This window comes from Pseudorasbora parva, chromosome 24, assembly GCF_024679245.1.
Source record: "Pseudorasbora parva isolate DD20220531a chromosome 24, ASM2467924v1, whole genome shotgun sequence".
Taxonomy (NCBI): Eukaryota; Metazoa; Chordata; class Actinopteri; order Cypriniformes; family Gobionidae; genus Pseudorasbora; species Pseudorasbora parva.
This window is the reverse complement of record NC_090195.1, coordinates 20913712-21057890: the sequence shown is the minus strand read 5'-3', so window position 1 is coordinate 21057890 and position 144179 is coordinate 20913712. Positions and strand designations below refer to the sequence as shown.

The following is a 144179-nucleotide window of genomic DNA, read 5'->3' as shown; positions in this document are numbered from 1 at the left end:
TGTTTTCATGTCTCTTGGTTTTGGATCACCTACCTGTTTCTGGACTAGGCTACTCTCTTGCCTACGTTCCCTGCCTTGTTGTGTTTGTCTGCTCGGACTGCCTGCATGTATTTTGACATTGCCTGTACTCTAGACTTTGATTGTGGACTGTTGTCTTAATAAAATTACATTTGGATCCCCAATCTGTTGACTCATCGTTACAAAGATCATGTCATTTTCAAACTTCAAATTTCAACTGTTTTATGAAGTTTTTTTTGTCTGTTGGAAGTATTTTAAATAGTTGTTTTGTCAGCTGAACAATTGTCACTTGTTTCTAGTTTCATATTATGTCAGCTTTATGCCCTTCATTTTCCCTCATTTAAATCAATTATCCTAATTAAAAGTTAAGCTGAGCACTTTTGTCATTTTTATAGACAGCATGCTATCGCAATTTGAGTCATCTTGCTTTTGTTTCAGATAATACAAAGACAGCCAAAAAGAAAATGTTCTGCCTGGCATTAAAGGGTTTTCAGTCAAAGTAACAATGATTTTAGGATGCCATATTAAATAGATTTAACATTTGGAAAGAGGAAATCCAAGACAGCTGCAAATTGAACCAAATGTTTTTGAACCAAATCAATTTAAATACATTTTCCCTGCACACAATTTTGTGAAAAAAAAGAAAAAAAAAAGAAGAAGAAAAAGAAAGAAATGGGATGTAAAACGGGAATGGTGATGTGTAAAATCAATCACAAAAATGCTATTGATAATAGATGGTAAAGTTGTTAAAGAACTTTACAACTGTAACCAGTCCTCTTCACACACAACAACTCTACTTGTTTTGACTTTCAGTTTGATAGAAACGTTTGCATTTTTAACAGTCAAATTAGGCAGAAAGTTTGATTGCAGATTGTTTGCCACAGCACTTATTCTGACTAGCAGTGCTGGTGGACTGACCCAAATCCAGAGCTTCAGAAGGCCATCTCAGAAACAAAGCAAAATATTTAATGTCAGACTTTAAAAATTCAAGAGGAAAAGAAACAAAGTAACAGTTGTCAGAAATCATATTATAAGGCATAAAAAGTGGCCAAGGTGAAAATAATGCCATCTAGTGGCCATTAGATTTAAACTCAACAACAAAGGTCCCCCTTTAAAACATCGGTAAATGCCATAAACGGATCTTAACCTTGCTAGGGTAACAGCAGTTTTCATAATGTATACAGTTACTACTTTTATTTTGATGTAAAATTGTTCAGAAATAATAATAATAATACTGTAAACCACAGTAAATGAATATTACAGTGTAACACCAAAAAAGTTGACCAAAGTGCTTTACACCCCCAACATTTAATAGAAAGATCTGAGGGGGTCTTACAGGTCTAGCAGTATGATGATGCTGTGACAGGCCAGAAATATATTGTGGAGCAAGTCCAATAGCAAAACATAATTTGATTTTTTTACCATTTATGTTACGAAATCATATTGCATACCTTAAATGTATATTCTCAGGCAGATTATGAAGTATCAGTACAACAATATTATATTTAATCCAGACCAGTAGTTATTTCAAAGGGTAATTTATGGCTGCTTAAAATATAGTAGCTACTGAAATGGAACGGTAACAAGGTATGTTGGTGCAGTGAAGAATGAGGCGGGAACCGGTGAACCTTCAACAACTTTAATTATAAATAAACACAAAATGAAAGTAAAACTGGCAGCCCCTAACATAAACAAAACCCAACGTAAAGTCCAGGCCTGGTCCTCTCTCGTCCTCCCTCTTGGACGACAGCCATCCCACCTCGACCCAGGAGCACGGCAGCGAGCTCTCCGTCGCACCTGTTCTTCCACTGCTCCAGCACCATCATCTCAGGCAGCCACTCACGGTCTCCGCTCCTCCAGTGGAGCCCAGGAGTGGCCTTAACTACTATGTACTAACATTGTAATTAATAATTTGATATAATGCACTTATTGTGTACATAGATGTTTTTACATTGTACTTACATTACGTCTGTAATTAATTTCTGAAGTTAAATTTGTAATTACACAGTTGGCACTTCCCTTACACCTAACCCTACCCTTAAACTTACCCACACCAACACACCTGTCCCTAACTCTACCTGTAGCTCACCTCAATATCAACAAAGTTGTTTTTGTCACGTCACAGACAAGGGAAAATGGTGCGAGGACTCATGTGTAGGAGAATGACAATTTATTTTCAAAATCAAAACATAAACTCAAAACAACAACCCACGAGGGGGAAAAAACACATAATAGAATAATATAAATACAAACTTAAACAAACCAACAGAATCACGGGGAGGACGGAAGACGCAGACATACACAAGGATCCAACCCAGGCTGACAAACACAAGGAGCTTATAAGGGGAAGAAATCAAGAGGGAACAGGTGGGAGAAATCAACACTAATCAGATAACAAGGGGGGAGGGATCAGACAATTACATGAGCACATGCTCAGAATGACAAAACCCACATGTGCACACAAGACAGGACAGGCATGTGACAGTTTTGCAATACAATTTGAACACAGTAAGTACATTGTACTTATTTTTGGATTTAAGTACATAGTACTTAAAGCTACACTGTGTGATATTTTCCCCCATCTAGTGGTGAAAAGATATATGACCATCCAGTGAATAATAATTTCTGTTCCTCTCAATTTCGATTTCGTTTCAACTCCTACGGTGGCCGATTTAGTCATGGCTTCCAGTTCGACCTCTTCGGTGAGTGTTGCTTCAAGTGATGAGGTTACTTTTGAAAACTATTCTAATTTGCAGTTATTTAATTTGCCAAATGATCTATGATCAAATTAATCTATGTAAAATGAATAATAGTTTTAGGTTTTCGTTATTTTTTTTTTTACCATTTCATTGCTAACATCAGCTATCAGGTTCCCAGACGAATGCAAGCTAATCTTAGTAAAGTAACTTTTATCAGTGCTATCGTTATTCTGTATAGTGTACGACATCACTAGCGTAAGGCAAACAAATTATAATGCAATTAAAATATTAATCTCATGTTATCTGTCATAGAACACGGATTTGTTATAAGGTAAACAATACTTTTTCATCATTGACGCGAGGAAAACTATCCTAGACGTCGTTCTAGTGTTATGCACAGCACACCATGATATAATTAGCCAAGCAACAATAAAACTTCCAATATACACAAATAGGCTGAATTAATATTAGCTGTCGAGAAGAAAGCAGGCAACGTCAGCGTTCTTTTTAAAATCGTTGCTCCTCATGAGCTCTTTCCATCTTGGAAAGGCCACTCCAATATTTACTTTTGTCTTGTTGATTTGCCCATTGTGTTGCCGTCTTAATTCTCTTTTCCGCTTCCTTGGCGACTCTGATACATATCCCGCAATGTTACTAGGTCCCCGACCCGGGTCGAATTCGGTAATCAATTCCGGGACGTGGTTGCTTTCACACAGAAGGCGACCCGGCAATGTTCCGGGAATATTGCGGGTCCGACGTGCAGTTAGAAAGGGGCTTAAGAGTGATCCTCCATCATCATATAGCAGCCTCAAGCAATCCTCCTCTTCACATTCGACGCGGTGCCATCGAGTGTAAAAACGCGAAAAGCGAAGCTTGAATTTACGGGTATGTCCCTCTTTGGCAAATGTACTTTCAAGATGGAGGAGCAACATGGCGACCGCCATCCAAACACTCAACACGTATGTATTTTCAATGGTATATTATAAAATTACGAGAATGCATTATTACTTGAAAGAAGTAAATATACAAAAAAACTGCGTGTAGTTTTTAAAACAGCCATTTGTTTTTTGTAATCTCAATGTTGTTCATCACAGCACCAAATACTTAATACTTAAAGACTTAATAGGCTATTTATTTTCAAACAAACATTTTTATGTTTTAATCTGGACTACAACATGCCCTAATGATTAGAATTGTTCTAATTATTTGTTATTGTTCAGTAAAACTTTGAGACATACGACCTAATTATTACCAAATTGACAATGAAAAATACTTATAAAGAATTAATCATTCTAAGTAATGTAAATTTTTTAGTTACTGTTTAATAACATTACAAACAAATAACTTTTTTAATGGACCTAAGATAAAACTAACAATGATCAGTATTTCTTAACTAACATTACCAAAAACATTATACTTTCTGTACCAAATGTAGCTATTGCTCAATCTTAGTTAATGCATTAAATAATCAGACCTTATTGTAATTTGTTAGCCTACCTGTTGTTCTTTATAGCCTAATTCTTTTGCACTTTAATCTGTTTGAAAATTGTACTTTTACAGCCCTGAAAAAAATCAAGAGACCACTTAACATTGATTTCTCATTGATTTCTCAATGTTAAGTGGTCTCTTAATTTTTTTTTCCAGAGCTGTATATATTTTTGGTGCACTATTGTATTAAACATTCAGTTATTTTTGTTATTACATAAATAGTTCTTAAAGCTGTTATGCTATGGCAACACTTTTTTTTGCAACTTATTTCAATATCGTGATAATATCGTACATCGTGATAAAACTTCATCAATTAATCGCAACATGAAAAATTGATATCGGCACATGCCTACTGAGCACATATATTTTTGAAAGAACTAAGTGATTTTAGCTAAGAATAAACTAAAAAAGTTACACAGTGTAGCTTTAAGGCCACCTAATATAACGTGGGGCCACTTTTTTGTCTCCTGAATCCTTGCCGAGTCTAAAGTTAGGTGCTGAACATTACAATCTGGGAGGAAGGAGGGACATGCTGTCAGAGAACCCTCGCTGCTGAGGGGGATCATAGTGCTGAGGAGGTCAGGCAGCACACTGTAAAAAATTATTTGCCTTAAAATGAAAATTTTTTGAGATTCGACAACCTTTATTAAAATATTATTAAAAGTGAAACATGCCAAATAAGGCTATTTTTATGATTTATCATTTTTTTATGTGGTTAAGATACAATAATATTTTGAGTTTCTATTTATTAAACACATTTCCTTCATTGTATCAACTCAAATTTTTAATTTCAATAAACGCAAAATTTTAAGGCAACCAGGTTACTTACTTTTTTAAGTTAAACCAACAAAAACCAACAACATTTTTTTACCGTCTATGAGCGATCTCTGACCGACCAGCATCCTGGATAGTGGCAGTTTTCCTGACAGACAGTGCAGCACATAATGCATTTTTTGGGAACGTTTCTTTGTAGGATTTTTTTTTTTGTAAGAAGAACAACATTCTTTTGTTCTTTTCTGAGTTCTGCCAGCACAATTCTGTCTTTTAAATGATTGAATATTTGCAGGCTCAATGCACACCTTCAGTCATATTTAAAGAAACACTTCACCATTTTTAGAAATAGGGCTTACTCAGCTTCTTTCATACATTTAGATATGTGGGCAAATGCATTTTTGTGTCAGTGCATGCATTGTTTTAGTTTGGCAGGGTCGCCGCTAGCTTAGCTTAGCATAATGAATGGAATCCTATGTTGCCAGCTAGCATGTCCCCAGTAAAAGTGATCCCAAAAAAAAGCACCCACCTAATTACTTCTTGTGTCCTGCGTATTCACAAAAAGTAAAAATAGCAATGCAGATTAAGACTAGGTGATTTCCTATGCAGATATTGACTTTGGACTATATTGTAGGGAAGCACAGGTGAAGGACCACTGCTGCTTGGGCGCAGAGATATCACTCAACACATTGCGATCGCTCAACAGCCGGAGGAGGATGCGAGGATCAGAGCCGTGATATCTCTGCGCACAAGTAGCAGTGCTTCGAAACACATTTATGGTGCTTTTGTAGCACACTAAAGACAATAGTGTCACTTACTGTTAAAAATAAAACGTTTTCAGCTGAAGTTGTCTGTGTTATTTTCTTTTTATATTGGCCCATTTTACCTGAATGTTATGTTGTGGCTTGAGAAGGCATCTTAAAATATTTAAGCGACCCATGCTAATTTATAAAAAAATATCATTAAATCTTATGCATATCTTATTTGCTGGTATTATAAGTCATTTACCAAAACGTTCCCCATTTTAGCTGACGGTGAAGAAGTTTGAGTGGAAGTAAATAGGAATGATTTTTGTTGTTGTTGAGAATTTAAAAGCAGAAATGTGAAGCGTATTATATATGTTTATTACACGGCTCTGTGAAATACTTGATTCTGATTGGTCAATCGCGCAGTCCAGGGGTACGTTATTCCCAGATAACACCCGCTCATCCGGGTACTACGAGTTATCTTGACCGGCTATCTACCGGCTATCTAGCTATCTTACTTCTATGCTTAACGCTGGCGCCATCTTGTGGCTTAAACAGCCGTGGGTTACAATGGAAGACTTCAAGGCGGGTTTAATAATAATAATAATAATAATGCGTTCAATTTATATAGCGTTTTTCAAGGCACTCAAAGCGCTTTACATAGAAGGGGGGAATCTCCTCAACCACCACCAATGTGCAGCACCCACCTGGATGATGCGACGGCAGTCATATTGCGCCAGAACGCTCACCACACACCAGCTGATTGGTGGAGAGGAGACCGAGTGATGAAGCCAATCAGGATATGGGGATTATTAGGAGACCATGATGGACAGAAGCCAATGGGCAAATTTGGCCAGGATGCCCCTACTCTTTTTCCGAAAGACATCCTGGGATTTTTAATGACCACAGAGAGTCAGGACCTCGGTTTAACGTCTCATCCGAAGGACGGTGCTCTTTTGTCAGTATAGTGTCCCCATCACTATACTGGGGTGCTAGGACCCACACAGACCACAGGGTGAGCACCCCCTGCTGGCCTCACTAACACCTCTACCAGCAGCTACCTGGTTTTCCCAGTTGGTCTCCCATCCAGGTACTGACCAGGCTCAGCCCTGCTTAGCTTCAGTGGGAAACCAGTCTTGGGCTACAGGGTGATATGGCTGCTGGTTTTACAACTGGGTTTCCTTTATAAAGTTTTAAATATGGATATTTTTCTTACACAAACGCATCGATTTGAATCAGAGGGCTCTATTAACCCATCAGAGGCGTGTGGAGCATGCTATTTGACGGACAGCTGCATTTTTAATGGACTTCAAACACAACTACAACTACTGCTTGGATTAACGTTAGCCTGGACTTTTTAAATATAACTCAGATTGTATTTGTCTGAAAGAAGAATGTCATATACACCTATGATAACTTGAGGGTGAGTAAATCACAGGTTTGGTTTCATTTTTGGGTGAACTAATAACCCTTTCAGCATTCATTTTCAACATTTAGCAGCAATAGATACAGGCTGAAAGCAGTTTGGAATTGTTTTTCTTCGCAGAAGCTTTGCGTAAAAGCTAATACAATATTTAATCTCAAGACAATATTTTGTGTCTAATTTATTTGAGACTAGTAGCCGTGTAATAAGCGGGATAATGTACACCTAGCCGGTTGTTATCACAGAATAAACCCCTTCAGAGTGATGCAAGACCACTCCGCTTCGCGTCGGGGTCCTGATCACTCTGTCGGGGTTTATTCTGCGATAACAACCGGCTGGGTGTACATTATCCCTTACATAAATACTAATGTTCGTTCTTGTTAACTTTTCTCATTTTATTTCTGCTGAAGAGTCGCTCATCCTTTTTTTGCAGCTGTTTTAGGGTTTTAGGTGTCATGGCAAAAAAGTTGTAAAACTGGATATAACTTTACACAAAAAAGCTTAGCGAATAGCAAGACATTCCCCCCCCCCCCCCACTAAAATGATAACAGCTAATTTATTTTAGAACTTTAAATTTAGCACAATAACTTACAACATGCACAGACCCACACTTATTCCGACCATTAGTTTCCCAATTGTTCTGTGCACACAATGTAGAAACCTTTTAATGAACTGTTATAACTATTCCCACACCAATCAGCCATAACACAACTAAGGCCCCGTTCACACCGCAAGTCTTAATGCTTAATTCAGATTTTTTTTTGCTCAGATCCGATTTTTTTGTTTGGCTGTTCACATTACCTTTTAAAATGTGGCCTATATCTGATTCCAGTGTGAACTGATTGAGGTTTCAAACTAACCCGCATGTGCAAAAGAACAATATCAATGGCATCAGACGCAGCACGATGTCGCACTATAGTTCGGGAGGTTATGGAGGAAGTAAGCATTTTTGCTTTTATTTAAAAAAATTTGTGTAATGGAAGCCATAACATTAATGAGCAGGTGCTGAAGAGGAGAAGAACGAAAAGAAAGAGAGCAAAATTGGTTATTTTGCCCTTTTTTCTCCTTCCTTTGGCACTGAAGCCACGTTCTTCTGTGTCCCCGTTCTTTCATTTTGTGTGCTATTTTTTCAAAAATCAATATTTGGTCAGACGAGCATGTTTCGAAAATGCAAACCTGGTTTTTCTCATCAAAGGACCTGTGTTGCCCATTATTAGCAGGTACAGACGACAGAACGACCGTCTCTTTTGCATAAGAGACGCCCGTCTCTTTTCTGCACAACGGAGGAAATCCTGCTGCTGTTTTGAATGTTTTGAACATTTTATGAGCTCTTCATGAGTTCTCAGCGGGTAAAAATAATGCCACATGCATAAAATGACCGCGTTTAATCCAGCACACAGCGTTGTTTTGAATGTTTTGAACATGGGGGGGGGGGGGTGGGGGGGTGGGGGCGAAAGCTTCAGTATCTGAGAGGGATACTGCAGGCTTAGTTTGGACTGCTTTGAATTTGTGTGTGGGATTTTTGAGACTTTCCTGGCAGATTACGATTCGTAAATATCTTTTTTTAGAGGATGTTCTGTTGAGCCAATCATGGTGGGCTTTAAATCCACCAATCAAAACGCTCCTTACTGAATAGACTCAAGAAGCTCATGCACCTATAAATGTACTCTTTTTCTAGCACCTGATTACGATTTTTACAAAATTATGATTTATATTGTTCGCACAAAATACAGCTACCCGGTTAGCCTGCTGTCACTATGGAAACGGGGCGGCAGCTCTGTCAAGCAGCTGTCATTGTTGTTTTCACTTCAGGTAAGTTTAGACCCTAAAATTACACATATAATACATACAACTGTTCCTGACACTTTCTGCAACACATTCTCACACCCAACTCGTCACATATGGACGCTTGACCAGGACCCCTTGTCGTCACTTTTCAACGAACTGTGCGTACCTTTATCGTCAATTTTCGACGCGCTGGGTGGTCCTGGTCAAGCGTCCATATGTGACGAGTTGGGTGTGAGAATGCAAGCTTCTGTTGAATATTTGCTTCATAGAAATTGTTTCGTGTCTTCAAAAAAAAGTCTGTTAGAGTCTCATTATGCTAAATATAACGTAAACGGTAACGTTAGGCTAACTATAGCCTTGAGCTATTATTTATGAAAGTTTAGGCTTTTAATCACATATTATATGCAGATAAGAGGTTTTATAGTTTTGTAAATGTTTTTCTGGCAATGTGTCATGAATAGAAGTAACTAATTATTTAACCTTAAAGTTTGTTTACAAATTGTTTATGTTCCTGTGTTCTTCCATGCTGATGGCTGTGCAGAGAACATCTAAGGCGCTATGAATTAACCATCTGACTTGTAAGTAAAATCTCAAACATGCATGGATTTCTGTGTATATATGACACAACAAATGTTGATAGTTCCATTAAATGAAATTGTGAAATGCTCATGAAGTGACTCTGAGAGCAGCTCTGTAGACAGTGAGACACTGTAGACACTGAAATCATCACAAGCAGAGTTAGTTTTGAGAGTTATTTATTGTTGTGTCCGGCACCACTGAGGCCAAATGGGCAGTGTGAATGTAAGAATCTCATGTCATATTATAACAATTTTTGTTGATATTTGAATTGTATTTCAGGGCAGTTTGTGAAGACAGATAAACAAGAGATGTTGTGACAACCAGAAGTCAGTTCCAGATCCACCTTCCACACTAAACTTCTCTCTCATATGGATTGTTGTCTAATAATGGCGTATTATATGTCCTCTGCAGAAGGTGCATGCAGATATTACTCAGAAACATGACTAAACTTTGTTTGCTATAATACATCTATTTACTATGGAAGCCCGTTTCCGCCACTAAATGAGTTATAAACTCGGAATTCTGAGATATAAAGTCGCAATTGCGTGATTTAAAGTCATTGATCTGCCGCGTCCCGACACAAAATGTGTCGTGAACACATTATAATAAGTATTTTAACTGTAGTTCCCTTTCGAGAGAGGATCCTCGTATTACGTATGGGAAAAACTCCTTTTTTCGAGAATATGAAGCAAAACTTTATTAATAAAGGTATCCATGTAAAGCGTAGTGCCGCTGTACGGCCATAGCCCAGCGCGAGGAGCGCTCTGATTGGCCGGGCCGCGGCAACTGCAGGAACCTATGGTGAGGCGGCTGAGAGGAACGAACCAATGGGGGGCGTTACATGAAACATGACAGCCTGCCATGAACGTGAAATATATATATATATATATATTTATATATATATATATATATATATATATATATATATATATATATATATATATAAACAGAATATATATATATATATATATATAGAGAGAGAGAGAGAGAGAGAGAGAGAGAGAGAGAGAGAGAGACCATCAGCCACTCTAAATATGAGCTCCTAAATTTTTTAAAAAGATTAACCCAAAAAGTAAGACAGAGAATGAGATAACGACAGAAAACGAGTAAAAACAACAGAGGAACAACTTGGACTCGGGTAAAGACTGCATTTTTCTAGAAAATACTTTTAATTAAAGAAAGAAGATTGGAACCTGTGGACTAGCATCTGGCTGCTGGATCACCACTCTGCCAGCTAACTACAGATTTCCCTCCAAAACACTCAAAGATTTCTTAAAGGAACCACAGATGAAAAACACCAGACAACTGTTCATCTGCAGCCACTAAACAGAGAGGTGAGCTATATTTGACAACATTTTTTGACAAAAACTGTATATTTTTTATATATTTTTGGTAAAATCTCTGACTATTAGAAGCTAAAAGCTAAAGTTAGCTGCAGTTTTGGCTCAGTGCCCAGGCGCGCGCTCACACAGAGTGCAGGGAGGTGTGTTACCCTGAGAAGTGTAGAAGTGTACAGGCCAGAAAAAAACACAAGGAGAAAACTCTCAGAGACAACCCTGATGTACTGTACGCAGACTACATCCACCTAAACGGGAAAAAAATAAAGAACAACCTCATCTACTACACAACTCTGATTAATGCATGGAAATCAGCCATCTGTGAGGAATATATGCACATCTTCAAAGAAGTCGAGGTGGAAGACTAACCATATGTAAAGATGAAATGCTGGACACGGACAACCCCATTCTCACCATTACATACTACACTAAAGGCACGTTCCTCCTGCAAGGCAATGAGGCAAGCCTGAACTCCTTCGAGGAGATCTTTCCCCTGCTGAAGACCAGAGTAGAGGAGGAGAGAGACCAGCCTCATGCAGATGGCTCAGACTCTGAGGAGGACGGCCCAGCCATTCTCTCCCCTCCCCCATCCGACCGCAGACTGAGAGACATTAGCCCTGCTGGAACTGGACTACACAGAATTTAAAGAACACACTCAAGCCAATCTTTCAGACACACACAACACAAACATCCACATCCAAGAGCTCAAAGATGAACTCAGCCAGCTGAAGAAAGACACCAACTCCTCCATCACAGAGTTCAAAAAAGCTCTCAGAGATCTGCAAAAAGAAAATCAAACTCTACGTTTACAGATATGCAAACTGGAGGAGGACAAAGAGAGAAAAGAAGAGAACCTCTCCAAACAGCTGCAAGAAATGAGAGAGCAATTACAGAAAAACAGTAAAGATAACACTCCTCACTGCAGTACATCTCCTACTACAGACAGCGAGCCTGCCACCAACACACAGACACCTACACAAACCTCACAAACCTCCCCTGCCCACCCTCCAGCACCTGATCCAGATGTGCTCCTCCTCATGGACTCTAATGGGAAGTTTGTGGACCCACAGAAACTCTTCCCACATAATAAGGTCACTGCAAAACGATGCAGCACAACAGGCCACGCCCACCAGATCATCAGAGACTTCACAGTGTGTCATAATCCACACCGGGACGAACGACCTTCACTCGCTGCGCAACAACATGGCTGAAGCTGTCAGGAAAATGGCGGAAATCACCACCAAAAAATTCCCAGAATCCCGAATTGTCATCTCCACACTTCTCCCTCGACATGACACACCACCACACATCATCTACAGCATCAATGCTGAAATTTCCCGTAGATGTTCTTCACTCCCAAATGTGCATCTGGTCCACCACCACCACATCGGCCTCCATCACCTATATGATGGCCTTCACCTACACAAAGATGCAGTGCGGATTTTTGCGAACACCCTAAAAGATGCAGCCCTGGGCCGCAGTCCAACATCACCGAGACCCCTGCTGCCGACTCCAGAACACTACCGGCCCATTCACCCCTACATGCCCAGACCTCCGACCCCGGTGAGGAGAGACCCCGGCTGGATGAGCACCACACGTCGTCCAGCACACCCACAGACACCTATGGCTCACTACACCCCTGTGAACCTGCAGTCACCAACTCCACGTCCACCGGCTGACCATCAAGCCCCCATCAGGAGGAAGAAATCAAAACACCCCACACACCCACACCAGGAGAAACCCCTGCAACCGAGAGCACAGAGCTACGCTGAAGCTGCAGCCCGGCCTCCTGCTCCGCCCTCCACCTCCACCTCTGCCAGCGAGCTGAGCCAGATCAGAGAGATGCTGCACACACTGTGCAACCAGCTCCTGAGCAGATAAGAACTACACACACAAACACTGTGCTCTATTGTGAAAAAAATAAATAAATACACATACTACTGTATTTTTTTACGCTGCTATGTATGTGTGCACATGTAGATGCGCTAGCCTCATATATGTTATATTATATTATTAGTTATTAGTTATCTTCTCTCTGTCTTACCACATAGGTCTATCTTTAAAAATACTGATGCGTTCTTTTCAAATAAGTTGTTGGAATATTCAGGGTCTTCATTCTTCAAAATTTGGTTCTAAAAGCACAGACCCAGAATTTCTTAAAAATATCAAAGATCCTGATATTATAATCTTAACGGAAACCTGGTGTCGAAATGATGCGCTTACCTACTGTCCCTCAGGCTTTTATGAAATAATTGTGCCCTCAGTGAAACTAAGTACAGTCCATCGTGGACGAGACTCGGGAGGAATCCTGGTGTAGTACAGGGAGGATCTGGCCAAACACATTTCTGTTATAACAGTTGGAAAGTTTCATTGCTGGTTAAAACTAAACAACCAAATTAGTATTTCAAACACAGACACATATCTCTGTGCCATCTACATTCCTCCAGCGGATTCCCCTTGATGAGGAATACATGAGCAACATCCACACAGAAACCAGCCATTTCCAGGCCCAGGGAAATGTGCTGCTGTGTGGAGACTTTAATGCAAGAACCGGATCTGAACCCGGATAACATAGATCCAAAGGGCAATGAATATGTGTTTGGCCACAACCCCCTGAGTCTCACAAAAAATCTCCCACCAAGAAACAATCTTGACCAAACAGTGAACAAAAACGGAAGAGAGTTAGTGCACCTCTGCCAAGCCTCGGGCCTGTACATGCTCAACGGCAGGATCAGAGGGGACTCTTTAGGGAGGTTCACGTGTTGTTCAGCTCTTGGAGCTAGTGTAGTTGACTCCGCCATCACTGACATGGACCCATCCTCCTTCAGTGCATTCACTGTCAAACAGCAAACTCCACTTTCTGACCATAACCAAACTAATATTTATATCAAAACACACCATACACCAGAACAAAACAGGCTGGAAACCTGCAAAATGCATCAGGTCCAGCAGAGATACAGGTGGGCTCAAGACAGCCCAGACAAATTTATCCAAGCCCTCAATTCGGAAGAATTAAAACATCTGATAAATACATTTATGACTACACAATTCGAAACAACTAAAGATGGTGTTAATGTGGCTACAAATGAAATAAATTACATATTTACAAAGGCAGCATATAAAAGTGAATTGAAAAAGAAAGGCAAAAAATATACTAAAAAAACACCAAAAGATGAAAAATGGTTTGACTCAGACTGCAAAACATTAAGAAAACAACTTAGAAAATGATCAAATCTGAAACATAAGCCCCTTTCACACTGCACGTCGGACCCGCAATATTCCCGGAACATTGCCGGGTCGCCTTCTGTGTGAAAGCAACCACGTCCCGGGATTGATTACCGAATTCGACCCGGGTCGGGGACCTAGTAATATTGCGGTATTCGACCCGGGACGAGCGCTGTGTGAACAAAAGCCGAAACTAATGCCGCAACGTGTACGTAGTTAGCGTGCGACTCCTAGAGCTTGTTTTTTCAATAATACAACCCTGCAGTGCCAGAAGAGCTAGTCGGTGTTTTAAACGCAGAGAGTGGTCGTATACAAAAGAAACTAAAATTAAACAAGCAGAAATGAGCGCAAACTGGACACAAGTCGAGACCACGGAGCTCCTTACTATCCGCGCTGAAGCTGAGATCGCTCGCCGTTATACGTCACCAGGATGTCACGTGTCAACTCGATCCGGGACCGTTACGGGTTGTGTGTGAAAAGTGCACATATTACGGTATTTCACTGGCAGTGTGAATGGACCAAATCTAGCAACCCGGGAACAAATGCCGGGTCGCATTATCCGTGTATTTGCCGGAATCGCAGTGTGAAAGGGGCTATAAAGAACCAGACAACACAGACATAAGAACAGAATACTGTTCAAAACTAAAACAATACAAAGACACAATTAGAGAGAAAAAGCAACACCATCTGACCAAAAGTTTACAGGAAATTGAACACTCAATCAATCAAAATCAGTTCTGGGATATGTGGAATAATCTGAGCACAACAAAACCACAAGATCTACCAATACAAGATGGAGAACTCTGGATGAAGCATTTTGAAAAATTATATAAAGAAATCCCACCAAAACACCTCAATGAGAATTATAATCAGATCAAACTAAATCTACAAATTTATGAAGACACATTTAAAAATAATCAGAATCCTCTTGACTTCCCAGTTACACATTGACAAACAAACTCAAAAGCCAGAAAAGTAAGAAATCTTGTGGTCCTGACAGCATTCTGGGTGAGATGCTGAAACACAGCACCCCTGAGCTGCAGACGGCTGTGCTCAAATTATTCAACATTGTACTTAGTTCAGGCTGTTTTCCTGACATCTGGAGCCAAGGACTTATTACCCCAATTCACAAAAGTGGAAATAAATTGGACCCTAATAATTTCAGAGGCATTTGTGTAAGCAGTAATCTGGGGAAGTTATTTAGTAGTATTTTAAACAATAGAATCGTAAACTTCCTTAACGAACACAATGTCCTGAGTCCGAGTCAGATTGGCTTTCTTCCAAATCACAGAACTACTGATCACAATTACACCCTACACACCCTAATCAATAAACACGTAAAACAGACCAAAAATTGAAAAATATTTGCATGCTTTGTCGATTTCAAAAAAGCATTTGATTCTATTTGGCAAAACGGATTATATCACAAACTTTTACAAAGCGGTGTAGGGGGTAAAGTTTATGACATTATAAAATCAATGTATTCGAACAACAAATGTGCAATACGAATTGGCAACAAACATACAGAATTCTTCACCCAGAAGAGAGGAGTGCGGCAGGGCTGTAGCCTGAGTCCAACGCTGTTCAACATTTACATTAATGAACTAGCGGTGCAGCTGGACCAGTCTACAGGCCCTGGACTCACTCTAGGAGACGAACAGGTAAAGCTCCTGCTGTACGCAGATGACCTGTCCCCCACTGCACAGGGACTACAGCAGCACCTGGACCTGCTGGAGAAATACTGCCAGAACTGGGCCCTGGCAGTCAACCTCACAAAGACCAACATTATGGTCTTTCAGAAAAAGCCCAGATGTAAGGAACACAGACACCAGTTCAGTCTAGGCAGCACCGCCCTAGAGCACACGATGCAGTACACTTACCTCGGCCAGAGTCGGCCTGGTCATCACTGCATCGGGGAGTTTCAGTTTGGCAGTGAATGCTCTCAAAGACGAAGCTCGAAGAGCTCTATACGCCATTAAGAAAAAATTCCAAACCACGATTCCAATCTGGATTAAAATATTTGATAGTGTGATTCAGCCCATAGCGCTGTATGGAAGTGAGGTTTGGGGTCCACTCCGTGATCAGAGCTACACTAGATGGGACAGGCATCCGACAGAAGCCCTACACACTGAATTCTGCAAAATTATCCTAAAACTACAAAGAAAAACACCCAAAAATGCATGTAGGGCAGAATTAGGCAGATTCCCATTGATTATTAATTATAAAATTCTGGTTTATTGAGGATTATTAACCCTCAAATTCTGGATGCAACTTAAATCAAGTCCCACAGAATCGCTACATTTTAAAGCGTTACAAACCCCCAAGAACTGAACCCCGAAAAAAGTCCCCTCAGTCAGCTGGTCCTGAGACTTACTAACCAGACTAACTAACACACACCCACATCAGAACAAACCAAATCACCAAACAATTGAAGAATACATATCTGGAACATTGGGATCAGGAAACTAAAACACAAAGTAAATTACAATTCTACCGAACTCTAAAATCAAATTATGAATTGGAAAAATATCTCCAGAGTGTCAGAGACACAAAGCAGAGACGGATCCTGACCAAGTACAGGCTCAGTGAGCACAGTCTGGCCATCGAGACGGGCAGACACAGAAAGAGCTGGTTACCCAGAGAGCAAAGGGTGTGTGTTCACTGTAGGACAGGAGAGATCGAGACAGAGACGCACTTCCTCCTTCACTGTCACAAATACATTTCTATAAGAGACCTCTACTTTAATAAATGTAATACATTAATAAATAACTTTACAGCCATGACTGAAATAGAACAAATAAATATAATACTAGGAGAGGGACAGACAGCGGCACTGGCTGCGAGATACGTGTGTGCGTGCCACAGCCTGAAAGACAGCAGGTGAGTGTGTGTGTAATGTGTGTAATGCATCTGACCTCAGTGTGTGTCCCTACTGTCCACCACAGTGACCCCCTGAATGTGTGATTGTGTGTGTATATGTTAAATTACTGTGGTATCAAATGTTCTAATTTGTTACACCGGTTATTTAAGTTCAAGTTATGTTATACTGTGTTGTAATATTTTCTTTATTATTACCATCAATTATTATTATTTATGTCAATGTGTATTATTATTTATGCAATTCGCTTTGGCAATATTGTATTTTTACATTCATGCCAATAAAGCAATCTTGAATTGAATTGAATATATAACCAATCGGAGGAGAGCCCTTCTAGCCAATCATAGACGAAAAAAGGCGGTACCTTACCCCACCATCCTGGGGAAAAAAATATCGCCCCCCGGGTCTCCCCTATGATTAAAGTGGGGTGCTAGCATGTAGGCGGAGAAGCAAATGCTTTCTCCTATCTAGAGATGGGACATTATTTTAATGTTTTAATGGCTTGTGCATTATGGCTAATGCAGAAGTATATTTAGCATGCCCAAGCATGTATTACACAAAACTATACACTAGAGGGTAGAATTGTGCTATATATAAAGAGAACATGCAACCTAACCGAATAAAAATATTTCTTGGTCACATTTGACAAATGACACTCATTTATCTTTTGTCAAATATCTCATGAATAGCATTCATGAAAAGATGTACATACAAACAAAAGACTCATTTTCAAACATGTTCCAGTTTTTAATAAAACAGTTTTTTTTGTTTTGTTATTTTAACAGTTGTAAGGCATCATGCATGAAAAAGGCATACAAAAGCATATGAACCTCCTTCCTAAAATAAAAGGTTGAATTACATTATTGTGCAGATTAAAAATATAATTCTTTACAAATATATGGAAGAGCTGACAGTCAATCCAAATAAAAGGATCTTATCATGGCGAACACAACCTGCACTCACAGTATTTCATTGTAAACATAAATTCAGCCAAAGAAAGAAACATTAGTTCATGCTTTGACATTAAGAAGGTTTATCAGAAAGCATGCAACTGAGTCTTAATATGATTTTCACAATGGCGACATTCATTAAACACAGAGAGTGATATTCCATAATTCTTACAATAATAATGGTTAAGAAATATGATGATGTGGCTATACTAACAGACGAACAAACAGACAGACAGTCGGAATAAAGAGTCATAAAAATCCTGTCCTCGTTTTGTCCTGTAGAGGGTAGTAGTGACTAGTCTCTGTTGAAGACTGCAAGGGGAGGGACATTTGGCGTTTGGCACAGGAGAGTGCAGGCGTGCTTGTGTTGTGCTATACCACGTTGAATACCATTGACAGATATTGCTCGTACGACACTTGGATCCAGCCGTCCTGATCTGTGTCGTATCGCCGGAACACGTCAGTTAACCTCTGTTTGAATAAAAAAAATACCCAATCAGTTTTAGGTGTACATCACTGCATTATGAACTGTTCCAAACCCATTTGACTTTCATTCTTCTGCTGAACACATAAACAAGACTGTGCTTTTCTATATAATTACAATGAATGGGGACGCAATGCATTCTATGTCTTCTGAAGTTAAACGATAGCTTCATGTTAGGAACAGACTAAAATGTAACTTTATTTATTGATAATCTTTCTTCCCCTCTCGTATGCTGAACCACTGCAACGGGAACACTGAATCAGTGCATTGAACTTAAGAACCAGATCAAACCTATTCATTACCAAATTTGACCAAATGTCTGAATTAGTTTAAGCCACCATAGTATAAAACTTACGGATAAAATGTATGCATGTCACCATTTTTGAGATTCATATGCCAATTTTTAATATTATCACAAGACTGTTTAACATCAAGATGTGCATTCACAGGAACTAGGGACTTTGTGGTGGTACTCTGCGTGTTTCGACCACAGGAACCAGAGTCTAAATAAAGTTCCGGCCGGGTAAAGATTTCCCCCTCAAAACGGCCCTGCTCACAAGGTAGTACTTTTTTGAAGTTAAGGACCTTTCGGGGGTGGGACTCACACAATTAACTTGTTGATTGTCTGAGTTCACGCAGCATTTTATTTTAACCTAAAAGTCTGTTGCGGTGCCTGTACAAATAAAATTAAGTTTATTTGTACAGGAAGAAATCCAGTGGGCTCTGGAAAGTTCTCTGGACTGATCTTCACGGAACTTTAGACCGCAATGGAAACGCAGACAGCAACAGGTAAGAGGAAAAAATTTCTTAGGACAAAATGTTCCGGGTAATTTTGGTGGAAAAGGGGCTAATGAGGTGATAAGACATCATATAAAAAAAATCTAAAATTAGACATCAATAAGTAGCCAACATAATCTTGTAACATTTTCTCTTTCAGCTTTTTTTTTGCCATAAAAAACAGTTACAGCAGCCAGCTGAGAAAACAAGCATACAAAATAAATATTCAAAAAAACATCAAGACTCAAACTGCCCAACTAAAGCAAACACTGATCACAATAATGGTGACTTCAAACCAAACTATTATTTTCAGAATAATATCAACATCTTAACCTGTTATTTCTCAATAATAATTCTTAAAGGTGCACTTTGTAGTATTTTTGCAGTAAAATATCCAAAAACCACTAGGCCAGTGTTATATATTTTGTTCAGTTGAGTACTTACAATATCCCAAATGTTTCCAACTATTTGTAAAATGTGAGAAAATAGCTATTTTAAAGGTGCACTATGCCACTTTCCGTCCACTAGAGGGCGCCTATTCTAAACAAATGCGTAGTTTGATAACGCCAAGTGTGAGCGCAGCATCTTGGGACATGTTGTCTTCACCTCACAGCCGGTGGGAAATAGGACTTCAGAAATCATGTTCATGGATGCAGTTATTAACGTTACTGTAGTGTGAAGAAGAGCAGGACCAAGTGTTGTAGAGCTGAGCACGGCCGCTGGACAGTCTTCGCAGGAGCGATTGTTACAACGATTGTGTTTGTGTAACTATCGCTCCAGCAGCCTTGCTCAGCTCAGCTCCACAACACTGCTCAGCTTCAAACTACAGTAACGTTAATAACCGCATACATGATTTCTGCCCGTGTCCTATTTTCCACCGGCTGTGAGGTGAAGCCCAGATGTCCCAAGATGCTGCGCTCAAACTTGACGTCATCAAACTGCGCATTTGATTTGAATAGACGACCTCTAGCGGACAGAAAGTTGCATAGTGCACCTTTAACTGTTTTGTAATACATTTAAATAATGGTAGCCTATGGTTTGCCCACTAACAACATCTACTTTGACACCACCTCAAACACAGCAGTTGTAGCCGAGGCCTGGAAGAGTTTGCTCCTCTCTACCCTATCCCACAAAATGCTCCCTGCCTTCATGTTAGGTCACTGAATGAGCGACGCAATGTTGTTCCATCACAACAAAGCAAAAATTCACTCTCCAAAATTTTCACCCTCTCAGTTCAAATGAGCTTCCTTCATCCACCCAAACTGATGAGAACATCTTTCAAGAAGCAGATAAAGACACACCTGTTCCACAAAATAAATGTCTAATGACCTGGCATGTGTACTACAATGAATGTTGACTATTTGATGAATGCATTGTTCCTCTTTTATAAGTGGCTTTGGATAAAAGCATCTGCTAAATGCATATATGTAAATCTTAACATGTCAAAAATACGCTGTTATGCACTGTAAGCTGTAGACCAATTAGAACACTGGGCCATCGGAATAATCAGAGCAAAGTAGGCTCTCAGAAAGGAGGGGATTAGAGAGACTGAATCTTCAAAAGAACCATTTCCAGAAATTAGGTTATATGCAATGTACATTATGAGAAAATTAATGAGAAAAGTGTTTTTTGACCTTGCATGCATGCAAACCTATTGTAAGAGCTCTCCAAAACAAAACCAGGAACCTTTAAAATAGCATAACAGTTTAATACATTTTAGTGTATACAACTGTAAATGTGTTTCTGGGTAAAAGTGACTCATAATCAAGAAGGATAACAAATCATGCAGTCGTTTCATAGAAAAGATCCGATTCTTACGAAATATTAATTCACAAAACATACATTCATCTATAATGAACTCTTCATTGATAGATAATTCAGTGGCAAATGTCAAGAGTTTCTGCAAATAACAACACAAATTCTGTTTGTTGCTCACACAAAGATATCAAAATGATATCTAAAAAAGCGCAAAACTTGCATGGAACATTTTTATGGTATGTTTAAGGTTATTTTTGTCATTGTTGTGCTTGTTCAAGTACCCATTTACTTTCATTATTTGAAAAAGAATGGGCAGGATATTCTTCAAAAAATTCTCATTTTGTGTTCCACAGAAGAAAGAAAATCATGAGTTTGAAACAACATGAGGGTGTTAAAATACAGACAGCATTTTCAATTCTGGATGAATTGCCCTCATAAAGAAACTGCAAATGTAGCATATAACACAGATCATTACCTGTAGTACAATACAGCACTGAATGAAGTCATCAAAAGCCACTTGGCCCCTCTTCTGACGGTCAAATTTCTCTATCAGTGTGTTGTAGAACTGATCTGAAAGACGATAACCTGTGCGAAGAGAGAAGTGTTCAAAGTTATCTCAGAATTTTCCTCAAGGGTGACATTAATAGTTTTCCATCAGTGGTTCCATCGGTTTATTTGTCCTTCCTCTTACTGGTTTTGTGCATCAGTGCCTCTGCCTCTCATTCCTACAGTATTTTCTTTTAACACCTCACTGAATGCATCTATCACCTCCGGCTTTCCATTAATAGCAGTCAATAAGTAAGCATTACGAACGTACCGAAGCCGGTGAGAGCCTGTTTGAGCTCGTTCTTGTCAATAAACCCTGAGTTGTCCCTGTCGTAGGTGCGGAAGATGTTCTGCCAGTCTGTGATGTACTTCCAAACGCCGGCAAACTCATTGAAGTTAACCCCGCCTTTGTTCTCCCGATCAAACATAGCTGAAAAGAAAAGAAAGCATTTAGGGACCGTTTGGTCTCATTTAATCCTTACGTTTTATGATTTATTGTATTGCTTTGCTTTTGAGGTAATGTGGCTGGTGACATGCCCTGGATTTGAAAAGATTGAGTACTAGACAGAATCCTTAAAACCATCTGAGATGGACAAAACAGGAGGAAGTGTATCCCTGAAAGATCATAATTGAGCTTTTACGATGACCATGTGTATTATAGGGTTAGTTCACCCAAAAATTAAATTGATGTCATTAATGACTCACCCTAATGTCCTTCCACACCCGTAAGACCCCCGTTCATCTTCAGAACACAGTTTAAGATATTTTATATTTAGTCTGACAGCGTATATCTAAGTGTATGCACACTATACTGTCCATGTCCAGAAAGGGAATAAAAACATCATCACAGTAGTCCATATGAGACATCAGTTAGTTAATTAGAATCTCTTGAAGCATCAAAAATACATTTTGGTCCAAAAATAACAAAAACTACGACTTTATTCAGCATTGTCTTCTATTCCACGTTTGTTTTCAAACCTCAAATAAAGAGTCAAATGGTCATGAATCAGCGTATTGATTCATGATTCGGATCGCCAATGTCACGTGATTTCAGCAGTTTGACACACAATCCGAATTATGAATCAATAATCAATAATGTTCTGAAGATGAACGGAGGTCTTACGGGTGTGGAACGACATTAGGGTGAGTCATTAATGACATCAATTACATTTTTGGGTGAACTAACCCTTTAACTTTAAATGAGCTGAAAGTGGTCGACTTATTCTGGTGAAGAATCATCAAACACAGTAAATTATAATTGACTAACTTTCTCAAGAGAAGCTCTGCTGATTTCTACGGATTTCTGAGACAAAAAAACCTTTAGCCCACTGAAATGGTTTAAAAATCCAGAGCCCACTGGATTTCTTCCTGTACAAATAAAATTAATAAAGCCTAAACCTTGTCGATGGTCCATCAGTCGTATTTTTTAAACTCCATTGTTGGTTTGAATAGCAAACGACTCTTACTGCATGCACCGCAACAGACTTTTAGGCTAAAATAAAATGCTGTGTGAACTCAGACAATCAACCTACTTTCATGACAGCAACACGCTTCCAGTTTGAGTTGAAACAACTAAACCTTTATAAGCTAAATGTGCTAATAGGAAACTATCTAGGTTGTCATGGAGCTCACAAAACAAACAGAGGATTATGAGACAGGGACAAATGAGAAAAGGACAGAGAATGGCTATTTTTCAATTCTAAGAATGCAAAGAATAGACTTGGTCTTGCCATGCTACCTTGAAAGAACAAACTTGGAAGGACACAAAATGCATCTTTGAGAAGTGCTGTTGTCATAATCTTTTAAAATATTTACTTAGATTATTGTTATAATTTTTTATATCTTTTTACTTGTTTTTTTTAAATGTATATTTAATGTTCACTTTTTTGATGACTACATTTGCATGTGCATCAATAATGTGATTATTTCTAATAATCAGAGTACGGTCTTAATTGTGGTAAGATGTTTAGAAGACACGAGCAGAACTCTTCACTCCAGTTTACATGCAATTTTCATTATTCTGATTATTTGCTAATAAGTATGGTTATAGCACACTCAGATACCAGCCATTGTACATCAAATTCAAAATATATTTTATGGATGTACTGGATATTATTCGGTGCTGTGATGAACATCGCAATGCAGAATTTTGACCCCCTGCCAAATGATTAACCCATGCTTGTGTATTACATGCTTGTATGTATGTTTACATGGGCAACAATATTCTGATATTAACCCAATTACGACAATACTCTGATTAAGAAACTACTATATAAACAGCGATTGCTGATTACCTTAATCCGGCTAAAGTCATACTGGAAGTAAACACAAATTAAAGCTGCCAGCAGCAATGAAAGAGCCCTCGCTGGCCTCAGGAAAACAGCAAATAGTGGGCAACAATAATAAGACAATAGTAATACTCACATATAATTGATCTGACAGTCACTGGGTTGAAAGGTGTCCATGTACCTGAAGATGAAAAAAAACAAACAGATGACAGTCAGTTTCCATTCAAAACTTAATTATAAAAAAAACAAAAGGAAGCATGAATCAATATGAGTCATCCCTGTAGGCAAAATGTTGTCATGCACATGACACTGTTCAGAGAAATATTTATTATTTAAATTTGTATCATTAAAAGCAAATGCTTTGCTTACATTTCATTATATTAATTAGATATTTTGTCAGTGCCTGATTGTTTTCTGTACCACAGCTCTTAAACATGCAACACTTTTTTCTTGGTGTGTGCTGTATTTAATGTCAACTGCCAATGAAAATACGAATAACATATTTTTATGTATTACAAACATGATATACAACAGGTCTTTTGAATGCCTTATTCTGGCAAGCATCATTAATTATTTCTAACATTGGATAATATATTCCTGTATACTATATTATCGAATTAGTAATAAAGTGCAATATAAAAGAGGTTACATTAGAAAAAAGAAAAGAAAAAAAAAACTTTGGTCAGACTTTATTTATTTTAATGTGTCCCATAAGACCTTCGTTCAACTTTGGAACACAAAGTGAGATATTTTTGATGAAATTCGAGAGCCCTTTGACCCTTCCATATAGACAGCAATTTAGATTTAGGTCCAAAAAAGTAGTAAAAACATCATTAAAATCGTCCATGTGACTCAAACTTAATTTTACCAAGCGTCGAGAATACTTTTTGTGCACAAAAAAAAAAACAAATATAACAACTTTATTCAACAATTTCTTCTCGTCTGTGTCAGTCTCCTATGGTGTTTACGTTGGTCAGCTCCTACTTCAGCATCACGCACATGCGCTGTGGTGTTCACGTGACCAGCATCGGCCAATGTTAAACTGCCGTTCTGGCATAGTGCTGACATAATTCGGAGGCGCTGGACTGTATTTACTACATCGACAGCATATGAGACTGACACAGACGAGAAGAAATTGTTGAATGAAGTCGTTATTTTTGTTTATTATTTGCACACAAAAAGTATTCTTCTCACTTCATTAAAGATTAAACTAGAATCACATGGACTATTTTTAACAATGTATTTCCTAACTTTCTGGGTCTTGGCAGTAATAATTAAATTACTGTCTATATATGGAGGGGTCAGAGACCTGTTCAGAAGACCGAAGGTCTAGTATCGACATAAGGGTGAGTAATTGATGACAATTTTTATTTTTGGTTGAACTAACCCTTTAATTAACAACATAAACTTAATATATAGGTATAGGGTTTGTGTTTGGTGTTAGTTAATTGTTATTATGTATCATTTACTTGTACCACATGTACCACAAGTGTAACAATACATTCAAATAGTAAGTGTTACCAAAGTGTTTCTGCGCCTTTTAAAAGGGAATGACATTTTAATAAAAGAAAATGAAAACAATTTTTTTTACTACATTAGAATAACGCACTGGGTAATCATAGATAAAACCAGGAAGACTTTCACAATAAAGTACAGATTTCAGCCAACGTTCACAACACAGCTGTATAGTTTCTATTCTAATCATGTTCCTCTGTCTCCTTTGAGTTTAATTTGTAATGCCCAGTGAGATCACTAGGGAGTGTCATTATGTTCCTAACATGAAGGTAGTAAGAAAGACATTCCAGGTACGGTTTAGTAGGCACTCTTTACTGACCTTGAGGAACACACTTTATAGTCTATTTAGGTCAGTCTCTGATCCCAGCTCAGTGAACCCTCCCTTTCTGCTTTAGCTAAAATAACACTATTATTTGTTTGAGCGTGCTTATCTTAGAACACCTACAGCACACAGTGGGCGTGCTCGGCGTAACAACACCAGAAGACACAGGAGTGAAACGTACAGATGTAAAATAAAGCCATTCTTCTTCGTAATGCTGAGTCATGGCCTCAAACACACTGAGAGAGAGAGAGAGAGAGAGAGAGAGAGAGAGAGAGAGAGAGAGAGAGAGAGAGAGAGAGAGAGAAGACGAAGAAGAAGAAGAAGAAGAAGTAAGAAACGGAGGAAGCCAGGGAGGGTAATGCAATACAGATGTTTCCAGCTCGGGAAAAGAGAGGGAAAGTACAATCAGGGAATACTCAGGACACACCTCTAGTTAGTAGGACGGGAATAGATATGAATAGCCCTGGGAAACAGGAAGAACAGAATGGGGGAAAATGTTTGTATTGAAATTGAAAACAAGATTCAAATAAGATTATTTGTGTTGAGCTATATAACAATGATTCGTTTTCTGTCGATTAATGTTTCCAAACAGTTGCTCACCTGTCTAATAAAACACATAATTTATTAAAGGTGCACTATGTAACGTTCCATCCACTTGAGGTCGCCTATTCACAACAAAGGCATAGTTTGATGACGCAAAGTTTGAGCGCAGCATCTTGGGACATGTGGTCTTCACCTCACAGCCGGTGGAAAATAGGACTCAGGCAAAAATCACGTTCATACATGCGGTTATTAATGTTACTGTAGTGTAAAGCAGAGCAGGACCGAGTGTTGTGGAGCGGAGCATGGCCGCTGGAGCGCTTGTTAAACAAGCACACGGCTCGAGAGCACCGGGACTTTTATTATGACGGGACGGGACACATTCGCCGGGCGCCTGCACTGATCCGCTCTTTCCGTTATGATTATGAGGTAATGCAGCTCTGTTTATCATATTAGATACAGTTAAGTCTGTTGAAAATGATGTTATGACATTACTCAGTGCATTCACTTGTTCACACTGCTAAGAGTAAAGCGCTCCTGCCAAATAAAACCGAGAGTAGCGCAGATATGACGCAATTGACAGGCGACTTCCTCAGACGCTATGCTGAAACGTCCCGGTCCTTAGTTAAAATAGCAATTTTCTCACAAAAACAGGAAGAACAGAATGGGGGAAAAATGTTTGTATTGAAAGGAAGTGTGTTCCTGCCACAAAAAAATACAATTGCATTTATTTATATTATATATATATATATATATATATATATATATATATATATATATATATATATATATATATATATATATATATATATATATATATATATGTGTATGTATGCATATATAATTATTTATTTATTTTTTAAGGTCACCCTGGCCATATTAGGTAGGCTATTAGAAATAGCGTGAAAAGCATGGTGCCATCTCAGAGGGAGAACGGCTGCTAGTGGTAAGGACAGGAGAGGGGGCGGGTCTGAATTCAGGCACAAAGACGCCCCTATGTGCTGCACACTGGCTCCAGTCACAGCACTGCCCACTCCGGGAGAAATCATGGAAAAACAGCAACATTCACATCACTCCACTAGACACATACACAGCCGTCTGCCGCATACAACAACACTGCATATGTTAACACAAAGACTTCTTTTTAAATCATATTCAAGAGATAAATACAGCTGATAAAACATACTTTTATGTTAAGAGACCAGGCTTAGAAAAATATGCTATAATAGGATAAAGGGTCAAAAATGACTAATTTTAAGTAAAGGGAATTTAAGGAATGGTTCACCCAAAAATGAAAATTTTGTCATTACTCAATCTCATGTTGTTCCAAACCTGAGTTTCTTTCTTCTGCTGAAAAGGAAAAATATTTTAAAGGATGTTGGTAACCAGACGGCACACATTGACTTTCATAGTATTTTTTGGTATTCTGGTATACTGTATGGTTACCAGCATTCTTTAAAATATCTTATTTTGTGTTCAACAGAAACTGACACAGGTTTGAAACAACATGAGAGTTAGGCATGTGCCGATATCAATTTTTCATGTTGCGATCACGGTATACGATATTATCACAATATTGAAATAAGTTGCAAAAAAAAGTGTTGTCATAGCATAACAGCTTTAAGAACTATTTTTGTAATGACAAAAATAACTGAATGTTTAAATATAGTAATACAATGCACCGAAAATATATACAGCTCTGGAAAAAAATAAGAGAAATCAATGTTAAGTGGTCTCTTGATTTTTTTCAGAGCTGTAAAAGTACAATTTTCAAACAGATTAAAGTGCAAAAGAATTAGGCTATAAAGAACAACAGGTAACAAGTATAATGCTTTTGGTAATGTTAGTTAAGAAATACTGATCATTGTAAGTTTTATCTTAGGTCCATTAAAAAAGTTATTTTGTTATTAAACAGTAACTAAGAAATTAGCATTACTTAGAATAATTAATTCTTTATAAGTATTTTTCATTGTCAGTTTGGAAAAATTGAATTAACATGTTAACTAATTCAAAAAATTCTAATCATTAGGGCATGTTGTAGTCCAGATTGAAACAATGTTTAAGGTTGAAAATAAATAGCCTATTAAGTCTTTAAGTATTAAGTATTTGTTGCTGAGCCTGTAATGAACAACACTGAGATTACAAAAATGAATGTCTGTTTTAAAAACTCCTTCACTAGCGCAGTTGATTTTGTTTGCGGGGTTTCCGGGGTAATCGCGGCATTCTGCCGTTCATCAGCGCCCTCTGCTGTCACTGAGCGGCACTTCAGCAGCGCGTCTCCTTCACCCGTTCAGTCATGTCCAAACGCACGTTGGGCTTGTTTACATCTGAGCGCTTCCCTTTGACCCAGAATAGCGGTGTTGAGCATTTATACGGTTGATAGGCAAAGTTTTCTTGAGTGCATTATAAAAAAAATTATAATTGTTAATAAATTATTATTTACAATATTTTGAACAATATTTGAACAATACAATATTTTGATAACAATATCGTGCATATTCATTATCGTGATAAATCACATTATCGAAAATCGGCACATGCCTAATGAGAGTAAGAGATGACAATTTTCATTTTCAGGTGAACTATCCCTTTAAGAAATGTACTGGATGTACACAGATTTTATAGGATTTAATTATGGCTGTTTTTTTTTCCCCTTGAGAACTTGTGAAGAAGCACAGGCAGGCATACACACCAGTATCATTTTTTTTGTGAAACTGAATAGTCAATAAGAAAAAAAAAACAACAGTATTTTGCCGTTAAGATGGTTTAGCCGTGGTTGACTTTGTTTTATAGGACATTATAGGATTTTGTTTAAAATGTTTGTTTCATTTCCATTTATGCTAAATGAGTAAAATTCATTATGTTCTGGTCACAGGAGTGAAATTATAATGCAGCACGGCTGGAGTCAGTGAACTGGACGGTTGTGACATAGTAAATCACAGCTGCCCATTGCCACTGCTTCACATCCCTTACAGCAATGACTTCTGACATAAATCTATGTGAACAGCAGCACACCAGCAAATGCCTAGAGTGAGCCTTGGAGAAAATCAAGGGTGTATAAATATGTTGAGCCAGCTAAACAAAGGAGCTGAGAGGAAAACACTTTTAATGCAAGATTATCAAATAAAATCAGACACCATGAAAAACAACAGTTAGAGACGAAATAGGGGTAGGGAATACCAGGAAAAAAGTTTTGAATATCATGTTAGTTCAACATAAATGATAATGTATTTTTGTATAATCTATGTACAGTGTTGCCAATGGATAATAAACAAGTTCTATGTTTTAATCAGTAAACATTTAGAGTTTCTAGTAAATATTGTGTAAAAAGTAAATGTAATTTGTCATTGAGCATATGAAGCAACATATCAAAAGAACAGACCATCTGCTTTTAAGCAAACACACGAAAAAACTAGCTTCATGCATTCATTTTTATCAACACTTAAATATGGGTAAGTTTCATTTAAAAAAATCAACATTTTGAACAAAAAGCTGAGAAAATCACATTGTGATTCACGCGTTCAAAACGCTCAATTCGCGTGATCATTGCCGCTTCATTCGCGCGAATCGCGCCATTCGCGCCGCCTCATTCGCGCGAATCGCGCCGCAGAATGCCTATTCGCGTCTCTGCATTGACTTAACATGTAAATCACTCGCGCGAATCGCGTCATTCGCGTGCGGTGTGAACGCAGCATAAGACTTTTAAGTGTCTTTGTTCTGCTGAACACAAAGAAAGATTTTGAGCACATTTTTTGTCCTACTATGGTAGTCAATGGGGCCAGAGATCTGTTCGGTACAACATCCTTCCAAATATCTTCCTTTGTGTTCAGCAGAACAAAGACATACAGGTTTGGATCAACTTGAGGGTAAGTAAATAAGAGAATTTTCTACTTTTTAAATTCTGAACTATCTCTTTAAAATAATGAAAGTAGGTTTTCAAAGTGATGTCATTTAAGAACCATTGTGGGGTTTTCTAGTTCTTGAAACAAAAATTAGTGTGAAGAATATTTAGTAATCTAAAGAACGTTTTTTCCACTATAAAGAACCTTTTGTGCAATGGAAAGGTTCCATGGATGTTAAACGTTCTTCATGGAACTATCAATGTCTATAAAGAACCTTTATTTTTTAAGAGTTAACTGCAAAGTGCAGACATGTATAGACAATTTCAGCATCAAGTGTTGAGATCAGACGCCTGGCACGACTGCAGTGTCTCTGAGGTGCATTCAGAGACTCAGAGAACACAATAATGGACTTTAGCAGTGCTGAAAGGCTTGACCTGACCACAAAACCACTGATCTATGAACAGGACAGAAAGGCTCAAGCCATATACACTACATAACATGTGGCATGCAATGTCTGTTTTCAAACCTCTACAAAAGTACACTATGAATTTCCAATCGCATTACTTCAATGTTACACAGTTCTATACTTGATGATGTTGTGCCGCTGATATGTATAGAGTGTGACAATGGCCTATGTGCTATAACACAGCATCGCACTGCAGCAGTGCTGACAGGAACATGCGCTGGGATCATTGAACCGTTCAGCTTAAACTCACACAGCCAACTCTCAAGAATGATAACAGAGTTTCCTGCTAATTCTGCACCTCATTGAGACGAGCACTACATCAACCTTACTGCCCGGAGCAGATAACAGCTTCTGGCAGGAATGAGAGAACTCTGACCCACTTTGGCAGCAAAGCCATATGCTCATGAAGCAGAAGAGGTTGAGGAGATATTTGACTGAGGCACATTTCATGACTAAGGTGTCCTGTTACTTTGTCTTTAAAACATCAGTGGCACAAAAAATACAAATACAAATTGTAAAAACTATGGAAGCATTGTTTCCACCACAGAATAAAAAAAAACAAGGTAATTTATTATAGATGCAAAAAAAAAAAAAAAAAAAAAAACTGATGATGATCTAATGATGATCAAAACTAATAATCGACTACGCGTTGATGGTAGAGCTGAATTATATCTACTCTACCTTCAGGTTTTCTGTCCTCCTCAGAAGTCACCAATAGGGCAGCTGCTAAAATGACTGGTACTGTGTTGTTAATAGGGCTGGGCATTGACACAAATTTCACAATTCAATTTCTATTCATCAGCTTGCAATTTGACGCAATTTGATTCAATATTGATTCATTTGGACATATCAGGTACAGTACTTGTACAATTTTTTCAAGGAAAAAAACAAACAAACTCAACTCATACTGTAAACTATACAGGGAACCCAGTCAGCTGGTACATTAATATAATGTCAAAGATTAAAGGGACTGTATGTAAGAAATGTATTTCAATTAATCATAAAATGGCCTGGATATGTCACTAGACATTAAGAAATCATGTTCATTTCAAATACTTATATCACTGATAACAGTATAGTCCGAATAAGCCAGAATAATTTCATTTAAAGTTGTTGTTGCAGACCTCAACTGATGTTGATGTTGTCATGTTATATATACAATATAATATCCTAACTAATATATATATCCTAACTAAATTCATAATTTAAAGCCTTAATCAATATTTATCTTCCTATATTATTATAATGATTCTTTCCATTCATGATTTTGCTTTATGTTTCTTGTTTTCTAAAGTGTGTATTTGGTCTCTGAGGAGTGTCTAAGGGTCTGGCCTAGAGATGGCCCCCCTAACATGTCAGGATTGCAGTAACAGGGTTCTCACTTAGCCTGGCTTCCCGAGATGAAATATGGATTTATATTTTATTTAATTTATTATATTTTATTCCTTTTACTGAAACACTAAAGACTCAAGATGAATATTGCCTGTACTATTGTCTACCTCTCACTGCGTGAAAGCACGTTATCATCATGCTTTGGAGAAATGTTTTGTTTATAATTAGTTAAGATGTTCTCAACCTTGGAGGAAACCGGTATTCTCTGGTTTGTGTGTGTGTGTGTGTGTGTGTTTGTACCAGATATGTGCAGGCCTACTGTTGGAAAGGGACATTTCTGCAGAAAACGCCAGACTTGAAGACGCTTTTCAGTGGCCTATGAAGTCACTGTGATGTAATTCTAGTTATGGGGCGACGACTTGTCTATCTAGTTTGGCGATATGTGCTCCTATCTGTCTATGTGTGAAAATTTGCTTACATTACATTTTATCTGAGTCAATCAGAATGACGTGGATAGACCTTGAAAACAGTACAACTGTTGGGACAATTGTATGTATGATAGGGCAAGGCAACGAGACGGTGAGAGAGGGAGCGTGGCCTATGAACTCCTTGTGAGACTTGAAGCTGGCTTCTGCTTTTGAAACTGCAAACGTGCACTGAAATTACCTGGATTCTCTAAAAGTTGCTGACAGAATCGAACGGTATTATGGTTATTTCATGAACGAGAACTTCATTAAGCAACAATACTGTTAACATCTTCCCCAGAGTGGGGAACAATATTTAAAATCATCATACAAAATGTGATCAGTGAAATACAAAACAAACGAAAGACCGATTTGTAGCGGAACAAAATTAAAGAATGTTTCCATATTGAAATATCAGCGTGGCACATTGTGCTAAATCATACTGCCAAAAATAAGTGTTGACAAAACCATCAGATGATTGTTGACGTAAAACTTTTACTGTGTATACAAGAAGCACGTTCTTCTGCTGTAAAAGAAACCTGGTTCCTTTTATAAAACAAAAGCTTGTGAATGAAAAACTCACACCATATTTATACTTGAGGGCTTTTGCTAAGTATTCATCTTTTAATCTTTTGACTAAAAAGCATGAAAAAAGGAAAAAAATGGGAAAAAATAAACATACCATTTGATAATGCCTGCTGAAGCTCTGTGTCTGATATTGCCCCGCTCCTGTCTTTATCTACCCTGGAGGAAACAAAAACAATTTTGATCATTTGCTAGCCAAAATAATGTACTTCATGTAAAAAAAAAAAAAAAAAAAGTTTTATAGAGTGAATAGGAAACAATCTCAGGATGTGGGCCCGGTTAAATGAAACTGAAAGTAAAAGCTTACGTGGAGAACGATTCAGATGTTTCAAATATAAAACAACACTGACAAAACAGTTTATTTTCCTTTGGGTGTACATATGGCACATTTAAAAAGAGTGTCTTGGGAAAACCAGTTGATTTGATCTTTCATTTGCTCGTTGACGTTGTGAAGGCGCGGCTCCATGCTGATATTTTTATGAATCATTTCAGTCAAGGCATGTCAGCAATGACTTTAAAGGAGGGAAACTTTGTCTCACACAGAGCGGGTTGACTATTTCTGCTGTTGGGAGTGGCTTTCCATTACAGGCATGCCATAAATCGTGAAAAGGACACGTTTCCATTAAGCCTCCTGAGCTGAATTTAAGGGAATGTTGTTCCATGTGGAAATTAGATGTATTATTTTGGTCTGTTTTGTAATAAAGAGATTACAGTTAAAAAGGATTGGGTTTTGCAAAATCCTGTGCCCCGCTAAGCAATATGCCTTAGCACACCAACAAAACCCCAGTATTTCTAGGCAGCTGAGGAATGAAAAAAAAAAGACATAGAAAAACAGAAGTGACGGGCTAGAGAGAGGCCTCCTCAATAATTCGGACAGCTAAAACCCTGAAAGAGTTTAGTCTGGGCCATAACCACAGTCAACTGTGAAAGGAATGTCTTGTTGGCTTGTTTATCCAACAAGACCCTGCCCACCCAGGCAATATTTGAACTTGTGACTCTTATCCACACAAGAAAATCAGAAACAACTGTCAACTTCAGTCACTCGTACGAGTGAATTCTGTTAAGAAGAGGTTTGAGAATCATTCATTTTCATTTACTAGCTGGACTGACTAAACGAGAACTTCCATTCAAGGAAAGTATGAACAGGAACATCTGGATCATAGCTTGCGTTTACCGAAATGGAAAGTGGAAAAAGCGCAAATGTCTACAGCTTGTGAGTGAGTGGCTTTGGTTTTCCCAGTGTTTCAGTAATCTTTCCAACTGAGCTTTTTCCACTCACTTCCCAAAAACATCCCAGCGACCATCATCACTAGAAGTCCAGAGGCTTTTAAACTGGGGTCCAGGGACCCCCAGGGAGCAACAAATGGAATGGGGGATCGATTCCATTTGTTGCTCCCTAGGGGTCCCCGGACCCCAGTTTAAAAGTAATTTAGAGTAGGTGTAAAAATAAATGAATAAATAATAAACTAAATAAGATTTTTTTTTTTATGTCAAAGCTAAAATTTTTAAATATAAATAAATAAATAGTTTATTTTAATAAATAAATAAAACTATCTAACAGTATACTCTAAAAAATGCTGGGCTGCTTCAACCCATGTTTAGGTCAAATACAAACAAACCCAACATTAGGTTAAAAATTTAATTGAGAACACTTTACTTAAAGCCCTTATGCATATGCATCATAGAGGTCTTTATAAAGTACATTATAATATATTTTCATAAACAATTGAATCGAGTTCAAATGCATAATAATGAAATTCTGAAATTGGCTGTTTGTTGTGTGTTTTAATGCATAATATTTTCTAAAGAGGTGTTTAATTAATACATAAGTATTGTAATCTATAATAACCTTGGCTACAATTATTCATGAGACCATATAATGGATTATAAGGCGCATTACTAGGCATAATTACTGCATTAAAGTATGTCTATAATGCATTGTACAAACGGGATTTAAGTAAAGTATTACCATTCAATTTGCAACACAAACATGAGTTGAAACAACCCAGCATTTTTAGCAACAAAATATTTTACTGATAATATTTATAGTATACATTTAGTCACAGTATAATTTGGGTCTTTATATAAAGCTTGCTGTCTTTTACATATTTTCCCTCACATATGGAGGATAATAATTGGGGTGTGTGGCTTCTAAAAGATTGAAACCTGTGCAACCACATACACATAGCCAGGTCATATACACCAAAAGCAATCATAATCCAACCATAATATGACACAATTCACCTTGCAGCTCATCATTGTCATGGAAACTCTACAGTAGGCTAATGCACACACTCACAGATGACTCATATGTAAGTTACAGATAAACACTGGTGACTCACTAACCTTTAGACATTCCCGAGTCATATGACCAAGAAACAATCCTTTTATTTTCATTTAATATTGAAGATATTGGTATGGTTCAATTACCGTTGACTGAGTTGCGCCTGTTTCAGCGTTTGGACGGCAGGGTAACTTACTGCTCTAAAGGAGCGTTTACGCGTTCTTGAGTTCAAAACGAAAGTTTAACTTAGCCTACTTTTAAGTAGACAATGCATCTTAAAATGCAAGAGATGACATCATAGAGACTCAGTGTGTACATAAACCACTGATCTAAATGCTAGAGCTCAGTGGCATAAATCAACAATAAAAATAGCGTAACAATAGAAGAACGCGTCCCGTGTTAACGGCCCTTAAGACTCAATCCTCTGCAGTGTTACATAATTCATTACTATAGAGACGAGCAACTTTGGTAAACCAAAACAACTCACTCTCCGCTCACTTATATGTGTTTGTGCGTGCGCGCGTATATATATATATACATATACATACACAAGTTATATATATATATATATATACATACATATACACACACACATATACACACATACATACACACACACATATAAAATGCGATCTTATGTTATTCCAAACTGCTTAAACCTAACGTTACGCGTTTTCGAGTTATTCTCGGTTGTAATAGAAACTGAGTAACTGTGTTGAATGGCTTGATAATGAAAGTCAGACGGAAGAGTCTGTTATCTGCTGAAAAGCAATCGAAATGCGGCGGAAGTAACTACGAATTATTACAGACATTTGTTTTTGCGAGCTATACAACCCTCTACTAAAGTTGCCCAGTGAATTTCGTGTCTTCTTGCAACGTTACGTGACTTGCAAGAACATGCTCTTTCCTGCTGCGCTTGTCAAATCGACAGGCGTTCAAATGCGGAATCGGTGGACGTGTTTTTACTCACCTCTGAAATATATTCCATAAAAAGCTCTGATCCGGTGGCGCGCTGTTATATTGAGGTGGTCTATACTGGTTATGGTAGGCCATTTCCACGGCTTGCCCCGCTAAACGATCAAATGTGCTCTATGAGCAGCTAGATTCAACTTGCTTAAATCTGACTATAAAAAATTCTTCACGCAGAGGCGTGGCGTGAAACTCCCCACTTCCCATTAAAAATTAGCGGACGTCACACGGGACCGCCCCTTTCGAATTCTGCCGGGGCTGTCTGCTGTTTTGATTGGATCGTCACATGTCAGCGCGGAATGTTTGCGCTAAATGGGCGGGACAAACAGTCTGACTAATGGAAAATGTGAACTGTTCCTAAATGAGAAATTTCTGTTTGCTTCAGACTGACAGATTTCGACAGGATACATGCATTTGTCCACAAAATCCAAGGGTATTCAAGGCCAAAGTGATAAATGTGTTATAGTTTGTAGGGTAGCATAATTTATTAGACAATCTTACAATAATTTGTCACATACATACATCATTTGTCATAGTTGTCACCTATGTTAAACTGTACATTTAGAAAATATTTTAGAAACTTGATCAAGAGTGCTATGATATATTGCAAAAACAGTTAATAAATAAATAAATCCACAAAATTATATATATATATATAAATATATATATAAAATTGCATGTGCCTGAAGAAGAAAAATAAATAAATGAATAAAATATTGGGGAAAATAAAAAAAAAATGCTAAAGGAAGTGCTAAACTAAAAGTTCTCTTTTTCCCCCTCCCTTTTAACCATTTATTGATTTTTGAATGTAGCTCGGTATTTATTTTGCTTTGGCCTACACGAGGAGGGCGTCAACAGCCATCAGCCAATGGTGACCGCCTTCTGATGTTTGATTGACACCGTCCTCATTAGCATGTTGCGAAAAGAAAAAATAAATACCGAGCTACATTTAAAAATGAATAAACGGTTAAAAAAGATGGCGGGAAATATTTATTCCACCAACATTCATTTTATTTTTTTTATAATTTATCTCATCGCTTTATCTATATATTAATACAATAAATGTGTGGATTTATTTATTTCATTGTAGGATTTTGTGGATTTATTTATTTATTGTTTTGTTATTGTTTCGTCATCCATAAATTCTATATCATTACATGTAGCATAAATATTAAAAATCATAAAAAATCATCTGATGTGTCAAAACGGTCAAAACCTAGTGAGCTGCCTACCTAGGATAGAGCCTCGAACAGCGCCTCGCTGTGCTTTGAGACGCGCGCAGCCCTCGTTGCATCTGTCAATCAATCCTCGCAGCAGAACCAACTAAAGAAAAGAGAAAACACCACTGTCTGTATTGATTTACCGCGTATCTGAGGAAATTCACATTATCTCCACGTGTTTTGGCAGAAGTAAAGTGTGTGGCCAAAGGTTATCAGATTAGATTTTAAATTAGATATCGATTGTGTTCAGATTTGTGAACAACTGAACTCTGAGGTAAAATGTTTTATTATCCAAACGTGCTTCAGCGTCACACTGGCTGCTTCTCTACTATCTGGTATGTACTTCAGTGTAAATACGATTATGAATTGAATAAATAATAACAATAAAAATATTAGTTTATATGCCGCTTGTTTGAAAACGTAACGTTAACCTTACCACGCTGAGGTAACTTTAACAGTTAGGTTTTAGAAACTGTTAACACGTTTTTTTAGAAATTCGGTAACTTCACAAAATACGCAGTCAAACTTAAATATAAAATTTAAAAGTTAAAATAAACTTATGTACAGTTGAAAAAACATTTAGACTGAGCCATTATAATTTAAGTCAACAGGACGTTAGAACAGTGTAATATATGTCAAAACACTGAGTGAAGTTTTGTTTGTTGAAATTTGTTTGTTTTGTTTTCAGGCTGGCGGCCACAAAAGGCATCAGGATTTCTAGAAGAGAGTACCTCAAGGTCAACGTCATGCGCACTTGGTTAGAGAAATCTTGGTTTTTCCTTCAGAAAATGTATAATGCTTTTTCTTTCAGGTTATTTTGTCATAGTTTTAAAATGTTAATCAGTAAGTTGCGTTTGTGTATGTTATAGTGAGGACATTGTGGATTACGTGATGGTCCAGGTTCCTCCAGTCCATCCCAGTCTTCCCCGGCCCCGTTTCTCTCTTTACCTGTCCTCTCAGCTTCAGTATGGCGTAGTCATCGTCTACCATCGCCAGTGTGCTCTTCTGCTGGGTGAGATAGTTGTCATTGCTGTAGAAGCATTGACTACTACTGTAGATTGTCCTGTTTTGCTTAATTTTTATTTATTTATAACATTTTATTATGCTTTAAGATTTGAAGTACGCTACATATTCACAGAGGTTGTGCAATACAGGACCAACACAACAATGCAAAACATACATGCAAGCATAGCCGTCGGAAGCAAATAAAAAGTGGGTGGGTCAGTAGCGGCCAAGGCAAAATATGATAGGTGGGGAAATTGTTTAAAAAAAAAAGTATTTCATAGATGTGATTTCCTGCGTTATGGTGCGTTTGAGGCCATATCACTTTCCAAAAAGACCTCAAACCTGTCAATACCAATAGTCTAATAAAAAAAGGCTATATTCATTTAACTGCCATAGAAATCAACAGTTTCACAGATAATGATAATGAACAAGTTGCATGTTTTTTATGCTCCGTGTCCAGGCAGAAAAAATGTAGTTTACTAAACGTTTGATTGGGCCAGACAAAATTACAGAAATCACTAAATTATTTACCGTGGGTATAGAGTAGGGGTAAGACGCATTGGCATCAAGTTTTGACGCAAATCGAGCATATGTTTGAATCCGCCTTTTGCCACACTCGCTCTACTCCCTTTCCCCATCACATATCAGATCGGAAAGGTATTTATTTTCAATAAAAAAAGGAGCAAATATCAGAAAAGGGGAAATAAAGCGTTTAACATGTGTTTAAAAAATAAGTTTCTTATTAAGTTTAAGAAAGTAGTCAAGGTAAGCAGTCATGTGCTGAATTAGAGACGATAAAAGTGAGTGGGTCCAATATCATTGGTCTTAAAAAGTGGGTGGGTCTTGTCCCACCCACACACAATGGTTCCGACCCCCATGCATGCAAGTACTTTTGTTGTCAACTGGTCCAAATGAGTCTATCCGTCTTCACATGACCATGTGAGGGAAGCCTATATGGTCAGACACCACACAACATTATCTTGTATTGATCAGCTCCTTATCTCAGAGAAACCTGTTATTTCTCAGCAGAATAGATTTGACTGCTTCAGTTATTAAAATTTAAAACAGCTGCCAACACTCTTTGCATTTAGGAACAGATTAATGCTGTTGTGAGCTCTTCTGTCTTTAGTCTAACTATAAAACATATTGTCATGTATTGTGTGCGTTTAGAGATTAGCATGGAACTGATAAGCAAGGGGACAATTCAAGTAAGCTGAGATTGAAAGCATTCATCAAAATGACAGAGATTTCAGAGAATAGCAGACATAAGTATGTAAAAATGTGCAAACAGATGTACTCGCTTATACGGAAGTGTCTCAAGTTGGACAACCTGAACAGTTTCATCTATGGAGGTATTAATTTATGAGCAGGAGAAAATTAAACAGAATTCATTTGAATATCAAATGACATGTCTACTATGTAGACAAACTTCAGCTTCCATACCAGTCAAACCCAAGTCATATATAAAAACTAAGCTGCAAAAACTGGAAAGAAATCATAAGGGGTTGTGATAACAAAACAAGCACATTTACAAATCAACGCCTATTTAATATTCAGTTAAGTGTCCCACCTTTATAAACTATAAATATGCTAGTACACAGAGGTTACCTAATCATTAAAGAGGATATCTAGGTACAGTAAAAAAAAGTCTGAAAGGTACAGTAGCAAAAACTATTTATTTATATTAGGTTTTTTCTTTATTAAATTTATATTTTAATCAAGGATTAGAGAGAGAGAGAGGGTAGGGTGTAAATGGTCATTTAAATGAAATAACTAAATTAAAAACTAAATACATTTTTTACGCAGGAAACCTTGACTTACCTTATACTCTATATTGCCAAAGGTTTTGGGACACCTGCCTTTACATGCAAATTATCTTTAATGACATCCCATTCTTAATCCATAGGGTTTAAAGGTCCCGTTCTTCCCGTGTTTTTGAAGCTTTGATTATGTTTACAGTGTGCAATATAACATGAGTTCATGTTTCGCGTGTAAAAAAACCACAATATTTTTCACACAATTTACTTATCTGTCTGTATACCTCTGTTTCCTCTCTCCTAAAAACGGCCTGATGATTTCCTTGTTCTATGAAATCCCTCCTTCAGAAACACGTATCGAGTTCTGATTAGGCCAGCACTTCCCGTGTTGTGATTGGACAGCAGCTTAGCGCACTTTGCCCGGAAAGGTCCCGCCTCTTACCATAACGTGTAGATACGCGCGCTCAATGTTATTGCAAAAATGTCTATATTGCCTTATCAATTTGAGCCGGAATCAGACCCGGAGAATATCGAAGAGGATCGATTACAACCTGCTCAGGAAAGACTTTTGCTGGATGTTTCAGAATGGTAAGCTGTCTATTCAGTAGTTTAAACTGATCATTACAAACACCAACAATCGAATTACTACACTTTTATATGCTAAGTTTTTCGGATTAGTTTCAATTACCATCTAACGTTAGTTAACAAAGCTAAATAGTGTTGCACTTTGTGTCAGGAGTTACATAAACTGTTAAACGGACCGAGTTAAATAATAAAATACACTTACCGGTTGTGGTCCATAACAACGCCTTCTCCAGACAAAGAGGGAACTGCGTCATCTTTTAAGAATAATCTTTCTGCGAATCCGGCATTAAACTGACTGAGATTGAGGAAGCAGACCTCAGCAAAATGTGCTCCACATAGTTTTAAATTGTGATTATAATTTTCCGCTGAGTTAACCATAAACTGTAGCCATTGATCTCTACGTACAGCGTCCGTGGGAAGGCCAAACAAAGGTGATTTGACTTCGGGATGAAAATAACAACGTTTCAATGGCATTGCGACAAACACACTCTACAAAAACAACGCTTTTCTCGACCTGCGAGAGCAAAAGGACAACGCCCCCGAATTTGCGTGTTCTTGTGGGCGGAGGGTTCGTCAACAAACGGTTTTAGTTGCGTCATTAAAGCAGGAAGTGCAGAGGTGTAGTCCAACCCGGATGTTCGCTGTAGGCTTTGAAAGGGAACTTCTGTTAAATAAAATATCTCGCTTGGCATTGAACTTTGAGCTTTATAATTTTACAGGTATTATTTATGCTCTAACAGCAACATTACACACTAACTAAAGTTTGAAAGATGGAATCGCAAAGAATGGGACCTTTAATATGCAGTTGGCCCACCCTTTGTGAGTAAAACACTCGCATATGCGAGTAAATCGTCACTCTGGGCGACAAAATAATAACTATCATTAGCTATTGGCTAATAAATGTTTTTTATGATTTTACTTGCCAGTGTGTGTTAGAGGCTAAAAATAAGTTTTGCATTGATTTGTTTTGCAAAATACGTTTTTCATTCGCTGAACACTCAGAGAACAGGTCTTTGAAGGTCAGAATTCTAGTTGATAGACAGGTGTTAATAAATAAATAAGTAATTATTTGCAACTGTATCATACAAATAAATAGTTAAAAAATCATATATTGTGATTTCTGGATTTTGTTTTTTGATTATGTCTCTCACAATGGACATGCACCGACGATGACAATTTCAGACCCCTCCATGATTTCCAAGTGGGAGAACTTGCAAAATAGCAGGGTGTTAAAATACTTATTATACTTATTAAATTATAATTTCACCAACAGTAATTCTGGATTGCCTCCACCAAACAGTAAATATGAGCTAAGTAAATAAGAACACTGAGCGCCAATGCGCCCGGGTGAACCACTAGTGTTTCTTCTGGCTGCGTATCTTTTACCGTCTATGGTATCTGCCACTGCAACAGTTCTCCCTGAGACCAGAGTTTGGTGCTGCGCCTTCCCGTCTTACTGGCAAAGTTCTGGTAAGATCACTGGAGGAGGTTAGGTTATTGTTGGTTTATTATGTTATACAGGGTTTTTCCCGCATAGAGAATTACAAAACGGCCGCGTCCGTCTGTCGACAAAACTCAGACAGGCAGACAATTGCTCAAATTCGGCCTGTCGTGATAATTAAATAATAAGAAATATTTACCTCTCTCTTTTTTGACCATACATGTTTCATCCCTGACTCCTGAGAACAGGTCTCCACTGCTCTAGAGTCCAGTGGTGGCATACTTAACACCACTGCATCCAACGCTTTGCATTGCACTTGGTGATATAAGGCTTGGATGCAGCTGCTCGGCCATGGAAACTCATTCTATGAAGATCTCTACGCACGGTTCTGGAGCTAATTTGAAGGACACACACAGTTTGGAGGTCTGTGGTGGTTGACTCTGGAGAAAGTTGACGACTTCAGTGCACTGTGCACCTCAGCATGCGCTGACCCCACTCTCTTATTTTACATGGTCTACCTCTTCATGGCTGAGTTGCTGTTGGTCCCAAATGCTTCCACTAACATTATAACACCACTAACAGTTGGAATATTTAGTAGTGAGGAAATGTCATGAATAGACTTATTGCACAGGTGGCAACCTTATCATGGTGCTATGCTTGAATTCAGCTTGAATTGAGCTCTGAGAGCATCTAGGTGCTTGATTTTATACACCTTTGGCCATGGAAAGTGATTGAAGCACCGTAATTCAATGATTTGGAGGGGTGTCCCAATACTTTTGGCAATATAGTGTAGCTAGAAATTCATTAAATGCCACAAAAATGGAGAGTATAGTGAATGCATTTTCCTTTTCTAACAAATGAATGCAGGCATAGTATTCTATTACATTGTCCACAAAAGTGTTGTTATTATATTGAAATCAAGTGAATTGTTTTCTGTTTGATTTCCCCACAGAGGAGGTCCAGCAGACCATTGAGCGCTTGCTTCGCTCAAAGAGAAACTTAAACATTGACATGCCGGACACTGATAGGTCAGATTCAGGGTTGTCACTGTCATGTTGTGTCACTAATGTAATTCATTCTGACACAGACGTTCATATTGTCCTTTATACACCCGTGACAGCTGTTTATATCACTACCGTTGCTGTTCTGGGATTGTGTTTCCTTCTAGGTTGGTGCTGAATGTCCCTGACTCTCTGTTCCAGCTAGAAGAGGCAGAATGGGCACTGGAACCATTTTTTGGAGTGATGGGGGTTGATTGTAAGCTGCCTAGTCCTTACTTGCCATTTCAGGTGATGAACTGAAGCATATACATATGGTTTGCATGAATTATGCATTGGAGCCATATCTAGAGACCATAATATCATAGAGACTTGCATCCACTAGCAACCTGCAAAAAACCTCCCTTCCAACCTCAATGCCATTGATCTAACACTTTAGATCATAAAAGTGAATTTAACACAAACACATTACTCATCTCGACCTTTTCTAAGCAGTCCAGCCATGAATTTGTTTTTTTATTGTCACAGCAATTTATGGAGGCCTCACCTTCTCTGGTGGTCAGAAAGGAAATTAAATTACCTAAAGGTGAGATTTTGAAATATCGCAAGAACTGTTGTGGGTCAAATAATTGATATTTACGGTTTTCACCTAATCTTTCCCTCTTTCCTTTTTAAGACCTCAATGCTTCTCCTGATTCAATCACCATCAAAGATGTAGAGCCGGTGCCTGTGCTTGCAGTGGAGGTAATTTTCACTGTACTCACTCCTCCATACTGCCAATGTAAAACACACAGAGATCTATATTTGAGTTTGTGTCCGCAGCCTTTGCTTACACCAAATGCATGACGGCACTTCTGAACCATTTGCCCCCACAAAATTCATACAGCTCTTTGTGAAGTTTTAGATGAAAACAGATCATCTACCCACATGAAGCTTAGTCACAAACAACACCAGATGATATTATTCATTCCTTTTTATCTGTGTTTAGTGTACCACTCACTTCATATGCTGTATAGCAATCTCATGTTTCTGATCATATTCCAGTTTGGTGGGGCAGAGTTACCTGAAGCCACAGCTCAGGAGATTGACATGCTCATGGAACAGCAAGATCAGTTCCATATTGGTGGTGAGATCGACAGATAAATGGATGTACTGATAGATTGACGCATATAAATATTGACCACATTGATCTTTTTTTAAAATTTGACTATATATATATATATATATATATATATATATATATATATATATATATATACATACAGCGATCAGGCATAACATTATGACCACCGATAGGAGACATTTTGTCCTCAAATTTGATGTGTTAGAGTGAGGAAAAAGGATTTTGACAAGGGTCAAATTGTGATGGCTAGACGACTGCAGCTCTTGTGGGGTGTTCCCAGTCTCCAGTGGTCAGTATCTATCAAAAGTGCTACAAGGAAGGAACTGGTAAACCAGTGACAGGGTCATGGGCGGCCAAAGCTCACTGATGCACATGGAGCATGAAGGCTGGACCATGTGGTTCAATCAAACAAACAAGCTACTGGAGCTCAACTTGCTCAAGAAGTTAAGGCTGTTTCTGATAGAAAAGTGTCAGAATACACAGTGCATCGCAGTTTGTTGCGTATTTTACTTTGACACATACCACCTGCCTAAGTATTGTTGCAGACCATGTACACCCTTTCATGGAAACGGTATTTCCTGGTGGCTGTGGCCTCTTTCAGCAGGATAATACGCCCTGCCACAGCAAAAATGGTTCAGGAATGGTTTAAGGAGCACAACAATGAGTTGGAGGTGTTGACTTGGCCTCCAAATTCCCCAGATCTCAATCCAATCAGCATCTGTGGGATGTGCTGAACAAACAAGTTTGCCACCTCGCAGCTTACAGGACTTAAAGGAACTGCTGCTAACATATTGGTGCCAGACACCACAGCACACCTTCAGGGGTCTAGTGGGGTTCATTCCTTTGATGGGTCAGAGCTGTTTAGTCAGCAAAAGGGGGACCAAAACAATATTAGGAAGGTGGTCATAATGTTATACCTGATCGGTGTTTTTGATTATGTAATACCAATATACATTGCAACATATACTTACATAATAGTTTAGTTATTTCTTATATATTTTTAAATCTAAATTAATGTACAGGATATAGACCAAAATATATATATTTTTATATGCCATTTGGGACAGGGCCTATCATTGAAAAGTTTGGGGTCTGTAATATTTTGTTTTTTTTAAAAGAAGTCTCTTAGGCTTACCATGGATGCATATTTGAAAAATACAGTAAAACAATATTATTATGAAATATTATAACCTTTTAAAATAACTGTTTTCCATTTTAATATTTTTGAATTTTTTATTTATTCCTGTGATGGCCAAGCTGAATTTTCAGCACCATTACTCCAGTTGTGCTGCTTAATCTTTATGATCAATTTAATGCATCCTTGCAAAATAAAAGTAATAATTTCTTTAAAAAATCCTTACCCCTAAACTTGTGAACCGTAGTGTATTAGAAATATATTGGTTCTGCAGATTTCCCTCAAAACAAAGCAGCAACAAACACGTTTTTATAAACATAAGAGTCTAAAGTCATATGTTTTCATCTACACTCCCTCAGATGAGGAAGAAAAGGAGAGAGAGAGGGCGACAGAGGGGGAGAAATCAGGATATATGGATCCTGCTATGGTCTCAATAGAACAGTGAGTAACATGATGAAATGAAGGACATAAAGATGAGTAGGTTAAGAAGGAAATACTGCTGTTGATTCAAATTTGGTTAGTCACACAGCACCCAATTCGGGTGTGTTTGCCAAATCCAATTTTCTAGGACTGACTGTCTGCACTAAAATTTAGCCTGCTTCTTTAGACAATGTGGTCAATATCTGGTATTTCTAAGTAATGGTAATGACTTAAGCTTCAGCACAATGCCAGTGTGCTTTGTCATTGTGGACATTTCGCATCTCTTCATGTCTATCATGACATTTCGATGCAGTTAAGAGGCACAACATAAGCTTAGAGGCATTACTGTAGTTTACAGATGAATGCATAAATTGTGTCTGAAACCATGCACTCTTTCACGATATAGTGAATGCCAAATAGTTCATTATATAAGAAAAAAGTGAGCAAACGAGTGAATTTGGAGTATTTTGTATGACATGTTGCACCAGGGGCAGATTACACATAGGCTAACCTAGGCTGCAGCCTATTTAAGAACATGACTGACTATTTAATCTGAATATGCCCAATGCCACTGGATCAGTGCACTGTGAGTCACAGCCTTATTCAATGCCCATTGTTGCCTGTAAATTGACAATGTTCAACACAGTTGGTTCAGAGTCTGTCAATGCTTCGACAATGTAAAGATTTTACAGTGCGAATAAAGCTACTTAAATCCGAATCGGTCAACCACTGATCGATTGTTTCAGACAGGAGTGACCAGACAACAGACTAGATCTTGCACTGTGTCGATATTCAGATTATTTTATATGTAGCTAGTATGAGTAACAAAATGCTTTCTCTGTGTTTCATAACTGCATTAATAATGCTAAAACTGACACTTCAAATTAACTTAACAAATGAACTAAATAAACAATCTCAAGTTTGACAAAAGTAGTAAATATAGGCTATATCCAAATGCAAAACCTAATAGAATTAAATTATTACGTCTGAAATTAATGTACGCAGCCATGTTTATAGATTTATATAGAGCTATACAGCCATCTAACGGTTACACTTCGGTATTACAGATGATAAATGTTTCACAATTTTTAGGTAAATATTAGCACCGTAAAACAGAGTCCTGCACAGTTTCGTCTACCCGCATGTACCCGACGGGTCGACCTGCAAATTTTGCTGAAGCGGGTGAAAAACATCCAACTGTGTTGGATTTGCGGGTCGGGTCGGACAAGGAGGAAACATGGGTCTAACATGGGTTTAAAACAGTCACGTGCGAATGTAAAAATATATGCATATTTTTAGGAACACATCTACAAAAATATGTCTTGCCTGTATTTTAAGTTAATAAAATAATTTCAAAACAATATCAGGTTATTTGTGCTCGCGCCGCCGCGCGCCCTCCCAGGATTCTATCACTTTCAAAAAATCACACAAGGCTTCAAGGGGGTTGCACACCGGAGGGAAAGCTCAGCGCCGGATGCGCACATTATATGCCTACGCGCAAGCTCAGTTTTGAATCCAATTCTGACAGAAGAACTGCACGATGTGTACATCTTGTAGCACTGGGTGAAATCAGTACATTTGCTCTCTGTGGCGTGGCAGGATTTTGAACAACTTCCTGAGTTGCCACGGACAGGTGGCAAATGCTGCCGCCGGTGTGCGTACACTCATTGAAAAGAACGTGTCCGCATTTTAAAGACGTGGCGCGGTGCTGTAATTACTTTTGTATGACCTGCCAATAAATGTGTAGGCCTATATAATGTTATATGCTAAATGATTTTATTTTGGGTGCGGGGTCGGGTGTCGATTCTATTTTAAGCGAGTCGGGAGGGTGCGGATTTTAATTAGTGCTCCATGTCGGAAAACGGGTCAGATTAACAAAATCGGACCCGTGCAGGACTCTGCTGTAAAATCCCCTTATATAGCCAGTACTTATTTCTGTTATCCTCTATCAAAAAATAGAGATTGAATCACCTTGCTCGAATAGCCATTAGCCAATTTTGATATTTATCACTAATATGCATGTTGATTATTACTGATATAACATACGAGTTGTGCCTATATTTTTGGGTTGCTGTGCGTTTGCAGACATCCCACTTTGCAAAAACACATTTCCGCGAGATGGCAGAATACCCTTCCTAATAAAAAAATATATTATAGGCTATTGTTATATTCATTTGCGTAAGCCGCCTGATATGAGTTTGTTCATTCAATAGCATTTGTGCGCTGATTGAAAGTGAAGAAGTTGAGGAAGTGGTTGAGTGAAGTAGTTGAGTGTGACGAAAAAAGAGCAGAGCACCTCCACTAAATCTGAAATTTGCAAATGAAAAAAATCTAAATTGCAAATTTGAAATGCGTCGGATCACCGAAACGCATCTTAATACTTAATATTGCATATAATTTGGGGGGTGGAGCCTAGGGGCCTAGGTAGACCTTAATCTGCTCCTGATTTGCACCCTAAATTACGTTAAATCCAATCTTTTCAGGCTGAAATTAAACCACATGTGAATGTGGTTTCCATTGTGCTTCATCGAAAATATATTAACATGTGTTTTAATGTTTTTCTTTCACCAAGAATCAGTTTGTGTGAACAAAGCTTTTGTTTTTTATGTGTAGTTCATAAATCTGACATGTGGGACAAATAAAGAGCGGTCAGACAGACTCTTGGTTTGGTTGAGACCCAACAAAACATCAGTTAAGACCGTCAATGACAGTTGTTGGGCCAAATGTCCTTGACCTAGATAAAAAAAAATAAAGAATCCCTTGACTGCACAGTTTAATGTTTGCTTGAACTGGCCGCATCACTGAATGCCTGTTTGCAGACTGAAGAACAGTGAGTTCATCGTAAATGAGGGGAATGGCCGTCTTACCGAGGTCATCTTAGATAGGGTCGCTCTGGAAATGACCCCTCCCCCCATCACCATGCCACCTACCACAGAGGCCAGTGAGCGAGACGTCGAGATGGAGCGCTCCAGTGAGGTTTGTGTGTGTAGCCATGAACAACCTTGCCCATTATGCTCTAACATTACATAATCCATATGTGCTCTGAAGCGTGAATGCCTTTGTAGCAAAGGCATTTACATAGGCCTGAGTCCACAACAATGTGTTTAAAAATCTCTCACTCTTTCATTTTCACTCTGTGTTTGTCCCTCTTTCTCAGACACAGCAATCTGTGCCTCCAAAGAGGCGAGGTCGCAAACGGCATCTGATCTTCGCCGACCAAAACACACAGATTACCCAGGATGCAATGCGGCAACAAATCAACAACCCTCTGATTGAAACCCAATCTCTGGTGGGAGCTCAGTGATTGATATCTAATCTAATCAGTAGTGGTAGATATCTGTAGGCACCTCATGATTTAATTTGATGTCGTTTGAGGGAGCCGTGGTGTAATTACAAAAACGATTCTTGAGGCATCTCAATTTTTCAGTAACAGCATATGGGAAATCTTTAAAGAGTTAAAGTGGCACTCTGGCTTCCTTATAAAAGCCTTACTAAAACATGCTTTAACTGCTGCAACTTTTGATAATATTTTATAAAATTATTTTTAAAGGCTGTGGTTTGACTGTTGAACTTTAAAGAAATAAAATCAGTTAAATAATGAAATAAAATAACAAATATTAATTTTTTGCTAACTAATTCAATAAATTCCAAAATAATTGTAATAAATTATTTAATAAATGCATAAAAAAATTATAAATCATAATTATATAATATTTAATTATTTTAATCATACACTAACCTTCAAAAGTTTGAATTTGGTTAGATAATATATATATATATTTCTGAAGTCTCTTGCTCACCAACGCTGCATTCATTTGAACAAAAATACATTGAACGCAGTAATATTGTGACTATAATACTATTATAATTGTTTTCTTTTTTTAAATATATTTCAAAATGTATTTTATTCCCGTGATGCAAAGCTGAATTTTCAGCAGCCATAACTCAGTCAGATGATCTTTCAGAAATCATAATCTAATATGCTATTTCTGAATATGATCAATATTGAAAACAGTTGTGCTGCTTAATATTTGTATTTCATTCTTACTGAATAAAACTATTAATTAAAAAAAAAATCGTAGAGATTTTTAAACCCTAAACTCTCAAACGATAGTGAATGTAATATTTTAATCATATTTAATATTTAAAAATGTTGATACATCTTTTGAAAAATAAAATTGCAATGCATCTACTTTGGTGTTGAATATTTTTTTCCAACCCTGTTAATCAGAAAATATTTGCTTATGTGAATCTCTTTCTGTCCATTTGTCTCCATCTTTCTTTCTCTTTTTTCTTAGCCTGATGTACTCCAAAGTATTCTTGCCTCTCGGAAGGCATCGGCAGCAGTTCTGCTCAGCACACCGTGTAACAGTACGTTGTAACACACAGTGGCCTGGCACCTCATAAATTATATTCTAGCTCATATATAAACTTTTTTTTAGTATAATTGTGGATTAAGTCTATATCTGCAGCTCTAGAAAACTCTTCTTTTTTTATTCCAACACTTATACAGCACAAATATTTATCAACTAAACAGGGAAACTACTGCATCAGCTCCTTTAACTCACACTGAACAGTTTAATAGATCTTAATAATGAAACCATTGAACCATCAAAAGGCTCAGCAGTTTTATCAGGAGTCACCCTTAAGGCCCGCTCACATCAAGGACGATAACTATAGAGATAAAAATATGGTCCACACCAAGAATGGACTGATAACGGCACAGAGAAACAAAATCTTTTTTTTTTTCTAGCTGATGAGCGATAAAGCGACAACCCCAGCACACGCTTTGAATAAACAGCAATATTGTGCGTTGGGGTGGACACTAATATAATTATAGTTATCGAACAGGTCTTTAGCCTAACACACTTCACTGTTACAACGTTTGACATGCCTCCGGTCCTTGCATTGCAGTGCTCATCCACCCTGACCTCCAGAAGCTATGGAAATGCAGCAGCGTTTCTTCCACCCTCCCCCGTCCCTCCAGGAAACGGCGGGCGCAGGAAGAGGGTGGGCTGTCGGAGATGGAGAAAGAAAGAGCAATGGAGAGGAGTCGGGAGTCTAGCAGAGAGGTGAAAAAGTCTTAGGTTGCTTATCTGGTCATGTCAAAATCAGAGACTTGATTTATTAGTCTTTCAGAGTTCAAGGTTATTATCAGGCGCACACATTTTACAAGCATGCACACTATTGATGTTTAAAGGGTTAGTTCAAACTAAAATTAAAATCTCATCTTTTACTCATGTGATAAATGATAAATCTACTCAGAGTGACATGATGGTGTGTAAATGATGACAGACCCTTTATTTTTGGGTGAACTATCCTTTTAAACACAGCTTGAAATGGAATTTGCAAACGACTTTACAGAGTTAGAATATTTATTCAGAAAAATAGAGTGTGGCTTGTTTCCCGCTAGGAATTGATAGGATCTAGGGCCCTTTATGCACTAAGTATTAAGGTTTTAAGTTGCATTTTGGACACAAATGGACGATGCTAATTACAAGTGTAAACGGGGTCTAAAACGTATTGAGCTTCTCCACTTTCAAACACTTATAAAGTGTATATAACATATATATTACTAGTGTATATAGTAGTTGAAAACGCATTTGACCAGATTATTTTCATTCTTTAAACACTCATGTGGTCAAATACATTAGAATACACAAAATACCGCCTACTGTAGACCTACTGAACTAATGCGTAAGCATTTTGGTAAGCGCGCTTGCCAGATGGAATTTAAACATTGTCGGCTGAAGAACCAAGCTTGATGAGGAAGAACGAAAATGTACCAAGCACAGTGTTCTCACAGTGTTCAGTGTGGTTTTGCAGCTATCAGAGTAGAAAACAGGGTAACCTATAGACTGTAAAAAAGATGGACGACACCCCTTCACTATCTTCTATTGGAGAAGATATTGGTGAAGTCTCCAACGTCCGAATATGGCGCTGAAATCTTGTGTTGATTTGGAACCTGAGTATGCGCAGTAGAGAGTCGGAAGTAGAGCCTCGATATCGATACTGGGATACTGGGACCAACCACCTGGGTGCGATCGAGACTCTCTGGCTTCACTTTACAGGACTTGTGCAGTAAACGGTAATATCAGGCGTTCCATTCAGCTCAATGCCAAACCTCGCAGCAGACTGACAGTTAGATGGGATTGTTCTCAAATGTCAGTGACGTCTTTAGAGATGTGCTCTAGTAGTGTACTTCAAATCTTAAAAAATATTTTTTTTTTTAAGTATGCATAAAGACAGAACACTGTCATGACTTTCATGTTTGTTAACACCCGGAAATACACTTAAGTTAATTTTTTATCTTAAAGTAAAGTAAGTTATCTTAAAGTATGAAACTATATTTAAGTTGAAATGTTGTTTTAATAATCTTTTGTCATGCTTTGAAGAAGTACATAAAAACATTAATATATTTTAAATATACAAAATTGCAACTGCATCTAAACAAAAATGTAATTTCTAATATATTTACAGGCCCTGCAAATAAAAATCCCCCCACTCCCAATACTACTATATTCATTTGGGTAAATAACCTTACAAAAATTAGTTCATTTAATAGTATTTGTCCGCTGAAAGTGATGTAATTGTGTGACAAAAAAAAGAGGCGAGGTTCTCCACAAAATCAGAACGTAACTGGTCAATGAAGACACATTTGAATAATACCGGTAATGGTAATATCTTGGCTGAGTGGTTCACCAAAAGCTCATCTTAAAGGGATAGTTCACCCATAAAGTCATTATTTACTGGCCCTCAAGTTGTTTCTAACCTGTAAACGTTTCTTTGTTCTGCTGAACACAAAGGAAGATATTTTGAAGAAGGTTGCAAAAAGTATTTACTAAAAAGAGGCCAACAATTATGACCAACGTGTTTTGGAGAAAAGCGTTGATTTCATTATGTGATTTACACTTTTTAAATGTGTGCCCCAGAATGGTTCAGTTTCCCACATTCTTCAAGATTTTTCTTTTGTGTTTAACACAAAGAAATGTATACAGCTTTGGAACAACCTGAAGGCGAGTAAATTATCAAGGAATTTCATTTTTGGGTGAACTATCCCTTTAAAGGGTTACTTCAGCGATTAGCATATGGCTTTGTATCAGTAGAAACCCTGCAGTATATTCGAATGTTCGTGAAGTGAGTGTTTTAACTTCTCAAATTTATTAATATTAAAAGTAAAGCGTCCAAAGCATGAATTGAAAACGTGCCAGACTGAACACGCGCTGAGAACTACTGCCGCGAGCGCGGACGCATTTACCTCAGCTCTCATCATGAGAGCTCTTACCTCAGCTCATTCACGATGAGTATAATCTTACTCCTGCTGCATTTGTGACACTCCCTCAGCGGCTAAATCACAATATATTGAACACACACCTTCAGTTTTTAATTGTAGTGTCTGTTCTCTAACTGAACTGATTTTATGAAGATGAACGCGGTGGTGGGAAAGTGATCAGTGATTCAGTAATCTAGTAGCGGTGGCTTTGGGAATGGCCTCACAGGGCAGCGAAGCATTCTGGGAATTGTTGTCTTTCATCCCCATGAGAAAAAAAATACATTTTCTGTTTTTTTCTCAGTCTATAAAGCACTAAATTCAAAAATAATTTCACATTTCTACTACATTAATGACCCAGTTTAAATACAGATTCATCTTACCAGCGCTGAAGTACCTCTTTAATACCAGGTGGAAAAAGGCTTTCTCTCTTGCTCGCTTGATTTTCAAAATATTGTAAATAGTTTGAAGGCGTCAAAGAGCCGCTATCAGTATGTAGGAGACTCCCGGACCTTCCGGGAAGGAAGGTTTCCATGTTTATCATAAATTCTTATCAGTACATTCAACAGTACCATATTTCAAAGTAGACGTATTTATAAAATTACACATGGTTATATTACATATTTAAGTCCTACTTATATAGGTTAAAAAAGTATATCTGAAGATCAGCTAACTGCATTTATTACTTTAACTGACTCACTTCCCTTTCTGTGTTTTTTGTGAATATTTAGGTGGTCAGGGGGTCTAGTGAAGCTGCACTGCTTCTGTCCGAGATCTCAGGTAACGACCAAATGCTCTCCTTTTCGTAATAAAATCAATGAGATATCAGTGTAAAGTGTTTTTTTTTTTCAGGATGTATAAGACATTCCAAGTACTTTTTGCTTTACTTTAGCCTCTATGCTCAAAATGTCAATCAAACTACAGTAAGGTACCAAATATAGGTACAAAGTAAAATTAAATATGATATAAATCATGATAAATGTTTTTTTGAAAATGTTAAAAGGCAGAATGTTTTCTGAGAGGTTTGTGTTTCGGAGAAGGATTAGCGTTGGTGGAGAGAATACACAGTTTGTACAGTATAAAAATCATTATGGACAGACATGAAAATCCAGAATGTGTGTGTGTGTTTCTCCAGCTGGTTCAGACGTACTGCTGGATGTGTCTAAAGGAGACAAGTCTCAAAGTGACCTCATCACTCCCACCAACAGATGGTGAGAAATTGCAAAAGGAAAAACAAAAATAGAGACAGTTATTAAACACTAAATGTCAGAACATGCATCATATTCAGGACTGCAGTTTTACGTCATGCGGTCTTACTGGCACGTGCACACGTTGTTGGTGCAAGTCAGCGTGAAAACCTGTGAAATAAACATTTTGTTCGTAGGTCTCCTATAGAAGAGGCTCCTGTTTCTATGGAGGTGATATTAGAGGAGCATGTCGAGCTGCCACAGGGACAGACGGAGCCTGATATGAGTGACGTCACCACCGCTGACCTGCTTAGGTTCATTGAAGCACTTAGTAGCTGAACATGTCTTCGTGTGTGTATATCGTCTGGTGTCTTCCAGAAGCCCATCAGATGTTTTTCAGTTGTTCTTTCTGTCCTACAGACTGATCATTGGCTTCATCAATCGCTTTGAGAAGGTCTCCTTTCACTCGCTGCTGCCTCCAGAGGCCGAGCGCAGCACTACAGCTCATCTGTTCTACAAAATACTGGGTAGGACGTGATGACATGGTGTTGGTGTTTATTTTTTACTGTCTCAGTTTGTATGTGACATGTGATCTGTTTGTTCTACAGAGCTGCTCGGTGGTCTGAAGTTAAGTGTATGTCAGACTGAACCATTTGGAGCCATCACCATTAGCATGAACCGTTGAGCATACACACCCAAGTACATTCATACACTGTTAGGTTGTTTCGCGCACAGACAATGTTATGTTGAATTATATAAAGTCAGTTCAGAGGCCAGTTGAAATGCCCAGATTGTTGTCTTGTATTCATAACAAAGAGAAGTACAGAAATACTTGTACATAATATTTGATGATTATGAATAATTAGTTACTGTAATTATTTTAATGTAAATGATCTAGCATAACAGTTGCATGGTCTTAGAGCTACGAAGAGTGTTCTTTTTTAAATTAAGTTTATATTATAATATTTTTTGTGGATTTATATGATGTTTTGAACTTTTTATGTATGAAGTTGAATGTTTTCATGTTTTAATATATATATATACGAATATGAACTTGTATAACTTTTTATCTTTTTAATCACTTATGAAATGGTTTTTAGCTGTTCTTTAGTTATGGAAGAAATATGTTGAATAATTTTAACAGAATTTGTCTGTGCCGTTTCAATATAATAAATGTATCCAAAAGTGAATAAAATTATTGTTTGAATATTTGCTGTGAAAAAAAAGCATTTGTTGTCAGCTGTCAAGTTATGTTCTACATTGATTCATCTGTCACATAAATTATTGTTCTTACAGGCCCATTAATATAGTTGCCACCTTGGCTTTATTTATAGTGCTTTAACTAATACAGATTTGTTTCAAAGCAGCTTCATATTAATAACCAAAATAATAATGATTCAATTATGCAAACAGAATTCAATTCTGCTGTAAAGCAACTCTAAAAAGACAATAGTAAGCCGTTATTATTCAGTTAAAATCAGTTAAGTGCTTATTCGGCTCAATAACTTCTTAAATTATGGAATGAGTTCAATTTACATTCAGCTCAGTTCCATTCTATAAATCGGATATTGTCAGTGCCTTTAATTCAATAATATACAAAGACGAGGCATAACATTATGAGGTGAAGTAAATAACACTGATTATCTCTACATCACAGCACCTGTTAGTGGGTGGAATATATTAGGCAGCAGGTTAACATTTTGTCCTCGAAGCTAATGTGTTAAAAGCAGGAAAAATGGGCAAGTGTCAGGATTTGAGCGAGTTTGACAAGGGCCAAACTGATGTCTAGACAACTGGGTCAGAGCATCTCTAAAACTGCAGCTCTTGTGGGGTGTTCCCGGTCTGCAGTGGTCAGTATCTATCAAAAGTGGTCTAAGGAAAAAACAGTGATGAACCGGCGACAGGTACATCGGCGGCCAAGGCTCATTGATGCACGTGGAGAGCAAAGGCTGGCCCTTGTTTTCCGATCAAACAGACGAGCTACTGTAGCTCAGATTGCTCAAGAAGTTAATGCTGGTTCTGATAGAAAGGTGTCAGAATACACAGTGCGTCGCAGTTTGTTGCGTATGGGGCTGCATAGCCGCAGACCAGTCAGGGTGCCCATGCTGACCCCTTTCACCACTGAAAGTGCCAACAAGGGGCAAGTGAGCATCAAAACTAAACCACGTAATGGAAGAAAGTGGCCTGATCTGAATAATTTTATTTTACATCGCGTTGACGACCGGGTTCATGCACATGGCTTGCCTGGGGAACACATGGCACTAGGATGCACTATGAGGAAAAGGCAAGCCGACGGAGACAGTGCGATGCTTTTTTTCATTCAGGAATGGTTTGAGGAGCACGAATCTGAGGTGTTTAGCCTCCAACACCTTTAGGGGGTCTAGTGGAGTCCAAGCCTCGACCGGTTAGAGCGGTTTTGTCAGCAAAAGGTGGGCCAACACAATATTAGCAAGGTGGTCATAATGTTATGTCTGATCAGTGTATAGTCCAGGTCTACCTAGTGTGCACTCCGTATACTTAGCTCTAACATTACCATATCGGAGGTAAATGAAATTCATTAGTACTGAAATTAGCGACTGACCTTTTTCTTCGTATTTTCTTTTTTATGCATGAAAAACATACAGTGATTGTACATAATACATATAGTGTGGGGAAAAACAAACAAGAAAAAAAATACACAATAGACAACTGCTAAATAAAATAAATTAAAAAAAGGAAATAGGGGAAGAAAAAACACAAAACAAAAGAGCAGACAAACAAACTAAAAGGTAGTGAAAAGAAACAACTTGTACTTAGAATGTATATTTAGGGAGTAGTAGTTAGATTGTTGTTTTAAATGTAAATTTGTAATTTGGCTTCACCCCCATCCCCCTTTTACCTTGTCTTCAAGTATCACGATAATAAAATTGTAAGTTGTATCGAATCGTGACATTAGGGTACACCCCTACATTGAAGTGTAGAAGAAGTGAAATTGAATTACCCCTATCATTTTTAATCCATAGGGGGGCAGTGCAGGACCAGTGTATCAATTAACCCTCCCAGCAGAAATCCCTTTGTTTTGCCTTGTTGACAGTGATCTCATACAGGTCATGATCTCATGCCTGCCTGACCTCACACTGTTAAACTAGAGTCCTGAAGCAGTTCTCATAAATCTAACACCAGCAAGAAACATCAACAGAAAGACAACCAGCAGCACACTGGGCACAATAAAACTCATGCCAACCTCTCCGTTGCACTGATTACGAAATGCGAAGTGTGATGTATGAAGAACAGGCATATATGGTTAAGCAATGGTTAGCATACAGATGAAGAGTCACGGTAAAACTATGAACGGTCAACAACAGCTTCACACCGTCCTCAGACAACCGCTATCCCACCCCATAGCACAGATGCTGCGAATTTCAAAAGGGCTATGAGGAATATGCAATATCTGGCATGCAATATCCTGGTCAAGGAAACCCCAATCATATGTTTACATTACCGTTCTTAACAAGTGACTTCATATTTATATTAAAGGGATAGTTCATACAAAAATAAAAATTCTGTCATCATTTATACTGTTCCAAACCTGTATGAGTTTCTTTCTTCTGTTGGACACAAATGAAGATATTGTGAAGAATGTTGGTCACCAGACACAATACTTTCCTGTGGAAGTCATTGGGTGCTGTCAAATGTCTGGTGACCAAAATTATTCAAAATAACTTATTTTGTGTTCAACAGAAGAAAGAAACTCATACAGGTTTGGAACAACATGAGTATTTGGAAGCTTGTTTCTGCCACAGAATAAAACATAAAAAAATAATAACTGCTTTTTATATAGTGTTTATCTTACAATTCTGACTTCTTTTCTAGCAATTATGACTATCACGCAATTATGACTTTATAACATGAATTTTCTAGATACAAAGTCAAAATGGTGAGAAAAAGAATAGTGAGAATTTTTTTTTTTTTTTACGGAGAATTGGACTTTATAACTCGCAAATGTGAGTTTATATATTCTGAGAAATAAAGTCAGAATTGCAATATATAAACAGGCAATTGTGAGATAAAATGTCACAATTATCTTTTAAAATGTTTTATTCGGAAACAAGCTTCCATTTGAGGGTGAGTAAATGATGACAGAATTTTCATTTTTGGGTGAACTTTCCCTTTAAGAATATGACATCACAATTAAAGGGACAGTTCACACAAAAAAGTTTAATTACCCCATGATTTACCCACCTTCTGTATTCAACTTACCAAGTGTATACAGTTCAAAATGCTTACGCTAGGTCCGACGTCATCGTCTAGCCAGTTACATTTTTTTAAATAAATTCAATAAGGTGGTTTGCCGGAAGTGAGATCTTTTAGTATTAATTAATATTAACATGAATTAATTAATTAATATTAGATATTTTATGTGTTAATATGGATATTTTTCTTACAAAAACCCATCTGTTCGCTTCAGAAGGCCTATATTAACCCCATGGAGCTGAGCGGATTACTTTTATAATGGATGGATGGGCTTTCAATTTTTGCTTCCATTTATATTATAAAGCTTGGATTAGCCAGAATAGTTAGTAATATAACTCTGATTATTCGTTATGAAAGAAAAATGTCATAATACACCTAGGATGCTTGAGGGTGAATAAATCATGTGCTAATTTTCATTTTGGGGTGAACTATCCCTTTAACTTAGAACATCATTATCATTTAGCCTACGTAAAAGGGTGTAAAATACTCAGTGACAGGACAATAACGTTTAAATTTAGGGCAGTATTTACTATTGTAGCACTCAGTGAGCACAGCATACTGGAATGTTGCGTATCCTGATCAGCTTGTATAACTGGAAAAGAGGACAGAAGTTCATAGACCAAGCTGAAGGATCCTGCATTACTGTGACGCGTTCCACACGATCACGAACATGCAGAGTTATGAGGTGACATGTTATCTGAAGGCATTCAAATGTGGCACTTTGCTGTAAGAACACTAAATCGCTCAGTTCTAGTAATCACCTGTCAAACAGGAAAACAAAACCGCACTGCATGCTTAGAAAGTAGGCTACTTATCTTTCCAAACAGAGCAACTAACAAACTTAAAAGTACTCTTGACCTTCCATAAGATCTTAAAATAATTATTCTCCTGTATTTAGTACCCGTTTGTTAAAATAATAATGAAAATATTGACACTATACACAAGGGCGTAGATTTGGTTTGAACATTGGGGGGTTGAACGTTGAACTATCTATCTATCTATCTATCTATCTATCTATCTATCTATCTATCTATCTATCTATCTATCTATCTATCTATCTATCTATCTATCTATCTATCTTTATAAAGCTGCTGTTTTTCTATACTGTTTCCTATTTTATTTTATTGAGCGAATGGCATCTTCTTTACCTGATCACCTGCTTCCTCCTCTCCCACTGCACTTTTCTACCTTGCTGCTATATTTACCTCGAATCTGTCATAAAATGTCATACATGTTAAGAGATTATACACCTCATAACGTTATAAAATGTGTGTATTAATTCGTAAAATTCTATTAACATAGTAGAGATTATAAAAAGAAAGCAATTAAGTGAAACCGCCAGTAGGCGGCAGCGATTCATTGTTTAAATGAGTAAGCCACTTAAATCGTTCATTCACCCAATTCTTTCAAGTCAGATTGATTTAGGAAGAAAACAAACACCGATCCGATGTGAATACCTTTGTTATTGATAATTACAGACACTATTGAAAAATGAACTAGCAAAACAGACGGCTGCTTTGGTAACTTGTTATACTGATATAAATGCATGGCAATGGATGGCTAAATATGTGGTGTGTACTTATCTATTACACAATATTCTCATACCTCATTCTCAGTACATGCGTATTTTATTTTTTGCATCACTCTCTCGTACCAGCTGTGCACCGCTTCTCTTCATTTTTGGCGCTAATAGGCCGCTAACGTACCCGTGTGCTCTCCCAAATACTCGCGTTGTTTTGGTGAAAGTCGACTCATGGTTGGGCGTTACCAATAGGTTCAATGGAGGGGGAGTATTTTTGTCTAATTTATAATGAAAAACATTCGATTAGGAACAAAATTATTGTTATTAAATAAACGAATTCTATATATTTTTTCATTAGATCGACTTTTATTTTCATGTTGAAATATTAGGGGGGAACTGATGGATTTGAATATTGCCGGGTACCTCCCCCCATCCCCCCCATAAAGTAAGCCAAACATAATTGCTGTGCCATTTAGTAGGCGGTGGCCTAATAGGCTTGTTTGAGATGCGCCTTGCCTCGCCTGAAATAAAGGCGAGACTAGGCGGCTGCAGTGAGGGGAGGAGTGAAAAAAGAGCAGGCAAGCCGGACAGTTCTTTCTTCTCGTAGTGGATCAGACACCTACGAGATCAGTTGCGGATATCGCGGGATTCACACTCGTGCGCTCTCTTGCTGATAAACTGGATGTAATTTAAGTTCTGTTGCTTTTATATGGAAATAAAGATTATGAACAAGACACCCAAAGTTTTTGTTATTTATTTCCATTCGAAAGACCTGTTTATCAAGCATTTTTACTTTAATTACATACATGTTTTATATATTTTTATTAATATGACAACAATCACATAACCAACAGAGAGATCGCACTCTCCGAGAGTTTAAGAATATTCACACATAATTTATTCACATAAAAACATGATATCAGAGTTTTAAAATCAAATATTTAAAAAAAAAGAACTATACACCACAGTTGTTTAAACCAATAAGCATTAAGCTGTGTCGTCAGCAAGTCGTTTCCCATCATGCTTTTGCTCCGCGCAGTCGGTGGAGAGCAACTGCGCTCGACTGCAGAATCCGACACGTCCGCCTCGCCATCGCGAGAGATTTTTGACATACGTCGGCATGACATCAGAGCAAGGCGGACCGCCCTCGGACACATTTCTAACCGGCATGCATCTCGCGCTGATCACCGGTGATCGATTCTGCGCAGATTTTGCTCATCTCAAACAAGCCTAACATCTGGTGCAAAATCTAAGGCAGATATTCTGATTGGTTAGTTTTAATGTTAAATCTAAATTATCATAAAGCAAATTAAGGCTTCAATAAGTTAGGTTACTCAAGTAAAGTCAACTTTGTGTATATGGTGCTTTTACAATGATTGTTTCAAAGCAGCTTCACAGTGTTAAACAGGAAAGAAACTATAGCAATACATTTGATTCGGCTGTACAGTCGCTCTTAAAACGGCGGTCATCAGCTCATTTCAGTTTATCATATAGCGACAATGTGGGCAGGAGCAGTAAGTTGATACAGTTAATTTAAGTAATTCATTTTATTTAGATATTTAGTTGAAAACTAAGATCGGGTTTCTATTGACTTGCTAATCGCTGAAGGAACTCTATAGATAAATATGATCCCATCTAAGTTAATTATCTAACTAACCAGTCAGCCAGCTATACATTTTTTATACATTCTTAAAGTAATTATTGTCCTGTATTTACAACCCGTTTGTTAAAAGAATTATGAAAATATTGACTCTTTATATAATTGCTGTGCCATTTAACAAGCTTCCAAAAATATGTAGGCTATGTAGCCTAATAAAGAAAATGTAATGCAGAAAAACCACAATAGCTCTCATTACAATAAGCTCTCATTTGTTAACATATTAACTATCAATGAGCAATACATTTATTACAGTATTTTAGTAATACAAATAGTCGTTCATTGTATAGATGTATAGTTCACAGTGCATTAACTGATGTTAATACAACTTATTAACGTTGACATAGATTTGATAAATGCTGTAGAAGTATTATTCATTCTTAGTTCATCTAAAGTAGTTAACTATTCTCAACTAATGAAACCTTATTGTAAAGTGTTAACAGTTAGTTATAGTTGGTGCAAAATTAAATGGGAAACCCCACAAATATAGCTGCTGGTTTGTTCAAATATAATAAATTGAAGACCCAGTGTGTTATCAATCTAATTTTAGTAAGTAGTTAATTAGATAGACAATATAATTCATATCAATGTTGTTACATTTATATTGGGTGCAACATTGAATTGGAAACCGCACAAATTGAGTTGCTTCGTTCACATATAATAAAATGAAGCCCCATTGCATTATCAAGCTGTTTTAGGTTACTTATATGTATAATATCTTTAATATCAAGATTGTTATATTTATACTGAGTGTGGGGAAACCTCAGACATAGTTGTTTAGTATTTGGTGCAACATTTCATGAATAAAACCCCTACAAATGTAATTAGTTTGTCAAACTTTTAATAAAGGGAAACCTCACTTAGTTAATTAGATCATATTTGTATTAAAAACAACTGGTACAAAATTTGGCAAAACATTTCAGGAAGTAAAACAGATTTATTCAGTTGAGTTATTTTGGAAAAAAAATTGTTACATGGTGAAAATTTTCATGAAGAGGCATTAAGCAAATATCACAGAGCTAGTTAGATGCTAGTTAGTTGGTTCCAGACTAAACTGAAGTAGCACATGCATGCATTGGGAAGGGGAAAGATGATTTAATAATATAAACAACTCTCCATACTGTAATTTGTCAGCCTCTGACAGACTAATAAAGCTCACACTTCAGCGCCACATTACACACATTCACAAAGAGCATTTAAATCTCCACCGGACTTCTGAATGCTCTCAGAGAGTCAAGCAGCCTCAACCCAACAGCAGACAGAAGCTCCTGGGAAGACTTGTCTACATCTGGTTTGGTTGGATCTCAAATTTGGAAACCATCAGCTGATTTGAGGAGATCGGGGTTATAATTTCCACCAGAGAGGAATCAAAGAAATCCACACAATGATCATTGACGAGAGGAAAGAAATCCAAAAGGAGCAACATCTGCTAGGCAAAGACAGCAGTGTCAAGATGGTGGGCCAAGAAAAAAATCCAGAGGTTCAGCATGGGGTCCAGCACCAGGAGAAGCAGGTGAATGGTGACTGCCCCTTAGACTCCCACACCAATGACAAACCGGTGAGAGCCGAGCTGGACTGGACGGTGCCCATGTGTGTGCACCTGCCCATTGAAGTTCTGAACCACGAGCAGGCGTTTCCATTCCTCAACGCTACACTTGCCGACCTGGGCATCGATGAGTGAGTTTAAACATACATATGTATTTGTATGCATTTCATTTGATGTGAATTTCTGTTAATATCTCCACGTGTACCCAGATCAGCGGTGAAGGAGCGCGTGGTGTGGGTGGACACTAAGCGCACACGGGTGAAGGGGAAGTCGGGGAAGCTGAAGAAGGAGAAGGAGGTGACCGTTCTGGAGGTGCGCGTGAAAGCGCAGCACCCTGGAGAGCGTCAGAGTCAGGAGATCCTCTACAGCACCGAGTCCCACACCGATCGCTCCTTCTGCAGAAGCGGGGTGGACATCCTCCCATGGAGACACACACAACCAGGTAGGGACATGGAGGAGCTAAACCAGTTTAATCTGGCAAACAATTTTAAATTGTACACTTTTGTTGGATCAAAAGAGCTAATATTCCCAGGCATATTAACTAACACTAAGGGTACATTTACACAACAATGTACCAAAAACTGAAAAACATTTTTCACGTACAGACTACAGTTGTCAAAAAATATTCAAATTCAAATGGATTCAAATGGAAAACTTTTGCATGTCAGGCCAGTAGTTGGCAATGTTACTAAATAAATTCCACGTTTATAAACTGAACAATAGACAATGAGCATGAAGTCAGTGTTTTCACAAATTAGTGATTTTGTAGTTTGCACGGAGATGATAACAGTATTGTTTTAAAACGTTTGTGTTTTCAGGCCCCCAAAATGCGTCGTCGTGTATATAAAAAAACCTAAAAACATAAAGAGTTTTGTCGTGTCATATAAACATTTCAGGAGGTTGCCAAAGCAACACTTGCCTTTAGTTTAACTTGATACACCAAAATAAACTAAAACCGAAATAAAAATGAAAATATTTGAAAGTATAATCACCAAACTTAAAGGGTTAGTTCACCAAGAAATGAAAATTCTCTCATTAATTACATACCCTAATGTAGTTCGACAGCCGTAAGACAAATGAAGATATTTTTGTTGAAATCTGATGGCTCAGACAGGCCTTCATTGACACCACTGTCATTTCCTCTCACAAGACCCATAAAAAGCACTAAAGACGTCATTACAAAGCCCATCTCACTACAGTGACTCTACAATCATTTTACGAAGCGATGAGAAAAGTTTTTGTGCGCAAACCCTATAAAACCGGACTGTGATGTTAGCTGGATTTTATAGCAGTGTTTCAGTTCAAACCTCATTAAGATGATGCTTTTAATGACTTTTGGCTGCTTGGATTGATTTGTTCTGGTGGATAACCTTTCTTAGAAATTACTTTAAGTAATAGGCTTTCGGCGCACAAGAAATCTGCAAAATACACACACAAAACATTAACACTGCAAGAAATGTACACAAAGACCCAATTAAACATAACCGAACATATTTCATTGTATATTGTTATTGCTGACTTTACTTCATCTCTACGCTTAATTACAACTGGTATTAGCCTACTACAATCCAGCTGAAGTGATTTTTATCAGCATTTTTTCAGTCCGTCGGTTTCCATTACGCTGCCGTGTCAGGGCTTGCGGTAATATAACGCTCCATTCCTGACAGTTGGCTAACAGATGACATCTGCAGATCAGTGAGGTGAGCTAACACAACGCTTGTGGCTGCTGAGTAAGTGTGTTTGGTATTCGCGCACTCAGCACTCTCTCCTGCGTGTTTGTTGAGCGTTTGATGTTCGCTTTCTCCCTCGACACATACCGCTTTCCCAACCTCTGCTGGGTTTGTGTGTATTTTGTCTAATGCACATCAAAATAACCTACTATATATACATAACAAAGAATGTCCTTGTGTCTCCCCCCTCCCAGCTGAAAATGAAATCCAGCCGGTGGAAATGACTCTGGCCTTGGACACATTGTCAGAGTCCAAGTCCAAATGGCAGAAGACAGAAGAAAAACGAGACTTGCCAAGCAAGAAGTGAGTGGGAGACGTTTGACAGCTAGGCTAAAGCAATCCAACACCTCACTGTCCTTACACGACACAGAAGACTATTCCCAGGTTCTGGACATTTTAAACTTGTGCACAACAGTTAAATGTTTATGTACTATGCTGTAAGAGAAGGATTCTTCATTTTACTTATTTTAGGTGGCAGTATACCTTTTTTTGTGGTTTTGTGGGTAATATTCAGCAAAGAGGTTTCAATCGCTTGCTATTTTTGTATTTCAGAATAATCTGCATACATTTAATCTAGGACAGCTTTACATACACAAACTTTTACCTATATAAAATGTATCTTTATTACACTGCTGTTTAAAAGTGTGGGATCAGCAAGTTTTAAAAAGAAAAGAAAAAATACTTTTATGAGACTAAAAACATTTAAAGGCACAATATGTACGATGTCTTTATTCAAGTATCCAAAAACCACTAGAACAATGTAATATACTTTGTTGACTTGTGTACTTTTAAATTAAATCTATTATTTTTATTATCCCAAATGTTTCCAAAAATGTTTAAATCCAGAGAAATAAGCAATTTTAACCAGGACATGGACAGGGTTATCAATGACAGTAAAGGCTAACTAAACCCGAAACCAACTTTAAGTTAATGATCTGCAAGACTTTGGCTTTATTAATGCTCTTTATTGATTCGACTAAATGTTCCGTTTCCGCTGAGCTCCGCCCACTTTTCGAGCATTTTTTCAAATATTGCTAGTGGGTGGAGTTAGGCTCTGGACAGGGGTTGAGTCACCATTTAAACCCGCGTTACCCTCGATTTCTGACACCAGAGACGCTTTAATATATTACGGCTTTTATTAGACAGGTAAGCAACTGTTTGGGTACATTCATTGATAGAAAACGAATCATTGTTTTATAGCTCAACTGTGAGTACCATGTTTTCCATGCCTAATATCGATCTAGCTTACTGCAGTGTGCAACAATTGTCAGTCTTGTAGTCGCCACAGAGCGAATGCACAGAGTAGCATTATAACATAAATATTAACACATACTCAAATATTGTATTTAATGATAATACGGTGCTGTTACCCCACATACGCATAAGTGGAAGAAGCGGTCGTCTACGGCAGTGGTTCTCAAACCTGTCCTGGGGACCCCTCACCACTGCACATTTTGCATGTCTCCCTTATCAGACACACCCAATTCAAATCTTAGAGTCTCTACTAATGAGCTGATGATTTGAATCAGGTGTGTTTGATGAGGGAGACATGCAAAATGTGTACTGGTTGGGGGTCCCCAGGACAGGTTTGAGAACCACTGGTCTACGGCATAATAAAAGCTCCCCGAAATCAAGGCAACATCAAGCTACACCTTTGTTTTGAATAAGCCATCTCTAGCAGCAAAAAATTACACATTGTAGCTTAAAGATGTAACAAAAAGATTTCTATTTCAAATAAATGCTGATCTTTTGACCTTTCTATTCATCAAAGAATCCTGAAAAAAATGTATCATGGTTTCTATTAAAATTATTGAGCACTAAATCAGAATATTAGAATGATTTCTGAAGGATCATGTGACACTGAAGACTGGAGTAATGATGCTGAAAATTCAGCTTTGCATCAAATGAATAAATTGCAATTAAAATATATTCAAAGAGAAAACTGTTTTTTTATTATTATAATAATATTTTAGAATTTTTTATCAAATAAATGCAATATTTCAAAAATCTTACCGACCCCAAACTTCTGAATGGTAGTGTATCTGTTTTGATTTAATTTTCTGATGCATAAAATGACATTACTGATACAATAGAGTTCAAATGATTCATGAATGAGGTATAAACTTACTCTGCAACATTAAACTTTGTACTTATAAACTGCATTTTTTTAATAATAATAAAATAATGCTTTTTCAGAAACATGGTGGATTCTTAAACTAATTCTGGATAACAAGTTCAGGATATTTATGGGACATTCCCAGGACCAGAAATAAAGAAACAACAGTTAACAATTCATAGAAATATATTTCTTTCACTGCAAGGGCAATTCAAACCTTCACACTCAAATATTCAGCTAGAATTTCATGGAATATTCAATATAGATGGGTAAGCAGAAGATTCATTGAGACATACAGAAAAAAACTCTTAGTAAATCAAAATATAGGTGACAAGAAAAGTGAATTTAGCAATAAATTAAGAGAAAAGTCTCAATGTATCTGCTGAATATAGCAGAGTACGCCAGTGAGCGCATGTTTTGCTAAATGAATCAGCCCATTTCTAATATAATAAAAAACGTATTATATTAATTTGGCTAGCTTTCACAAGAGTGGAAGGCCTTCCGCAAGGAAAGGGGCTGGATAGAGGGTGGGTGCTATGATTGAGTGACAGCCATGGTCATTTTGTTCCTCTGTTCATCAGGAAGTGACATTACCGCACTTTCAAATTCCTGAGAGTGTTGCAGGGCTAGACCTCGGAGCAGAATGAGCAGGCTGTTTTGAGTTTCTAAAAGAACAAATATGAGTGAATATACACATTTGAATTTTGAATGTCATTTGTAATATAAAAAAAATAAAATATGATATAAATACTTTCTTACCATTATCAACATCCTTCATGCCCAACAGATGAGCAGCAGCAGATATTATTGGCCTGAGCTGACTAACAACCTGGAGTGAGAAATAAAACACAATCAGTCCATTGACAGAACAAAATTCAATAAGGAGCTGTGAGCCGAGCATGTTGGGAGTGAAAATAAGCTTTTACCAGCACAGGGTTGTGAGAGTAGAGGAAGGTCAGGCAGCTGTAAATGGTCTTGTTCTCCTCCATGTCCTCCTTCAGAGGGAGACAAGCCACAAGAGCAGGAAAGACCTGAAAGAAAAGAATAAAAATGGGTATAACCTGATATAGTTTTGTATCACCCATAATTAAAGTGCCCCTATTATGCTATTTTAAAAATTCCTAATTTTGTCTTGGAAATTTCCTACAAAAGGTCTACATGCATCAACGGTGAAAAAAAAATTCTATTAATATACATTGCAGCCTCAATTCTTTTCTCACAATGTCTGAAACGGTTTGATAGAAGATTTGGTTTCTCTAAACCCCTCCTTTCTGAGGGCCTACACTCTGCTCTGATTGGTCAGATGGCCATCAGCTGTGATTGGTCTACTGCTGACATCTCCCGTCAAAAATGAAACACCCATTTCCATATCTGAATTACCAGATCAGAATTTCTCAGCACGTATATAGATAGTGATGCGAACAATAACAATGATTCGGTTTTACTGTATCAATTCAAACCTGTTTTATCAGCGCAGTGTCTTCTAACACTAACCAAACTCTTCCAGGCCTCAGCTACAACTACAGTGTTTGTGTGCAGGTCAAAGTAGATATTTTTTGTGGGCAGACCATAATGAAGACCATAGGTGGGGATTATACAAACTTGTTATTAATAACTCCATTTGTCATGAATAGGGGTGTAAAAATAGCCTGGCTTCGTCATACTTAGATTCTAGTCAGAATAGTCCAATAGAGTTTGATACTGCTCCATTGGGCTGTGATTATGGGGCGTTTCAACCGAACCAGGAAAGAAAATGCCTCTGCACTCAGTTAGATCTACAACCAATCAGAGCAACAGAGTAAGTGACGTATGTTGAGCGACGCATAGCTATCAACAGAACTCAACTGCAAGCATGCTGGAAGAAGTAGAAGATGAGTGTAAAAGATCTTTGTATACTTACCAACACGATCATCATTTTTGAAAGAAATAGTAAAGGTGAATGCATATACGAACAAGTTCTCTGTTTAGGATTAGAACAAATTCAACCCAAGCGCTCTTTGGTGACGTGGATGATTACGTTACAATTGATCATCTGTCCATCATCGTATAAAGCCTACCCTGACAATTTGATTGGTATGAACAGCTCTGGTTCGAGCATAGTGGCTCCACAACAGATCAAATCCAGACCGAACTTCCCGAATGCAAATGTTGTCGGCTGGGCTAAGTTCAGCTGGCATCCAGGCTAGTGTAACAATATATTGTGTCGCAATATATCAATACAAAACTGAAACAATATGTATTGTGGACAGTGACAAGCTATATTTTGTATAGTTCACCTAAAATTAAAAATAACTGTGTGAGAAGAAAATTCAAGTTTAGAGAGATTTAGTGTCAGTACTTAACTAAACTACTATATATAATGTTGAATATAATGCATGATAATATAATATTTGTGGGTCCTGACAATGCCAAACCTCTTATGTTACCAGTAAAAAGCAGCCTTCACAATTTTTCTACTATATCTAGTCAGTGACAGAGTGCAAGCATATTAGTCTGAAATAAATATGTATTTTCAGAATCATGAGTATTTTTATATGCTGGGGTCACAAATGTCCTGTGCATTGGGTTACCAGCACACAGTCCAAGCCTATTCATTTCCACCTGCAATGTAATACCAAAATTAGCATTTTAAATTTAATTTAATAAACAAAAAAAAACTGTTAACCTTTTACCATATGTATTGGAATAATATACACCCGTGTGTTTAGTATCGTGACAAGGGTATCGTTACACCCCTAGACTTAAACTATATCTTTGAAACTTGCAGACCTTTTACATTCACAAACAGCAATAATACACACTACATGAAATATAATGTCCAAAAAAGCACAGGGGCACTTTGATGGGTACGGAGGAGATTTAAAGTGTTAGTTCACCCACAATTGAAAATTCTGTCATCAATTAGGCTACTCACCTGTAAGTCATTCCAAACCCAGAAGACTTTTGTTCATTTTCAAAACACAAATGAAGATATTTTTTATAAATTCTGAATGATTTCCGTCCCTGCATTGAAAGTGTATTCATGCAAAACTCTTGACGCTTTAAAGTTTTTATAAAGAGATCGCAAAATCCATACTAGCCAAGCAGTTTAATCCAAGTCTTTGCTTTACCTGATGAACTGATTTAATTTAGGCTTTTATTCTCACACAAACACTGATCAACAAAATCATAATTGCTTAAAGCACGAAAAAGCTCATTGGTTCTTGCGGAAGCTCAAACTTGCTGCATAACACGAGAATGAACAATACTGGTTCTCATGCATCAAGCAAGCTTGAGCTTCTGTTTAACTTCATTTGTGTTTCATAGATAAACCAAAGTATAAGGAACAACATGGAAGTGAGTAAAATGAATGTTCATTTTTGTGTGAACTATTCCTTTAAAGGAACACTCTACTCTTTTTTTTTATGCTAATTTTCCATGTCCCTTAGAGTGAAACAGTTGAGTTTTACCGTTTTTGAATCCATTCAGCCGATCTCTGTATTTGCCGGTAGCACTTTTAGCATTTCTTCCATTTCTATTTCTTTAGCATACATCATTGAATCATATCAAGTCCATTAGCATCAGTGCTCAAAAAAATGACCAAAGACTTTCAATATTTTTCCTATTCAAAACTTGACACTTCTATAGTTACATCGTTTACAAAGACCAACGAAAAATTAAAAGTTGCTAATTTTTAGACCGCTATAGCTTGGAACTACTTTTTCATTCCTGCGTAGGAACTTTGCGGCTGTCATGAGTGCAGCGGCGCAATGATATTACACAGCGTCTGAAAATAGGCAAACTTCCGTCAACATAACCAGTGTGACGATCTGCTTGCAGAGAGCACGCCTTGTAACCATTGAGACGTTTGAGAGACGCTTCAGAAGATATTTACTTTGGTGCAGATCCCGAACCGTAACTATCTGAACCGGAATAACAATTACACTGAAGAGCTTTTGAAATGTGAAAGAGAAAGTGTGGCTGAACAGATTGGGGCAGAAGGGACGAGGAGAGCAGATTCAAACTGGTGAGTCAGAGAGGAGTCAAAATTCAAGGAAAAAGGGTCCGACGTGGATTTGGTCTTCCGAACTTTTGATTTTGTCAACGTAATATATGAATGAAATATGCTGAGACGGTGCTGCTTATTATGAAGACAGAGAGAGTGTGCACGCTTCGTTGTTTCTCTCTGTCACTCAGCTAACATGCCATCCACATCACTCATAAATCACAATAACTGATCAAATAAAGCTCTGATGGGACAAACTTTTTTTTGGCCAAATAATTTTCAATGCAGGAGACATGCTCCGAAGCCTCAGCAGACAACGTAACATCACTATCGTAGTATATTTTGTACCATAGAAACTGTGTAGACAAACAATACCAGCAATTCCACATTCTATTTTATTCAAACCATACACTAAGTTACCTCACCAGAACTCTACAACAAAACTACAAACGTTGTATATACTGTATAAACCAAATGGCTGCGCAAACCCCCAGGCTTAGTGATTTCATTCACAGGTAACGTTAGCTAAAGACAACAGCAGTGCTTTTCAATCTGGTCGTTTAAGGCAAGCTAACAAAAAAATTACAAAAATGAGGTAAATACTTACAGCCATGGGGAATGATACACTTCGCCCTGTCTGGCCATATCATTTAGACACCTTAACATTACCGTGGTAACACTGTCCATGTTTTCCAAATAGTCATCTGGACCCAAATGCTTTGAACAAATACGCAGTTTCCTGTCTGAATCTACCGTTGTTTTGATATCTAAGGTTCAGAGCAGTCAACCACTGAATCTTTCATTACTTGTTTTCATTGGTATTCTGTGAAACATGATGGTAGTATACACCTTCGACTCACTATCACAGCTCTTTACAACACACAGAATCATGGTTGATAGCACAGTAAATCCACTACATAATTTGCCGGCTGCAACTCTGCCTTATCTGCAACGACACAAACTTAGTGCCGGTGGCATTGGAAGTTACCTATCTGAGGACTACTTTCAGGCGGTGCGTAATATCATCGCGCCGCTGAACCCATGGTACGACCGCAAAGTCCCATGATTCTTACGCAGGAATGAGAAAATAGATCCTATCCATATCGGTATAAAAATCTAAACTTTTAATTTTCCGTTGGTCTTAGTACACAATGTAACTACTGAATAGTAGTTCAGAGCAATGCTAATGGACTGATATGATTCAATGATGTATGCTAAGCTATGCTACAAGTGCTACCGCCAGATACAGAGATCGGCTGAATGGATTCAAAAACGGTAAAACTCAACTGTTTCACTCTAAGGGACTTGGAAAATTAGCCTATTTTCAAAAAAAGTGGAGTGTTCCTTTAATAATATAGATCAGAGATAGGCAACGTCGGTCCTGCAGTGCTGCTGTCCTGGAGAGTTAAGCTCCAACCCTAAAAAAAATTCACCTGCAAGACAAATGCACTCTAGGACCAACATTGCCTATCCCTGGTATAGAATGATACTAAAACGAAGGCATTACTGACCTGCTCAAGTGGGACTCCCTCCACATGGCTCACGATCATCCTGCACAGGGCAGCACACAGGTTGTCAATCACTCTCAGGTCAGACTCTTTAGAGAGTAGGTTGGAGAAGAGGGACAGCATCATGGGGTAATCACTGAAGCACCGGGGTTAAGGTTCACAGAACCATGGAGATCAGAGAACAGGTATGCATGCACACAGGGATCTGTGAAGGATACGAGGCAATGATGGGTCCGGCGGCCTGTGCGAGAGCTCCCAGTGCAAACACACTGTTATTGCGCACCTCTGCATCACTGTCCCTCACTCCAGCTACAAGCACCGGCAGCAGCCGATTGGACAGCCGGCCAGCAACCGCCCTGCCTCCAGCCACGCTCGCCAACGAGTGCAGGGTTTCTCCAATCGTACCAATAGAGAAGGAGCGGTCTGCCTCCGTGCAAGAGGATTTCTAAAAAATAAAAAAAAATTGACATTTATTGAGGACTTTTTAAAAACGGTTATAATTTTGTTGAAGAAATTACCAATGAAGCTGATATGATAATTAATAGGGGTGTGACGAGAAACTAATCACACAAAATGAGACAAGAGATTGGGTTCACGAGAACGAGACAAGATTTTTTTACATAGTATTTTAAAGAAATCCTCAATGATGAAATGTATAACTAGAAAAAAATGTTGCAGGTGCATTTGAAATGTTTTAACTAATCAACTTGTAATGACTGTCATTTAATTTCTACATTCGGAATATGAATTATCATACAGTAAAAGACAACAAGCACTAAAGGTTTTGCCAAAAACTCAACTGACTGGCTTCTCTCCTGTAGAGAGAAGACCTTAGAACTGCATATGGGCTTCTTTTTTCCTCCTAACTAAACTAATTACCACACATTTATAATAGATATTAAGGGCAAACAATAACCATAATCAAAGTACTCAATATTCAAAGTGCAAATTTTTCTTCAAGCATACAGATACAGAGTAACGGGTTAGTTCACTCAAAAATGAAATTGATGTCATTAATGAATCACCCTAATGTCGTTCCAAAGCCATAAGAACACAGTTTAAGTGAATGACCATTTTACTTATCCGAAGGAGAGACATGAGCATGCTTAATGTCGAGCCCTAAATTATATTTTAGATTTGAATGCACAATTGTTTTTTAAATAAATAAGAATTCAACACTTTGCATATTTTGTCTTATTATCTTTATTTAGTAAAGTCTGGTGCCTTTAGTCTCTTCAAGGAAGGTATACAGTTTATTTTTAATTTAACAATAGTATCGGATCGGCATCTGGTATCGACAGATACACAAAGCCCAGGCATCGGTATCGGGACTGAAAAAGTCGGATCGGTGCACCCCTAATAAAAACATCATCAAAGTAGTCCATATGTGACTTCAGTTAGTTAATTAGAATCTCTTTAAGCATCGAAAACACATTTTGGTCCAAAAATAACAAAAACTACGACTTTATTCAGCATTGTCTTCTCTTCCACGTTTGTTTACAAACCTCAAATAAAGATTCAAATGTTATGAATCTGCGGATTGATTCATGATTCGGATTGCCAATGTCACGTGATTTCAGCAGTTTGACACGCGATCGTCATTAAAGCTACACTGTGTGATATTTTCCCCCATCTAGCGGTGTAAAGGTATATGACCATCCAGTGAATAATAGTTTCTGTTCCTCTCAATTTCGATTTCGTTTCAACTCCTACGGTGGCCGATTTAGTCATGGCTTCCAGTTCGACCTCTTCGGTGAGTGTTCCAAGTGATGAGGTTACTTTTGAAAACTATTCTAATTTGCAGTTATTTAATTTGCCAAATGATCTATGATCAAATTAATCTATGTAAAATGAATAATAGTTTTACGTTTTCGTTATTTTTTACCATTTCATTGCTAACATCAGCTATCAGGTTCCCAGGCGAATGCAAGCTAATCTTAGTAAAGGAACTTTTTTTATCAGTGCTATCGTTATTCTGTATATTGCACAACACCACTAGCGTAAGGCAAACAAATTATAATGCAATTAAAATATTAATCTCATGTTATCCGTCATAGAACACGGATTTATGTTATAAGGTAAACAATACTTTTTCATCATTGACGCGAGGAAAACTATCCTAGACGTCGTTCTAGTGTTATGCTCAGCACACCATGATATAATTAGCCAAGAAAAATGAAACTTCCAATATACACAAATAGGCTGAATCAATATTACCTGTCGAGAAAAAAAATCAGGCAACGACGGCATTCTTTTTAAAATCGTAGCTCCTCATGAGCTCTTTCCATCTTGGAAAAGGCCACTCCCATATTTACTTTTGTCTTGTTGATTTGCCCGTTGCGTTGCCGTCTTAATTCTCTTTTCCGCTTCCTTGGCGACTCTGATACATATCCCGCAATGTTACTAGGTCCCCGACCCGGGTCGAATTCGGTAATCAATTCCGGGACGTGGTTGCTTTCACACAGAAGGTGACCCGGCGGCAATGTTCCGGGAATATTGCGGGTCCGACGTGCAGTGTGAAAGGGGCTTAAGAGTGATGATCCTCCATCATCATATAGCAGCCTCAAGCAATCCTCCTCTTCACATTCGACACAGTGCCATCGAGTGTAAAAACGTGAAAAGCGAAGCTTGAATTTACGGGTATGTCCCTCTTTGGCAAATGTACTTTCAAGATGGAGGAGCAACATGGCGACTGCCATCCGAACCCTCAACATGTATGTATTTTCAATGGTATATTATAAAATTACGAGAATGCATTATTACTTGAAAGAAGTAAATATACATTAATGAGCACATATATTTTTGAAAGAACTAAGTGATTTTAGCTAAGAATAAACTAAAAAAGTTACACAGTGTAGCTTTAAAATTAAACGATATCAAAAAAAACAAACTCATATACTCCTATAAAATCACCTATACCTTAATCAAATTTAAATCATTCATTCATTCCAGGGGAGCCACAACATATCTGGAACATTTCTGCAATGCATTGCATTTTGCATTAAAGCATGCTTTAATTCAAGTAATAAGCATATTCTCAAATGTAAGTCGCATCACGCTCTGTCTGAGAGACTGCCGATTGATGATGGTCTAAATTTGAATAGGGCTTTAGGTGTTGAAGTATGACCTTCATCAGTGAACGCTGAATGAGAGAATAAGAGACTCACAGCTTTGCTCATGAGGAGAGGCAGCAGGTCATTGAGGTGAGGATAGAACGTCTCAGCGGGAACAGCTGAGGCTAAAACAGGAATCCCTTCACCGGCAAACTCCTGCAGTATGGCATCATACTCTGACTGAGACACAAACACTCAATCATTCCACTCAGTCACAGTCCTTTTAAGTTGTTTAGCTTTTAATTGTGTCATTGCTGACAGTGAACTGTGACTAAATTATAAAAACTGAAATACTCTTAAATACCTGCTGCTCGTCATCATCTGCTTCATCCCCACCTACATCCTGACACACGGTCTGAGAGAGACAGAAAGAGAAAATGAGATCACAAGCATAAGAAATAACCAGCCACCCCCTTATGACTGCAGATTTATGTAACACTTTGAAGAAGTGAGAATAACCGGCTGTTTGAATCAAGTCTGTGTCAGTGCTATAATTCATTTGATTACTTGAAACTAATTTTTTTGACAGTATAAGCCTTTTGCTTGGCTTAAAAGGATTTACAGAGGATAATTGTATGCAGTTTTTCTACTGCCTAATATACACAATTTTTGTTTTTTACAACACAAAATTACTTGATGAAATTATGTTAACTGTTGATCATGTTCCTTTTAAACATGTTCTTTCATCATCTCGTGTTCTGAGATCCACCTATGGGAAGGGCATCCATACCTGACCTCTGCAGAAGCATCTAATTGCACTAAAACTGGCAAGACAGGCAGGAGCATCCAGCCAATGCCCAGTAAGGCCCTGCCCCTTACCTGGGGGCATATATAACCTGCACTCTACATCAGTTGACATTTGCTTCTCGCAATCTCTGCAATGACACAGCTCGGTTGAATTTGTGCTGCTCACCTTATTTGTCTGCAGGAGGACAAATCGTCAGATCAGCCTCCACCAGGCGTGAAAGTTCTATTCTGACAGTTCGCATTGTCTTTCCTGTTCCACGGCTGCCCGATATGTCGCTGTCTAATCCTGCTTCTTCCGGCAATAACTTATCATGCATAGGGATGGGTCGTTAAGGTTATAACGGTATTACTACTCTTACCAGTACTGCTTATCGGTCCAGTACTTTAACGGTATTCTTATCGGTTCTTCTTGTTAGACTTTATTATAATTAAAAGAAAAATTAAGAAAATAATTAACATTGTTTTATAATCTGGACATGTAAAATATCTATAAACAGCAATGTATAAACAAAAAGAATACAAAACATCTAATCACCAATGCATTTACAGGTATTTTTTGATTTATATATGCATATGATAAGAACAAGAAACAAAGTACAGACAAATGGTCAAATAAATACAGTAAATATACAATAAAACAAAGACACAAATAAAACACATTGCTTTAATCTCAGGAACTCAAAAGTACTAACATTACTTTTTTTCTACAAAAGATATCTAATAATCAAATATAAAATAACACTGCATAGTTTTCACTGTACAAAGATAGATTAATGCTTTTTAAAACTGCGAGTATCTTTCTCTTTGCCTTTTGTTGTTTGATTTACATTAATGACACAATCTTCAGGGTTTATTAGATGCTGCCCCTTTAAGACCGAATGCATTTGTAATAACATAATACTTTCTCCCAACTATTAACGTCCATTTAAGACATAAACTGTGTTTAAGTGAATACTCTCCCAAGCGGTCAGTTTGACATAGGCTATTTGTTGTGTGTATTTGATGGTTTAAGGCGGGCGTACACGGTGCGATTTTTGCTGTCGTACGAACTCGCAGACGATTTTTTTTTCTCGGGAGAAATCGCGTGGACATCGTGGATGCTCGTATGTTCGCGGCTCGCACCATGTGAGAGGAAATACGAGACGAGCCGAGCACCAGCATATTGCTGTATTTTTACCAGCATATGGCTGTCCGCTATTGCCAAATCATCCACAAGCACGTCACATAGGCTCAATCTATGACTATTATTAGCTCAGTGGCTGCAAACATACTGCGTTCACACACACACACACACACACACACTTTTTCTCCCTCACGTGCACTCTTCTCTCTCCCTCTGGTTGTTTCGGTTAAAATGAATACTGTTCTCTGCTTTTCAACAAATCATTTGCACACATTTTTTCTTTATTTTTTGTATCTGAAGCTATAGCAGCAAAATTGAAAGCTCCGGTGTCTGTGACACGAAAACTTGTGTGATCGCGGCCGGCTCGCGGTGCAAACAGTCGTGCCGTGTACCAGCTGATTTGATGCGATGATTTAATGAAATGACTCGTAGCGTCTGCAATATCCCACGACCTTCCGAGTGTCCGAATTCGCACAGTGTACGCCCGCCATTAGACACGCACATGAAGCCTAAAGTACTAAAATGTGCAAGTCGCGGTCAGTTTCAAAGCACACACGCATAAGCTGCATTGAAGCTGGAAACTTTTGAGCGGATTATAGTGCTTTTAATTGCTCTACCTATTTATTAACAAACACGTCCCGCAATTTAGCAAAAGTAGAGACTGCTTTCACAATAATCACCGATTATGCTGATTCTGACGTTAAGTTTAGGGGGCACCAATGCTCAACGCTGTGAAGGGAAGGAAGTTGCGCAAGACGGAACGTGACATTTTCCTCTCTCTCCCTCTCTCTCCCTCTCTCTCCCTCTCTCTCCCTCTCTCTCCCTCTCTCTCCCTCTCTCTCCCTCTCTCTCCCTCTCTCTCCCTCTCTCTCACTCTCTCTCACTCTCTCTCTCTCACTCTCTCTCACTCTCTCTCACTCTCTCTCACTCTCTCTCACTCTCTCTCACTCTCTCTCAAAAATCTAACACATGGTTTAATATTATAGCTTATAGAAACGCCTGGCAATATAGAATTCACAATATAACATCTATAAAACAATTATAAATAGTAAGTGTATTTTCTTTAACTATCCAGTACCAACAGCAAAACCAATAACATCAGAGCTTATCGATACTGCGGTCTTTGATAATTTAGCACTGGCGCTGATTTAATACCGGGTTTCGGCACCCATCCCTAATCACATGCCTGGCTGGGAGCTCCCCCGGGCACAAGGAAACAGCTCTTTCCAGTGACACGCACTTGCGCCTCAGCTCTGCACCATTGGAAGAGTGTAGACTTTCACGCACAGGGTACCCCTCTGGGGACGATTATTTTAAGAGGCACAGATCTTCTATTGAAGGGGAAACCACTCTTTGGGGATCGGGGCATCCACCTTCAGATATGAGAATGATATGGATTCTGACAGGCTTCCGTAGATCACTCTCGGCCCATCCCTCGTGCACTAAATTCTCTCTGGGTGGAGATAAGGTTTTCCTTAAGCCTGATCCAGCCATCATGCCGAAATGTTTCCCTGCGTGCACATCGGGGGTGTTGTGGCTGTCTGCTTTTCACCCTCTGCCATTTTCCTCCACGGAGAATCAAAATGTAATGTGCCCGATCTGTGCGTTACAGACGTATTTGGCTAGGACAAATGCGTTCCAGAAGAGTGACCAACTCTTTGTTTAATGGGGTCATTCCACAAGGGGCTTAGCCGCCTCTTGGGTTATTTTCAGGAGAGTATCACTGCAGGACATCTGCTCTGCTGCAGTTGGGCTTCTCCTCATACGTTCGTGCGTTAATACAGGCTGGATGTCATCAGAACCTCAGTAGCACATTCGGTTTTGGGGCTGGGCTCTTCATAACCCTGCATTCTCTTGTGTGTGCCACACGTTTCATGCCCTGCTTGAACACCACAGTTCGGTGTGGCACACGGTGTGGTGTGGCTATATATGCCAGCAAGTAAGGGTCAGGGCCTTATCAGGCATTGGCTGTGCCCTCCTGCCGGTCTTGCCAGACTTGGTGCAATTGGATGTTTCTGCAGAGGTCAGGTACGGATGCCCTTCCTATAGGTGGATCTCTTCACTCAATGTGTCAGAGAACCGGAGTTATGACAGTAATCTATTGTTTTTGACAGTATATTATATTACATATAAAATGGTGGCACTGTATAAGTGTAAGGGGACTTTTAAATGTTTTTATATGTCCTTTATAATATTTTATCCTTTAGAAATGTTTTAGTAAATTTGTGTATGTATACATTTAATAATTTTGAGGTATATATATATAACCAAATAACCTAAGAGGTCTTAAAATTAAATCCTGACCTTTTTCTTCAGAACGTCTTTGATTGCGTTACTTATTTCGGCAAGTCTCCCTGGAGCCTGAAGCGCCTCCCCCTGGCAGGATTTAATCACAGCGTTCATGGACTCCAGCACAGCCATCACCACCTGTCTCTCTCTGTCTTGTCTCACTGCCTCCAGAAAACAAGGCAAAACCACCAGTAACAGCTTATGCAGAGCTGAAGAGATATAAAGAGAGATATGCAAGAGTTGATCACAGGATTCAGTGTAATTGAAAACTACACATTCTTTCACCTTCACATTGACTGCAGCTCATTTAACTAAAGAAGTAGGTGGAAAGGGAAGGATAAGGAGTGAATGAATGAGAGGGGCCTTGAGGCACTCCACAGCAATGCAGTCAGAGTTAAAAGTTAATCCTCTTGACAAGTGGCACTCCTCCTAATTCTTTCTGGGAGACATCAATAATGAGACAGACACAGAGCAGATGAAAAGGAAGGAGAAAGCAGCGTGATGTGAATATAAAGGAGAGTGCAAATCAAAAATCAGAGACATGTAGATGTGCGTGCCAGAGGAAGGAAGTTTGAGCTAAATCTTAATGGTAACAGTAAACATCACAAAACAGTATTTTTTTTTTGTCTGTAAATTCAACTATAACATATCATTATCATAAAAATAATCATAGCTATACTGTTATGCACATAATCTAGTAAATCCATCTAATTTTATTAATGATAAATAACTTATTTTATTTAAAGTTATTTAACTTGATTTACAGAAAACAAAATATAATACTTCATTCTAATGATATTCAAACAATGTCTGAAATACTTCAAAATAGATTAATTTATATTTTCTGGAGAAATGGCAATATCTGTATTCTCTATGTACTATTTAATAATAGTAAAAACATTTTTTTTTACAAGACAACATGTATATCAAATACAGTACGTGGAAAATTGGAGAAACATCAATACTCACATTATTTAAATAAATAAATATTATACATTATAATATGATTATTACAATCAAAACATTTCAAATACCATTAAAAATGTGTTTTTTTTGTACGATTTTACGATTTTTTAACCTTTTCTGCTCACTAAGGCTACATTTATTTGATCAAAAATACATAATACAAAAACAGTAATATTGCTAAATTTTATTAAAATTTTAAAATAGCAGTTTTCTATTTGATTATATTATACAAATGTAATTTATTCCTGTGATGGCAAAGCTGAATTTTCAGCACCATTCCAGTCTTCAATGTCACATTATCCTCCACAAATCATTCTGATATTCTAAATTGTTGCTCAAAAAAACATTTATCATCAAAACTATTTTTTGTGGAAACGGTGATGCATCATTTTTCTCATGATAATTTGATTAACATTGTAGCGACTCAGGCGAATCAAACACACAATCGCCAGTTACATTTAACAAATATGTTTTGAAAGTTGTGCTCACTAGCATACCTTCCCCCAACACAACAGAGGGAGATTCTTCAGTCACCCTGGAAACCATCTGATAAGATCTTTTTATGGCCGGAGAGAATTCGGCCACATGAAGTCTTATACACAAAGAGTTTAAGACACAGAGCTTTTGCCTCAAATTATAGACAAACCATCTATAAATGAACATGCACCCCAGGACATTATATGTAAACACATAACTGTCTTGTAAAATGTTTATTCTGTATGGTATTTTGCATCTTTTTATCTTTGTCTTAACAAAGTACTAGTTCAGATAACCTCATATATGTCATGTCTCCTATCAAATTAATGCTCACTTCACGACTTACACTTCCATGTATATCACTTATTCAGAAAAGGCAGTGTGTGTTTGTTGCATTAATTATAGTATGAAGACTCAGAGACCCACTGAGTCGAACTTTCAAACAAAGGACAATAAAATCTGCTGAGGAATTTCCCGCCGGGAAATCCCAACACTCTCATTGGTTAAGTCTAACCCCAGAGGGTGGGACTACTCCCAGACCTTAAAAGAGGTGCTCGGATGCCCTCCCTCTCTCTCTCTTCTCTCTCTGGCTGAACCAACACGTCATCGTGGCTGGCACTTAAGCCATGCCACCAATGCAGGCCCTCCAAGCAGGCCTCATCTCTTCCAAAAATCTTCTCTTCTACAATCCGATCTTCAAGAACACGAAGCATCGCTAAAGCAAACAGCCGCTTCCCTCCCAACCTCGGAAAGGACCGCCGGACACGCAGAGACACATACGCACACAAGCGAGAAGCCAAAACGAAACCAAAAAGAATGCAAGTATTCTTATTCTTACTGCTGTAAAGAGGGTGTGTTATTTTCCCGTTGGGATAAATTAACTCCGTGAAGGTCGTATTTGGTTGAACTGAAGGAAAGCTGTTTCTTACCCTCCCCCACTCTCTTTGTCTCTCTCTCTCTCCCTCTCTTTGTCTCTCTCTCTCTCTTTTATCTCTCTCTAACTTCAGTCTATTCATTATTCTCTTTTATGTATTCTTTTGTTAATATCTATACTTCTACTCTCTTGTTGCAAATTTAGTATGTACTTTCTGTGTGAATTGTAGTGTTATTTTTAGTCTGTGTTTATTAAACCTCCGAAAGACATTTAATGAGTTGAATCTGTTATTCTGCCACATACACAAAGTCAATGAAACTTGCGATCTAAACGTTACCTAACTGCTTATGCTACTATGTTAGTAAAGTAAACTGTATGACCATTTGAAATATTGAACTTATCCTGATCAGTAAAGTTAATGTTTCTCATGCGCTCGTAAAGCAGTAATCCCTTTATTGAGAATTGATTTGAAAAGTCTATAACTAATTTGCAGGACAAACTTAGTAGGATAATTTCAAGCAATTTCATAAAGGGTTACTTGTATTTAATTAAACAATTTTCCCTATCGGAAAATTTTAATACGTAATGAACAACTGGCAAATCATATTCATAAATTCATGAATATTGAATATTAAATCCCTTTTGAGTTAATTATTCCCCGAGACATTAAACTCATAAGCTCGTTGTTGTTACAACATTAAAGAAAAAAAATCACTGTCACTTTTGATTCAATTTCTATAAGAAAATGACAGACTCCAGCCTTTTGAACATTAGTGTATAACTTTCTGTTTTTATTAAAAGAACACAATTAGAGACCTTAATTTTTTGTACTAGGAACAATTATTTGATTGCTAATTCTAATTGCAACTGATTCATTATAAAAATTCTAAGAATTGACATTTCTAGCTCCTGTGATAATCCACTAACCTGGCAATACATGTGTAGGCTATAGTTTTAGGCTATATCTGTGTAGGCTATATCTGTGTTTAGGCTATATCATGTGTAGGCTATATCTATGAGTTTTAGCATCATAGATATACGAGGCATGAACAGCACAGCAGAATCTCTACCAGCAGACACACTGCTACTATCTACACTATATGCTGTCATACCGCTCAAACCTATTGTGTACAGTTGGTGTGAATGTACCCTGGTGGTTGGCCTCCGTTGGGTTTTCCTTCCAGACTTTGTGCTGAGCTCGGCAGAACTGGCCCATGGCTCCAAAGGCAGCTCTCCTCACATCCTCATGTGGGAACTGATGGATGCACATGTACAAAAGAGCACAAACATCAGTAACGCATCAGCATTATGGTGCAAGCACTCCTGAATCCACAAACATAACACTCACATCATGGAGCTCATAGACCTGCTGGAAGCTGGACTCCAGGAAGGGCTGGAACGCCACTCTGGGAGACAATGGACAAAAAATAAGACAATGGATTGGGGGATATTAAGAACTACTTTAATGACACAGAAGTCCAGCCCAACATTATATCCTGCTCAGATATCCTGCCTAATATTCTTAATAAGAGAACAGCATTTATTTGAAATAGAAACCTTTTGTAACATTACTTTTTTTTAAATCGATTTCATGCATCCTTGCTAAAAAGTATTATTTTGTTCCAAAAATAAAATCGTATGGCTGGTTTCCAAAGTTTGGTACAGTACACAAGTTTTGCTGTTTCCAATGTTAGAAGTTGTGAATGATACCCTAATTCCAAACCGTACCGTACCGCTTTTTTGGCACCCTTCATTTGGGATACCTACCAAAGTAGTCTGGTGCTAAAAGGTGGAGATAGACTCACAGCAGAACGTTGATTGGTTGACAGAGAATCATTACTTGCATGATACAACACAAGAGGTACCATTATTTAATATACAGTTGAAATTTTCCACTACTGTTATTGTGTCACGAAATATAATTTTAGGAGTTTTCAGGTGAGAATGTTGTTGTTTAAAGCTCAAATCTGTGGTTTATTTATAAAGATAGGGCTATTTGAAAAATGTTAACTGCCGTTTTCAGAGTTGTGTGATCCAGTCGATCACTGCCGAAAGCAGAATTTTCTCGGCTAGTCCTTCTGACGTTTGATCTAACAGACGATCTATGGACTGATGAATCTATCATTTGTTCCCTGGCAAATCGTTTTGGCTGTGGGCAAAGGAAAGTTTCATAACTTTATATATTTAGGTTATTCAAAGGAAGTGTATGTAAGATTGTGGCCAAAACTGGTACAGCAGGTGTACCCACAACTAGACTCAAGGTTGCCAGATAGGCTGCTGGATCCAGCAGGAACGTTTGAAGCTGCAGCTGTGGTAACTAGAGCAGAGCTGGCAACCCAGATACCAAAACAATACTGACTATGTGATTGGATGATGGGTGGAGCTTCAGGCCAAAACACATGTCAACATCAACATCAGTTGAGGGCTGCAACAACAACTTTTAAATGACAATATCCTGGCCGGACTACTGCTGTCAGTGATAAGAGTATTTGAAATTAACAGGATTTCTTAATGTCTAGTGACAAATCAGGGCCATTTTATGATTAATTAAAATACATTTCTTACATGCAGTTCTTTTAACTTAATCGTTGTAGACTAGAATGCTGATTTTGTATGTTTGACTTAATTGTTTGCTTTATTTCTTATTGTATAAATTCTTGTACATTGTACTTATACAATGGCTAGTACTGATCATTAAACCTGACATTTAACAAAAAGACAGGGTTGTGTTTTGTCATTTGTAATAATTTATTACATTGAAGATAATCAGAGACAGTACATAATTATGTACATAATATCTGGACCATATATTAATGTTTTTAATATTTTAAAAAATGTAAACAAAAAGAGGCAGCTCAGGTTGTTTTATATTTCGCTTTGTTATAAATATAGGCCTACAAACAGTGAAGACCACAGTACAGACCTAAACCACAATTGTGTGACTAATATTATGTTTAAATTAAAAGAGGCAGAGTGGTGTTTTTAAGAACATAATTTGTTTTATTGTTGCCTAAATTATACATAAAGAACCAGAGTAGCAGAGTGAGCTGAGAGACTCTATCAAGAATGCGGCTGTACCATCCTGCATCATACTGTACTGTACTATACTGAATTGTACCACTTGGTGGAAACGAGCCATTACTGGCCCCAGACTTTGAATGGTAGTTCACCTTATTCAAGCCTCTAGTTTGTAAATGCAAATGCATGAGAGTTTGTGTGCATTATGTAAAACATGCCTCATTACCCTGTGTTGAAGGCGATTTCACCCAAAGCATCACAAGCATCTTCTTTTTCATCTATGTAAGCATTTTCCACACTGAATCTAAGAATGGAGAGAATCCTGATTAATGCTCTTACATAAGAAAAAACTAAAGAGGCAGAAAGAGAGAGACAGAGACATACCCTGAAACATCTCTGTCATCAATCGAAGTCTCTTCCTCATCATCTAAAACAACATCACCTGCTTCACTTTCTTCATCAGCATCATCATCATCGTCGTCGTCCAGGAGCACAAACTGTTTGTCTTCTTCTAAATGAGCCTGTGAAGTGGATAGGAATATTATAATACTTGTAATGTTTGGTGGTGTACAGAAGATGATATGCGAGAAAAGTCCTACACTGACCGTCACACCCTCTGTGGATCTGAGTGACAGCAGCATCACCGTGGTGATGGAAGTTAGATGAGGGGTTAGACAGTCTGGACTCACTTCAGATACAGCAGAGAATAAGCTATATCTGGGGAGAGAGAGGGGAAGAGAGAGAGAGAGACACTTTTTCTTCCCCCTTATAACATTTATATATACACATACATCATTATTAGAGCAAACATAAGAGGATTCTTGAGGTCATACGTGCAACGGCGCAGGTCTGGATCATCCACGGCATCTGTGAGGTTTAGACATAACTGCACACACTCCGCTGCCAATGGACTAAACATTTCCTTACCGACAGTGCGTGCCAACACGGAAAGTGTGTCTATGAGACATACAGAGAAAGAGGAGTGATGAAAAAAGGCTGCATGCCGCCTCATGCATGATGCTGGTTTTTACAATGATAATCATTGTTTTTTACCTAGTGCCTGTATCTGCTGAGCCCTCATCTCCTCTCTTGTGTCTGTCAGGAATCCCTTCAGACTCTCAATAATTGGAGGAAAGTAAGGCACTAGCATCCCCTTGGCTGCATTAGCTGAGAAAGAGAGATCTCATAAGTCTGGGCATAACTATAACAACATAAATCACAGTGTTAATAGTAGGACAAAGTTACCGATTGCTCCAATTGCACTGACAGCTAGCTCTTTCAGTTTAAAGTTTTCTGCACTATTAAGGGCTGACAACATGGTTTCCATTAGAGTGGGCAGATAGGGCTCAATTTCTTCTTGACCTGATCATAAGAATGAAAAGGAATAAGAGAGAAGGGTAGGCAAAAAGGGTGAAGGGAAAACATTTAAATGAATCAAGCAAACAAATAAAGTATATTATATTGATAAATCATTTATAATTTTACAAATCTACAAATACAGAGATATTTAATTGTGTCTGCATTCTAACCCAAGTTCTCTAAGAAGTTTTCTAAGGCATAGAAGGCCTTCGTCATGTGTCCGATTTTGGTCTGATTCACTGCTGACAAGTATCCATGCAACAATGGCATCAGTTCAGCATGGAATTTACTGATGTCCGGCTGTGAAAGACACATTAACTATCTTTAAACTCAAATCAAAACAGTAAAAAATTATTTAAAAAATAAGTTACTTTGAGTTAATACAATGAACATTTTTGAGAATCGACAACCTTTATTCGAATATTTTCAAAATATTTTGTAAGCATATTGGGTAACTGTATTTTATTTGTGATGACGCAGTGAAACTGCCAAACAGCCAAATTGTGCTATTTTCATGATTTATCATATTTTGTATGTGGTTCAGATACTGTAATAATATTTTGAGTTTCTATTTATTAAACAATTTCCTAAATTGTATCAACTAAAAAATGTATTTCAATAAACTCAAAATTAAGGCAATCAGGTTACTTACTTTAAGTTAAACCAACAATTTTTTTACAGTGTCATAAAAGGCATTTGAGAAGAAATGTATTGACGTTTCACTCTGACCTGCAGGTGCTCAGAAAACTGCCCAAGGGCGAAGAGCGCTGCGCTACGGACCACCTGGTTATTGTCCGATAGGCTGCGACACACTGTTTGAAGCATGGATGACAACATCCTAACACACAGAAACAAAAGGTAAAGTGTTAAGCAGACTGCTTTGTTGTGCATTTGAAAAATTTGGTGCTATGAATTTGAGTGTAAATCTGTGTATAATTGTAAAGTACAGCCTACTTGGTGCGGATGTGATCTGCACAGCCCTCGGCCAGCACTGCCATACACATGAGACCTCCCTTACGCTCATACGGGTTCTCACTTGACAAGCAAGCCTGAGTGAAAGGCAACTGCAGGATACAAAATCACACTACATTTTAATAGAATCACTGGAATGTATTGAGTCTACTTTTCATAATCTTCACAATAATTCTTTAAAATAAGTAGTTTACTAACCAGCTGATTGAAGAGTTTTTCTGGTGGCATGTGAAGAGCCATTGTGTCAATGACCTGCAGAGGGGAACACGTTAGCTAGTCATTTGAACACAAGAGAGAGTGAGATACTTTAGGTACAGTATAGGGCAGTGCTTCTCAAATGGTGGGTTTCATTTTAAGTGGGTCGCAGAGTGTGTAGTAAAACCACCACCACCACCCCCAGCATTCTAAATGTTTTAATGATGCACAACTTTTATTTTGAAAGATGTGTGTCAAAGCTGTTTAAGTAAAGAGTGCCTGAGAAAAACGAATTGCCCTGATTCACTATCTGCTCATGATATGTTGTCAGTGTCATTATTCTAATGTTATTTTCTTAACTTGTTACTAACTTTACTGTGCCCTGTCAGAATTTATTCTATGCTTGCAACATGGATGCTTCAATTGCACGTGCAAATGCAGATGTGCACTGTATATCATTTCACTATATATAAAGATAATAAGACATTGCAAGAATGCAACGTGGCAGTTACACTGTCAATTAGTAACTCGTGAAATTAGCAAGAAGTACAGACAATTATGTAAGAAGTATGTTGTGTTTTAACTGGGAAGAATTTACATGTAGGTATCATTCTATTCATCAGGATCAGTGTACATGATTTACTTCATATTCACCATGTAGATGGTAAACATAACCTTGACCCACTATATATCACTATTTTCACTTTGTGTTATTTTCAATATTTTTGATGACTCTGAAGGCTCATACCAATTTACTAATTTTCCTGTATAAACAAAAACTAGTTTGGGACTGCTATTTAATAGCTTTACCTTATATTTATAAGTGTTAGTGATATTCTAAAGTGGGATGTTTCTAAAAGTGGGATGTTACTTGTGCGTTTCAACCATTTTTGATGTCTGGTTCTATGTCTGGTTTCTTAAGCTTAAGCCTAGTCCCAGACTAAAATGCACCTTTAAAATGCTATCTTAACTGAAAGCAACTTGCACTGACATATCTTAACTCTTTTCCTGCTTTGACGAATATATTCATAATTTGTGAGCAAACGGTTCTGTGTTTTCACTGTTATATGGTAGTGGGTACTATTAAACATCTTCTGATCGAGACATCTGAGAGGAAGATGCAGAAACAAGCAATATCATATGTAATCATATGCATATGTAAAGTAACACGATCACCAACATTAAACAAGATTATTAATCAAAACTGCCTAATGTTACTAAATGAAATATCGACCCAGGACAAGATATAGGACTGAAACTTTGGGGGTGTTGATGGACTCGATCTACTCTATGTTTTGATCATCACTCTGAATCAGACCTGAATGTAGTCTTTGACAAAAACATTTAATTGAACTAAGGTCTACTCCTGGATTAATCTTAGCCCTTTCAGTGAAACCAGGCCTCAAATTCCTAAAATTTCCTCAAATGAAAAAAAGTGGGTTGTGGCTTAATGTCCATGGGGAAATATGGGTCCCCTGGCCAAACCAGTTGAGAACCACTGGTATAGGAGAATGAGTATGAGATGAAGCATGCGAAGACACTTACCTGAACAGCAAAGTGTTTGGGATTCTCACTGTCGTCCTCAGTATCATCTTCCTCATCCTCTGGGTCCTCTTCTCCAGGAGGAGGCGCTGCACTCAAGATTGGAAACACTACTTGCAGGATTGGCTGTAAGAGTTTATGCTTTATAACAGCCTATAGAACAGATACAAAAAAACAGAAGTGTTTATTTATTTTGCTCCAGCATGAAAAATAAGGGGGTTTTTTTTAGCATAAGAAAGCACATTTATGATAGTTGTTGTCAGATTTCATTGGTAATTTCAAATAATTAATGTTTGATGTTTTCCCATTCAAAGAGATAGAAGCTACAATTGCATGACTGAAATAGAAGCCCGAGAGGCGTTTCAAAGATGGCCACCGGGTGAAATTGGACTTAATTTACATGAAAAAGCGCCCATTCATTTACATTATATGAACTCACATGGATTATTTTTCTAAAGATCTTTGTTTGCATTTACCTGTCAGAAATGAAGTCATATACATCAGGGATGGCATGAGGAAAATTAGACAATTTTCATTTTTGGGAACATTTGGAGTATGTTCCACAACAGTCCATGCAACATACATTACGTTATTAGGATGGTGTGCGCAAAGCAGTACATGCGCTAGGTCAATGTTGAGACAGATGAATCTACTAGGTGGCAATACACTAGAGCTTAGATCGGGCTCAAAAAAATCAAACCCGACCCTACCTGAGCCTGTGCATGTTGTGTCGGAGCCTGGCCCGGCCTGAAACATTAACTGTAATAATGAGCCCGAACCCAATTTAAACCCGCCCATGTATTAAAACGAATTATTAATTCTATTAATTCTGACGAGAACTAGCCTGTAATGAGTGGAGCAAAGCAGACCAGTGTGACTCAGCTCAATAATCCACAGGTACACTCATGAACAGCTCAGTGTAAAATGATGTTTGCTCAAATCCAGCTCAGACATTACATTTACCTGTAGCAGGCTTGTGCACAATTCAGAATTGAATTAAGAATGACTCTCAAATTACAATTAAATTCTTGAATTTGAATTGATGTCAAAAACAGGATGTAGAATTACAATTTGAATTAAAGGTAGCAGAGTTGAAATTCAAGAAAAAATCTAAGAAATTCATATACATGTCCATCTTGCCATAGCAGCTTCCTCTGCACCTGTGGAGAGTGTCTTTAGTGTTGCAGGAAAGATCTTCAGAGCAGAACGCTGCAGACTCATTGATAAACATTTGAAGAGTGATTGAGAATAAATGCATCAGTGTTGCTCAATGAGTTTTGCATTGGAAGTAATGATAACTGCATTTACAACAACTTTGTGTTATTTTATTACTTAGAAATTAAAATAACATTGGAACAAAACTAAAACAACATAGAGGGGGTAATTATTTATTTAAATTGATCATTATCTGAATTATAGAACAAAATGTATGCAGGGTTGAGAAGTGACTCTGTAAAAAAATGAATCATGGGTCTTGTAATTTTCACACAAAAAATTTAAGGTGATAATAAAAAATAGTGTGTATTTTTTCTTAAGAAAATTATGGTTCAGTGTTGTATAGAAATAAAACCAAGAGATAAACTTTCCTAATTTTTTTTAAGGAAATATAAGCAATTTGGAGGCTTGAATTGAGGAACTGATTAAGATGATAATATCAAGGAAAATGAGATTACTTGTTCATTTTAAGAGAATTTGTTTTATTTAGAGACACCATTGTAAGTTCCCAGCATGCTTTGCATAAGGCTGGAAATGGAGATTAATATTGAAATGAATGTTGTTTAATGTGTTTTTGAGTAAAGGGAAACACCTGTTAATGTATAATGTTCATTTATGTTTGACATTTGAAAGAATTTCTGTTATGTTGAAGCTTTGCAGTTCATTTATTGCAGTTTTACCATTACCATTGTGCAGACGAGTAGAGCTTCTGGTTAGGTTGTGATGTGAATAACTTATTATTATTATGAAGAATGTTGCTTTGTTCAATAAGCACTAACTTTGCTAATGCTAGTGCAATAACAAGTTTGTTTCTACTTGTGCCAGTATCAAACAGACTACTATCATCAAACGCGGGTTAGGGTCAAGTTCGGGCTTGGGCAGGGAATCTAAACTCTACAATACACACAGTTGTGATGTATTGTGCAGTAGCAGAAGAAGATTGTTTGATACAAAACAACACAGTGACTGTGTCCGAAATTGCCCCATACTCTTAAATAGGGCACTATTTGAAAGGACAGCCATTTGTAGTAGTTTCCGAAACCATAGTTGACATTATATTGTGCCCTCATTTAATCCCACAATGCACCACAATGACAAGTGTAAAACTGATGTCACGCTCAATAGGTAGAGAATACCCACAATGCATTGTGAGAGTCACAAGCTGAATTGTCAATTCATCCATTTTCCAAACCACACTGGTCCTGACAAATTCCTTTTTCATTGATTATTCATTTTTTTTGTTTTTCATATGATTTCATCTGAAATTAATAACAGTTCAAACATGCTAGTTTCCATGGGAGAATTCAAAATAAATATTTTCATTACAGTGTCTGAATTGACTCACTCATTCACTCCTTCAGGTGATCAATATTAGTGAAGTAATGTAGGGAACAGTGAATGAGAGTATGGAGGCAATTTCGAACACAGCACGTGTTTCAAGAACAGTAAACAGAGCAGCATATCATTCTCCCTGTTTTTTTTCCCATGGATTTTTCTTCCTTTATCCTTCCAAGCGAATGTCCTGTAAATGGTACGACTCAGTGCTGCCCTCTGAAGTTTTGTAGAGTATAGAAAAGCAACTGCGCATGTGTCTAACTCGTCCTTCTGCATTGAGTGCACTTTGAAAGCTGTGCGGACACCGACTGTGACGGAGCAGAACACGGAAAATGAAGTATACCCCAGACAGTAGGAAAAGCAAAGGCAAGAAGTGAGAGTTACCTTGTTTTTAAGCCTGATGAGAACAGCGATGCATGACAGGGCTTTTACACGTAAAGAATCACTAAGGGAGACGTCTGCACTGATCTAGAAGACAGAATATATATTGTATTACCCAATGGCTTCAAATCAACATTATCACTTTGAAGATGTGCGGACAAACCTCAAGGCAAAACCGGACAATTTCAGCAATGTGCGGGACAATGACGGACACCTCGCTTTCCATCATCTCATCAAAGACTTCCATTGCCTCGCTGGCCTGGTCCTTAAAAGATGAAGAAAAAATGAAAGATTGAGGGATGGTCGAAGCCATTGGGACACTTAAAGGCTCATAAAGGCCAACTGATCAATGAAGCGATGCAATTCTCACAGTGTTTAGCACATCATTGAGTATCATAATGGAAACAGTAAATGGAGCATTACCATACGAACACAGCATTAATGTATCAAAGTGTCCTCACCTGGTTTTCCTGAATGAGGCATTTAAGAGCAACGAGCAGTTTGGGGATCAGAGATCGCATCAGGTTCTGAAAGAGAGAAAAACAACATTTGAACATAATGAATGCAGTATTAAACACTAATTATTTTATCCAAGTGCAAATTACGGCAGTCAGAGGAAGCAGAACGGACCATCTCCTCTGTGCCGGTGTAAGTCGTGATGGAGGTAAGGGTGAGAATGCAGTAGTAGAGAGCCGTAGGATTGTTCAGGTCTTGGAGAACTGTCCCAAACAGCTGGAGAAGTTGCTTGTAGTGTGGTTTAAAGGGCTCTGGGTTTGATCCCACCACCTTGCTGAGCAATAAAAGACCCACCTGAACAGAACAAAAAATGTATTCAAAATCTTTTTATTGTTGTTTTGTGTGACAAGAATGGTACATCAGTAAGAAAGTAAAGACAATTTCCCTTATTAACACCCCATACACATACACACACACACACACACATTCCAACTAACTCAAATGGACAGAGAAATCAAACAAACAAAAGCTAAATAAATAATTTCCAAAAAGAACAGACTGCATATTAGCTTAAAGGGATAGTTCACCCAAAATGAAAATTCTGTCATCATTTACTCGCCTGCATGTTGTTCCAAACCTGTATGAGGTTCTTTGTTCTGTTGAACACAAAAGAAGATATTTTAAAGCAAGTTGGATTGCCAACATAATTTATAATCTTCTTTTGTGTTCAGCAGAAGAAAGAAAGTCATTCAGGTTTGGAACAACATACAGGCGAGTAAATAATGCCTTTTTCATTTTTGGTGGAACTATCCCTTTAACCCAAAATTAAATTAATCTCCACGTGTGCTTACATACTATACTTTCAAAAAATATATATAATAATAATATAATAATAATTTTATTTTGATTAGAATAGTCATATACATTAATATAAATACCTAAATGTAATATATTACAAATAAATACCTAAAATTGTATAACATATTTCTTAAATGTATACATGCATGTGTGTGTATTTATTTATACACAGTACACACATATTATGTAAACAAACTTTTATTTTGGATGCATTTGACTGTTCGCAAAGACCTGCTCTCTTTAGTTACTGTTGCTATGTCCAACAAGCCATGGTGCTTACATCGCATGTATTTAATTTGGAAAAAATTAAATTAAATTAAATTTGTAAATTAAATAATATTTGTATTAACATTGAATGTATAATATATTTGATAAAGATCTAATATCATAAATGTTCCATGGTAGTGGCAGAGAACTTTTTTTAACAAGTTTAAATGTTACCTGTCTATCCTGTGAGTTATTGCTTTTAGTAGACTGGTTTAATAGGGTGAGAAGAGCAGGCCAGCGGTCTGGAGTCTCGTGTTTCACCAGGACAGCACTCAGCTGAGACAGAGCGTGACGAACTGTGTGTCTGAGGAATGGAAATTAAACAAAAATGTAACACCTACGAAATAAAAACTGGCATATATGCCATGATTTACTAGTAATATATGTTCCTTAGACTATGGTAGTAGTAGTATTATTTTATTGTTTTATAGTTTATTGCTATACCATCACCATTAGCTATTACATGGCAGATACAAACCTATTAAACATTTAACATAATATCATAAATACAACATAATGAAAATAAACATTTGACAAAATTCTACTTAAAAAAATTAAAAATAAGTATATGTACAAAATGAGTACAATTCTATAAAATATTATTTAAATATTCACATGCTGAAGATTTTAAGTTTTTCTGGATCCATCAATAAGCCCTTAAAAGTCTACCCTGAGAGCATAACAATAAAACATTGGGCAGTTCAAACGTTTTACAGACAAGTTGGTACAGCTAACTACGGTAATAGCAGATAGTATAAGACATTGTACAGTGTAAATGTAGTTATCATTCAGTATCATAGTTTACATTATTATACCATGGCACTGCCAGACTTACTCTGTTTCTTGCTGTAATGCCTGCAGCACCACTGCCTTCAAACTGAGAGAGCAGGAAGAAAACATTTGAATCACAAATTAACAAATGTAAGTTACATTAAAACAGAATTAATTATACAAGTGAAAAATGTCCAAAACCTTTCTCGGTGGTCTGGACTGATTTTCTTCCAATGTTTTCTAACTCTCATCCTGAGCATCACTGCAGCCGACTGACGGACCTGAAGCAAGAATAAAAGCAAGTCTTTTGAGTAAGACTATAAAAACTTGATATAAAGACTGAAATTAAAAACGGTAACTTACCTGTGGGTTCTGAGATCCAGTCATAACTGCACATAAAGCAGGAATGATAGCTGGATCTTTAAATGCCTGTTTCAACTCGGCTGTGGCCTGAAAAAGAAAATGACATTCATTAATATCATCACGAGCTTAAGACCGTTAACGTTAGTTAAATTACTAGCGTTAAACTCTAAAGCTCCGAAAATAATGCTTATGCTGGACAGAATATTAAAAGACAAGTATTAACGTTACATGGTGAAAATTAAATTAATCAAAATATACCATAACAGCTGTTTTGGCACAGAATGACAGTTTCTTGTAAGTATCTAACCTGCTGAATAACAGCGTTGTCCGGTTCTGTCAGCCGCACCAGGATGCGCTCGAGTTCTTCTGACATCATTAAAGTTAGCCGTTAAACGTTCAGACGTTATTTATTCAAAAATATCAAGTAAATGACACCGAGAACCAGAGCAAATCAAATTACACTATATCTATATATTCCGACACGATTCGGGTCATAAGAATATTAGAGAACTATGGAAGTATCACATAAATAAACTGTCATGGGGAAATATTATTTAACTGCACGAGAGATTATGTGTGGAGTTCCCAAAGTTACCACGCTGGATAGAAGAAGAAAACGCCGCATGAGTTGGACGTTAAAGGGACCACAGCCCTGAAAACATGAGTCAGAGAGATATTTGAGCGGTACTCCAACAACAGCGCCTGCTATGGTAATGGAGGTCGAACTTCACTGTACACACACCACTGAAAAAAATATGCGCAGTTTGTGGTTGAATAATATGAAACTGTTTGTTTGTCATTCACGCAATTAATTTCTTCACATTTTGTTTCTGTTTGTTTTGAAGTGGGTCATGTTTAGGCGGATCCTTGCTTGAGACGATGAAGCGCTAATGGGCTATTTGCATTTGGATCTCCATTAGAAAGAGCTGCAATGAACAGATGACAAACGACGATTATCAGAACAGAAAACCCAGCTGAAAGAATTTGAATGAGTGAAGAGGACTTGAGTGTGCAATACATTTTAAAAACATAGCCACAGAACATAATAAATAAATCTGACAAAATATTGTATATAAAAATATATAAAAATAAATAAACAAACACAACAATTATGTATGTATATATATATATATATATATATATATATATATATATATATATATATATATATATATATATATATATATATATATATATATATATACTTGTTGTGTTTGTTTATTTATTTTTATATAGGTTTTATATACATTTTTTGTTTTTTTATTTGTTTATTATTAATTTATCGATTTAAATATATATTTTAAATCGATAAATTTATAATAAATAAATTAAAAATAAAATGTAAAAATAAACCTAAATAAATAAATAAATCTGACAACAATGGTATAAATAAAATTATGCTTCAAAAAAATATTTTTTTAAATAAAACCTAAATAAATAATAAATAAAAAATGATAAATCGGACAAAATATGTGTGTGTGTGTGTGTGTGTGTGTGTGTGTGTGTGTGTGTGTGTGTGTGTGTGTGTGTGTGTGTGTGTGTGTGTGTGTGTGTGTGTGTGTGTGTGTGTGTGTGTGTGTGTGTGTGTGTGTGTGTGTGTGTGTGTGTGTGTGTGCCTAAATTAATAACAAACAAAAAATAAATAAATGAACAAAAAATAAATAGGCCTATATAAAACCTAAATAAAAATAAATAAACAACTTAAACACAACAAGTGAATAAATAAATCACCTAACAACATGGGTATCATAATTTAAACTTAGGTTTAAAAAAAATGTTTTTATAAACATAAATAGATAAATAAATGACATCTGACAATAATGGGTTCATAATTGGAAAAAAACATGCTTACAAAAAACAAACAAACAAATATACAAATAAAACGTTTATAAAACATAAATAAACATAAATAATAAAGTGAAATCTGACAATAATGGTCTTATAATTTAAACAAAGCATGCTTAATACATACATACATACATACATACATACATACATACATACATACATACATACATACATACATACATACATACATACATACATACATACATACATACATACATACATACATACATACATACATACATACATACATACATACATACATACATAGTACTGAAATAGCTTTTTTATTTTATTTTTTGATTTGCTGAATTGGTAGGCTAAACAAGTCAGAAAAGCAAATGCATTGCTGCCACCACCTCCCCACTCTTTCACACCTCTTTTCCTGTAAGCAGATCTGTGGTCTCTCCAATCACCCCATGATTAGCTCATATTTTCACCTCATACAGAAATATTTCCATTCTAATGCAGTAGATATGGGTGGACTAAAAAACACTCCTATTCAGGTGGTAATTTAAAGGCAAACCTGCTTAAGGCATTCAAACAGTGCAGCCAGTAAAACACATTCCACAGTCCACCAACATTTTCAAAGATAAATAGCTCTAGATTTGTGCACTTTTAGGGTAACTTATTCACATAAAGCTTAGTGATGTACCGGTATTATAGGATTAATCATGCTAATCTAAAGAAATGATTGGTAAGCATTCCCCATTCCCCTGAAAAAGTAACTGTACAATGTTAAAACAAACAAGATTAGAGGGATAAGAAGAATCTACACTAACTAAATGTGTGAAAATGTAGTCCATTTTAAGGTTTAAAATACTGAAAATCTTTCTATAATCATGTTTGTACATTTTTATTTTAATAGGCCTATTATCAGCCAACTATTAAAAAGGGCCTATTCAATATTTCACATTCAATGTTTTAATATGTTGAAATACATCATGTTTAAATACATTTTATTTTGATGATTTCTTTAAGATGAATAGGTCTGTTTTTTATAAAGTATTGGGCCATATAAAGTTAAATGTTTAAAAAAATAATCAAATAATTGGTGTTTTTTATATTAGCTAGTATTATTATTATTATTTCGTGTTCAGTGTAATTTTCTTCAATAAACAACCTAATTGTGTAATTTAAAAATGTAATACCTAAAACGCTAAATTAAAATGCATTAATATGCAAATATCATGTAAATGTAAGAGTACCTGGCTAAGCTAATGAGGGTGTGGCTGCCAGCTCTCAGAGGCTGCACCTGATTGGTCCGTACATCTCTTTGCAGGTCCACCCCGCCCACAGCCACTCACCTGGCCTTATAAAGCAGCTTATCCATGCGTTTTTTTTCTTATCAGGTCATGTCAAGGGGTCATTTTGGGTGATTATGAGGAGGAGAGCTGTTACTGGCATCTGTGTTAGAGGGTAGTCTAACCCTTTGGGTTTTGTAGAGTGCTGTAAGCAGGTCCATCTCTGCAGATTTTACTTTTGCTCTGCGTTTCTCCGACGAGGGAATGGCGGATTGGAAGATACCAGTGAGTTACAACTTCAACCCATCTTACCATGCGTATGCATACGGGCTCGTGTACCCACAGGTGTCTGAGCACGGCCACCCGAATCTGAGCTGGGCCGAGGCCGCGTACGCTCAATCCGGTGGGGTCACGGCGAGCTATTACTCTGCTCAAACCGCACAGCAGTCGCCACCCTGGAACTCGGAGACCGGCAGTGCCAGCAGCTACGGCAACTACCCGAGCCACACGCAGAACGGACGGCTCTTCCTCTCCTATAAGGCTGAGCCCGATCCAAAGGCCAAAGATGCGGAGCAGGCCAGCAGCGATGCACCCAGCGACTCCGAGGCCCATACGCCAGGTAACCATATGATCTTCTCTAATAATATTTCCCGGCTAATGAAGTTGTTTTAACTTGCCACTTTCAATGTAATTTGAAGCTGTAAATGGTTATTGGAATACATTTAAGAAGATCTAAATCTTTATCACGGGTAAATAAAATGGTTTAATTGGTGTTTAAGTTGTGAAGGAATATTGCACTCCAATTTGTTGTCATTATGTATAAATTATAATAGGTTTTATATGATGGACGGCAAAGTTTAGCTCTACCAGTGGTGTTTATGTATATTGTAGTATTATTATGAATGTGGTGTTAATTAAATGTAATTGTTTCAACTAATTTTGTCCAGTTGTAACTTTCTTTTCTTTTTTTTTTGATGGCAACTCAAATTTGTAAAGTCAACATCTCAATTTGTTTGTCTTTAATTTTAATTACAAAACACAATTCTTAACAGATGAATAGCTTTTAAAATGACACTTCCATGTGTTCTGGTTTATAAACCATGCTTTCAGGCAACGGAAGCATTTTAAACATCAAAATCATTTTAAAGGTTTATCAAATTACAAATGCCATAGTCCCTAATGTGAAGGTTTGTTTTTATTTTCCCCAATTTGTAGATTCCTGGAGCTCTGGGAGCAGTCGTGAGGGGGCCACTCTCACCAACCTCAGTCTGCCGCCCTGGAAAGATCAGGACTATGAAACTGACAGTGGCAGTCCGGACAGCGGAGAACCTATCTCAAGCTCTGTCTCTGCTGAAGGAGAGGAGTTGGTGGTTCAGAATTTGGGGTTGGATTCCTTGCCGCCTCTGCCCACGTCTCCAGCCAGACGTCCAGCCCAGCCCCGCAAGACCCGGGCTGCCTTTTCTGAGGAGCAGATGAATGCTCTTATCCACCGTTTTAATGTCCAGAGATACCTCACGCCCGCTGAAATGAAGACGCTTGCTGGAGCGACGGGACTAACTTACAAACAGGTTAGGGATATAACGAGACCGTTGAAAGAACTAACGCTTTAATGCATTGTCATGATGAATAACCCCTTATTTCTTTCCAAAGGTGAAAACGTGGTTCCAAAACCGTAGGATGAAACTCAAGAGGCATCAAAGAGATAGCAGTTGGATGACCGAGAGATACGTCGTTAATGCCGTACCCAGCACGCCATCTTCTCATTCTCAGGTGGGTGCGGTTTCTCGGCAAACCATGTCATTCCAAACATGTAGGTTTCTTCCTTCAGAGGAACCCAGATTTGAAATGTTTTAACTGTTGTCAATGGGGTCCAAATTGCCCAACCCCCCCCCCCCCCCCCCCCCCCAATCAAAAAAAAAAATCCAAAGAAAGTCAATTTGAATGGCACTTTCAATGTCCATGCTGACGCTTGTTCAGTGTTTTTAGATCTGAACGGTGTATATGTCAATCAAATTATCATTCACAAGGGTGTTTCAGTAGTTTGGATGTTATAGTCTTAAAGGCACCATTTATTTAAATTACTCATCATAAGCTGAATACAATTATTATTTTTATTTTTTTAAAGTAAAAAGTATTATTGTTTTTTCTATGGAGTCTTCTGTGGAACACAGTCAGATATTGAAGAGCATTCTAACGGTTTATCCATGCAGTGAAAGTCACTAGGGTCCAAAACAACATTGACTATCATTGTATGGGGATTTTTTTTTTTTTTAATCAAAATTCTTAGTTCCACAAAATAGTCATGCAGGTTTTAAAACAGCAGTGTCTACACTATTGCTTGTTCTGTCTTCGTGGTAGCAGAACTGATCAGTGTGGACATAGAGAAAGTTATCATCTACAAAGGAGACTTTTCCGTAGTTTGGATAATGTCTTAAAGGCACGATGATACAAATGTTGACACCATTAGTTTTGATTTTCTAAAAATAAGCTTTTCTTTTAAATAGTTTCAGACTGAAACCCCTCGAGCAAACCAAGACCACTATAGTAACCCTCAGGTGAGAGAGTCCCTGTTCAAGAGGAGTCCTCCACAAACACCCTTCTACTCCAGCTACCCACAGCAACGCTCTCCTACACAGGTCACCCAAAGGCCACCGGGAAACTGGCCTCTTCCCCCAGCTGTGACGCACTACGAGTTCCCCAACCCTACTAGCTACGTGCAAGCCCGTGATGGCGGCAATGCCACGAACAAAGGAAGCAGCCCTACTCAAATGGCACCCACGCCTAGTGCCCAATGGTCAACAAAAGCAATGACTCTGCTGTGAGCGCAGTGGCTGCTTGTATATATGAATTTCGTTCTGCTCCGCAGCCTTGGGTGCTCACCGTATTTGTAAATATTTTATTTTTTGGTAGCAAACTGTTGAATATTTTTTAGGCTGTGATGTCATGGGCTGCCAATTAGGGCCAAATGAGACGTCTCAAGATTGTTTTTGATTCTGTAAAGTTCGCTTTTTCCTTTTTTTTTTTTTCTTTTTTTTTTTTAAACTCTCAGCATGTTTTAAACCGAGATCTATTTTTATAAGTTCATTGTACCTTTCAGACTATTTAATATCTTGATCCCTCTGCTCTTCCAGGTGCTCAGTTTCCTTTTTTTAAATTTTAGTCAGGACAAATCGATGTTCCATAAATTTGTATACAAGGCACTGCACCTACATCTGATGTGTAAAACAAAAGGTGGTCTGTACTGCACTGGTTTCTGTTTCGTGTATCAATTTCCCTGCGTTTCAATGCTTCTGTATGTGATCTGTTACACTGTGCAGTTTATGAAATTCTTGCTCTCCTGTATATTGTCATTGACACACAAGATGTCCACACAAAAACAGTTCTTTGAGCAATAAATGTTTTATCTGTTCTTAAATTTTATACACTAGTTGAGGCTTTTTTTTTTTTCTTTATTGACCTGTTCAACATGTAACTTTTTGTTTTAAGAATTGATAACTGCAGCCTAATAACTCTCCCACAATGTCGCTGAAGGCAAATCCACATGGCAATGTATAAAACCTAAGGTTTCTTAATCTCTGAACAGATGACAACATTGACGTGCTTCCCATTCACATGGATCTGTGAAAATGATTAAAACTCTATTATGCATGCCAGGTCAGTAGTTGGCTCTGTCACTTGTAAAGACTAAATGTTTTTTTTTTTTTTTTTTTTTTTTTGTCAGAACTGGTTGAACATTTAATTCTCAATGGTTTTCATAGGAAATTTAGATTAAACTTTCCAGTCTCTGTTTGGTCAATCCTCTGGTTGGCAAATGGTTTTGCTTCACCCTATAAAAAATTAGTTACTTCACCATTTCAGCAGGATGCTACATGTACCACCTGTGTGACCAGACCACTAACTGGAATGACATTTGATTTATAAGCTACTCTGCATGTCACTACCTACCATTCAAAAAGGAAACTCCCTCCAGTTGCCCTTTTTGTGACAACTCTGAAGGAAACTAGTACATCTTTGACATTGTCCCTTTAATAAAATGTTTTGGTAAAGGGTCTTGGATTTATTAAATTTATAAAGAATGAGGCACTGGGCTTTATGATCAATAAGGTCTGATCTTTTTGCTAAATTCCAGTCATAACTAAACCTTTTTTTGTGAACACTTAAAATGTTTTCAATTGAATAACATGTGACCAAAAAAGCCATTACATTTGTTTGCAATTAGTTTTTTTTTTTCAGTGTCGTGTAATTCTCATAATTTATCGGTTTGGCTTCTTATTCCTGTTTTATTTTTATAATTTGTGTATTGGTTTGAGCATAAACTCCACCTGCAAACATTTTACATTTTACAAAGCTCTCACAACAAACATGAAAGCCTACCAATCCCTTGCTGAGTTGTATGAAGTCATGTCTGTGTCCCTTTCCTTCTAAAATTGTGTAATTGTTTTTTTTTCTTCCTTTTCCTTTTTTTTTATATATCTCCTTGCAATTACCCCCCTTAAGTGTTAAATATGTATTTTTTTGTTTGCTGTACTAAATAGGCAGGTTTTCTTTTTTTTTACACACATGGACCTAAGCATAGGCTTATATGCACGTTTAGAAACAATTGTATATACACTCCTGAACAAAATCTTAAGACCAGGGGATGCATTACAAGTTTTACACATGTGCGAAATGTGTAAAACTTGTAATGCATCCCCTGGTCTTAAGATTTTGTTCAGGAGTGTATATACAACTTGTTGTTGTTGTGGATCATAACCGGTTTGTAAGTGCTGCTTCAAAATGCCAAAAGAAGAAACGGGAGCAAGAGAAAATTTAAAATCAAACAGGCCGTTCATCAACTGATCAAAAGTTTAAGACCATAGCCAAAAAATAAACGCACAACATTACTAAAAGTGTCAAAAAAGGACTCGGTAGCCCCACCGTTCTTGTTGATCACTTTAAAAACTTGTTTCGGCATGCTTGATGCGACTGTTTACAGGAGGCTGTTGGGCTGTTACATGGACTCCATGTGGTTAAGATGACTTCAAGAAGGACATCCATGGTCTGGAACTGGTGTCCATTTTTGTAAACTTCCCTTGCCATCCATCCCCAAATGTTCTCAATGGGGTTTAGATCAGGGGAACTCGCAGGATAGTCCAAAAGAGCAACGTTATTCTCCTGGAAGAAGTCTTTGTGAATTGCAGTGTTGTCCTGTTGAAAGACCCAGTCATTACCACACAGACGGGGCCCCTCGGTCAAGAGGGATGCCCGCTGCAACAGATCCACATAGCCAGTCGCCGTTTGATGCCCCTGCACAACCTGAAGCTCCATTTTCCCATTGAAGGAAAAAAGCACCCCAGATCATGATGGAGCCTTCTCCACTGTAAAAACATCTCAGGTGGGATCTTCTTGTCATGCCAGTAACGTTGGAAGCCATCAGGACCGTCCAGGTTAAATTTTTTCTCATCAGGGAAAAAACTTTCTTCCACTTTTCAATGTCCCATGTTTGATGCTCCCTTGCAAATTCTAAACGGGCAAGTTTGTGTCGTGGGAGGAGACGTGGCCTTTGAAGACATTTTTGGTTCTTGAAGCCCTTCTCTAGCAGATGACGTCTTATGGTTATTGGGCTGCAGTCAGCATCAGTATGGGCCTTAATTTGGGGTTGAGGATCGACCTGTGTCTTCACGGACAACCCGTCGGATCCTGCGGTTCAGTGCAGGTGAAATCTTTTTTGTCCCATAACTCTCAGGATTTTTTAAGAAATGTAAAATGACTGTCTTACTGCGTCCAACCTCAGCAGCGATGGCGCGTTGTGAAAGGTTTTGCTTGTGCAGCTCAACAATCCTGCCACATTCAAAGAGAGAAAGCCTTTTTGCCTTTGCCATCAGGAGATCTTGACAGTATGTCTGCTTGAAGGACAATGCCATGAAAGCCATATTTTTGTGCAGATTTGACCTTTGTATGGCTATGGTCTTAAACTTTTGATCAGCTGATGAACGGCCTGTTTGAGTTTAAATGCAGTTTTCAATAAATTGCCTACTCTCTATTTTTTGTCCCTTGCTCCTTTTTCTTCTTTTGGCATTTTGAAGCAGCGCTTACAACCCGGTTATGATCCACAAGTGCGAAATGTGTAAAACTTGCAATGCATCCCCTGGTCTTAAGATTTTGTTAACAAGTTATTTATTTATATATATATATATATATATATATATATATATATATATATATATATATATATATATATATATATATATATATATATATATATATATATATATATATATATATATATATATATATTTTTTTTTTTTAATATGCCTATTATTGTTCATTTAAGTTAGTAAATTTGATATTGTTCAAAAATAATAATAATAATGGATATAAATTACCATATAATAGGGGAGACCGGGTATAGTTATAACACGGGGACAGTTGTAACACTACCATTTCCATGAATCAGGGATAAGATAGGAGTCATCTGACAGTTTCAGTTTTTTTCAGAATTCCTTTATGATCTCACATGGAGGTTTTGCTGTCTGTGTTGCCATCTCTCCTGAAGCTACAGAAATCAAATTCTGAGGTACAAAAGTAAAAAAAACAAGATAATATATTTTTTAGTACTTCTACTGTTGTAAATAATGTTGTATGAGTTATATCAGGTCAATCTTTAGTTTCTCTAGTAAAGAATGGTGTATTAACCTCCTGCTAATTTCAAAGCACCTTGCTAATACAGCTATCTAAACAGTGGGTGACAGTGGTGGGGTAGGTTGTAACACGTGTTTGGAAAGTGTTACAACCATCCCCATACAAACAAATACGAAACTTTTTGTGATTTTAATAATACTACAGAATGCCTAGAACTTGGGTGAGAAAAAAAGAATGTAAAAAAGGGTGAAGGATGATAACTCCTTCTTTCTGTGTCATTTGCATGGAACCATTTAGAAATTCAAGACCCAAAGAAGTGTGGGTCAAGTGTGTTTTATGTAGCTTTTGGGCCCACCAGGCATGCACTCCAGGCCTGACCAATTTCATTTGTCACCATTGTAACTCTGATTAAGAATGCGCTTAATTGTTTTGTTCTTGTCACCATTGTGACTTAAGCATGTATTTTTTTGTTTGTTTTTGTCACTATTGTGACAAAGAATGCATTTCATTGGTTCGTTCTGTGGAATGGGGGTAAATATGTTAATTATAAGCTATTGATTTAAAATTAAACTTTTTTGTTTTTGTGGCATAACACTTGGAGTACCCTTTTTTGTGTTTTTGTGCATTTTGTCTACCTGTTACAGCATACCCTAGTATGTGTTACAACCTACCCCAGTAGTGGGGTAGGTTGTAACAAAGGACCACCTTGTATTTGTCATCATCTCAAAAAGTCTGTAATATAGTTGGAGAAATTTAAATTGTTGGCAATTGTAGTAGACAAGTTTGGGTACTTTGCCTAAAAGTTTCAGACGTGTAGCTAAAAAAACTGTAGTTTTAGGTGCTGAAGAAAAAAGTGTTACAACCATACCCGGTCTCCCCTACGTATGTGCATTTACGTTGTCAGACAACATAATTGGCGGTGTTACTTTGTAAAGGGAAAAACTAATACTTGTTTTGTGTACATGGATAACTTTTTTTAAACTTGTTGTCTTAACCCCAAAATGCTATTGTCATGTAAATAATGACTAATGGATCAAGCCTTCTATTTTTAATTGAAAACAGTGTTGAGTAGGCGAACTCTCAAAAACTAATTAGAGCAAGCCTAGATACAAGATTTAATTTTATCTACAACAAAAGCCATTTATAAGAATACAGAGACAGTCCTGTCAGGGTGCTCATGCTGACCCCTGTCCACTGCCAAAAGTGGCCACGTGAGCATGAGAACTGGACTACGGAGCAATGGAAGAAGGTGGCCTGGTCTGATGAATCACATTTTCTTTTACATCACGTGGATGACCGGGTGTGTACGCGTCACTTACCTGCAGGGAACATATGGCACCAGAATGCACTATGGGAAAAAGGCAAGCCGGCCGAGGCAGTGTGATGCTTTGGTCAATGTTCTGCTGGGAAACCTTGTGTCCTGCCATGCATGTGCCATACATGTACCACTTACCTAAGCATTGTTGCAGACCATGTATACCCTTTCATGGAAACGGTAATCTCTGGTGGATGTGGCCTCTTTCAGCACGATAATGTGACAACCAAAACAATGTTCTTCTCCAAAATGTATGCAGTTTTGTTTTTTAACTGCTAAAGGGCCAAAAGTTACACAGTGGAGTGTACTTTTAAGCAACACAATTGTTTTCGACATTGATTATAAGAAATGTTTATTTGGCGCCATATCAGCACATGGGAATTATTTCTGAAGGAACATGTGACACTGAAATAATGGCTCCTGAAAATGAATTACATTTTAAAATATATTAAAATAATTACATTGAAATTAACAATATTAATTTTTTACATTTTTTTGATCAAATAAATGCAGCATTTGTGAGTTTAAGTTACTTTTTTTCCAAAACATAAAAAAATCTGACTAACCCCAAACTTTTGAACGGTAGTGTATAAGAACACATCAAAAGGATAAGCATATCTGACAGTGAGCTTTAAAACAATGTCTGTTTACATACATTTATACGATAGACACCACCATCGTTGCATTTCACCGACATTTATTTCTCTTAATGTAATAAAAGTGACTTTATTGAAAACATAGTATATTTACATTTCAGCAGATCACAGTTGATGGCAACTTCAAACGATGGTATTGCTTCCGTAATCAGTTCTTCATTTCTTTAACTCGCTTGTTAAACATTCCTTCCGAAAACTCAAAATGTGTATATTGCAACATTTGTACACAATATTACACGTCTCTTTTCCATGCACCTTTAATCATCAAGTAAACTCACCTACAGTACATATAAGTGCTTTATCCTCTCAATGGTCTTCTGAAACTTGTTCTTGTCCCCTTATGTTTTGAAACCAACATTTAATCATCGCAGTCATATTAACTACATGAACAAAATCCAAAACAGAACAGTCTTGGATATATGGCATAAAGCAACATTTTGAAGTATGAAAATCTGCCCTATTCAGAACAAACAATCCAGCTGACTCTCAAATACTTCTGTATTTGATGTGCAGATAATCTAGCAACTATATATCTATGTGAATTTTAAGTATCAGGGTGTTGGTGAGCAAAATAAAATATTAAATTAGTCTTTAGTCAAGTCACTTGGTCTGTTCCCTATTCCTTTTAAGATTGGCATCAGAAGCAGTTTTGATAGTTTAATATACTTCAGCAACACAAAACCTGCTCGTGCAGGGTTCCACGAGGACCGGGTCCATGAGTCTCTTTCCCCATTTGAGTGGAGAGGGGGGTCAGTTTGAGAGGAAACAGTCTCCCCTCAGTCCATCTTAAGGCTACGGTAGATGTAACGAATAAAAGCCAGAGAAGCCCAGAAAGAGACAGTTCCCAGCATGAGCGAGAAAACAAACGCTGTGAGCAAAGAATATCCGAAGAATTCGACGCTCTGTACAAGGCCACTCATGTTGGAGCGATTGTGGTAGTAGAAGAGAGAGTAAACAAATATGAAGATGCCAGTGGAGCCGGTGCTAAGAACACTTCTCCACCACCAGCGGTAGTCCTCGCCCGAGAGCAGGAAGTAGGTGAGGGCCACAGAGATGCAGGCGCCCACCGAGAGCAGGATAGCAAACACACACAACAGGATGCCGTAGAGTGTGTAGTGTTCACGACCCCATGCAGTGGCAAAGATGTAGTACAGTTCTACTGAGATGGCACTGCAGAGTCAAGAGGAAAAAAAACAGATGTGGAAGGAGATAAAGAGTAAGATATAATATAACATTTCCTAAAAATGTTTATGAAATATAAAAGTAATGATTATATTGCCCTATATTAAAATGTTTTCTTATAAAATATCTGAATATAAAATTACTTGAATATAAGTAATTCAATATTTAAATATTATAAAAGGATTTTTTTTTACTTTTATATAAAACACCGATAATATGATATATATTTTTTGTTCGTTTTTGTGTATAATTATATCGTTTCTTATGAATTTATTATTTCATTCTATGAATATATTCTATTCTATATATATATATAAATATATATATACACACACACACACACGCACACACACACACACGCGCACGCACGCACGCACGCACATGAATATATGCATAATATCCATGCATAATATATGAATATATTCTATTCTATATAAATATATATACACACACACACACACACACACACACACACACACACACACACACACACACACACACACACACACACACACACACACACATATATATAGAATAGAATATAGTCATAGAATTAAATATATAAATAAAAAATATATAAGAAAAAATATATAATTATGCAGAAAAACAAACAAAAAATATATTACCGGTGTATTATATAAAAGTAAAAATGTAATTTTATATTCAGATATTTTATAAGAAAACATTTTTATATAGAGCAATATAATTATTACTTTATTACACACACACACACACACACACGCACACGCACACGATTATTAGGAACACCTGTTCAATTTCTCATTAATGCAATTATCTAATCAAGCAACCACTTGGCAGTTGCTTAAATGCATTTAGGGGTGTGGTCCTGGTCAAGACAACCTCCTGAACTCCAAACTAAATGTCAGAATGGGAAAAAGATGATTTAAGCAATTTTGAGCATGGCATGGTTGTTGATGCCAGACGGGCTGGTCTGAGTATTTCACAATCTGCTCAGTTACTGGGATTTTCTCACACAACCATTTCTAGAGTTTACAAAGAATGGTGTGAAAAGAGAAAAACGTCCAGTACGTGGCAGTCCTGTGGGTGAAAATGCCTTGTTGATGCTAGAGGTCAGAGGAGAATGGGCCGACTGATTCAAGCTGATAGAAGAGCAACTTTGACTGAAATAACCACTCGTTGTTATTTCAGTCAACCGAGGTATGCAGCAAAGCATTTGGGAAGCCACAACATGCACAACCTTGAGGCGGATGGGCTACAACAGCGAAGACCCCACCAGGTCCCACTTATATCTAGAAAATAGGAAAAAACAGGCAATTTGCACAAGCTCACCAAAATTGGCCAGTTGAAGACTGGAACAATTTTTGCCTGGTCTGAGGAGTCTCGATTTCTGTTGAGACATTCAGATGGTATGGCATGCCTTGTTACCACTGTGCAGTCTGGTGGTGGTGGTGTAATGGTGTGGGGGATGTTTTCTCGGCACACTTTAGGCCCCTTAGGGCCAATTGGGCATCGTTTAAATGCCACAGCCTACCTGAGCATTGTTTCTCACCATGTCCATCCCTTTATGACCACCATGTACCCATCCTCTGATTGGCTACTTCCAGCAGGATAATGCACCATGTCACATGATAATGCAGCAGGATAATGCACCAAAGCTCGAATCATTTCAAATTGGTTTCTTGAACATGACAATGAGTTCACTGTACTAAAATGGCCCCCACAGTCACCAGATCTCAACCCAATAGAGCATCTTTGGGATGTGGTGGAACGGGAGCTTCATGCCCTGGATGTGCATCCCACAAATCTCCATCAACTGCAAGATGTACATTGTATTGATACTATCCTATCAATATGGGCCAACATTTTGAAAGAATGCTTTAAGCACCTTGTTGAATCAATGCCACGTAGAATTAAGGCAGTTCTAAAGGCGAAAGGGGGTCAAACACAGTATTAGTATGGTGTTCCTAATAATCCTTTAGGTGAGTGTATATATACACATACATACATACATACATACCATACATACATATATACACACACACACACACACACACACACACACACACACACACACAGGCCAATTATGTAATGTATATATATAAAATTATTTAAAAAAATAATTACATTATTATATAATTTATTATATCATGTAATATATCATATATTACCACTATTTTTTCTCATGTAATATAATTTTCATATATTATAATATATATATATATATATATATATATATATATATATATATATATATATATATATAAATGTTTTAAATATTATATTAACATTTTTATCTTGTATACAGTAGTGGCCAAAAGTAATAGAAAATGTACAATTTCACGCAATTTTAGGTATAAAATTGACACTTTTTAATAATAAACCAAATAGTATTAAAACATTTGTTAGCATATTGCATAGTTATTATCAGAGTTTCTCTGTGATGATAACAATGAAACATGCCAAATTGAATGGAGATAATTTTTGTGCCAGGCTGTCAAAAAAATTATGAACAAGCAAACAAAAATATCCGGGGATTACTTTTGGCCTCTACTGTAATACAATAATAAAAAAAATGTTTTCTAAAAAAGTTTACATTTTTATTATTTGAAAACAAATCATTTTATTTTACACAAAACGCAAGAAGTGATTCAGCTGTCTGGAAAGCCATCTGCCGAGACTCACTGCTCTTACCTGAAAGGCAGGAAGCCACCGATGGCCATGTGCACGGCCGCGTGTTTGTACCAAGGCTGCTGGGGAATTTGCCGAGGTATGTTACGAGTGCGACACGGGGCCTGGAAGTTGCCTGCTCTGTTCTTTCCAACAATTCCACCAATGACGGTGAGGGGGAAGCCCACCAGCACCCAGGCGCCAAGCAGTAGAAGCACGGTGGTGGCAGGCAGGGCCTGAGTCGACCCGCTCCACCAGTGAACGGAGTTCACCACACTCCAGGTGAAGAAGAGGGGGGCTGAACGAATCACAGACAGTGAAACAGAGAAGAGAAGAACAAAGAGAGTCAGGCAAAAGTTTAACATTTATTCTAAATGCACTGGAAATTGAAAATCCTTTTTGAGCACACTCCATTGTGGGAAACAATACCCCACACAGTGTGTCCCTGTTATACCATTTTTAAATACAGAAGACTGTTGTGTCTTACCAGAGAAGAGTGCAGAGGTGAGGATAATGTTCCAGACCCAGCGCTGGCCCTGGATCTGTGTGTAGAAACTGCAGGAACAGTAACCTGACACACAGCTGGTCAGAGCGTACAATACAATCGCTGCCGAATTTATGGCACCATGACGATGGACATTAAACATCCCCAGCAGTGCCATGACAATGATTCCTAAAGAAACCGGGAAAAAAAAAAAAGTGTTATCTGAAGGTCGTGTTCTTCCTATCTGCAACTCTCCTCTCACATTCATCCCAATTTCATCCCAAGTACCATCCCAAGACTGTTGTACACAGAATATTGCCAAATCATCAATGCAAATTAGTGATAGACTAAAGACTAAATGAGGTGCCAGAACTGGTAATAACATAAAATGAATAGGGCTGCCAAAGTTAATGCATTAACACGCGGTGGCCTACGCGTCGATTTTCATTTATACTTCTGCATACTTGTCCATGTTGACATGCAGTTACGCATGGAGAGAGAGCATGTGTATTTCTGAGGGAGGGGTTCTGGCAGACCAATCACAGCGCTTGCGGTCTGCGTAGAATTGACACGTTGTTACGTTTTTGGAGTCTGTAGCTATGACGCATAAGTATAAACTTAACAAATACAAGATAGTCGACTAGTCATCAAACATCCAACTACTTTATTTATTAGTCAACTAGTTAGTTTAATATATCATTGACCTGTGCTAACAAAATGAGTCACGCAAACATGATCTGTTATGTTTTAAGTGAACGTTTAGTTAACTGTTGGGGAAGAACATATGATGTGTAATATTATTTTAGATATGTGCTTGTACAGCAGCCAGGCTCTGGCCTCCTACGTACTTACTTTTCATTTTCCTTCAGTACTCCTTCTGGTTTGCGGTATATTCTCTTGATTGTCTCCGGTCAAACGGTCAAATTTTAACGGGCCCAATCAGCGAACAGAGTGAGTGGCTGAGAACGATGACGTTGATGTTGCGCTAGTTTGAGATGACATACATCACGACCAAAAGTTAGTGATTGCTTATGGCAGATCCAGAGTGAATCTGGGCAGATCCAATAGTTTTAAACTTCAATAGAGTACCCGACTTCATGGACATTAACGATTGTCAATGGAGAGTGGCCAAACCCTCTGTACAAATGAAATGTACGAGAGTCTGGTAGGACCAGGCTACTTGTACAGTAGGTTTTAATATATAGACTGTGCTGTTTCATTACTTTTAATCAAACAATTGCAGTAGAATGGGGGAAAAAAGCTGCCAGTATATATGGGTTTTGATGATGTGAGCCAAATGTGGTGTTATACTGTACTTGAAATTTTATGGTATGGTTGCTTGGTGATTTGTTTGTAACCTTAGTGTAGGGGTGTACAAAGTCAGTCCTGGAGGGCCACTGTCCTGCAAGGTTTATCTCTAGCTTGCCTCAAACACCTGTCAGGAAGTTTCTAGTATGCCTAATAAGACCTTGATTAGCTGGTACAGGGGTGTTGAATTGGGGTTGGACTAAACTCTGCAGGACAGTGGCCCTCCAGAAGCAGGATTGGACACTCTTGCCTTAGAGGGTTATTCCCCCCCCCAAAATCAAAATTCTGTCATTTGAAAATTCTGTCATTCCTCACTCTCATGCTGTTCCAGACCTGTGAGACCCCCGTTCATCTTTAGAACACAAATTAAGATATTTTTGCTGAAATCCGATAGCTCAGAAAGGCCTCCATTGGCCACAATATCATTTCCTCTCTCAAGAACCTTAAAAGGCACTAAAGACATTGTTAAATAGCTCATCTCACTACAGCGGTTCTACAATAATTTTATGAAGCGTCGAGAATAGTTTGTGCGCAAAAAACCACAAAATAACGACTTACACAGTGATGGCCGATTTCAATACACTCCTTCATGAAGCCTCGGAGCTTAATGAATCAGCATTTCGAATCAGGATCTCGTGTCAAAATGCCAAACTGCTGAAATCACGTGACTTTGGCAATGCGAACTGCTGATTTGATACACTGATCCATAACGGTTCAAAGCTTTACGAAGCGGTGTTTTGAAATCTGCCATCACTATACAAGTCATTATTTCGTTATTTCATAGGTTGCGAATAGGCTGTTCCCAGAGTGCTGTATCAAGGCACCTCAGTGGGAAGTCTGTGGAAAGGAAAAAGTGTGGCAAAAAACGCTGCACAACGAGAAGAGGTGACCGGACTATGAGGAAGATTGTGGAGAAGGACCGTTTCCAGACCTTAGGGGACCTGCGGAAGCAGTGGACTGAGTCTGGAGTAGAAACATCCAGAGCCACCGTGCACGGGCGTGTGCAGGAAATGGGCTACAGGTGCCGCATTCCCCAGGTCAAGACACTTTTGAACCAGAAACAGCGGCAGGAGTGCCTGACCTGGGCTACAGAGAAGCAGCACTGGACTGTTGCTCAAATTTTGCATGTCAATCGGAAATCAAGGTGCCAAAGTCTGGAGGAAGACTGGGGAGAAGGAAATGCCAAAATGCCTGAAGTCCAGTGTCAAGTACCCACAGTCAGTGATGGTCTGGGCTGCCATGTCAGCTGCTAGTGTTGGTCCACTGTGTTTTTATCAAGGGCAGGGTCAATGCAGCTAGCTATCAGGAGATTTTGGAGCAATTCATGCTTCCATCGGCTGACAATCTTTATGGAGATGAAGATTTGTTTTTTCAGCACGACCTGGCACCTGCTCACAGTGCCAAAACCACTGGTAAATGGTTTACTGACCATGGTATTACTGTGCTCAATTGGCCTGCCAACTCTCCTGACCTGAACCCCATAGAGAATCTGTGGGATATTGTGAAGAGAAAGTTGAGAGACGCAAGACCCAACACTCTGGATGAGCTTAAGGCCGCTATCGAAGCATCCTGGGCCTCCATAACACCTCAGCAGTGCCACAGGCTGATCGCCTCCATGCCACGCCGCATTGAAGCAGTCATTTCTGCAGAAGGATTCCCGACCAAGTATTGAGTGCATAACTGAACAATTATTTGAAGGTTGACTTTTTTTGTATTAAAAACACTTTTCTTTTATTGGTCGGAGGAAATATCCTAATTTTTTGAGGAATTTTGGGTTTTCATGAGCTGTATGCCAAAATCATCAGTATTAAAACAATAAAAGACCTGAAATATTTCAGTTGATGTGCAATGAATCTAAAATATATGAAAGTTTAATTTTTATCATTACATTATGGAAAATAATGAACTTTATCACAATATGCTAATTTTTTTAAAAAGGACCTGTTTATATTAAAACCTACTGTACAAGTAGCCTGGTCCTACCAGGTAGCCTGATCCTACTCTCGTACATTTCATTTGTACAGAGGGTTTGGCCACTATCCATTGACAATCGTTAATGTCCATGAAGTCAGGTACTCTATTGAAGTTCAAAACTATTGGATCTGCCCAGATTCACTCTAGATCTGCCATAAGCAATCACTAACTTTTGGTTGTGAAGTTTTACGGCCAATATAGCATCAATTCTTCTTGGGAAAGACATATACAAGTCCTTCACAGTGGTCAGAGGGATTTTGAGCCATTCCTCTTCCAGAACAGTGGCCAGGTCGCTGCATGTTGCTGATGGAGGAAAACGTTTCCTTATCTATATATATCTCTATAATATATATATATATATATATATATATATATATATATATATATATATATATATATATATATATATATATATAATCTCCATCCTTTGGATTAGAAAAGGTGTAAACCACCCGTTACAATCCGAATTGAATTTCAGTCAGATTTGGCCAATTCATTCCGATTGATGATGTCGTTACATTTTTTTTATTTTATTCCGACTGTGCCACTAGTCCGATTAAAACGGATAATTAGGGTCCATGTAAATGCAGCTATTGACAAGTGCTGTTAGACGCTGAGGCAGACCATCCCAACAACCAACAGAGCAGTGCATAATGGAACACAAAGCTGCATTATGAACCTGAAATATTTCTAAATATTGGGAGGGACTTATCCCCCTCGATGTCTACGGTGGTTACGGCCTTGTCCTCAAGTAATCAAAGAGTATTGTAGCATGCTCAATTTAGCTAATTTGAAAATGTGCATTCATTTTTTAATCATTTGATATATTATATTTCTATAATGTAGCATATGATACCTGTGGCCAGAGTCAGAAACTGCGCCCCGACCCCTAATACAGCACATAGGAGGCTCTTATATGGTGGGAAGCGAAAGACATCTGTGTGGATGATTTTCCATCCGTTATCCCCCTGATCCAGATCGTCACAACTCCCATCTTCCTCCACATTATACCTGTTGACACAGTGAGAGCGTATGATCAGTCTCTTGTTGATTAATGACCTCGGAGTACTGGCTCCTGATCTCTGCCCACAAAAATACTGACTATTTCATTGCTTTCACCTCACTTACTATATACATTATACAAAATAAAAGGCAAGAGTTACACTACCATTCAAAAGTTTGAGGTCAGTAAAGAGATATTGCTACTTTTGATATGTTAATAATAATAAATGCCAAATGGTAACACTTTAAAATAAGGTTTCATTAGTTAACATTAGTTAACTATATTTAACATGTATTAAGAATGAACAATGCTTCTACAGCATTAATTAATCTTTTTCAACATTTTTTTTCATAATCTAATTTCAGCATTCACTAATATATTATTAACATCAAATTCTGTATTTACTAAAATCATTAATGCACTGAACTAACATGAGCAAACAATGAACAGCAGGATTTTTAATAACTAACATTAAAAAAGATTAATAAATACAGTAACAAATGTGTTGTTAGTTCATTTTAGCCACTATTAAAAAATAAGACCTCATTGTAAAGTGTTACAATAATAATAATAATAATAATAATAATAATAATAAAACACTTATTACAGAATAAAAAACAATTATTTTCAATTGTAATATTTCACAATATTGCACACAAATGCAGTCTTGGTGAGCCTTGTTTGTGCATTTGTTGCTCAGGGAACAACAGAAATGCATTTAATGATTTACAATTGGAAACATGAGCTCCCTGGAGTACCAAATGTGCTACTATTTGAATGTGTAATAAACGTAAAATATTTACTTATGAACTGAATTAACCTAAACTTACAGTTGAATTAAGTCTAGTTTGCAAGCATAATGTAAACAAACAAAAACAAGACCAGCTAAGAATTCCACCCTAAATTGATTAAATACTTGAATTAATATTTACACAACAATCAGTTATAACATGAAGACAGGTGAAGTGAATAACACTGATTATCTCTATCACAGCATCTGTTAGCGGTTGAAATATATTAGGCAGCAAGTGAACATTAGAAGGACAAATGGGCAAGCGTAAGGATTTGGGCGAGTTTGACAAGAGCCAAATTGTGATGGCTAGACGACTGGGTCAGAGCATCTTCAAAACTGCAGCTCTTGTGGGGTGTTCCCGGTCTGCAGTGGTCAGTATCTATCAAAAGTGCTCCAAGGAAGGAACAGTGGTGAACTACCGACAGGGTCATGGGTGGCCAAGGCTCACTGATGCATGTGGGGTGCAAGGCTGGCCCGCGTGGTCCGATCAAACAGATGAGCTACTGTAACTCAAATTGTTCAAGTATGAAGTTAATACTGGTTCTGATAGAAATGTGCCAGAATACACAGAGCATAGTCGTAGACTGGTCAGAGTGCCCATGCTGAACCCGGTCCACCACTGAAAGCGCCAACAGTGGCTGTGAACTCTATCAGCAGGATAATGCACGCTGCCACAAAGCAAAAATGGTTCAGGAATGGTTTGAGGAGCACAACAACGATTTTGAGGTGTTGACATGGCATCCAATTTCCCCAGATCTCAATCCAATCGAGCATCTGTGGGATGTGATGAACAAACATGTCCGATCCATGCAGGCCCCATCTGTCAACTTACAGGACTTAAAGGATCTGCCGCTAACCTCTTGGTGCCAGATACCACAGCAAACCTTCAGGGGTCTAGTGGAGTACATTCAGGGCTGTTTTGCTGCAAAAGGGGGACCTTTTGGCAACTTTATTAGGTACACATGTTCAACTGACTCATTTTGAATTTAGGGATGTAGACATGTTGAAGATGATCTGCTAAAGTTCAAACTGAGCATCTGAAATGGTTGTTGGTGCCAGATAAACCGGTTGGATTATTTCAGAAACTGCTGATCTACTATGATTTTCACACACAACCATCTCTAGGGTTTACAGAGAGAGAATGGTCAGAAAAAGAGAAAATATTACATAGGGATGTGCCTGAAGCTGAATACTATGTTTGGAAAGCAAATTCTAACAAGTCCCGGCCTAAAGAGGCATGGTGATACGAAATGAGAGGGAGAAAAAAAAACTAATTTTTACAAATTTGCTGCTAACTTTAGTGCATAATGATTGGATATTTGCTCATATCAGCGCATAGACTCACAGGCACACTCAGAAAGAGGCGAAATAAACTGAGAGGAATATTTCAAACACAGCGAAATAGAAATAATTAATAAAATGCAAAACCGAAAATTTACAAGCACGTATTGAGCCGTGTACCGAACAGTTCAATATTATATTGAGTATTGTGACATCCCTAATATATATATATATATATATATATATATATATATATATATATATATATATATATATATATATATATATATATATATATATATATATATATATATATATATATATATATATATATATTAAAAAGCATGGATCCTGCCTTGTATCAATGGTTCAGGCCGGTGGTGGTGGTGTAAGGGTGTGGGGGATAGTTTCTTGGTAAACTTTGGGCCCCTTAGTCCCAAGTGAGCACCATTTAAACACCACAGCCTACCTGAGGATTGTTGCTGACCATGTCCATCCCTATATGATCACAGTGTGCCATCTTCTGATGGCTACTTCCAGCAGAATAATGTGCCATGTCACAAAGCTCAAATCATCAACTGGTTTCATGAACATGACAATGAGTTCACTATACTCAATTGACCTCCTCTGTCATATTAGAATAAGCTCCCAGGTGTGTTGTACAGCAGTTTAACAGTTTCAAACACAGCTTATCCAATTAGAATATAAAATCTATCTGTAAGGACTAAATCCTTTTAGCAAGAAAAACTTTTCATTATTAATTAATTACAATTATGTATTCAACCAGATTTACATATGTGTATGTGACTTTAGATTCTTTCTCACCTGGCGAAGTCATTCTTCAAGACTCTCATAAGGATGATGATGACGAAGCCCAACAGAAGCACCACCAGCACTAGTGAGTTGATAATGGACAGCCAGTGGATTTCCAGAGTCTTGGGAAAGAAGGAATAATCTCTAAGCCGCTCCGCTCTGCGTGAATGGGGCAACGTACTCTCAAACCAGCGAACGCTGTAAGTGTGGGTGATCGACAGACCACCACTGCTGACACCGGCACCATGGCCCGCCCCTCCTTCCTCTAATGGCTCCGGCTTCACATCTTTCACAGATACATTGCCAAAGATCACAGAGTCGCCATTGTACTCTATATTGAAGTCCAAGTGTGTCCACAACCCCACCTGATGTACACAAAGGAGAATGAAGAGACATGATGCTTTATTTGCTGAATTAGCATTCATCAAAACAGTCTAATAGTAAACAACAGCCTCAAAAAGATTTGGACACCTAATTGCTTTAACTCTCTTATGCTCACCAATGCTGTATTTATTTGATCAACAATACAGTATTATGAAATATTACAATTTAAAATGACTTCTACTTCTATTTTAATATATTCCAAAATTAACTTTATAATTGTGATGGCAAAGTTGAATTTTCAGCATCATCCAGTCTTCAGTGCCACATGATCCTTCAGACATTATTCTAATATGATGATTTGGTGCTCAAGAAACATTTCTAATTATTAACAATGGTAAAATATTTTTGTGGAAACAAACACTTTTATAGATTTTTGTTGAATAGAAATAATTTTTTTTAATCAAATGGTGTATGTTGCATTACAAAATAAGTGACTCAAGAGATGGTTTATGTGGAGTGGCATTTACTGTGAGTCGAAATGGGAAAAGGAACAGTGCTGTGTTCCACTCTTACTCTGAATTCACACAGGGCATCTGCGTTAACGCTTCTCAATTACTTTGAAAGGGTGACGTCATGCGTTGCTGAACTGAATTGTGGGTTATGTCCCACTTCACTCATATTGCAAGCGGCAGAAGTTGAATATATCTTAACTTTTCAAGTGCCAACGCATGCGTCATCCAATCAGATCGCCCTATGAAAATACTCTAGAGTAGACGTTAGCTAGCTGTGTTCATGCAACCCTAGAGCAGACGTGTGATTGGCTGTTGTCACTGACAGTCGCATCAACACGAAGCTTCAGCCACGCCCTCCGTCAAGTGTTAACATAGACGTCCCGTGTGAATGCAGTGTGAAACATCCACCACATTAGACTACATATTTATATAATTAAATCACAACTGTTGCAATTTCATGATCGAACTAAGCCATGTCACAACCATGCATTGTCAAAATTCATTAAAAATGTATCAAGCAAGTAAGGATTTTAAGGATTTTGACTTGCAATTGATGCTTTGAAGCTACCCAAGCTAAGACGCTACGGGTGTCTTGCAGATGGTGCAGTGAGCTTTTGCAGCGCATACAATTTAATGGAACATTTCTTTGCATTAGATATAAATAGTAAAACAAGGGTTGTTGTTTTACCAAAAATGCTATTAGAAAATGTTACAAATTGGCAGTTTTTTTAACAATTGTTTAAATGTCTGCAATGTCAAACACCATACAGTAGCTAGGCTTGCGTAGCCAGACCTTCAGACATGATGGCAGAAGGTCTGGACTCTATCGCTGCTTTCACTGGTCGAGGACTGCCCAAGATGACGTTTGTCTGACAAGTAATGCAACCAATCACAGTTTATTTTGTTTCGCATCATAGTGTGAAAATGTAATGTCGCTGTCCCTACAAAAACGGTAGCAGAACAATTCAAGAACGCTGTGTAAGTTTAATGCAACAATTGAGCCACGAACTTCACATACTTTTTAAAATCCAGCTTTTAGTTGATCCGGGGGAGCGCTCATCGCCACATCTATAAACACTACAGCGTCACGTCACAGCATTTGTTTCCAGGCGGACTGTTAAAGAACGCAACACGCTCGTCTCGTGGACATCCTGTAAAATTCAACCAATCTGATGACGTCTTCGAGACTCCTCAAGTGTTTCCAGATAAGTGTGCCATATGCATCATCAAGACACAATGGTCCGTGGTCGTAAAGTCTGAGGCTGAGACTATACAGGACCCAACCAACACCCCCATCCTTTTTTACTCATATACTCTATTTATATAAATGAATTTTAGTATGGAAGATATGAAATCCACATAAATATGGAAAAAACACATCCCTAAATATAGGACTAGCATTTTTGCAGCCCTTGTTTTAATATCTAATGCAAAAAAAACATATACATTTGTAATTCCAGCAAAGTGTCCAAACACTTTTTGGGGCCACTGTGTTTGTGAGTAAGTGATGGAGACATAGATAAAGACCTTGTGGCTGTGAGGCAGGAATCCACTCTCTTCCATGTATCCCACAAAACCCCAGATGGGAATGTCATCGAGGACAAACTCAAAGTAATACAGCTCCTCAACTGCTTCTCGCAACTGATCCACCTGTGGTTTCAAAAATGCATAAAATATAAGACATCTGAAGCGATTTCTATACATCTCAGCCGTTTCTCATCTTCTTTGACAATAAAATGTGCTAAATCATGTTACAGGAGTTCTGGCTTAATGCTGAGTTTAGTTCTAAGCCTCTAACACACCCATCAGTCTCAAATGAACCTGAAAACCTTGACTAGCCAGTTTAGCCATGTTTGATTAGAGCCTGAGCAGGATAGAGAACCCCTGCCATGAAGGAAAACGGTTCGTTTCGCTTATAATTTCTCAAAATGTTGCATTTAATTTGCCATGAGCAAAATCAGGAACTTAAAGTCCAAAAAGTATTTTATGCTCTAAACATGACTGCAATTTGCACATTTTCAGAATACGGCTGCATTGCTACCTCTTTCTCAGAGAGCGTGAGCTTGCATAGCGTCTGTCGCTCTGTGTTTTCCTTGAAGCGGATATTGTAAAGAGACTCAGCCATACGGTCTCCATCCAACACCTCTCCCAGACTCAAGGCTTTATGACGGACCTGCAAACATGTAAATCATCCACAAGGTGATAGAGCTGCACTAACAGTAAATCTTAAAGGATTAGTTCACCCAAAAAATGAAAATTATTTAAACGAATTACTCACCCTCATGTCGTTGGACACCTGTCGTTCATCTTTGTAGCACAAATTAAGATACTATTGTTGAAAGCTGATGGCTGAGAAAGGCTTCAGAAAGGCCTGGAGCTGCGTCATATTGTCATTCATGTCAATAACTTGGTGGATAAAGTTGTTATTTTGATTTTTGTGCGCACAATAACTATTTTCGTCACATTGTAAAATTATTGTACAGCCACTGTAGTGAGATGGACTTTGTAACGACGTCTTCAGTGCCTTTATGGGTCTTGTGAGTGGAAATATACTGAATGCCAATGAAGCCTTTCTCAGCCATCAGCTTTCAACAAAAATATCTTCATTTGTGTTCCGAAGATGAACGAAGGTCTTACGGGTGTCGAACGATATGAGGGTGAGTAATTAATGAAATAATTTTCATTTTTGGGTGAACTAACCCTTTAATGACTTGTATATTGCACTATAAGGTCCTAAAGCAAGCACACTAATAGATCCAGATAATATTAAATAGTACAACGCACACTCACTTCTTTAGGTCTGCAGACTGGCAGAGTGTAATAGTGATAGGTTTCCTGGGGGTTGTGATATGGACCAACTTTGTTAACATACAGGATCACCGGATCGCCTTGCTTGTAACTGACTGCCCAGCCAAAGTGTGGCAGCAGGCACAAAACCAGCACACAGAGCCTCATGGATCGACCAGCGACACGCAGGCCTGAACTTTCCAGTCTCGCTGTCATGACAACACCTGTTGGTGAGCAAATCAAGACTGTAAAAGGGGTCAGCAAATATGTGGACAACAAAAACATTTACACAATTGTGTTAAATGGCTCATGGATGACAGGTCCAACAGTTGACATGCTAGACTCAGGGGCCTTCTGCAATCCAGGTGTACGCAATACCTGCCCTTGATAAATGCCACGGCTGAAAACGATCGTCATTAGAATAACAAGCCCCTATATATTCAAGTCTCCGCCACCCCCACGCCCTCATTTTAAGCCATGAACACACGGAAGACGGCAAAGAAGCGAAACTTCTCCGACGTGGAGACCATCAAGACCATCACCAGGTGGAAAATGTTTTAATTGTTTTATTTGGGAGTTTAAAGAGTGGGATTACAGGCACTCACAAAAACAAAATATGGACACAAATTACGAGTACTGTTAATAGTGTGAGGGTTGAGAAACATTCACCAGCAGCTGTTTGGATGAGAAATGAACTATCACAATGCATTATTTTACAGCACGTGTTTTGAAACAAGTAGCATTTAATTTCATATCACATCACATTTATTGGGGTGTACAATAGTGATGATGTGATGTGGAGTACCCTTCATTCACATTAATAATTGCATAAACATTTGTAAGTCTTTTTATTATTATTATTATTATGATTTATATTATTAATGACGCTTATTATTATTTAGAAGAAGAATATAGTTATTATTTATTTCATTATTATTATTATTATTTAAAAGAAGAAGAAGGTCATTTTTATTATAATATTGTCAGTCTGAATTATTTTCAGTCCCAGTCCGTGCTCAGCTGCCGTGCCTAACCCTGAACCGTCAGGTAAAGCGCACAGGCTCACAACTGGAGGAATACATGCCTACAAATCAAATGCTTTTGGAAAGTCACACAAATTAAACAGTGAAGTCCATGTTGCACAAAAATAAACACTGGAGTTTATCAATACTGTTTTTGTTGTTGTTGTTGTTGTTTTTACAGTGGGTCATAATATAGCATATCTTTGTCAGTGTGTTTTGTGGTGTTAGGAATTGTTTTTCTGCACATTTTTACACTAACTCAAACATGCGTACACCACCTCCTCAGCTGCTGTAAGATTTGAGCGTGCCGTACGGCAACGTCCATATTGATAAATCTTAGTCACCGTGGTTTTGGGTGTATGCCAGGTGTACGCATTTTTGATAAATGAGGGCCAGGGTGCGTCTCAATCAGCTCCCTAGTTCAGTAGGCTGACTCCCTGATCAATGCCCTGAATACTGAAATAGGGAGCTGATTGAGATGCACCCTCAACCTAGAACCATTTTAAACTGCTAATTCTTTTTAGAATTATTATTCATTTTTATGACTTATTATACAATTAGTGACTGCATGTAAGTAATATTGTACTAAAAATACAGGTTTGAAAAACAAATAAATCATGATTTCATTTTAGGGTGAACTATCCTTTTAAGACAAATGGTCACGGCAAAAAAAAAAAAAAATCCTTTTTACATAATAATTAATGTCAATTTTATTATTTCGATTTTAATAGTTCATATAAATTTGAATCTTGATGCATTTTATGTCCAATCAAGTATTTTCAACTATATGCAAGACTTGTAAAATGTTTTAAGCAGATTATTATGCATTTTTTGACATAAATGTAGACTTCATTTTATGGCATGAAAAGTGAGGGTAAGTAAATCATTTTATTTTGAGGTGAACTTTCCTTTTAAGTGAAAGCTGTCAGCACCTACAATATTTTTTTCTTTCTTATTCATACACATTTAATGATTGAAATGAATCATTCATACAAATTTGAATTATAATAAAGGGATATATTATGCATCAACTATATCCAATATTTGACTCTAACAACATAATCGTTGAATATGGAAGCATATGAAGTCAATTTATTCCTTATTAAAGTGTAATTACACAAATAAGTACTTAGTAAAATTAATAACGTAATTACTATAGAGTTGGGGTTAAGTTCAGTTGTTTGCAATGATACATAATTTACTGTTATACTAATATTGAAAGTACATGAAAAGAAACTAAAAAAAGTGTTATAGAAATCAGTTCTTGCGTAGTTTCCTAATGGACGAATTGGACCATTTTCCTAACGTCTTCAGCTAGATTAATTCAAGCTACTATTAACTTTGATAGGTTAAATAAACAGTAGCTAGCATCCTTCAGACATAAACAACTGAAAAACAAATCGATGAGTGTCTGCACTTTGATTTAAGAGCACTATGAAATCCGTTTCGTCTACTAAGATGCTTGAAATACTTCCGCATCCGAGAAATGCACCAAACCTGTTCCAAATGCTTCCTCTGATTCCTCAGAATCGCTTCTTTCTTTTCAAAATCCAGTCAACAGCACACGCGTATGTGTAATGTCATATCTGACCATTGCTGGCGATTGAAGATATCCAATCTTTGCTTTTACGCGATGAAACAGCCGAAAGGTCGACAGCAGGAGCGGCGCACAGCGAATCCACGTCACCTTAAAAATAAAAACACCCCCTCTGGGATCTTCCGGGGTGGGCGGGACTACAGCTCAACACCTGCACCTGCTTCAAAAACTCTCGGATTCTTTAGGTCACAACTTTAACTGAGGGTTCAATAAAAGAAAACGTTTTGCGTGCATGTGATAACCGTTACCGGGAACATCGGTGCCATTCTTTCCCCCTCTTTGATGTTTCGCCAGTCCTGACTAATCAATCGAGATGCACGTTCCGTTGTTCTTCCTTGCAAAGGCTGAACTAGACAATTGGGATTAATCGATTCCATCGTCTACCATGAATTCGATTATTTTTGCCTTTTATTTAGAATTCGCGCGAAATACTTGCCGACGCGTTTCCTCGAGGGGCTGCGTTTTTGCGTGTATTCCTGAAAACAAGAAACTAAAATACAAATTTCTTTGGTAAGTTGTCTTTTCTTTCTGTGTTTTGCAGTTAGTAAAGTGGTGTTACATAAAAGCGGCGCTTGCAAGCCGCTTAATGACACGCTTGCGGGCTTTTAAGCTTTGTTTTGCATGCCTAAGAGTTTTTTTCCCCCCATCAATTTTGTAGTATCTAACTTACTCTGGTGTATGATCTGCTCTATGTTGGTCTTTATTTTGCATCTAATATTTTCGCCTTTATGGATATCACTCCCTTCAGATTCCTGATAATAACGTAAGTTAGTTCATCAGTATGGGAATTCACGGTCTTGCAAAGCTCATTGCGGATCACGCGCCTTCAGCCATCAAGGAGCAGGATATCAAAAACTACTTTGGTAAGGCCTTCTATCATTAAATTAGATTGGTTGTTTATTATTCCTAGTAAAACGTGTATGTTTATATGTTTTCTGTTATATACGCATGCAGGAAGGAAGATTGCTATTGATGCGTCCATGTGCATCTATCAGTTTTTGATCGCTGTCAGACAGGACGGTAATGTTTTGCAGAATGAAGATGGAGAGACCACTAGGTATGTACTGTGAAGTGTTGTCTACTATCACTTGTCCATGAATGAAATGAAACTTTAGAAGCTCATAGTGTAGAACCTAGTAATCAAATATGAGCATTTTGGGCCCTCAGAGCCTAAGTATTGGTTTCTGAGAATTAAAAACAATCCAGTTTAGCTCAATTGGATATGAATATTAAAGTGTAAGATCAGTGTCCGATGCCAGATCTTCTAATCATGATAACGATTCTTCAAACAAATATGCAAATTTAATTAAAATATCTAGATCAAGTTGTCTGAGATTGCTGCAAGTTCATGTTCCTTAAAAGGGCAGAAGCGTAAAAAAGCACACAAAAGTCATTAGTTGACCTCAGACAACAGTATAAAACATTTAAAAAGCCAGTTCATGACACCTTTAAGATTTCTGCAAAAAGCCCCCTGGTGAAAAACTTATGACTTTATGGACCTTTAAGGAAACTGTGGAAGCTATTTTCCCCTTTTTATCTAACAATTGTAAGTTTACATCTTGCTATTCTGTCCTTTTTTTGTGTGGAGAGAATTGCATGATAAACTGTCGCAATTGCGAGATTGGTCATCTGTAGCTCTTTCATATTGTGCTTTAGCTTCTTTAGTGGGAGAGAGAAGCAACGTGCACAGAAAGGGCTTGAATGAAGTGCATTTGGCTCTAGATATAGATATTGGAGAGGATATAGTGCCACAAGATCCATACAAGGGATGGAAATTAACTTTTTTGATTTCAAAATCTTCCAGCCACTAAATGGTTCTACCAGCCACTTTCTTGTTTTTAACCGACAATGTGTAACTGCATGCGTAAATGAATACTACAAGCTCTACAATACTTAAGCAGTTTATTTACTCTGAAGTTTCAATGAAATACTGTCATTTTCTCTTTCTTTCTTATACACACAATCCATGAACTGATATACATTTCATAAAATGTGAAGTGCTCTGTGCGATTTTTTTATTTTTATTTTTATTTTTTTTATTACTGGATTCAGTGATCGTTTTGGCATCTTTTGAAGTGTGTTGATGAAATACCGAGCAGAACATTGTTAGTAGTGATGCACTGAAATCAAAATTCTTGGCCAAAAAAGAGGAAACCAAGACCGAAAACCGAAAAACTGAATGAAATTATGCCAATTATTAGTACCATTACACTTATGGCTATGCCTGTGTAACTTTACTATAAATCAAGGCATTTCATAAATTAATATTAAAGTTTCAAATAATAAATCAATTACAAATTATGCAAATATTTATTTAGCACATTGCAAGAATGCACAGTATAAAATAAAATAAAAATATAACAAAAAAAACCTCACTCATGTGTACATTAAATAATAATGTACAGGCCTACTGGCCTGCAGAAATGTACAGAAATTGAATAAAGTAATCAAATGTAAAATAACTGCATGTTTCACTGTTTAAATTAAAGATTAATCCTTATTAATTAAACTTACAAAAGCTATTCAGTCAAGAGCAGTGAGTGATGTCCTTATCTTTTGTTTGACATTAAACAGAGCAGTAAAAGCTACTGCCCCTTTAAGACCTAATGCATGGAAATGCATTCTTTCTCGAATGTATACTGTTCGCTTAAAGGGTTAGTTCACCCAAAAATGAAAATTATTAAATTACTCACCCTCATGTCGTTGGACACCCGTAAGACCTTCGTTCATCTTCAGAACACCCATGTGTTCTGCTGTTTGAGGATCCCAGGTGTTGATTGAGTTTGCATGATTATAGCTTTCATATATCTGTCCTTGTCTTCACAGCCACCTCATGGGCATGTTCTACAGGACCATCCGAATGCTGGAGAGCGGCATCAAGCCAGTTTATGTGTTCGATGGGAAGCCCCCTCAGATGAAATCTGGAGAGGTGCATCAGAGAAGTGCAATCACTCTAAGAAAACTGTTAATGTTTACTCATTCCAAACCCTTTTTTTCCCTTTCTTTTTCTTTTTTAGAATTTTCATTTTGGGATGAACTATTCTTTCTTCCATAAAAATTCTGAATTACATATCTGCAGAAGTGCACTAGGGCTGGGAAAATAAATCAATGTAGCATGTGGATAGATTCTGAGATTCTCTTTAATTGATTATTAATTTAGTTTTTAACAGCAGATGGTGCTCTAGGCTAGTTTTTAACCACACACTCAAATGCTCAGAGAAGAGCGCTCGTGTGTTCAGCTGAATCTCAGAATGTACTTGCACCTCAGAATGCTTTTATGATGTGAGATTAATGTAAACAGCCTGCTGTGAACACCCTTCTAATTCACTTCAACATTTTTGAACTTTATGAAAGATTATTTTATAGAATGTTCAAGTGGTGTGTATTAGGAATCGGAAGCGAGCAGAGCCAACACAGCTGTTTCTAAAGAAGTGTCAGTGCCATCTGCTGTTAGAAACAGAAATTATTAGAGAGAATCGTGTGGCATAAGGAAAATATAAATTGATCCAGAATAATTTCTTGATCCACAAAGGATTTATTTATTGCCCCAGCCCTAAGATGCACTGTAAACAAATACAATCTAAAAATACCTGGTAGCTGCGGTTGCTAGGAATTCACAAATAAATAATGACACTGTTCCAGGTATTATGAGATGGCATATTTGTGCCTGTACATTTCACAACTGATAACCTTATTTCATTAAATTATGTAATGGTAATAAACCAAGCTGCTTAAAATACCAGAACCTGCTTTACCTTTAAATGTACTGATAATCACTATATAATACAGAAAGCTACGATGATTCGAAAGTACATGAAACCTGGCCAGTACTCATATCAGGGTAACACACACAATTAAAATAATGCAATAAACATTTACTAAATAACATAAAATGTAACGCAACCGTATCTTACAGATAACAAAAATAAAAATATATCTTATGTGAAGACATGCAGGGATTTAGAGGTATGTCATTTTACTGTTTTTCACTAAAAATTCAAATTAGTTAAAACAAAGTTTTGACAGTATTTTACAGTACAATAGCGAGCTTTTCACAATTTGTTAAGGTGACTTATAAGGGTTAGTTTACCCAAAAATTTAAATTCTGTCATTAATTACTTACCCTCATGTCATTTCAAACCCGTAAAACCTTTCGAAACATTCGAGACATCATTCATCATCAAATTTTTGATGTGGTGTAAACAGTGTAGCGCTTCATAACCGTGGTTTACCATTGGCCGAAGCTGTTCACATAAGCACCACGACATGTGCACAAGTTTTGCCGTATAACTAATAAACTGCACTTTATAATTTTTAGAAATGTTTTATATGCTTTAAGACAAATTCAACAGTCAATGCCATTGCTGAGTATTTTCTCCTTAATACTGCAGTGTACCACAGGCCATCTCAAAAAGCGTGGTTTGAAGCCGCTGTTTCCTACTGCCACAAACATGTATCTAATCGTGTCAATGTGCAGGATGGGGCTTTTCTCAACTGACTTTCTTTAATCTTTAGCGTTTTTAAGGATGCTGATTTTTAGAAGGTAGATGACGAATGGGAACATAACATTATCAACTCATTTTTATCTGTTTGCTAGCGCAGTCAAGCAAAAGGCTAATCATAAATTACTGTTATGTGCCCAATGTGATGCACAAAAAGCATTCTGGTAGTGAACCTTGTATAATTTGCTTTTCCTCGCCTGTTATACGTTTCTGGTATAAGCTGAAAGCTGGTGAGATTGGCCCTCATTTATCAAAAGTGCGTATACCAAATTTCCAGCGTACACCTTGCGTACACCCAAACCCACGGTGACTTTGAGATTTATCAATATGGACGTTGGCGTACTGCACGCTCAAATCCTCCGCCAGCTCAGGAGGTGGTGTACGCACGTTTGAGTTAGTGGGAAAATGCGCAGAAAAACAATTCCTAACACCACAAAACGCACTGACAAAGATATGCTATATGATCCACTGTTAAAAACCACAACAACAACATTCAGTGTTTATTTTTGTGCAACATGAACGTCAATGTTTAATTTGTCTGACTTTACCAAAGCGTTTGATTTTTAGGCATATGTATTCCTCCAGTCGCGAGCCTGTTCGCTTTATCTGACGTTTCAGGCCCGCCTGGTCCGGCAGCTGCGCACGGACTGGGACTAAAATAATTCAGACTGACAAAATAATAAAAATGACCTTCTTCTTTTAAATAATAATAAAATCAATAAAAACGAGATTCTTCTTCTAAATAATAAGCGTCATTAAGAATAATAATCATAATAATAGCCTAATAAGAAGAATCTTACAAATCGTCATGTAATTATTAATGTGAATGAATCTTACTCCACATCACATCATCATCATATCGTACACCCCAATACATGTGCCGTGATACGAAATTAAATGCTAATTTTTTTCAAAACGTGCTGTAAAATAATGCAGTGATGGTAATTTATCATCCAAACAGCTATTTAAACTGCTGGAGTGCGCTTCTCAACCTCCACACTATTAACAGTACTCGTTATTTGTGTCCATATTTTGTTTTTGTAGGTGCCTTTAATTCCACTCTTTAAACTCCTAAATAAAACAGTTTCGTTTTTTTTTCCACTTCCCTGGTGATCTCAAAGGCGCGTCTCAATCATCTCACTAGTCCACTAGTCAGGGCACTGATCAGGGAGTCAGCCCAGTGACTTATGTCCTAGTCAGTGCCCTGACTAGTGGACTAGTGAGATGATTGAGCGCGCCCGTTCTCCACGTCGGAGAAGTTTCGCTTCTTTGCCGTCTTCTGTTTGTCCATGGCGTAAAATGAGGGCGTGGGGGAGGCGGAGACTTGAATATATAGGGGCATGTTATTCTAATGACGATCGTTTTCAGCCGCCGCATTTATCAAGGGCAGGTATTGCGTACACCTGGATTGCAGAGGTGCGCACAGCTTCAGAAATCAGGCGATGAGAGGAGTGTAAGCATAATCTTACGCCAACATATACGGCAGTTTCTATGCAAGATTGATAAATGAGGGCCATTGAGTTTGAGGCGGGAACTTCTATGCAAATAAAATAGGTGTAGAGTTATATTTAAGCTATTTTAAGTCATGAAGAAATTCTCATACAAATTTTAACATTTGTCATTTTGATATCAAAGATGAGTCTTGAGGGACAAAAATAACTACAGGTGGACTTAAGTTTATTTATTTTAATTCTTGCAGCTGGAGAAGAGAGGCGAGAGACGAGCAGAGGCAGAGAAACTTCTTGCTCAGGCACAGGAAGCAGGTACACACACTTTCAAAACCGCATGTATTCTTGCAGTAATTCTTTCAAATCGATTCTAATTCCTAAAATTCTCACAGGTGAACAGGAGAACATTGACAAGTTCAGTAAGCGACTAGTGAAGGTCACCAAACAACACAATGAGGAATGCAAGAAGTTACTTACTCTAATGGGAGTCCCATACATTGAGGTACTGCCCAGTCACTGACTCCGAATTATATAGAATTATAGCAATATAAACACATACCATTATTATATTAATATTATTATGCAGATAATTATTTTGTGGATTTAAGCAAAATTGTACATAATTTATGTTAAGGCTCCATGTGAGGCTGAAGCGAGCTGCGCTGCTCTGGTGAAATCAGGGAAGGTTTTTGCCACAGCTACAGAAGATATGGACGGTTTGACATTTGGAACGACGGTCCTGTTGAGGCATCTTACAGCCAGTGAAGCAAAGTATTTTTGGATATACTTTATATCTGAAATAGATTTGTGGCTGTATTATGGTGCTAGAGATGTTTAGGCATGCAGTAACTGTTTTTTTTTTTCATCTTAGAAAGCTCCCCATCCAAGAGTTTCATTTCAATCGTATTCTACAGGAAATGGGTCTGACACATCAACAGGTGAGACTTTTGTTTTCAGTAAATCCTCTTTTTTATGTAAATATCTAGAAGTGTCATTTATTTCTAATTGCTGTGTATGTTTGAATGTTTTCCTTAGTTCATTGACCTGTGTATCCTTCTGGGCTGTGACTACTGTGGCACTATAAAAGGAATCGGACCCAAGAGGGCCATCGACCTCATTAAACAGCACGGCTCTATTGAAGAGATCCTTGAGAATATTGACCCAAATGTAAGTTTATTTACACTATTTAAAAGCATTTACTTACTGTTTAATAGAGCTGCAACTAACGATTATTTTTTCTGTCGACTAATCTAACGATTATTTTTTCGATTAGTCGACTAATCTAACGATTTATTTTTTTACCCTTTGAAATTTTTCAAAATTCTGTGGCACCCCCTCACATAAGTTACGCTAGAGGTGTAACAGTACAGACTGCTCACAGTTCGCTTTGTATCACGGTTTTAGGTTCACGTTTCAGTACAGTTTGGTATTTCTATGTTCAGGGGGAAAAGGACTACTGTCAAATGAAAATAAAGAAAATAAGAACAGATAACTTAAAGCTACACTGTGTGATATTTTCTCCCATCTAGTGGTGAAAAGGTATATGACCATCCAGTGAATAATTGTTTCTGCTCCTCTCAATTTCGATTTCGTTTCAACTCCTACGGTGGCCGATTTAGTCATGGCTTTCAGTTCGACCTCTTCGGTGAGTGTTGCGTCAACTCAAGTGATGAGGTAATTTTTGAAAACTATTATAATTTGCAGTTATTTAATTTACCAAATGATCTATGATCAAGTTAATCTATGTAAAATGAATAATAGAACTGAATAATAACCAGTTAATTGCTAACATCAGCTATCAGGCTCCCAGACGAATGCAAGCTCTTAGTAAAGTAACTTTTATCAGTGCTATCATTATTCTGTATATTGTACAACACCACTAGCGTAAGGCAAACAAATTATAATGCAATTAAAATATTAATCTCATGTTATCCGTCATAGAACACGGATTTATGTTATAAGGTAAACAATACTTTTTCATCATTGACGCGAGGAAAACTATCCTAGACGTCGTTCTAGTGTTATGCTCAGCACACCATGATATAATTAGCCAAGCAACAATAAAACTTCCAATATACACAAATAGGCTGAATTAATATTACCTGTCGAGAAGAAAGCAGGAAACGTCGGCGTTCTTTTTAAAATCGTTGCTCCTCATGAGCTCTTTCCATCTTGGAAAGGCCACTCCAGTATTTACTTTTGTCTTGTTGATTTGCCTGTCGCGTTGCCGTCTTAATTCTCTTTTCCGCTTCCTTGGCGACTCTGATACATATCCCGCAATGTTACTAGGTCCCCGACCGGGGTCGAATTCGGTAATCAATTCCGGGACGTGGTTGCTTTCACACAGAAGGCGACCCGGCAATGTTCCGGGAATATTGCGGGTCCGACGTGCAGTGTGAAAGGGGCTTAAGAGTGATCCTCCATCATCATAAAGCAGCCTCAAGCAATCCTCCTCTTCACATTCGACACAGTGCCATCGAGTGTAAAAACGCGAAAAGCGAAGCTTGAATTTACGGTTATGTCCCTCTTTGGCAAATGTACTTTCAAGATGGAGGAGCAACATGGCGACCGCCATCCGAACCCTCAACACTTATGTATTTTCAATGGTATATTATAAAATTATGAGAATGCATTATTACTTGAAAGAAGTAAATATACATTAATGAGCACATATATTTTTGAAAGAACTAAGTGATTTTAGCTAAGAATAAACTAAAAAAGTTACACAGTGTAGCTTTAAATAGAAGCAGCAGCACAAATAAATACTATTGAGCAAAGATGAGAATAAAATAAACAATGCTTTTCAGGTAGGTCTAACATTAGTTTTTAGGTAGAGAAATGGAATGAAGTAATCAAAAGTAAAATAACCACACATTTAACTGTTTAAAATTTAAAAAAAAATAATCCTTATTAAACTTACAAAAGCTATTCAGTCAGGAGCAGTGAGTGATGTCTTTATCTTTTGTTTGACATTAAAAAGACAGCAGTGAAGGCTACTGCCCCTTTAAGACCCAAGGAGCCCCTTTAAGACCCGTCGTATTTTCTGTATAAAGTTCACATAAGGCATAACGTTAGTAGGCTACGACATTTTGACATACTTTTTGTGAGTTTGTTCGTTTAAGCACAGGATTTGAAAGATAACTCAATATTTGCGCGCTTTGGGACGAGTGCACAAAGACAGATCTTCTCATTCGCGTCTTCTGGCTACACGGGGGTGATGACTGTGAAAATGACTGCTCATATTCGGACGTACAGCAGCACTCGCATGCGTTTTATAAAGTTTACAAAGAGAGTCCGTTTTGCCCAGGTTTTTCTTTTATTATCGCTGTTGTTGAAGTGCATACCTGAGGAGTCAGCACGTGTATCCATCGACAGAAACATACATGCATTATTTCCAAGTTACAACCCATATTAAAGATGCGTCATCAGATGCGAGATGAACCGAAGTGTAAGTGCGTTCCCACAACTTTTGCTCGGGATCCCGGTTGGGAAACACTGGTCTGTATTGATTGACACCGCGCTGGTTTGTTTAGAATTATAATGAGCGCCGTGGCCGCGCGCTGCCGCGTGATGAAGTCGTGTCGCAACTCTGTTATTCAACTGCTCTGGTTTTAAAAGCTATGTCATACTAAATGCGGCAAAATGCAATAAAACTAGTTTTACGGTCGAATGCAACGCGTGTGTGAGTGAGTAACGTAAGAGACGCGCAAAAGGGAGGAGAGAGAACTTAAGGAAATGCAGCTAAACGAATATGCGTGCGTCTTTTAAATAGCGTAAAAATGAATGAATGACGAATGTGGCGGCCGTTATTGATTATGTGGCAGTAGGGCTGGTCGATTCTGAAATTTTTGGAATCGATTCCGATTCCAATTCCTGTTTCCGGAATCGACAGGAGTCGATTCCAAGAATCGATTCCCCACTGTTGTTTTCGATTCCTTTTCAATTCTTCTTTTTTTTAACAAAATCGATGGTGAACCTAGTTCCGGAGTGACCGCAGGATACAAGGATGTAGAAAGTATCCTTCTCCGAAACTTTATTTGTAAAATGATGATGCGTTTCCATAACTCTGATGAATTTTAAATGATGGATTCTCCTGAAATGGCCCATATAGCCCAGAAGTAAATGCGATTTAGCCTAATAAATCAAAAGGATAGCACATTATTCATGGGTGTGCATTTATTGCATGTTTAAAACTACATGACATGTCTAAAATGCATGTGCACAGTTAAGTTAAATGACTACATTCAAATAAGTGCTTGCACAGAATGTACGAGGTAAAATAACCACAATATTAACAAAATCAATAATATAAGAGTGCGCAGTTTATTTGTCAATCAGATGCGCGAGCAAGTTGCGTTCATTACTATAGCAACATAGACTCGGTCATTAAGCTGTACTAGGCGCATTTTATTTCTGTTATCAATGGATTAATGAAAATAAAAGAAAATAGAAAATTAAAATAAGACCCTCACATCTGCATCTGTAAGCAGCGCTCAAAACCTACCGTTGTGGATAACAGAACCATTTCACAATTTAAAATTATGGAGTTTTTGTGTGCAAAATGTAGCAAACTTGTCCACGATGCAGCATCACAGAAGGAAACAATGACAATAAACACTATTAAACTAAGTGAAGGAAAGGTATAGTAATAATCAGTGATATGCGTTCTCATATGGCTCGATTTGAACGTTTCATACCATAAAAATAAGTAGTTAGAATTACGTTCTAGTGACGTCATCACACAATGACGCAAAAAAACACTGAATTGCTTTATTTTTAACTCGTAATTTGAAACTAAGTGTTCAAAAGAACCTTTTGCAAAAAATAAATAGACTTCCAATCATTATTAGTAAGCGAGAGACAAGTGAATAAAGAGGAGTCGATTCCCCGAGATGGAATCGATTCCAAACGTTGGAATCGACTCTCGATTCCCAACGCCTTGGAATCGAGGAATCGATTCTTTTTGGAATCGATTCCCAGCCCTATGTGGCAGTCCGCCACAAATTAGTCTATGTGTGGGAAACACTGTTTGGCCTCTGTTTAAAGTATTCCCATACTTTTGATATTCGCGGTCTAGGTTTTTGTGATAGAACCAGGAGCAGAAGCCAACATTACGCGAGATGAACGTCTGACACGACGCGTCGACGCATTTCACGAACGTCGACGTATTTCCGTAGTGACGTCGACGCGTCGTTGCAGCACTACTGTTGAATCACATTGCATGTCATGACATCTTCAAGATGGTACCCAAATTAGTGATACACCCTTTCAAATCACGCATCTATGATCATGTACTTACTGAATTGTGTCCTCTAGTGGTCAGTGTATTGATTAGTCAGAAAATAAAAAAAAATCAGCATGGAAAGTCTATTGACATTTTGCCTGCCAAATGCCACAGCCTACCTGAGTATTGTTGCTGACCATGTACATCCCTTTATGACCACAGTGTGCCCATCTTCTGATCTCAATCCATTAGTGCAGTGGTTCTCAAACCTGTCCTGGGGACCCCTCACCATTGCACATTTTGTATGTCTCCCTCATTAGACACACCCAATTTAAGTCTTGCAGTCTCTACCTAGATAGCATGTAATCATTGAAAAAATGTGAATTCAGTGTTGATGTGTCAATGGCAATTACATTGAATTAACGTTACAAAGTGATATTGCTTTAGCAAGCCTCACTCTTGCACCCTTTAGGTAATGTTGAAACTGTTGGTATTTCAACCTCAAATCAACGATATCATTAATTCAACATTATAGAATATTTTTTCAACATAACTTTTGCACCCTCAGTTACTATTGAAACAATGTTGATATTTCAACAATAAATCATTGAATCAACATTATGAAGTGATGCTGAATTTTTTTGTATTTTTTGAACTAATGGTCAAATAAAAATGGTTATGGTTTTGCTATTGAATCATTACATTATGATTGATTCTACATTGAAATTAACAATAATAATTAATGGTAATATTGTTAAATCCATGTTCCACTAAGATGTTGATTCTACATCACTGATGTTGAATCAACACTGATATGATCACAAATAATCTTTGGTAATATTGTTGAATCAATGTTCCACTAACATGTTGATTCTAGATCACTTGTGTTGAAACTGAAAATACAACTTAAACATAATGACATCATAAAACAATGTTGCCATCTGATATACCAAGGGAATGTTGAAACAACATTAATATTTCAACTACACTTCAAGGGACCATTTCACATTTGCAGAAAACCTTTTAAAATATAAATGATACCACCTCAGCAGTTGAGTCAATTTATTTTACTTAACAGTTTACCACAATACGTATAAAATATATATAAAAATAATTCTTTAAAAAAAAGGGAGAGAGGGGAACAATAGGACAAGCATAACAATCTTAAAAAATAAAATTAGTTGCAGAAGTCTGATGTCATTATAACTACAGGTGGTCCAATAGATTAGGTTTTAAAAATCTGTCTTGCATCAGACCTCTTTTCTTTTGGGTTCTCTGAAATCTGAAAAAGAAAGCATGATATTACTGAAGAACAAGTCAATTCAGATTTAAATCAGTCACATTTAAGAATGTTAATATACTAGTCACAATATGATTCACTTAAAAAAATGTTGCTTAACACAAAATATTCAAACTATGATAATAGTACTGTTAAATTCTGTATATTTATTAATTAAAAAAAAAATCTATTAATGCTCAATATCAAAAGAGAGTGAGATTTTTCCCACCGAGTTTATCTCCAGCCCTAATTAAACACACCTGAAGCAACTGATCATGGTCTGATATGCTAAGCATGCAGAGGAATAAACACTTCTGAGCTATGACCATAAACCATTACATAAATCTCAGGTCATTTTCTGTGAAACTACATAGCATTCAAATAACATGTTAATTAGAGTTGCATCGATTGCAATTTTCTTGGCCGTTTCCATTGTTTTGTTTTTTGTTAGTGAGATCAGCCGATACCGTTTTTTGACAACTCCGATTTTCTTTCTAGAACTATAATTGACAGCATATACAAACAAAAATCCACTTTTTCTTCAAAGCAAAATGTTATTTTTATTATAAAATAAATTAGTAAACATTACAATAGCAACTCTAAAAAAAATACGTGTTCTGTGCCAGGATAATCAGTTAATCAGTGAAAATCAGTTGTTTTATGAATCAAAACATTATAAATTGACCCTTTTTTTCTCTTTTTTACTTGTCTTACAAAAGTCAAACGATCCTATGAATTAACACAACTGAAGTGTACAGTACTCCTCCAAATAATAGTTCAGTAATTAGGTAATGTTGCCAGCTAGGGATGTCATGGCACCAAAATTCCAGTGGAATGTACCATTTGTACCACTGTACCATTTCCATAAAATTTTTGGTATTTGCAATTTCAGTACCACAGCTAAATGTTTTTTTATTTTTTTTATTTAACCATTTAAAATAAATTTTATTACGTTTAATATTTATGATAATCGTTATAAGTAAATATATAAACATTTAAAGGCTGTATAAAAGTAAACATTGTTTATAAAAAAGAAAAATAATCAGCCATCTAGGCATAATTATTATTAGTAGGCTAGTGACATATTACATAGAGGTGTAACTAAAGCCTAGTTCAGACTGCACGATTTTCAAACTCGTCGGGTCACTGCTCTTTTCACACTGCATGACTATCTGGGGTATCATTCTGTCACTGCTGAACAAGAGGAAGAATCGCCGACAACTCTCTCTCTCCGGTGCGCAAACTACGTTTCCCAAACACGTGCGATGTGACAAGTAAACAACGCGAGATCACACGTGCGTCAGCCCGGAGTTCTTGCGTGAGACTTGGAATTGTTATTAAAAATGATAAACTGCACAAAGTTTGCTTCAAATTGTATGTGCGCTGATTTGTGGAGAAAAAGAAAAAAGATTATGGCGGAAGAAATTGTTGGAGAGACAGAGGGAGCCAGGATTGTGTTCTGCAAAGACAGTTTGATGTAAATAAACAATTTTGTAATGTGCTGCTGCTGTGGCTGGATGTGCAAATGTTTGGCCTTTGTTTCTGTTTGATAGAATTGTATTAAAATACTGAAATTCTGCTCTATAACTCCTCCCCGAACCTCCTGCTGCCCTGTATCTCACTCTCTCATTGGCTGTCGGTGTAATTTTCAGTCAGAACGCAGTTCACACAGCAGGAGTTTGAATCGCCGACAGGTCCAGATATTTAGCATGCCAAATATCTCACCGGCGTCGGCGACTCGTCGGCGATTCTCTCTGATCGTGTCTTTGATTATTCACACTGTGTGATTGTCACTCGCATGCACGATCTCGGGGCATTTGTTGACGATTTCACACAACCTGTCGGCGACTCAAAATCGGGGCAAAAATCGGCAGTGTGAACTAGGCTTAAGGTAATCTATCCTAATATATTCTGTTAAAGACCCTGTAAAGTCAAAACTAAGTATGTGATCTGAGTTAGTCACACCACAGAAAAATATGTTATTAACCACCTGCTGTCGGCGGGACGGGAGGATGTAAGTTAGTCAGAGGCGGGAGATAGTCGTGTCGTTCAGCCCCATTCACCAGTAACAGCGGATGTTGGTGGTGCTCCTCAGCTCTCCATCAAAGTGGCTCTTCATAAAATGAATCCACTTCTTCTTGATATGATCGTTTTTCGGAAATTTACATCCAGGTAGTATGCATTTCCGTGCCGAAGGCATCGCTAGCTAGCAAACTGAAGGCTATAGTAACTAATAGTACTAGCGATTGAGTGGCAAACTGATGCAAATGTGCTCTGTTATGAGCCTCAGAGGCTCCAGTGCGTCATCGACAGTAGGGGCGAGGCCAGGCTTGGAGGCTCCAGTGCGTCATCGAACCACCGGTTTACTCGCGTGCGCACCCTACCGGGAGAAGAGCCTGTACGGCCCATACAAGGACCTTCCGCTCTATCGACGTCAAGCCGACCCGTACTCGAAAAAACTCTCCGAAACTTGTGAGAAACCGGAAGGAGTATTTTTGACACAGAAATACTCTATCAAACGTCTAACATTAGTTTTTGAAACTTTGTCTATGTTTAGGATGGGAATCCAAGTCTTTAACAGTGTAAAAAGAGAGTCGAGAGTTGTGTGTTTTAAATCACGATTATTTTAAATTAATGCACATCTGGAAATGTGCCCAAATGGAAGGATAAATAAAGTTTGCATTACTTGTGTACATCAACTCTCTCTGTCTGTCCTCCTAGACCTGAACATACCTCAGTCGGCTCTATTTGTTTTTCTGGGTTAAAACCGAATAACCATAAGATCAGATCCTTGTTTCTTAAAGAAAATATTTCTACTCCGCCTGCCATTTTTTACTGGAACAATATATTTAACAATATAGACTGGTCTCAAGTTTGGTCACTACCTCAAAAGTTTCTCCTCACTAATAAAGTAAAGGAAATATCATTTAAATTAATTCATAGGGTTTACCCTACAAAAGAATTCATACAAAAATTTAAAATTGATATCGATTTAAAATGCTCTTTTTGTGAAGGCTACACAGAAACAATTTCTCATTTGTTTTGGTCTTGTCAATATACTCAGGATTTTTGGAATAATGTGAAGGCCTTCATTGTTGATAACCTTTTAAAAACATTTTCTTTATCTTATTAACAGGTGATTTTTGGTTATTATATTAAAGAACACTCTTTAAAGGATGTAAACTTTATTATAAATTTTATTTTATTTTTATGTAAATTTCACATTCATAGATGCAAGTTTACAAAAGGTAAACCTCTTTTCATAGTCTTTGAAAAAGAAATTAAAATGTATATAGATGTGATGTCAAAATCTAAAAATAGTAAAGCAGTTAAAACGATTAATATATGCTCCTCCTTGAACATTTTCACAGAAAGGGAAAGTATTTAGTGGTGCTTACATGCAGAATATATTCTCAATCTTATCATTGAATTATAATACAAATGCAATGATATGTATAATATATATATGTAAACTAATGATTATGTACCCTCTCTTTTTTTATTTTTTTTATATGTTTTTTTGTTCTTTTATGTTGAGGCATGTGAAATGTGTCTTGTTATACAATGATATGGACCTTTGTACATGCTTTTTGTTGACAATAAAGCATTAAAAAAAAAAAAAAAACTGAAAAAAAACAAACAAAGTAAAGGCATGGGGTTAATCTAGTGTATCAATTCTACATCAGCCAAGCAACAGAGCTGAGCATCAAAGGTGCATCAAATACACTGCACTCACTGTGCTGTAAAAACAGTGTAAAAAAAATCAAACGCTCAATTTGTGAAAACTGACTACATGTGCGTGCGTGTTACTTGTTCAGTCCATAGGCATGTAATGTTTCTTTAAGTGATGTTGTCAACTACTGGCCTGACATGCATAATACAGCATTTTTTGTTTTTTTCGTGGATTCTTGTGAAGATTCTTTTTTTTTACTACGTTGTTGTCTGTATGCGAAAATGCAAAAGACGTTTACGTTTTTAGTACCCTGTTGTCATACATTGTCCACTAGTGTGAAATGTTGTATTTATTTAAGATGTAGAAAGTTGTTAAACTGTCTTTAACCACTACATCCAGCCTTCATCTTTTAAGTTGGCTTACATATTGTATGTGTTCGGTTTGTGCTGCAGAAGCACCCAGCTCCAGAGGACTGGCTGTATAAAGAGGCTCGGGGTCTGTTCTTGGAGCCCGAGGTCGTGGACGGCCCATCTGTCGATCTGAAGTGGAACGAACCTGACGAGGAGGGACTAATTCAGTTCATGTGTGCTGAGAAACAGTTCAGGTACAAATCAACTTAAATCTCTGCAAATACTTATTTCTGCCAAAAGGGTGCTGGACTCTGCAGCGACTCCTAAAACATGCCAGTCTCAAACCTGGAACTACTAAAGTCACAGTTACTTTATAGTACTAGTTACACTTTAGTTGGTAATACTTTGTGTCCTTGTTGCATGTAGTTACTATAGTAATTAGTATAAATTGTGCCTAGTTACATGCAACTAACTAGACTGGTTAAACCCAGCCTGATCTGCAGGAAATTTGATTTCACCCTGCAACTCTGTCTGGAAACTAGGGATGGGCATTTTCCCCAAATATTTTATTCAAATGTTTGGGCTCATAAAAATCGAATATTTGAAATTTAGAGATAATTTTGCTATCATAAGTAACCCTGATCAATATAGGTCACTATAAAGTGTTAAAAAAATCTCATAATGGTAAATGAGCAGCTCTTCATAGCATCAGTTCTGCATCACTATCAGCTCTGTCACAAAAAACAGCATCATTTTGTTGGAAAGAGTGAAAATTAAGCCTAATGTGCTGTGCAAATGAAGGTAAAATTGTTATTTCAGTATTAATGCATTATTTTGTCAATGTTCTCACAGCAGTAGAATATGTTTTATGAGATGTGTTGAATTTGTCTGTTGTCAGTGAGGATCGTATCCGCAACGGCTGTAAGAAGATCACGAAGAGTAGACAAGGGAGCACCCAGGGCAGACTGGATACGTTCTTCACTGTAACAGGATCAATCTCCTCAAAGCGCAAGGTAGGATGTAATGACGAACTAATTTGTTCTGTTGAAAATCGAAATACTCTAAATAATATTTATACATTTATACTTTCATGTTTGACTTTATGGTAATTGTGGATTTCTTTTGTGAATTTTGTAATTTGTAAAAAAATTATGTTTTTATATATATATATATATATATATATATATATATATATATATATATATATATATATATATATATATATATATATTTATTTATTTATTATTTGTTATTATTTTTTACATAGGAGCCTGAAATAAAAGGATCTGCCAAAAAGAAGCCCAAAACAAGTGCTGCTGCTGGTAAATTTAAGAAGGGGAAATGAAAGCGATTTCAACAAGAGAAGTTAATTTCATTTCATATTGACAAACAAAAACATGAGAACATTACCTATGTTTTAATAAACTTGGGGACAATAAGTTTTAAATGCCCTGTTATTCTGTTTTGCTGTACCATCTTAAATAAAGATAACTATTTAATGATATCATGTTTTGTTTGGTTTGTTTTGAAGAAATTCTTTCTTGGTTGAAGAGAGCATAATATAGTTGTTATAGTTGCCCTACTCAAGGTTAAACCTATAAACCTTTTTTACCTACTAAGATCTCTAACCACCACTGAATTAAAAAAAGAAGAAGCTAACTGCTACCTTTTTATCTCACAATTCAGACTTTCTTAAAATTGAGAGTTTACATATTGCAATTCTGACAATTTTGCAATTTTCTCACAATTGCATGATATAAACTCGCAATTGCAAGTTATAAAGTCAGAATGGCATGAAATAGTCATAATTGTCAGAAGTTATAAACTTAAAATAAGTTTGTATCTGACAATTTTGGTTTTATTTATAGCAATTGTGACTTCATTTTCTGCTATTCTAATCACAATTATCTTTAACTTGTATATCGTCCATAGCATAAACAAGCTTCCATACTAACCACTAATGCACTATTATTTCAGAACAGTAAGCATTAACTCATGACTAAAGCTTCTCTGTTCTTTGCTGATGGGTTGATAAACAGGTTTGCATGGGTTTGCATAAGGAAGCACAACAGACTGTTGTTAAATGTAGACGCACAAAAAATGGTGATATGATATTCTAGTGCTGAAATGCAAAAAGGATTTAAGTAAATATATAAAGTCATTTGATAGTGCATGTGCTTGTTATACAGACTGGGGCATTTGGTAATTTTTTATGTGGTAATGTTAAATGCCGAACCAGTTGGAAGTACGCATGAGAACTGTAAAGAGTTAAAATCTGCATCATTACTGTGTCTGGAAACTAGTAGTCAGGACTTCTGTTTTACTCTGAATGAACGACAGACTGTTCTTCTGTAGGTGAGGCTTTCCTATCATTTTGTTGTCTGTCTTTGAGCACATTTCAGAATTATTCACATGAAAATATAACTTTTTAAGAGCCCATGTCTTATCAAAAACATGTCAACCATGTAAAGTTGCTTTGTTTGTACCTACAGCACTTGAGATGTCTGTCTTTCCTTTCATGGTTTGTCTGTTGTATCATCTTGTAATGGTATTTTCAGGTAAATCATCTCTCATTTTTGTTTAACAAATTAAAATATTAAGGATATAATGCTGCAACTTTGTTAAACAAATAAGTTTAAAGTCTATGTTTGTTACTTTACTGTTTTCAGCTAAGGCATTTTATGGTGCATTGCCTGAAAGAATAACTGCACTGAGCAGCTCTTGTGTGCAGATACCGTGTCGATTTGATGCGCCAGAGATTAACCTGAAGAATGCACAGACTATATTTGTCTTCTGGATAAAGACAGATCATCCTATTCAAAATCCAAATAATTTGGTGGTTTTTAATGGAAGTGCAAACATCACCAAAGGATTTAGACATATAGAGATAATTGGAAATCTAAGTCGCCGTGAATGTACCACTGTTTTCTATGATGTGATGAAAAATCATTCAGACAAATACTTCTTTAGAGTGAATATAAACAAAGGGTCTTGGAAATACACGTATAAGGACAATCCCATCAACATTTCTGTCTTGGGTAAGTGGGTCTCCACTTTAAACTATTGTTCTGCTATGCTATCAAAATTATTCTGTGATTGATTTATAGTCATGGAGTCATTTCATAAGTTCCCCAATTATAGATACTCTTTTGTCGCATCTTTCAATGAAATATATTCTTAAATGAGTAAAATGCCTTAAGTTGCAAGATGATTCGGTCAATGTTTTTTTCCTTATTTTTCTTTCTTTCCATTTTCTTTATTCAGTTTCGGGCTTTTGAATTTTACATTAGATTAGGTAAAATGTATAATTAATATACAGATTATACAATTGTAACTGAAATTTATATTTATTTACAGATGTATATTATGGTATCAAACCATAAACTTTTATAACATATGCACAACTTCAGTTTTATCTTTTTTTGCTGGTTGTAAATGAAGGCATTTACTGGTTGAAACT

At 37.4% G+C, this 144179-nt stretch overlaps 7 protein-coding genes, 1 non-coding gene and 1 pseudogene across 10 annotated transcripts; 5 read left to right on the top strand and 4 right to left on the bottom strand.

Moving 5' to 3' along the window:
• Positions 1 to 6770: 6770 nt before the first annotated feature.
• LOC137064301 (5S ribosomal RNA) lies at positions 6771 to 6887 on the bottom strand (annotated as a pseudogene).
• Positions 6888 to 17675: 10788 nt separating this feature from the next.
• Positions 17676 to 36263, bottom strand: pdcd6 (programmed cell death 6). Of its 2 annotated transcripts, XM_067434476.1 has the most exons (6): positions 36076 to 36263; positions 32919 to 32980; positions 23892 to 23936; positions 21739 to 21897; positions 21397 to 21506; positions 17676 to 18373 (listed from the first exon to the last, which is right to left on the bottom strand). In XM_067434476.1, exons 1-6 carry the CDS (start codon positions 36156 to 36158, stop codon positions 18275 to 18277), a joined length of 558 nt encoding a protein of 185 aa, XP_067290577.1. In that variant the 5' UTR covers positions 36159 to 36263; the 3' UTR covers positions 17676 to 18274. The 2 variants fall into 2 exon arrangements, with proteins under 2 accessions (XP_067290577.1, XP_067290578.1); XM_067434477.1 differs by lacking the exon at positions 32919 to 32980 and having other exon boundaries at positions 36076 to 36211.
• A 1084-nt stretch (positions 36264 to 37347) lies between these two features.
• Positions 37348 to 55380, top strand: rec8b (REC8 meiotic recombination protein b). Its single transcript, XM_067434984.1, has 18 exons — positions 37348 to 37629; positions 37983 to 38051; positions 38164 to 38306; positions 43035 to 43110; positions 43251 to 43371; positions 43609 to 43666; positions 43757 to 43824; positions 44125 to 44206; positions 45698 to 45779; positions 48578 to 48734; positions 48916 to 49047; positions 50057 to 50129; positions 50673 to 50830; positions 53760 to 53808; positions 54164 to 54239; positions 54413 to 54529; positions 54636 to 54742; positions 54824 to 55380. Exons 1-18 carry the CDS (start codon positions 37574 to 37576, stop codon positions 54898 to 54900), a joined length of 1701 nt encoding a protein of 566 aa, XP_067291085.1. The 5' UTR covers positions 37348 to 37573; the 3' UTR covers positions 54901 to 55380.
• A 7269-nt stretch (positions 55381 to 62649) lies between these two features.
• On the top strand, positions 62650 to 65397 carry si:ch211-196f5.2 (uncharacterized protein LOC556372 homolog). The gene is made up of 3 exons (XM_067435183.1): positions 62650 to 63304; positions 63383 to 63615; positions 65098 to 65397. Exons 1-3 carry the CDS (start codon positions 63012 to 63014, stop codon positions 65208 to 65210), a joined length of 639 nt encoding a protein of 212 aa, XP_067291284.1. The 5' UTR covers positions 62650 to 63011; the 3' UTR covers positions 65211 to 65397.
• Positions 65398 to 67187: 1790 nt separating this feature from the next.
• ipo4 (importin 4) lies at positions 67188 to 95472 on the bottom strand. Its single transcript, XM_067434991.1, has 30 exons — positions 95141 to 95472; positions 94834 to 94920; positions 94672 to 94751; positions 94535 to 94576; positions 93874 to 94003; positions 92749 to 92928; positions 92580 to 92645; positions 92282 to 92383; positions 92122 to 92205; positions 89191 to 89340; positions 87649 to 87702; positions 87433 to 87542; positions 87208 to 87316; positions 86649 to 86778; positions 86365 to 86481; positions 86173 to 86286; positions 85953 to 86076; positions 85725 to 85836; positions 85504 to 85640; positions 85346 to 85423; positions 83450 to 83507; positions 83251 to 83356; positions 79800 to 79993; positions 75930 to 75980; positions 75680 to 75805; positions 72731 to 72957; positions 72516 to 72648; positions 67946 to 68050; positions 67779 to 67848; positions 67188 to 67684 (listed from the first exon to the last, which is right to left on the bottom strand). Exons 1-30 carry the CDS (start codon positions 95207 to 95209, stop codon positions 67554 to 67556), a joined length of 3276 nt encoding a protein of 1091 aa, XP_067291092.1. The 5' UTR covers positions 95210 to 95472; the 3' UTR covers positions 67188 to 67553.
• Positions 95473 to 98040: 2568 nt separating this feature from the next.
• On the top strand, positions 98041 to 101342 carry nanog (nanog homeobox). The gene is made up of 4 exons (XM_067434852.1): positions 98041 to 98541; positions 99138 to 99490; positions 99573 to 99692; positions 100427 to 101342. Exons 1-4 carry the CDS (start codon positions 98187 to 98189, stop codon positions 100742 to 100744), a joined length of 1146 nt encoding a protein of 381 aa, XP_067290953.1. The 5' UTR covers positions 98041 to 98186; the 3' UTR covers positions 100745 to 101342.
• LOC137064299 (small Cajal body-specific RNA 11) lies at positions 100245 to 100374 on the top strand. The gene has a single exon (XR_010901536.1). It is a non-coding gene; the product is annotated as a small Cajal body-specific RNA 11 (non-coding RNA).
• A 4851-nt stretch (positions 101343 to 106193) lies between the features above and the next one.
• tm9sf1 (transmembrane 9 superfamily member 1) lies at positions 106194 to 124378 on the bottom strand. Of its 2 annotated transcripts, none has more exons than XM_067435228.1 (9): positions 124238 to 124378; positions 121628 to 121848; positions 120879 to 121010; positions 120365 to 120487; positions 118014 to 118366; positions 114968 to 115122; positions 110833 to 111018; positions 110370 to 110643; positions 106194 to 107684 (listed from the first exon to the last, which is right to left on the bottom strand). In XM_067435228.1, exons 2-9 carry the CDS (start codon positions 121838 to 121840, stop codon positions 107291 to 107293), a joined length of 1830 nt encoding a protein of 609 aa, XP_067291329.1. In that variant the 5' UTR covers positions 121841 to 121848; positions 124238 to 124378; the 3' UTR covers positions 106194 to 107290. The 2 variants fall into 2 exon arrangements, with proteins under 2 accessions (XP_067291329.1, XP_067291328.1); XM_067435227.1 differs by having other exon boundaries at positions 124144 to 124315.
• A 231-nt stretch (positions 124379 to 124609) lies between these two features.
• Positions 124610 to 142223, top strand: fen1 (flap structure-specific endonuclease 1). The gene is made up of 12 exons (XM_067435229.1): positions 124610 to 124753; positions 124992 to 125106; positions 125198 to 125300; positions 127070 to 127172; positions 130445 to 130508; positions 130586 to 130695; positions 130828 to 130964; positions 131065 to 131131; positions 131229 to 131360; positions 140822 to 140973; positions 141618 to 141732; positions 141987 to 142223. Exons 2-12 carry the CDS (start codon positions 125025 to 125027, stop codon positions 142062 to 142064), a joined length of 1143 nt encoding a protein of 380 aa, XP_067291330.1. The 5' UTR covers positions 124610 to 124753; positions 124992 to 125024; the 3' UTR covers positions 142065 to 142223.
• The last annotated feature ends 1956 nt before the right edge of the window (positions 142224 to 144179 follow it).

What these genes read in the sequence shown, in the direction of transcription:
- pdcd6 (XM_067434476.1), bottom strand. Translation starts at nt 36,158, where the DNA reads ATGGCCTACCATAACCAGTATAGACCACCTCAATATAACAGCGCGCCA. An exon ending in TCAGCAGGCATTATCAAATG is followed by an intron (nt 23,937 to 32,918) that starts GTATGTTTATTT and finishes TTTCATCTTCAG; the next exon opens with GTACATGGACACCTTTCAAC. An exon ending in ACAGGCTCTCACCGGCTTCG is followed by an intron (nt 21,507 to 21,738) that starts GTACGTTCGTAA and finishes CTCTTCGCACAG; the next exon opens with GTTATCGTCTTTCAGATCAG.
- rec8b (XM_067434984.1), top strand. Translation starts at nt 37,574, where the DNA reads ATGTTTTATTATCCAAACGTGCTTCAGCGTCACACTGGCTGCTTCTCT. An exon ending in CCAGTGTGCTCTTCTGCTGG is followed by an intron (nt 38,307 to 43,034) that starts GTGAGATAGTTG and finishes ATTTCCCCACAG; the next exon opens with AGGAGGTCCAGCAGACCATT. An exon ending in GTCCTTACTTGCCATTTCAG is followed by an intron (nt 43,372 to 43,608) that starts GTGATGAACTGA and finishes TTATTGTCACAG; the next exon opens with CAATTTATGGAGGCCTCACC.
- si:ch211-196f5.2 (XM_067435183.1), top strand. Translation starts at nt 63,012, where the DNA reads ATGATCATTGACGAGAGGAAAGAAATCCAAAAGGAGCAACATCTGCTA. An exon ending in GCCGACCTGGGCATCGATGA is followed by an intron (nt 63,305 to 63,382) that starts GTGAGTTTAAAC and finishes ACGTGTACCCAG; the next exon opens with ATCAGCGGTGAAGGAGCGCG. An exon ending in ATGGAGACACACACAACCAG is followed by an intron (nt 63,616 to 65,097) that starts GTAGGGACATGG and finishes CCCCCCTCCCAG; the next exon opens with CTGAAAATGAAATCCAGCCG.
- ipo4 (XM_067434991.1), bottom strand. Translation starts at nt 95,209, where the DNA reads ATGATGTCAGAAGAACTCGAGCGCATCCTGGTGCGGCTGACAGAACCG. An exon ending in CTGGATCTCAGAACCCACAG is followed by an intron (nt 94,752 to 94,833) that starts GTAAGTTACCGT and finishes TTCTTGCTTCAG; the next exon opens with GTCCGTCAGTCGGCTGCAGT. An exon ending in GCCTCATTCAGGAAAACCAG is followed by an intron (nt 92,384 to 92,579) that starts GTGAGGACACTT and finishes TCATCTTTTAAG; the next exon opens with GACCAGGCCAGCGAGGCAAT.
- nanog (XM_067434852.1), top strand. Translation starts at nt 98,187, where the DNA reads ATGGCGGATTGGAAGATACCAGTGAGTTACAACTTCAACCCATCTTAC. An exon ending in CTCCGAGGCCCATACGCCAG is followed by an intron (nt 98,542 to 99,137) that starts GTAACCATATGA and finishes CCCAATTTGTAG; the next exon opens with ATTCCTGGAGCTCTGGGAGC. An exon ending in CGGGACTAACTTACAAACAG is followed by an intron (nt 99,491 to 99,572) that starts GTTAGGGATATA and finishes TTCTTTCCAAAG; the next exon opens with GTGAAAACGTGGTTCCAAAA.
- tm9sf1 (XM_067435228.1), bottom strand. Translation starts at nt 121,840, where the DNA reads ATGACAGCGAGACTGGAAAGTTCAGGCCTGCGTGTCGCTGGTCGATCC. An exon ending in TTGAAGAATGACTTCGCCAG is followed by an intron (nt 115,123 to 118,013) that starts GTGAGAAAGAAT and finishes CTGTGTCAACAG; the next exon opens with GTATAATGTGGAGGAAGATG. An exon ending in GGTGGCTTCCTGCCTTTCAG is followed by an intron (nt 107,685 to 110,369) that starts GTAAGAGCAGTG and finishes TTGACTCTGCAG; the next exon opens with TGCCATCTCAGTAGAACTGT.
- fen1 (XM_067435229.1), top strand. Translation starts at nt 125,025, where the DNA reads ATGGGAATTCACGGTCTTGCAAAGCTCATTGCGGATCACGCGCCTTCA. An exon ending in CTTACAGCCAGTGAAGCAAA is followed by an intron (nt 130,965 to 131,064) that starts GTATTTTTGGAT and finishes TTTTCATCTTAG; the next exon opens with AAAGCTCCCCATCCAAGAGT. An exon ending in TGGGTCTGACACATCAACAG is followed by an intron (nt 131,132 to 131,228) that starts GTGAGACTTTTG and finishes TGTTTTCCTTAG; the next exon opens with TTCATTGACCTGTGTATCCT.